Source organism: Heptranchias perlo, chromosome 27, assembly GCF_035084215.1.
Source record: "Heptranchias perlo isolate sHepPer1 chromosome 27, sHepPer1.hap1, whole genome shotgun sequence".
Classification (NCBI taxonomy): domain Eukaryota; kingdom Metazoa; phylum Chordata; class Chondrichthyes; order Hexanchiformes; family Hexanchidae; genus Heptranchias; species Heptranchias perlo.
Window position 1 is genome coordinate 31018010 of NC_090351.1, and position 144179 is coordinate 31162188.

Sequence of the window (144179 nt, forward strand, 5' to 3'; positions counted from 1 at the left end):
AGCGGGTGGGCAGTTTCGTGGTGGTCTGCTGCATGCTGCACAACCTCGCCATCATGAGGGACCAGCCTTTGCCACCAATGACTGGAGAAGACCCTGAGCCAGAGGCTGAGGAGGAAGAAGCGGAGGAAGAGGAGGAGGAGGAGGAGGAGGGGGTGGACTCGGAAAAGGAAGTGGAGAAAGATGCAAGGGTGCAGCAGGAACCACACGTCTTGTCTGCAAGGGCTCTGCGTGCTCGCCTGATCCATGCCCGCTATCAATAATATGAACTGCTTCCCCCAACTCACCAACAGTCCTACACTGCCCACCTTTCCGCTCCCACAAGACAATCAAATCGCCCTCCATCTGATTACACATTGGTTTCCCTCTCAGCTCATTGCATAAATAAAAACCACCATCAAATGTAAAATCATTGTCTCATTTATCAATGAATAAATGAAATTATGCAAACATAACAGAATTATTCACCCTTGTGCATTCCCTTAGTGCCTTTTGTTCGTGTGCCTTTACCTATCCTAGTGCTCCTACGAGGTGCTTCCCCAGTGGCTGGAGCATGGGTGGTGGGAGGCTGCTGGCTTTCAATGGCCTTGGAGGACGATCTCGAGCAACTCTGGGTCGTGAGGGCCCGGCTTCAGACTGCACCATCTCAGCATGGGCTGCAGCAGTCTGGCCTGGCTGGCCGATAGGCAACAACAGGGGCATTGGTGGAGTGACAGGGTTGAGAGCAGGAAGGCTGTCGTCCTGAGAGAGGACAGCAGGTCCGACAGCAATGGCACCACTGCTACTCTCCCAGGGCGGCACCTCAGCAATTCTGGTGATCAGCTGGAGAACGGATTGCTGGAGTGCCGTGAGGCTCTGGAAGCCCCGTTCCACAGTGGTCCCCAGACCCACAATAGCGCAGTCTGAGCTTCCAAGGCAGCAGTCAGACCTTGGATGGCAGATGTTTGTGCTGCAATGGAAGCTGTGACATCAGTCATCAGACGCTGCACCATGGAGGGTTCCACAGGTGCGCTGATGGAGGTGACCACCCGTTCCATGTTGGAAAGGATGGGCTCCAAGCTCTGCGCAAAGCCCTGTGCCAAGTTGGAGCTGGACTCCTTCGTGCCTCTTGTCATTGTGCGCAGGTTTTCTGGCAGGCTTTCCAGTGCCCCAATCATTTGGTGGTGTACGCCCATCAGCCGTCTTCTGTAGCCTGGTCTATCGAAGTCCTCATCTGACTCCTCTACAGCAGAACTAGTGGGCAACCTTGCCCTCCGGCGAGCTGGCACCTGTGTTATCCGTTCACCCCGCCCCGGCTCCTGCGCACTTGTGCTCAGTGTTTCACCATGTGCAGATCCCTCCTCTAACCTAACCTCTAAAGGACACGCAGTGTCAGTCTCTGAGCAAGTGTCAGATCAAGTGACGGTGTGGCTTCAGCGTCCTCCTCCTCCTATTCCCCCTCCTCCTCCTCCTCTTCCTCCTCGGACGGTGCCGCCACGTGTTCTTGGGTATCTGCAATGACATAGGGAAACAGGTTGAGTTGTGGAGTGGGGAGAGGAGCAAGTAAGACGTGTGTGCTGACAGCATCTGCAGCACATGAGTCAGAAAAGATTATGGGAAGACGGAGATGTGGGAAAGGGGAAGGAGCATTAGATATGCAGAGACCCCCTTCATCGGGACCTCCAGTGTGGCATGTTGTCACGGCTGCAGCGACGGCCCGTGCAATGATCCGAAGCACTGTCTCCTCGAGGTGGGTGAGGACGTGTAAGCGTTCCCGTCCACCCTCCGGCCCATCCTGCTGCCGGCTGTTATGCGCCACCTTCTCCTGCAAGACAGAGGACAGTGTGTCAGTGAGTCTCCTGCAAGGTGTGTGGGTGATATGCCTGTCATGGTAGAATAGCTGCCAGTTTGTGTGACCTGTAAGTGGTGGTTGTGTGACCTGCATGTGTGGTACTATGTGCGGGTGAGATGCAGCATGCCAATTGCAGCATTGTGTACGGATGGGCAGTGTTTGTTGGTGGGTGGGTGACGGGGAGCAGATGCGTGGAGCAGTGGTGCACTTGATACTTGCATTCACTCACCTTAACCACTCGTGCCAAATCATTGAATTTCTTTCGGCACTGCACCCACCTGCATGGTGCAATGCTCCTGGCGTTGACTTCCTGCGCCACAGCCTGCCAATTCCTGTGGAGCTGCAGTCTGGAGGGTCTCCTGCCACCCTGCGGGTACATGTTGGCTCTCCTTTCGTCCACCCCTTCCACCAAGGCCTCCAGAGCATCATCGGAGAAGCGTGGAGCCCTCTCTTGCTGGTCCTGCTATCCTCGTGGCCATCTTTCCCTTCTCCAAGTAAGCTGTTTACCTGCCATTTGGAAATGTGCACCTGCACCTTTAAGAGGTGCAGGCTGCTGATGACGTGCGCTCTGCACGCCCCAATTCCAACTTTCTAATTCTCTGTGCAGCCTCTCAGCAGCGCGGGTAGCGCAGGCTGCACAGCGATATCGTGGTAAGTAGCAGGCAGCACGAAGTTCACGTGCTGCCTGCGTAGGGACCATTGGGCGTGGGTACTAGTGCATCATGCTACCCCCGGCCGAAAACAGCCCTTATCGAAACTTTTCCCCCAATGTTTTTAGGAAAAGATAAAATAAATCTGGGAAAAGGTAAAGAAAAGTAACGCTCCAATATATGAAGTCCAAATTTTTTTCAGTGGTGTTTGTTTTCTGTCCTTCTATTCCATTCTGATCATGCATCCCATTGTGTCTTGCTACATAGCCCATTCTGGTCAGCAAGTGATCAGCTAAAGATCACCAATGAGAAAAATGATGAAGAGAGCAACCATTGAATCAGTGTTAGTAGAGGGTCATAGATTCGAGTGATCCATTGCAGAGTGAGAGCCAGCAGCGTGGGACTGTCAACAAGAAGCCATAGGACATGAGTAAAGTTGTACTAGGAGACTGCTGGACCAGATAAAGCTAAGCAAACTCATGTAAATCATAGAACAAATGGCTTTGAAAGCAAACAAAGACAATACAATGGGTAAAGTCATCTTTAGGAATAGTGGACACCCCAAGAACACTTGCAAACTCTTAGAAGATATTGGATTCCTGAAGAACACTTGGGAAAGATTTGCTCTGGTCGCTGTGTGCTGATGACATTGTAAATGTGGTGAAAAGATTTTCTTTGATCATTATTTCTAGAGAAATCGTGAGCCCATCCTTTCAGATATTACTAGAAATGGTGAGCATAGAAAATCTTCCCATTATGTTTCCAATGTCGCTAATGCGTGTCAACCAGAGGAGATTTCCCCACTTAACCTGATTTGTTGCTAATGCTGCTTCCATTTTTGATAGTAATTGAGCTTATTGGAAACAGGAAGTAAATGTTTCTGTATTCTTTAATATTTCATAATTAACTGGTAACTCAGGTTCCTGCTTACTTTTTCAGCATGAATCATGAAGAATCATTTTTCACCTTTAATGTTAAACAATGGTAAACAGCAATATTTAAGGCACTGGTTAAGGATTGGTTTCTGTTCTGGGTACCTCTCCATTAGAACCCAAGCTAAAATGTCAAAACTCACTTGGTGATTATATCAGTCATTCACAAAAGGAATATTTCAGAAATGAGGTAGAAAGCAGCCCACCAACTGTAGCCTTTTGTGTTCAGAGTTTAAGATAAGCACAAGAATAATTGCTAGGATTCTTGTGTGAATCCGCATGTGTAGTTGTCAGAGAGAGGAGGCTTTGATCATTCTTGCTTTTGGTGACTGATCCATTCTCCCAAAGACAAATAGCACAAAGAGTGTTTAGACCAGTTCTATCTAGACCAGCTCTGTGTAGACCAGCTAGAGCTATTAATCCTTTTACATTTTGCATTGTGAATTCCATTAAACACTAATTTGCACTTTCAGTGGGTAACGATGAAAATAGCAATAAATTCCAGTATTAACGCAATGAATATTCCCTTCCAGCGGAGACAGATATTAATTTTTCTCCTTAGAGGAAGAGAATTTTCTTGTAACACAAGCCTTGTAAGACAGCTGCCCATTTCTGCAATATGTCTCTAAATATTTCATTAGAACGGCAATTACGTCACCCTATAAAAATTTAATTTCTTTCACAGCTATTACTGAAGCATATTTTTATGACACCGTAAATATAGTCCTTAAGTACTGAACACATTTTCCACTAATAATTTCAGAAGGAATATTTGTGTCATTATAATGCAGAGCATTAAGGGAATGAACATAATGTACAAAATTGAAAGGGGTGAAATTCAATTTTGTTTTCTGAAGAAAAATTGCTACAGAGAATTCCTGTTACTGTTCATTCCAGCTAGTCAGTCAAACATGTGATAAGCACAAGGTGACAGTGAGAGAAAGTCATTCCAGTAAGTCACTTTTCTTCTTGGAGAAGCATTGAAAATAAAGTAATTTGCAATAGAACTGAATTAAAATATGTCAGTCACTTTCTGTACTGACTGTTGTAATAGTTATGAGTACACTTCACTTTTGGTAAAAGAAAATAAAAACTATTTGCATTTATATAGAGCATTATGGCCTGCCAAAGTACTTCACATAGAGGTAACTACATTATGCAGTTACTGTTGTTATGTGGGATAACCATATTCTGCACAGCAAACCCCACAAACAGTAATTGAATAAACGATCAGTTCATCTGTTTTTGGCAGTGTTGGATGTGAGAGGAATGTTGCCCATGACATGAGGAGAATTCCTTACTCCTCTTCAAATATTGCCATGGGATCATTAATGTCCAACTGAATAACTGGAACAGGTAGATGAGGCCTTGGTTTAACACTTCCAACAATCAAACACTCCCTCAGTGCTGCACTGAATTGTCAGCTTAGATCATGGCCCCAATGTCATGGTCCTGGCAAAATGTGTGCCAGGAATTTTTTTTTATTCGTTCATGGGATGTGGGCATCGTTGGCAAGGCCAGCATTTATTGCCCATCCCTAATTACCCTTGAGAAGGTGGTGGTGAGCTGCCTTCTTGAAACCGCTACAGTCCGTGTGGTGAAGGTTCTCCCACAGTGCTGTTAGGAAAGGAGTTCCAGGATTTTAACCCAGAGACCATGACGGAACACCGATATATTTCCAAGTCGGGATGGTGTGTGACTTGGAGGGGAACGTGCAGGTGGTGTTGTTCCCATGTGCCTGCTGCCCTTGTCCTTCTAGGTGGTAGAGGTCACGGGTTTGGGAGGTGCTGTCGAAGAAGCCTTGGCGAGTTGCTGCAGTGCATCCTGTGGATGGTACACACTGCAGCCACAGTGCACCGGTGGTGAAGGGAGTGAATGTTTAGGGTGGTGGATGGGGTGCCAATCAAGCGGGCTGCTTTGTCCTGGATTGTGCCAAGCTTCTTGATTGTTGTTGGAGCTGCACTCATCCAGGCAAGTGGAGAGTATTCCATCACACTCCTGACTTGTGCCTTGTAGATGGTGGAAAGACTTTGGGGAGTCAGGAGGTGAGGCACTCACCACAGAATACCCAGCCTCTGACCTGCTCTTGTAGCCACAGTATTTATGTGGCTGGTCCAGTTAAGTTTCTGGTCAATGGTGACCCCCAGGATGTTGATTGTGGGGGATTCAGCGATGGTAATGCCGTTGAATGTCAAGATGAGGTGGTTAGACTTTCTCTTGTTGGAGGTGGTCATTGCCTGGCACTTGTCTGGCACGAATGTTACCTGCCAATTATCAGCCCAAGCCTGGATGTTGTCCAGGTCTTGCTGCATGCTGGCACCGACAGCTTCGAATGTCTAGCTGCCAGCATAAAGCTAGCCAAAAATGCACGAAGCTGACTGCTGCAGGGGTAGCTCATTTGAATAATGAGCTTAAGTTTCCAGCACAGCCATGGCCTTGTGCCAAGTAAAAGGAAACTCATTGTGGAGGTATGAAACTGAATCTGTGGGCACGTGATGGAGTAATGTAATACCTGAAACCCAGTGGTATGAGTGGCAAAGGTGTCGGGCTGCCACATGAAGGACAGTTGCCATCTTTGGTACCCTAAAGTACCTTCCCCTTCACCTTACCTGTGAACATCCGACTGACTGTTTTGATCTATGTTGCTTGTGGCTTGGAAGGATTCAGTAATGTGAATGTTTAATACAGTAATGAACTTCATGCCCATAGCTGTCCCTGTGGTATAAGTTAATGGAGGTCAGCTTTGAGGATATAGCATAACTATGTAGCAGCCTCCTTTGTAAAGGAGTGTCAGGATGGACTGTCAGGCCAATAACTGTGGGTCCTGGAGTAAGCTCCGATGTGACCACAATGCATCGGGCATAGTCACGAGACTTTTTTGGCCACTCCCAGCAAGACTCTGCTCTCCCAGTGGAGACTCATAAAATCAGGGCTTATATGTTTAAACCCTGTGAACACTCAGTCCATGGATGAGTGTTCAGTGAAGCCTGTCGTTTTTTCAATTCCAGTATCATCTTCTGTTTGTCATTGATCCATGTTGATTTAGCACCAAATATCCTAAATCTGTTTGCATTATAGGTGTAATTTTCCAAATTTGCGCTTTCATTGGGGAGCATCACCCATTGAAGCCGTAAATCAGAAATTCAGGGGTACTGGCAGGTAAGTGCTGTCTTCCTCAGGATCTGCCTGGCTAGCCTAGTATCCCTTAGTGATTCCTCCCCTTCTTTCAAACAAACAAAGAAACAGGGGAATCCCCAGTGGGAAACCCATCGGGCCTTGTCTGAAATGGTGATGAGAAAATGGTAGCCCCACAATAAGTGGCACAAAAGGTAGATGTTAACCAGTTGGCAACAACAAAAAACAAATCAGAAATAAGCTTTAAAATAATACTATCAATGCTGTTGCTAGGTTCTTTTCCACCTTCTCCCCAGCACGTAACAACCGGCTGTGCCTGCTTTATACAGGCGAGAAGAGGAAGCAGCACAGATGAGGTAAAATGACAGAAGATGAGGCATGTGATTTCATGATGTCATCTTCGCCTCATTTGCATGGAACTGCCCAAAAATGGGCAGGCACTTTCTGCAGCTACTGAAAATTGTGTTGTAAAATGCGATTGAGAAAACGTGGAGAGAGATTAGGGGCAACAGTGCTCCACCAATTTCCCAATTTTTAAATTTTTCTCCACTTCTTGAAAGGGCCGTGCTCAGTTTTCAGTTATGCTGGTATTAGCAGAGGCCTGTCCGATCTCTCCTAGCACCACTGTTAAACCAGTAATATGCAGGCATACTAGACTTTTATTTCATTGAATGTTACTTGAACCTCTGTATAAAGTTCTTCTCTTCCTTGTGCAGCACTTTGAGAACTATGAATGAAATCTAGAAAATCTGTACTCAGGCTAACGTAATGCTGGAGTGTTGGAAGCCCTTTCATGGAACCTGATTTCAAATCAATTGAGGGACGTTCAGATTTGACAAAGTTGAAAAGGCAAGTTTTGTCGGTTCCCAGATGGATTGCTGGATGGTTTTCATTGAAGTGATGAGCCATTCCTTCTATTACTCATATTGGCTGAGGAAAGGGATGGAATACTTTGCATTGCTTCTGATCTTGTAAGACACAGAACCTTAGAGGCTTTCAACCTAGAAGAAAGCCATTTGGCCCATTGTGTCTGCCAGCTCTTTGCTAGAGTAGTCTAAAACTAACCCCACTGCCTAAGAATACAAATTAACAAATACATTGTATTTAATGGAGTACTTTAAATTTGATACACCAAGACATTCGATGACATGTGATGACCATCTTCACATCAGCCTACTCTCAATCATCAGCAAAGTGATGGAAGGTGTCGTCGACAGTGCTATCAAGCGGCACTTACTCACCAGTAACCTGCTCACCGATGCTCAGTTTGGGTTCCGCCAGGACCACGCGGCTCCAGAGCTCATTACAGCCTTGGTCCAAACATGGACAAAAAAGCTGAATTCCAGAGGTGAGGTGAGAGTAACTACCCTTGATATCAAGGCAGCATTTGACCGAGTGTGGCACCAAGGAGTCCTAGTAAAATTGAAGTCAATGGGAATCAGGGGGAAAACTCTCCAGTGGCTGGAGTCACACCTAGCACAAAGGAAGATGGTAGTGGTTGTTGGAGGCCAATCATCTCAGCCCCAGGACGTTGCTGCAGGAGTTCCTCAGGGCAATGTCCTAGGCCCAACCATCTTCAACTGCTTCATCAATGACCTTCCTCCATCATAAGGTCAGAAATGGGGATGTTTGCTGATGATTGCACAGTGTTCAGTTGCATTCGCAACCCCTCAAATAATGAAGCAGTCCGAGCCCGCATGCAGCAAGACCTGGACAACATCCAGGCTTGGGCTCATAAGTGGCAAGTAACATTCACGCCAGAGAAGTGCCAGGCAATGACCATCACCAACAAGAGCGAGTCTAACCACCACCCCTTGACATTCAACGGCATTTCCATCGCCGAATCCCCCACCATCAACATCCTGAGGGTCACCATTGACCAGAAACTAAACTGGACCAGCCACATAAATACTGTGGCTACAAGAGCAGGTCAGAGGCTGGGTATTCTATGGCGAGTGACTCACCTCTTGACTCCCCAAAGCCTTTCCACCATCTACAAGGTACAAGTCAGGAGTGTGATGGAATACTCTCCACTTGCCTGGATGAGTGCAGCTCCAACAACACTCAAAAAGTTCAACACCATCCAGGACAAAGCAGCCCGCTTGATTGGCACCCCATCAACCACCCTAAACATTCACTCCTTTCACCATCGGTGCACTGTGTACCATTCACAGGATGCACTGCAGCAAGTCACCAAGGCTTCTTTGACAGCACCTCCCAAACCCGCGACCTCTACCACCTCGAAGGATAAGGGAAGCAGGCACATGGGAACAACACCACCTGCACGTTCCCCTCCAAGTCACATACCATCCCAACTTGGAAATATATTGCCGTTCCTTCATCGTCGCTGGGTCAAAACCCTGGAACGCCCTTCCTAACAGCACTGTGGGAGAACCTTCACCACACGGACTGCAGCGGTTCAAGAAGGCGGCTCACCACCACCTTCTCAAGGGCAATCAGGGATGGGCAATAAATGCCGGCCTTGCCAGCGACGCCCCCATCCCATGAACGAATAAAAAAAACTTCTGAGACTGGTTCATTTTCAACTTTCCTACTCAAGATTTATTGGCTGGTGTGTTACTAGTGAAGCTATCTCACTGCTGGGCACCACGTACCCTGTACAGCTGTAGAGGGTGCCGTCCTTTAAGTTGCATCTCCTACTTAGCAAAGAGTGGAACAGTATTACCAACCAGCCACCTTTGCAGCTGACCAAAAGGACTGTGGCGGCAAAAAAAATGACTCAAAAGTGGAGCTAGGGGAGCGACTTTCAGTTTGAGTCCACTTCGAGTGGGCATTAGTCGGAGCGATCACACCACCCACCTAATGGCACCAGCGAAAGGCCCAAACCATTTTTAGGATCAGGCTATCAATACAATACTTTGGGTGAGCGGCCAGTGCTGACAGGCAGTTTGTTGATTGGGAAGTGGGAAATCCGGCATTTCCTCTTCAGAACCGAGCCGGAAATAAACCCTTAATGCGTGGGGGAGGAAATTTCTGGGGCGGGGGCACGGATGGACTGGCAGCGTGTGGGAAGATTTTTGTGGGGCCACAAGGAGCATTCACGCCTCTCCAGGCCCACAGAAATCAGTGCTACAGCCTTTTTTTTTTGCCATTTTCAGAGTGGCCTGCAGCATTCCCTTTAAGGACTACGTCCATATGAGGAGTCACTCAATGTAGAGGCTGAGGGAGGAAAGGAGGGAGGAAGGGGGAGAGAGAAAGGTGTGAAAAGGGTCACACCACCACTGCGGTGGTCTGGGCGGGGTAGGCGATGGAAAGTATAGCCAGGTGGAGGGGCTTCAGTAAGGGCAGGGTGTCGCCATTGTTGAGCTATGTTTCAGTCAAAACCATTGTCCACAATAAGGTCATAGATGGCAAGGGTCTTGTTTGAGAGCGAATGGACATTCTGGAGAGAAAATGCCCGCAATGTGCAGTGATTGTTCATCTGCTGGTAGAGTCCAGGAAGACAGTGGTGGATGGAATGAATAGGACAGGAAGGAGGTTGGCACAGTTAGCCCCCAACAGGCATCCTGGGAGGGATAGTAGGTGAGCAAGGAGGGTGGGGCAGTTGGAGTTACTGCAGCAATGAGTCCCTTGATGGGCGCTTCGGAGAATGCCAAAAGAGGTACAGAGGGTGGTTGTGTGCTTATTCAAGGGGGAACTCAAGTCTGGGATAGCAGCAGGAGAGTAGGAAGGCAGAGCAGTAGTTATAGTTTGGGGTAGTGAATGTGGAAGCAAAGTACCCGAGAGGGGAGAAGTGAAAGGTGACATGACTAGGTGAAAGGAAGGAAAGGCGACAGGAGAGAAGAGCCCGAGAGAATGCAAGAGGAAAAAAATGGGAAAAATAATTATATTCAATCTAAATTTAATTTTATATAAAATTTATCAACCTCCATATAGTATGAACTCTTCAAATATCTTTCATAAAAACTGTGCCTAACATTAGATAAGAAATCTGTGCAATGTATAAACTATTCATAGCAGCTACACATAAAAGCAACATTTTCTATGTGCAATCATCCCAGGTACTGAAATATGCACTGAACATATGGTATAACTACATATCCAGGCCTTGTGTGTAGCTGTGTGTGTAATTTTATGCAGGAGGTGCGTGTCATTCTGGTTTATGTAAATAATAATGGATGGCTGGGTCTACTATAGCAGGGAGTTGAACAAAAGGTTGAGAGTCCGTCAGCTCAGCCTGATTGACTCCCAATATCATACAGCCAGAGTTCTTTATTAAAGGGGAACCAGTGGACGTAGTATATTTAGACTTCCAGAAGGCATTCGAGTGCCACATAAAAGATTATTGCTCAAGATAAAGAATCACTGTCGTGGGGGTAATATTCTGGCATGGGTGGAGGATTGGTTATCTAACAGGAAGCAGAGAGTTGGGATAAATGTTGGCTTTTATTGCTAGGGGGATAGAATATAAAAACAGGGAGGTATCGCTGCAGTTATATAAGGTATTGGTGAGACCGCACCTGGAATACAGCATACAGTTTTGGTCTCCATACTTAAGAAAAGACATACTTGCTCTCGAGACAGTACAAAGAAGGTTCACTTGGTTAATCCCGGGGATGAGGGGGCGGACATATGAGGAGAGGTTGAGTAGATTGGGACTCTACTCATTGGAGTTCAGAAGAATGAGAGGCGATCTGATTGAAACATATAAGATTGTGAAGGGGCTTGATCGGGTGGATGCGGTAAGGATGTTCCCAAGGATGGGTGAAACTAGAACTAGGGGGCATAATCTTAGAATAAGGGGCTGCTCTTTCAAAACTGAGATGAGGAGAAACTTCTTCACTCAGAGGGTAGTAGGTCTGTAGAATTTGCTGCCCCAGGAAGCTGTGGAAGCTACATCATTAAATAAATTTAAAACAGAAATAGACAGTTTCCTAGAAGTAAAGGGAATTAGGGGTTACGGGGAGCGGGCAGGAAATTGGACATGAATTTAGATTTGAGGTTAGGATCAGATCAGCCATGATCTTATTGAATGGTGGAGCAGGCTCGAGGGGCCGATTGGCCTACTCCTGCTCCTATTTCTTATGTTCTTATGTTACTCAGTGAACGTAAAGTCATTAAAAATGTAGATATGCTCTTAAGTTTCTATCATATAACATCAAAAAAATGATTTGCTCTGAATTACCTGGGTTAAATATCATAAATACAGTACCCGATAATCTCAGGAGAATGAAAGTCAGTATCAAAATCAAAACTGTCTTAAGTAAAACGAGGCTACACGTTGACAACTGACCACCTACACAGAAGTGGTCATCGGGTATCTATTTCAAGAATTTTGTAAGTCTTAAGTCTATCCACAAAGACTTTCGGTGAAAGCTATATGCAAATACTATCAAATATCTGAGAACAAAAATGACTGCATTTATTGGTACCTCTATAGTGCATCCATGAAAGAAACACAATCGATTGATAGCCAAGGAAATACAGTGACTGAGTTGATCTGCATAAGCTGTGCAGCAAAACTATTGAAGTATACAATGTGTTTTATTTATTTTCCCCAGCGTTCTCCATTGGCAAGACTGAAGTGATCATCTTCAGCTCCCACTGAAACCTTTCACTTCACATTTTGATTCTGTCCCCATTCCCAGCTCTTCACTCGAGCTGAATCTCATGGTATACAACCTTGGTGTCCTGTTCAATCCTCAAATGAGCTTCAAATCCCATGTCCCATCACCAACAATGCCTACTTGCAACTCCGTAGCTTTGTCCACCAACATCTCCACCACACCTTGAAACTGGCCAAAACTTTCATCCATGCCCTTGTCACCTAAAGCTTTCTTTTCTTCAGCACTCTTAATGGCAGCCTATTGACCTCGTCCCTATATAAACTCCAACTCATCCAGAACTCTGCCATTCATACCTATCATATCCTATACCATATTATGTCCCATACACCTATCACTTCTGTTCTCACTGACCTCTTTTAGCTCCCCAACCACAATAAATCCAGTTCGAAATCCTTGTTCAACTTCAAGTCCTTCTGTGGCCTTGCTGCACCTACTTCTGAAATCTTCTTCAGCCCCACCTCCTAGCATCCACTTTTCCAACTCTGGTATGCTATGCTCCAGCTGTAAGCACTCCAAAATCTTTTGGAGATCTCCAGGAAATCTTTGGATATTATAGGTCTCAGCCGTCTTTTCCTCTCTTCTTCCCAAACACTTCTCTCTCCACTGCACTATCCAAGAGCTCAGAGGAATAACTCGACTGCACCCATATGAAATTTATATTTCCTACACCAGCAACCCTCAAGCCATTTCTGAGCGAGAGTGCAATAGTGCTGAATTGTGAGCCATTTTATGCGTTAGACTTGTGCCCACAATAATACCTCAATGAAACAATCAGATATTCGTACACACTGTAAACAGCATAAAACATATCATGGAAGTAAAATGGTATAATGAAATCATAGAACAATTCCATAAGCAATATATGAATAACTGTCAAAACGTAACTAGAGGGGACAAAAGCTAAACTATAATGAGAATAACTGCTCATTACACACATATGGTAATGTGCTGAGGAACTATAAAAATCCCAGCTCCTTTCTTACCAACTACACCTGAGGATTCTCATTATAAGTAATCTTACTAAGGATTCTAAAACACAAAATGGATGGTTTGTGGAATTATAACCATTCTTTGGCTATATAGCTAAAGAATGAGTGCATCTAACGACTGTGCCTGAGGCAAGCCATAAAAATTGGCTTTGGGGGATGCAAATCCCAAGACGGGTGGTTCCCTGACACTATAAGCAGAGGTCATCGAAGAGGACTGCAAATGATTGCAGAAGATTAAAGGTACTACCATTTAAAGTGAAAAATGAGGGGCAGAAATGATGCACTTTATTAGGCAAGGGATAAACTCCAGTCAGTGAAAAATGTTATTGAGCAATGTTTAATTGATCATGTCAAATGCTGCCTGGTGAAATCTAGCAAAAGAAAATTGTATGCTGCTTGACTGATAATGATGCTCCAGGTTTATTCTGCTGTTGGCATCTTCCTGCCACAGATCTACTACAGCCCTCTACAATATTCAAAAACCCACACAAACAGCTTAATCCTTTCTACGCATTCTAAAAACCGAGGACATTATAAACAGGGTTTAATCTCTCTCAGGGGAAGATGAGTACAAATAATATTTCAGTTCATTAACTCTAATGATTTAATAACTTTTTTGTGCACAAAGTCACATATCAACAGGATACAGCTGGAGGCAGCTGTAACAAGGACAGAAGGGTCAGGACTTTGAACCTGATGCTTCCTGGGAGCATTGAAAGACTTGGAGAAATCGTGCTGGGAACTAACCAGCATATCTCTCTATGTCTATTTGAACTGTAATTTGCAACTAGTCGATCAAAGCTGAAATCTATAAATCTTCAAGATTTGTATTGGTTTTCTTTGCTAGCAAGAGAGAGAGAAACAAAATGTAACAGCTGATATGGTGAATACAAATGACAACCATTTACATTACATCGCAGCACACGCGGCCAACAAATGGAATATAAAGAGGTTTTTAAGTTCTTTTAACACGACATCATAACTGTTCTTGGAAGTAGGTAACGCCATTAAAATGAATGAACAGAACGTCACGAGCTGAGAGTCCACAACTTCCCAAAATGCACCCCTGGTGTGCGCCAAGAGCAGACCAGCAGAACTTGTATCCAACAGGTCCATCTGCCACTTTGAGAGCCCTCTCTAGAGCTTTCCCCTTGCACTTTTTTATATAGAAAATTAATATAATAACCCATTCTCCTTAACTTTTACTAGAATGGTACCAGGGATGAGAGACTTCAGTTTCATGGAGAGACTGGAGAAGCTGGGGTTGTTCTCCTTAGCGCAGAGAAGGTTAAGGGGAGAGTAAATAAGAAGAGACTGTTTCCAATGGCAGAAGGGTCAGTAACCAGAGGACTCAGACTTAAGATAATTGGCAAAAGAACCAGAGGGGAGATGAGGAGACGTTTCTCCACGCAGCGAGTTGTTATGATCTGGAAAGCCTTGCTTGAAAGAAGGGTAGAAGCAGATTCTGTAATAACTTTCAAAAGGGAATTGAATAAATACTTGAAGGGGAAAATTTGCAGGACTATGGGGAAAGGGCAGGGAAGTGGAACCATTTGGATAGCTCTTTCAAAGAAGGAGGCACGGTGGTCTAAATGGCCTCCTTCAGCTGCATCATTCTGTGATTCTGTGATTCTATGAACAGCGTTCTTTCTCGATTACCCTGTGCATAAAACAGTCCCTTAAGTAGTAGGATTCTCTTCCTTCCATTTTGTGTGGATCAGTTTTTAATATCTATAATCTGTTACTCCAATTGGCATATTTTTCCTTATCTTCCTGAAAGAACTCCAAAACGGTACAAAAGGCAAAGATTTTGTTCATATGTTTCAATTAATACCCTCAAACATAAATATTTTTCCTTTGGTAATGCTGCCAACCTGTTTATATAAGGTTTAAACTTGAAATGGATCTAGGGATATATAGAAAACAATGATCACATATTAGATTTTTCTAAAATCACCATTACACTGAAGCTATAAAACATCTTCATGGTTATTTTTCCCTTTAGGTTGTCTTGTGAGCTGCTTGCCACTTTACAATCTCCTTTCTGGAAGAAAAGGTAGTTGAAACTGCAGACTTCTTCATAAATGTCATCAACACCACCCTGTGACCAATGAAATTGCTCACTTGCTTTCCTCGGAACTTCCTCCAAGTGATGTTCAATATGGGGGAGAACTGCTTGATCAGAGAAGGAAGGTGGTGGGGGGGGGGGGGGGAGGGGCAGCTGTGATCAGTAGACAGTTTCCTTATCCTTGTCTGACCTGAAGCCATGAGACTTCATAGGGTCTGGAGTCAACAGTGATGATTCCCAGAGTCACTGCCATCTGACCGTGTATAAATATGGGTCTATCTTGCCATTGGGGCAGGATATACCCAAGAATGGTGATGGAGGAGTCTGGGATGTTGACTGATAGATATGATTCTGTGAGTACAACTGTGTCAAGCTGTCTGTGGGACAACTCCAACACTGAGGTACCAGCCCCAACGTGTTAGTGAGAAGGACTTTGCAGGTCGGCTGGCTGAGATTGCTATAGTGTTATACTGAAATTCCTGGAGCGGGATATCTCATGATGTATGCAGTTTGTCAGGTGTTTTCTGACACCCTTCAGCTCAAAATTTTTTTGCACCGTAGCTTGCTGGAAGTGCGAGCTGATAACGGCCGGCGAGGGCAATGGGACATCTGGGACCTTAGTGAATGGTGGGACCAATCGTGTTTCTCCTTAACCAATGAGATTTAAGGGTTGAGAAAGAAACAGAGGAACGACAGAGAAGGAGTGTGAACTGGAATCAAATCAGGTGCAGAAAGAGAAATAAAGGGAAAGAAAGATTGGATTAAGAGAGAGAAAAAGAGAGATAGAAAGGAAAAGTAAGGAAAAAAATTTAAATTTAAAATTTGACATTTTTTAAATCTCTAGCGATTTACTACATGCAGGAATGAGATTGAACAGTTTAGATTGTTCCCTTTCTGAGCCAAAAAGGTTGATTGGCATTGCATTAACAATTATCACATTGTTAAAAAGGTACTTGTGCTGTTAAGTTCCAGCCCTAACTTTCTGCGGCGAGTTTAATGGGCAATTAATGTGCAAATCCAGCAAGTTCTTTAAAATAACAGGGAGGCTAAGGTTATTTTTCCAGCAAGATTCGGCCCAATATATTTTTCTGTTAAAGGTTTTCGAATAAAGCTGTAAAAACCTCATGGAAAACAGTTCAGAACGCAAGAATTAAGAGCCAAGGTAGAAAGAAATCAATTTGTCATTATTCAGAGTTTTGAGATCATTGCCTGAATTGAATTGCTGTTTATGTCTGGTTTAGACTACACAAACTATAAACACTTCATCCATTGAATCATGGGTTTCATTCTCAAACAACGCAATCTAAGGGGCAAACATTCCCATTCAGGTTTAGCCAGCTTGAGGTAAGTATTTGCACAAGTGCCTCAAACGAAGACAATCCCACATTGTGTCATAGACGCTGCACTCTGCCGCTTGTCAGCTCCTTCTGACTTTATGAGCACAGCAGATTTTCCCTCCATTTTCTTATAAACAATGTATTGTGGAACAGTACCACCGGGAGATTCAAAATCAATTCCTCATTAACCCTCTGAATCTTGCAGTGCCTTTCTGTGCCCAGCTGCTGCATATAACAAGGCTAGCATTTCTCATTCTATTGACATAACACTAGAAAACACCAGTGAAGAAATATCTCTGCACCTGCCTATTGAACAGTGGAATGTTTCGACCACGTATATTTACATAAAACGCCACCAACACTGAAAAACACTAACACACCTATAACGCCGAAAGTTAGTGACAGGGCATCATTAACTTTCTGAGGTGAACAATGACCAATAGGCGTAAAAGTATTTCTATTCTTCTAAGTATGTGTTCAGTACTATTCAGCTTATTAAAAGAGGACATTGACCACCGCTCATTCGATTATGCAAGGCTAGCATATTTCATTCTTTTTGATAGGTCACTAATATCCTCTATAATATAGTAGATCCTATCTATAAAAATTGCATACTTCAAAACATTAAAATGTGTCATTATCTCATTGAGTGTGCACAGCTTTGGCCACCCTCCTGCGATGAAAGAACCATAGAAAATTGCAGCACAAAAGGAGGCCATTTGGCCCGTTGTGTCTGGCGGCTGTTTTCTAGAGCAAATCAAAACTAATCCAACTCCCTGCTCTCTCCTTGGTCCCGTGTCATCCTTTGCTTCAAATATTGATCCTCATCTCTGTTCTATGACTCTGCTGGATTGAGAGGATGCCTGATGTGACTTTGCTCTGTTTTCATATTTTATGCAAATCAAACCCTGCTTACCCATTTTCTTTGCTAACCAGACCTTTAAATGTTTTGCTTTGTCTGTTTGTGAATTTTCAAAAAAGGCATAAACAAGCAGTTCAAACAAAAGGGTATACAACAAGTACAAGCAATCTTTGTTTACAACATGTTGACCAATGCATTCAAAAATTGATAACATGCATTGGATATTAATTCAGAGATATGCAAGTATGAGTGCAGCTCACTGAATAATTATATTCACTGAAACATTGAAACAAGTTTGAAAACTGCATTTGATTGGCTAAACTTAAAAATTAGGTGTCAGCCCTGGTTCAGTGGTAGCACTCTCGCCTCGAGTCAGAAGATCGTGGGTTTTAGACCCCCTCCAAAGACATAAGCACATAATCTAAGTTGGCACTTCAGTGCAGTACTGAGGGAGTGCTGCACTGCTAGAGGTGCCATTTTTCAGATAAGATGTTAAACCGAGGTCCCGTCTGCCTTGTCAAATGGACGTGGGACTATTCAAATAAGAGCAGGGGAGTTGTCCCTCAACCAACAACACTAAAACAGACCATCTGGTTATGAATCTCATTGCTGTTTGTGTGACCTTGCTGTGCACAAATTGGCTGCTAACTTTGAGTACATTATAAAAGTGCTTCATTGGCTGTGAAGCGTTTTGGGACTTCTGAAGAACATGAAAGGCGCTATATAATTGCAAGTCCTATCCTTCCTTAACATGTCAGTTTAGTTGTTTGTAACACACTTGCATCTGAGTTAGAAAGTTATGGGTTCAACCTCCAGTCCAGGACTTGAGCACATGACCTAAGTTGTCACTTCAGTGCAGCACTGAGTCAGAAGATCGTGGGTTTTAGACCCCAGTATCAACCTGTTTACTTTAAAAGCTTACCACGTCTGCTAAAATAATGGACAAAGGAATGTCACAGAAACATCATTAATATTGGCAACAGTCATTTTTCAGCTCTAATAAGGCAAAATGAAAAAATATTAGCTTCCAATAACATCATCAAGAAATGAGGCCACCTCCCAAGTATTCTGCACATTTTTATCCGCAATTAAGTCATAAAATCCTAGAATACAGCACAGAAGGAGGCCATTCGGCTCTTTGAAAAAGCTATCCAATTAGTCCCACTCCCTTGCCCTTTCCCCATAGACCTGCAAATTTTTCCCCTTCAAGCATTTATCCAATTCCCTTTTGAAAGTTACTATTGAATCTGTTTCCACCACCCTTTCAGGTAGTGCATTCCAAATCATATCAACTCTCTGCGTAAAAAAATGTCTCCTCATCTCACATCTGTTTTTTTTGCCTTAAATCTGTGCCCTCTGATTACCAACACTTCTGCCATTGGAAACAGTTTCTCCTTCTTTACTCTATCAAAACCCTTCATGATTTTGAACACCTCTATTAAATCTCCCCCTAACTTTCCCTGCTCTAAGAAGAACAACCCCAACTTCTCCAGTCTCTCCACATAACTGAAGTCCCGCATCCCTGGTACCATTCTAGTAAATCTCCTCTGCACCCTCTCTAAGGCCTTGACATCCTTCCTAAAGTGTGATGCCCAGAATTGGACACATTACTCCAGCTGGGGCCTAACCAGTGATTTATAAAGGTTTAGCATAACTTGCTTGCTTTTACTCTATGCCTCTTTTTATAAAACCATGGATCCTGAATGCTTTTTTAACAGCCTTCTCAACTTGTCCTGCCCACCTTCAAAGATTTGTGTATGTGCATCCCCAGGTCTCTCTGTTGCTGCACTCCATTTAACAATGTACCATTTAGTTTATATTGCCTCTCCTCATTCTTCCTACCAAAATGAATCACTTCATACTCTGCGTTAAATTTCATCTGCCATGTGTCTGCCCATTTCACCAGTCTGTCCTTATGTCCTCCTGAAGTCGGTTACTATCCTCCTCACTGTTTACTACATTTCTGAGTTTCATGTTATCTACAAACTTTGAAATTATGCCCTGTTTACCCAAGTCCAGGTTATTAATATATATCAAAAAGAGCAGTGATCCTAATACCGACCCCTGAGGGAGATCACTGTACCCTTTCCTCCAGCCTGAGAAACAATCGTTCACCACTACTCTCTGCTTTCCGTCCCTTAGCCAATTTCATATTCACGCTGCCACTGCCGCTGTAATCCCATGGGCTCCAATTATAGAAAATGCTGGGAATACACAGCAGGTTAATCAGCATCTGTAAAGAGCAGAGACACCGAGTATTAACCTATCCTTTCCCTGTACAGATGCGGATTGACCCGCTGTGTATTTCTAGCATTTGCGGTTTATTTTTCTTTGTATCTCCTTAAACACGGCAGCCTCTTATTGTGATGCTATGTTTCAACAGCCAAACAATAACACATTTTAATGAGGTAGACAAAGTGAGATCCAATGGCTTCAATGGGCAACACATTAATTCAAACGCACCTTCTTGTCAGTTTTCCAAAAAGGAGTTACGATAGAAAACAAAGCCAGGAGAATTGTAACATAGTGTCTGTCTCACCCTGTTCTTAACCACAAAATGAGAATGTCAGCTTCCTTTGAAATCTGCCTGTACTAAAAATGTGTTAACTGCTCTGATGGACCCTGTTTAACAAAAACATCAGTACTGAGGTAAGAGTGTGTTCTAATATGCCAAGTCACACTTGCGGACATTTCAAGTGATCATTCTGCTCTGCACAAAGCTGTAATGTGCAAATTACTCTGTAGCTGCGTTTATAGTCCAGTGTTGATGGGAAACGAATGGCATTTGTTGACTCATGAAAACTGGGTGCGGTAGTGCAGTGGTTAAATTACTGGACTAGTAATCCAGAGAATGTGAGTTCAATTCCCACCATGGCAGTTTGAGAATTTGAGAATTATTGGTATCTGTAAAAGTGACCATAAAGTTGTTGGATTGTCGTAAAAACCCAAATGTCCTTTAGGAAAGGAAACCAGCTGTTCTTACCCTGTCTGGCCTATATATGACTCCAGTCCCACACCAACGTGGTTGACTCTTAACTGCCTTCTGAAGTAGCCTAGCAAGGCACTCAGTTGTATCAAACTGCTACCAATAGTTCAAGAATGATGGTATGTTGGCCTTCATTGCAAGAGGTATTGAGTACAGGAGCAAGGATGTCTTACTGCAGTTATACAGGGCATTGGTGAGACCACACCTGGAGTATTGTGTGCGGTTTTGGACTCCTTACCTAAGAAAGGATATACTTGCCATAGAGAGAGTGCAGCGAAGGTTCACCAGACTGATCCCTGGGATGGTAGGACTGTCGTATGAGGAGAGATTGGGTCGACTAGGCCTGTATTCACTAGAGTTTAGAAGAATGAGAGGGGATCTCATTGAAACGTATAAAATTCTGACAGGGCTAGACAGACTGGATGCAGGGAGGATGTTTCCCTGGCTGGGGGTTCTAGAACGAGGGGTCACAGTCTCAGGATATGGGGTAGGACGTTTAGGACTGAGATGAGGAGAAATTTCTTCACTCAGGGTGGTGAACCTGTGAAATTCTCTACCATGGAAGGCTGTGGAGGCCAAGTCGCTGAATATATTTAAGAAGAAGATAGATATATTTCTAGACATTAAAGGAATCAAGGGGTATGGGGAGAGAGCGGGAATATGGTATTGAGATAGAGGATCAGCCGTGATCATATTGAATGGCGGAGCAGGCTCGAAGGGCCGAATGGCCTTCTCCTATTCCTATTTTCTATGTTTCTTAGAAGAAGGCCCATCACCACCTTCTCAGGGCAATTAGGGACGGGCAATCAATGCCAGTCCTGCCAGCGATGCAAGGGGGAAAAAAATGTAAGTCTATCAACCTGTAGTCAGATTAAGGTCTCCTGTTGCAGCAAAGTACAGAAAGCCAATTCCACACGCTTGACCCTCATCAGGATGGCCCTCAAGGGAGTTTGTTAAAGCTCCTGCTATGGTAGGATAGCTGTGGTGTCCCATCAATTGGTAACACTGTATGGCCCCCCCAATGCTTCAGGAACCAAGCCCCTCTGACAGTGCTGACCATGTTCTAAAACCACTTTTCCTTGCATCTGTGCAATAAGAATTCCCCACAATTATGATTCCTGTAGAATAAACAGCTTGCATTTATATAGCACCTTTAATGTAGAAAAACATCCTATGGCACTTCACAGAAGGAAATCTGATGCGAAGCCAAAGCTGGAGAGATTAGGAGGACCTTGATCATGGAGGAGGGTTTTAAAGAGGGTCTTGGAGGAGGAGAAGGAGGGCTTTAGTGAAGTAATTCCAGAGAGTGCGAACTAGCTGTAGATGCGGCGAAGTGAGGGGAAGGTGCATAAAAATGGAGAGTTTTTATGGCTGGAGGAGATTGCAGAGATAGGGAAGACAAGGCAATGGGGGGATTTAAAGACAAGGACAAGAATTTTAAAATTGAGTCTCTAGGGTTCTGGGAACTAATCCGGGTTAACGAGGTCAGAGGTAATAGGTTATGAGCCGCAGAGCTTTGGATGAATCGTGGGGAATCTTTATGTATCCAATTAAGGATCTGTTTCCAGGCTTGTCCTGGAACCTGTCCCTAACAAGGCTACAGGGAGACTGGAGCAAAGTGGCAGTATAAACAAGGGAGAATCGTGAACAGATATTGTTCTCCCTGGACCACAAGTAATATAAAGATGACCTTAAATAAATCAACACTAGAGTTCTACCAGTGGCAGCCATAAATGATTGGATGCTGCCTGTTGACATCATGTGAACTGAGCGCTTTTTATGTTGCTGGGGTATACAGAACATTCCCTGGGCACAATCCTGGGCCAGAAAACAAAAGCCACATCCATAGTGTTTGCTGGTGGTACTTTCAAATTGGCTCACAATGTAAACAGATCAGATTCCTGAGAATCTGCAGCAATGCACAGAATCACTGGGCTATGAATTGGGCTGCGTAGCACCCGCCGTGTAGGCACTATGCGGCCTCCTAAGGACCCAAAATGGTGTCCGGAATGCACGCACACACTTCTAGTGTGATGTGCGCCGGACGCCATCTTGGTAAGGGCGTTCATGTACGCGCAGACTATGTAAAGTAGGGAGAATATGCGGTAGGTCAGTGTGCAATGCTGGTTTAAAGGGACAGATGCAATTTTGGAATTCAACACTCCAGCCAATGCACTGCCTTAACCACGCACAGCTGAACAGGTCACAGATGGCCTGGAGGACCCCCAACCAGCGCTATTTATAGGAATCATGCAGGTGTTGCAGGTTAATTGCTGGACTATTGCTTCTGGCTGCTGGTACAATTATACGTGTTTGTTGAAGCTTCCTATACTTGGAGAAAGTTGCAATATTATATAGAGAGTGGTCTGGCAGGTCCTGCATTACTGTTGGTGACGTTACCCCACCAGCGAACAAATGTTATCTGTTTTTAATATAACGGGTCAATTGCTGTCTTTTCCTTCTGGATGTTTCTATGTTTCTGCCTCTCTCGCTCTGTTTTTTTTTTAATTGGCATCTCCACATCATCTGTTTTTTTGGTTCTGGCCGTTTGTATATTCGGTGGCACTGTAGGTAACACCTGTCTGTCTGAACACTTTGGTTGCCTTGGCAACGGGCAGTTGAAAAGACTATCTGTAATCACCAGGCGTTGTTCTGTGATTTATAAATGCGATAGGTTCGAGGATTTCATTTCCACATTCACCTGAGGAAGGAGGAAGCCTCCGAAAGCTTGTGGATTTTAAAATAAAATTGTTGGACTATAACTTGGTGTTGTAAAATTGTTTACAATTGTCAACCCCAGTCCATCATCGGCATCTCCACATCACATTTAAAACAGTTTGCTGAACAAGGTTTCTGCCAACCATGGGTGGCCTGCTAGGGATCCTGCTGGGCATTAAACACGACTGGGAGCTTGCAGAGAGGCCATGCAAAGCAGGTCAAGCTGCGAGGAGAGGGAGGAGGAGGAAGAAGAGGCACAGGGCACTGATGGAGATTTGTCAACTGCTGGAGCTATAACTGCAGCTTCAGAGTAGGGCAAGGCCAGCATTGCCTATGGTTGTGAAGGTAACCTTGGCACTGCACTTTTACAGCTCTGGATCCTTTCAGACTGCTGCTGATGATACGTGCAACATCTCACAGTTTGCAATGCACTGCTGCATAAGGGAGGTCATGGAGGCACTGTGTGAGCTGCGCAACAGATTCATAACGTTCCCTCTTGACAGAGAGGGAAGCAGAATGAGTGAGCACGAGGGTTTGCTCACATTGCAGGCTTCTCCATGGTGCAGGGTGCCATTGACTGCAGCATATTGCCATGCATGCTCCACATCTCAACTCGGCCATCTTCATGAACAGAAAGGGGTTCCACTCCCTCAATGTGCAGCTGGTGTGTGACCACACGCAGCGCATCATGCAGGTCAATGTCCGCTACCCTGGCAGCAGTCATGATTCCTTCATTCTGCCACAGTCCAACATCCCACCTATCTTTCAACCGGCTCGGCAAGTCAAAGGCTGGCTACTGGGTGACAAGGCCTATCCCCTCCTGAGGTGGCTCGTGACGCACGTCAGGAACGCACGTAAACGTACAAAGCAGGCCTACTATGAGAACCATGCGGCCACACGAAACGTCATCAAGCACACCGTAGGCATCCTAAAGTAACGCTTCCTCTGCCTGGACCATTCTGGAGGAGTCCTGCAGTACTCCACTGAGCGAGTGTCACGATTCGTCGTGGTGTGCTGCATGCTGCACAACCTCGCCCTTAAGAGAGGACAGCCCTTGCCACTGCCTATCTGGCAAGACCCTGAGCCAGAGGCAGAGGAAGAGGAGGAGAAGAAGTACAAGAGGGAGAAGAAGATGGAGGAGGAAGTGGAGGAAGAGGCAAGGTCTGTCCAGGGCTCTGTGTGCTCACCTTATTCATGAGCGATATCAGTAACCTCCCAAGTCACCAACAGTCCTACACTCTCCCTCATGACCATCCAATCGTCCTCCTTATGATTACACATTGCTTCTTTCCGCAGTTCATCGCATAAATAAAAACCACCAGCAACTGCGACTTCAAATACAAATTTATAAACTAACACACAAAATCATGTATACAACATTACACTATTCATCCTTGTGCATTTCCTCAGTGCCTGTCGTTCGAGTGACTTTTCCGTTCCTAGTGCTCCTACGAGGTGCATCCCCAGTGGCTGGAGCATGGGTGGTGACAGGCTGCTGACCTTTAATGGAGGAGAATGCACATGACTGTGGAGGACGACCTCGAGCAGCTCTCGGACAGAAGGGCCCGGCTTCAGACTGCACCATCTCAGCATGGGCTGCAGCAGTCTGGTCTGGCTGGCTGACAGGCAACAGTAAGGGCACTGGTGGATTGGCAGGGGTGGGAGCAGGAATGCTGTCGTCCGGAGAGAGGACAGCAGGTTCGACTGCCATGGCACCTCAGCAATCCTGGTGATCTGCTGGAGAACAAATTGCTGGACTGCTGTGACACCCTGGAAGCCCCGTTCCACAGTGAAACCCAGAGGCACGATAGCAGCAGTCTGAGCCTGTAAGGCAGCAGTCGGACCTTGGATGGCAGATGTTTGTGCTGCAATGGAAACTGTGACATTGGTCATCAGACGCTGCATCATGGTGGGTTCCACAGGTGTGCTGATGGAGGCGACCCACACCCATTCAGTGTGGGAAAGGATGAGCTCCAAGCTCTCCAAAAGCCCTGTGCCATGTTCAAGGTGGACTCCTCCACGACCCGTGACATTGCGCACAGGTTTTCTGGCAGGCTTTCCAGTGCACCAAGCATTTTGCTGTGTATGCCTATCAGCCTTCTTCTGTAGCCTGGCCCATCGAAGTCATCATCCGACTCCTCTGCAGCAGAACTAGAGCTGGCACCTGTGGTATCCGTTCCCCCCGCCCCAGTGTCTCACCAAATGCAGATCGCCCCCTCCAACCTGGCCTCTAAAGATTGCATAGTGTCAGTATCTGATCTGGTGGTTGCGAGTGTCAGATCGAGTGATGATGTTGTTTCATTATCACTGTCTTCCTCCTCCTCCTCCACCTCGGAAGGTGCCAGCTCCAGTTCTTGGGTATCTGCAATGACAAAGGGAGACAAGTTGAGTTGTGGAGTGGGGGTGGGGAAAGTAAATTGTGCGTGCTGACACCATCTGCAGCACATGAGTCAGTAAAGATTGTGGGATGAGGAAGATGTGGGAAAGGTGGAGTTATGCTGAGACCCTCATCGTCGAGACCTCCAGCGCTGCCAGTGGCCATGGCTGCAGCGACGTCCCACCCAATAATCCCAGCACTGTCTCCTCTATGGGGGTGAGGACGTGTAGGCGTGCTGCTGCTGGCTGTTATGCACCACCCTCTCCTGCAAGACAGAGAGAAGTGTGTCAGTGAGTGTCCTGCAAGGTGTTTGGGTGATGTGGCTGTCATGGTTGAATAGCTTCCAGTGTGTGTGACCTGTGAGTTGTGGGTGTGTGGCTTGCAAGAGTGGTAATGTGTGAGGGTGAGATGCAGCATCCATTGAGTAGAGATGGAAAGTGTTTGTTGGTGGGTGGGTGACGGGGTGGGTGTCGTGCATGCAGCAGTGGTACAGTTGGTAGGATGTGCCACTTGACACTTGAATTCACTCACCTTGACCACTCTTGTCAAATCATTCAACATCTTCCTGCACTGTATCCACACGCTTGGTGCAATGCTCCCAGCACCACTTCCTCCCACTGCCTCTTCAGCTAGTGTCTGGAGGGCCTTCTGCAACCCTGCAGATACAGGATGGCCCTCCATGCTTCCACTTCATCCACCAAGGCCTCTAGTGTGTTATCTGAGAACCCTGGTGCACATTCTCTCGTAGGTCCAGCCATTAGATTTTTCTTCCACCACCGATTGAGTTGATGGTCCCCTTGAATAGGTGCAGGCCGCCTTTAAGTAGTGCTGGCCATGCCCCATTTCGGGCCTCCTGCTGGTGCATGCAGCTACTCAATGGTGCAGGTAGCACTGGCTGAACGCAGCAATCATGCAGATTATCAGGCAGCATGAATCTCACGTGCTGCCTGCATCCCAATGACCGGGTGCGGGTTAATCGCACACCATAACCCCCACACCAGGTTTTGGGTGTTATCCAATTTAACCCCCATTGACTTTTACAGCAGGGAAGGAGAGCATTCAGCCCATGACACCTGCACCAGTACTCTGAAAGAACTATCCATTACAAACATATTAAAATGTTGGACAGGAAAAGACCAGCTAGTCCACATCGCCTGTCCCATAGAGTGATGCCTTCTGCATCAGGTCAAGAAACTTCCTACCCCCTAGATGCCATGTAGTCTCCTGGGAGAGGTGAAAAAACAGATCAAAAACGCAAGGCCAATTAGAGAAAAAAACTCTGGAAAATTCCTCTCAGATCCCTCTAGTCGATCTAAACTAGATCCAGGAGACGACATAGACCATAAATTATATTAATTGGTACCTACCATTTATATGATGGAATCCCCACCCTAGCCAGGAACCGGTTCAGCTCTTTATTGAAGGTACATTGAATCAGCATTCACCGCACAAGATGGCAGCCTGTTCCACAGGTCTACCCTTCTCTGGGAAAAGAAGTACCACCTAACAGCTAACCTATTTTTTCCCTTGTGTAATTTATATGTATCACCCCTCACCCTACCTAAACTATCAGTATTATTCCTTCATTACATTATAGACCTCAATCAAATCGCCCCTCAGTCTATGCTTCTCTAAAGCCCATCTGGGTAGCTAAGGTGTTTTAAACAGGGGATCATTATTGTGGCCCTCCACTGAACCTTTTCCAAAGCCTCAATATCACCACCATGTGAGGGGACCAGAACTGGACACACTATTCTAAATGAGGCTTAACCACAGTCTTGTGCATGGACAAAATGGTATGTTTCATTTTGTAATGGATGGTCCTGTAAATGCAACCCAAGACCCTATCTGCTTTAGCTAAGAGTTATGAACTATGATACCAAGATCTTTATCTTTCACCACAGGCTTCAGTTATTTTCCTTGTAAGATGTAAGTATGCTTAGTGTTGGTCCTGCCCACATGCATAGTACTGAACTTGTCTAAGTTAAATACTATTTGCCAAATGTGGGCGCTTTCCCCCAACATATCAAGATCTGCTTACAGTTATTTAGTCTTCTCCACAATCCCAACACCCACACAAATTTTCATATCACCCGCAAACTTGCGGATCATTCCCCCAACACCTTTATCTATGCCATTAAAATAGATAGTAAAGAGGAATGGCCCTAACATCGATTCCTGCAGGACACCACTGGTAACCAGTCTCCAAGCAGATCCACAGACATTGATAACAATGTTCTGCCTACGGGCATGCAGCCAATTCTTAATTCACTGCAGCAACTTTCCACTTATCATTTAAGATCATATCTTGGGAAATAACCTATTGTGAGTTACCTTATCAAATGCTTTCTGAAAATCCAGGCAGACAATGTCTAGTGGGTTACCCTCATCCACCAATCCAGTAACTTCTTCAAAAAATTCAATCAAATTAGTAAGATATGACCTTTTTATTCAGAAGCCGTGTGGAGTGACCCCGATGACTCCTTCTCTATCAAGGTGGTCATAGAATCATAGAAATTGGAATCATAGAAATTTACGGCACAGAAGGAGGCCATTCAGTCCATCATGTCTGTGCCGGCCGAAAAAGAGCTATCCAGCCTAATCCCACTTTCCAGCTCTTGGTCCATAGCCTTGTAGGTTATGGCACTTCAAGTGCATATCCAAGTACTTTTTAAATGCAGTGATGGTTTCTGCCTCTGCCATTCTTTCAGGCAGTGGGTTTCTGATGCCCACCACCCTCTAGGTGAAATAAATTCTCCTCAATTCCCCTCTAATCCTTCTACCAATCACTTTAAATCTATGCCCCCTGGTTATTGACCTCTCTGCTAAGGGAAGTAAGTCCTTCCTGCCCATTCTATCTAGACCCTTCATAATTTTATACACCTCAATTAAATCTCCCCTCAGCCTCCTGTTTCAAAGAAAACAACCCCAGCCTATCCAATCTTTCCTCTGTGACACTCTCCTTCCCTCTGTGTGGGGTTTCTCTGCTCAGCACCTTCTCTGAGGGCACAGCTGAGGTCAGACACAAGCCCCCATCCTATGGCACCAAGCGATTGCTCCATAGCCTTAATGATTTTTTTCAAAAGCACTCTGAAACAAAAAAGAGTTGCTTCCCTGAAGGAACTACATTGGGAAAGATCTGCATTTAGCCCTGGAAGGGCATTTTAAGGACATTAAAACTTCTCCAACAAATTGATATTAATTTTGGGAACAAGAATAAAAATCAGTTCAGTCAAAACATAAATCACACAGAAATTGGACACTAAACCAAATTAACTTTAAAATGGAAAATAGTTTTTTTTTTAAATGCAAAGCAGATGACCTGTACCCTGAACAATTATTTTGCAGCAGTGGCTTTGGACCGAGTAAAAAAGATTTAAATAATGGCAATCAATCTTGGAATAATTATTCCATCATTCCATCAGTGGATCGCCTGAGTGAAGATGCTGATGCCTCTATCAATCTTCCTCTGCTCTGTCTATTGCAGGCTGAGCTCAGTAACTATTTCGAGACTCTGCAAATCTGTTGTGAGAGTACCTCTCGCTCCATCTATTTTATGGCAAACACCTTCAATTAAATCAAATTCAAATACTTTAATCACCAGCGTAAATCCAAGAGTAAATAATAGCTTGGCAGGATTGTGGTTTGGGTTTAATCTCATTAGATGGCCTAGTTCTCATGGTCATCTTTGTGCAATGTAGTCTTATTTTTCTTTTGATAGGTATCTTAAGCTGCTTTTGCGTTAGCCTTAGACTGGTGCTTGCACCACCAGTTCCCAATTGGTCTAGTGCGTCCAGCGACAACCCTTATGTAAACTTGCCAACTTTGCTAAGCCTGGGCTTTTCCAGCAGCCAACCTGACAAGTTTACATTAGGCTCACCATCAGGCGTGTGAGGCCTGCTATCTGGAACCAAAGGCATAAGCACCCCAGTAAGACCAACATAAAACCAGATTTATGTTTCATTATCGTGACACTTTTAACTGATTGAATGTAGCACCTCCATTCTGCACACGGCAATATATCTGATCAAATGTTTGCACATGGGGGAGGTTCATTTTCCAAGTACACACTGGAGGTGGGAAGCTTTATCCAGTGACTATGCGTGCCAGAAAATCACAGTTATGGGTTTGAAATTTTGAAAGAGTTTGAAGAGGTAAATAGTGAAAGGTAATGCCCGCTTCCTCATGAATAGGTATCAAGTGGACATAAATTTAGGATGAGGACTAGAATCACAAAGTGGGAGGTTAAAAGAAACTTTCTCACTCAGAGTTATTAGACTATAGAATGTATTACCAGAGGTCGCTGTTGAAGCCAATTCAATCAGGACATTTAAGAGGAAATTAGATAAACACCCTGGAGAAAGGAAATAATAAAGAGTATAGGAAAGATTAGGGAAACTATAGAGAACTCTGGAGTAGAGAACGCCAATGTGGAGCTAACAGTGACAGAAGCATAATGGGCCAAATCATTGTGAAATCGTTCAATAGGCTGAATGGTTGTCAAATGTATTGAAATTTCCATGATTCTTTTTTTCCTAGTCATAATAATTATTATATAGTTCTGTTTCCCTAATGCTGTTGTTTTTTTGTAAATCAGTTAGTATATAGTTCGGTGTAATCACTTTCCAGTTGTTTTTTTCTCCAGTTTTGTCCTTTTTTGATGGTGGTGATGACTCACTGCGGGCTATGGTTCCATTGGTAGTGACTGCCCTCCATCACCTCACCCAAGGGCACAGTCTTCTTCTTCTTGTAGGAGCCACGTCAGTTTGACGTGGCTCCTACATGGCTATTTGACCATGGAGGGCTTCACAGTTGAGCCCCACCTTGTCCGCACCAAAGCCCATGGCTAGGCACTTTCCAGTAGTTTTAGATTGTGATTTTTTTTTCCTTCCGCCTTACGAGCTAATTGCAGAGCCCTCTTAAAGGAAAATGACATTGTTCCCTCTTCTCTACTCTTCAGCAAGAGTTGAGAGATGTGGCAGAATGTGAGCTGATTAAAGTCACTTGTTAGAATCTGAATGAATCATTGGCATCAATATAGTACTAAAGTTTTCTGATAACTGGTTTTCTTTCAAAACACTAGGAGGGGACAGTACTTTTTTGAGGATGACATTTTCTGAAGGGATGTATAAAAGGCTGCAGTGCTGCCTCACTTACATCCTGTGGTGGTCCCAAATGAGTAAATTTGTTGGACAGTGACTTCAAGTGATATTGAGGGTGCTATCCACTGCTTGTATTTTTGTCACTTTATATGCAAGCTCAGTTCTTTAACTGTTGCGTCAAAAGTATTGGGGGAAACGGTACAAGGATATCATGATCTCTATCAGGATTTCTAGGTCACCTGCATAGTCCAAATCTGTCAATCTATCGCGGTTGCTTCGATGATTTTGTGTGGGAGAAGGCAGAGTCTTGAGCAAACACAGGACTATGGAAACTTCCCAGAAAAATGAAACATTTGCCTTTGGAAAGCTTCACCTTTGCCCTTTGTGTTATTAAGTCTCTCCAATGTGTCAGGTTTTTAGGCAGCGTTACAGTGAGCTTATTGGCACAGTGACCAACATCAGCGTTCAAATATTTTGGAGGTGATATTTAGCTGTTAGGTTGTTGAATGACATATTCACGCATTGGCAGCAGAAAGCACAGGGGCTGAAAGTCGCCAAGCCCTGCTCCGCTGCTGGAAGTGCGACAGGGTGAAACTTCCAGCCGCCAGTCTGCGCCGGCCTTCACTCCATCCCAAATTCCAGGGACGGGGTCATCTGAACAAATGTGAGCCCAATGCCTTTTACGTTGCTACCTTGGCGTCTGCCGTGGAAGAATTTCAGAGCAGTCCCTTGCCTCTCCATTAGTGGAGGGGAGAGCTAGGATGTTCCAGTCGAAGCTCATTTTTTTTTAAAGCAGAATGAATGATTGCCATTAGGAAACAAGTATTGTAGGCCCCACATCCACCAGGATGATATCCTGGTAACTCAAGTATTGCACTGGGAGCAGAGGAGGCGGAACTGTCAGGATTCCCGCCTCCTTGCCTGACAGCGGCAAGAAGTGACCACCCCCACCTCCATCAGAATTATTTAATGTTTAAAAAAAGGGGTAGAGATCCATTGGAACTGGATCCTGTTCCAAATGCCAGCTCCCCCCTGCCTCACTTATACCCATCCAGGTCCTTCCAGGCCAAGCGATTCTGATGTTACAACCTAGATCTGCTGTTTGTGCACAGCTTACACTTTGAAAAAAGTCATTGGGGGTGATTTTAAACCCCAAGAACGGGTGGGTCGGGGGCAGGTGGGTGTTGCAAATAGTTGTTTTTTTGGGTCGCGACCTCAAAATTTTTGGACTTTGCATTCCCAGTGGGAAGCCTGTACTTTTATGCGCCGACGTTAAACCCGGAAATAAATCCGGGTTGCAGTCGTGCCCCAAAAAACAACTATTTTCAACTCCCACTTGCCCCCAACCCACCCGTTCTTGGGGTTTAAAATCATCCCCATTGCATTTTACACTCTTTCAGTGGGATTGTGAGAGCAACTCAATCAGTGAGATTTACTGAAAATCAGCAAAACCTAGTGCGTGTGCTGTCTGTATATTTACAGGTTATGTGAATGAGGAGTACCAGGCCTTACACTGCAACAATACTGTTCTTATTTTATTTATGTTTAATATTCCTTTTCTTCACCGCACCAAGCTCCTTCCCTAAAATATTTAGTTTGGTGTCCCTGGGCTTCTCTTGTTACAATTACTGGAGAAGAGCTTCCATTTTCTAACCATTTTCTTACCACACCATGCTATAGGCCCCAGAGCCATAACTTGGACCCCGTTCTTGCTGTTTGTTTACTGTATGACAGGACACCCCATGGGTCTTCTGCTAAACCAATCTCAAAAGCAGATTGATGCTTCTTTGTTTTATAAAATAGATGGCAAGGGAAATGGTGTGCACTCAAAGCTGCAATATCCTTTTAATTGAACTTGTACGGAATTGTATAAATATAATCCAAAGCAGATTCATTCAATGTTTCGTAAACCATTTTAGGACGAAGAACTCTGGGACATACATGCTGATGAATAAAATTGGAAGCAATAACAGAAAGATAACCAGACGCACTGAGGAATAAAAGCAAAGTGAGGGATAGTGAATTTGAGCTAGCATTATAACATAAGCTAACGCTGCATTTATATAGAATTACATAGAATGTACAGCACAGAAACAGGCCAATCAGCCCAACAAGTCCATGTCAGTGTTTATGCTCCACCCTTCCTACTTCATCTAACTTTATCAGCATATCCTTCCATACCTTTCTCCCTTATGTGTTTATCTAGCTTCCCTCAAATGCATCTATGCTAGTGGCCTCAACTACCCCTTGTGGTAATACTGTCTTCAGGGGCCACTCTTCCTTTGGAATCAGTGTCGTAATATAAATGAGGCAGCACTAGTAGTACGGTAGCATAGTGGTTATGTTACTGGGCTAGTAATCCAGAGGCCTGGACTAAAAATCCAGAGTCATGAGTTCAAATCCCGCCACGGCAGCTGGCGAATTTAAATTCAATTAATTAATTAAATTCAATTAATTAAAATACTAGTATCAGTAATGATGGCCATGAAACTACCGGATTGTTGTAAAAACCCATTTGGTTCACTAATGTCCTTTAGGGAAGGAAGCCTGCTGCCCTTACCCGGTCTGGCCTATATGTGACTCCAGACCCACAGCAATGTGGTTGATTCTTAATTGCCCTCTGAAATGGCCGAGCAAGCCACTCAGTTGTAAAATCTCGCTACGAAAAGTCATAATAAGAATAAAACCGGACAGACCACTAGGCACCGGACACGCACAACGGCAAAACACCAAGCCCAGTCGACCCTGCAAGGTCCTCCTTACTAACATCTGGGGACTTGTGCCAAAAGTGGGAGAGCTGTCCCACAGACTAGTCAAGCAACAGCCTGACATAGCCATTCTCACAGAATCACGGAAGCCAGTCTTCGGCCAATTCGATTCACTCCACGTGATATCAAGAAACGGCTGAGTGCACTGGATACAGCAAAGGCTACGGGCCCCGACAACATCCCAGCTGTCGTGCTGAAGACTTGTGCTCCAGAACTAGCTGCGCCTCTAGCCAAGCTGTCCCACTACAGCTACAACACTGGCATCTACCCGACAATGTGGAAAATTGCCCAGGTATGTCCTGTCCACAAAAAGCAGGACAAATCCAATCCGGCCAATTACCGCCACATCAGTCTACTCTCAATCATCAGCAAAGTGATGGAAGGTGTCGTCGACAGTGCTATCAAGTGGCACTTACTCACCAATAATCTGCTCACCGATGCTCAGTTTGGGTTCCGCCAGGACCACTACGGCTCCAGACCTCATTCCAGCCTTGGTCCAAACGTGGACAAAAGAGCTGAATTCCAGAGGTGAGGTGAGAGTGACTGCCCTTGACATCAAGGCAGCATTTGACCGAGTGTGGCACCAAGGAGCCCTAGTAAAATTGAAGTCAATGGGAATCAGGGGGAAAACTCTCCAGTGGCTGGAGTCATACCTAGCACAAAGGAAGATGATAGTGGTTGTTGGAGGCCAATCATCTCAGCCCCAGGACATTGCTGCAGGAGTTCCTCAGGGCAGTGTCCTAGGCCCAACCATCTTCAGCTGCTTCATCAATGACCTTCCCTCCATCATAAGGTCAGAAATGGGGATGTTCGCTGATGACTGCACAGTGTTCAGTTCCATTCGCAACCCCTCAGATAATGAAGCAGTCCGAGCCCGCATGCAGCAAGACCTGGACAACATCCAGGCTTGGGCTCATAAGTGGCAAGTAACATTTGCGCCAGATAAGTGCCAGGCAATGACCATCTCCAACAAGAGAGAGTATAACCACCTCCCCTTAACATTCAACGGCATTACCATCGCCGAATCCCCCACCATCAACATCCTGGGGGTCACCATTGACCAGAAACTTAACTGGACCAGCCATATAAATACTGTGGCTACGAGAGCAGGTCAGAGGCTGGGTATTCTGCGGCAAGTGACACACCTCCTGACTCCCCAAAGCCTTTCCACCATCTACAAGGCACAAGTCAGGAGTGTGATGGAATACTCTCCACTTGCCTGGATGAGTGCAGCTCCAACAACACTCAAGAAGCTCGACACCATCCAAGATAAAGCAGCCCGCTTGATTGGCACCCCATCCACCACCCTAAACATTCACTCCCTTCACCACTGGCGCACTGTGGCTGCAGTGTGCACCATCCACAGGATGCACTGCAGCAACTCGCCAAGGCTTCTTCGACAGCACCTCCCAAACCCGCGACCTCTACCACCTAGAAGGACAAGAGCAGCAGGCGCATGGGAACAACACCACCTGCACGTTCCCCTCCAAGTCACACACCATCCCGACTTGGAAATATATCGCCGTTCCTTCATCGTCGCTGGGTCAAAATCCTGGAACTCCCTTCCTAACAGCACTGTGGGAGAACCGTCACCACACGGACTGCAGCGGTTCAAGAAGGCGGCTCACCACCACCTTCTCGAGGGCAATTAGGGATGGGCAATAAATGCCGGCCTTGCCAGCGACGCCCACATCCCGTGAACGAATAAAAAAAAACTAGTGCTCCTGAAGGCACCAAGAGTCACCGTAAATGCAACTTTTGAGCAGTGGATAGGTACAGCAGCGTAGTAGTTATTTAGTGCCCTGTATAGCAATCGCATCTGAGTTCATATAAATTTTTTGGTTCATATTATGCACATAAGAACATGGGGACAGGAGTAGTCCATTCAGCCCCTCGAGCCAGTTCCATCATTCGATTAGGTCATGGCTGATCTATAGAACCAACAGAATAAAACCAGCCCATCAATGTGTTTTGCAAAGATGTACAGATCACTTCAATGATTTAAAAATCAGTTCCACAACCTCCCATCATTTTGAAACTTCAGCTGGCAATTAAATTTTGTGTGTATCTTTATAAATATCTGTTTATGTGTGTGTGAAGGCAGTAACAGATATTTTGACATGTCACTGCATTGTAACATAAGCCGATTATTTAATTTATAAGGAAGGATCCTGTCGTAATGTTTGTGTTCATAATTTGAACACATTTTGACAGTCACTACTTATCCTATTTTAGACTTCAGTCAGGGGATTCATTAGCCACTGGGGTGAAATGGAAGTGTATGCTTTATTCCCTTAAAATATTATTAACTTTCTTTCTAAATATGAATGTACACAAGTTGTGGAATAACATTCTTGCAGAAGTTGCTGCGGTTTGAATTCTTCTGCGTGCTCTCTCAAGTGTTGGAGATTTCTTCCTTAGACTTACACGATGGTGCAGTATCCATCACAGGCTGTGAAATGTCAGACTGTGGACTAACCTAATAACGCACTGATTATAAAGGGATGCTTCCCCCGAAGCCATGTAGTTCCTTTGTAAAATTGGTCCATGTGTGTGCCATAATTGTGGATTGGGTAAACAATTAAATCATTTTCTCAGGACATTCAAATATTAGGATACACTCTATAATTCCTGGTAGTTAGTTTCTATACCACCAGAATAGCAATAATACTGATAGGACTTCTAATAATAGTAAGAATGATTTCAAATGCAAGGATGAGTTACCCCTGACCTTGCAAACTTGAAATGATTACTGGTAGCAGAGAAAGGTAAGACCAAAGTAGCAATGATAAAATATGTGGGCATTCATATTGCTGTTGAACTAATGCTATTTCAGTTTACAGAAAAAAAGACTAAAAAAGGAGTAAGCAGAAACAATTAAGATTGTTGTCACATTTTATCTGAATTATTTAATGTTGCAAACAAAATACTCCCCTCCCTTAAAAAAAACCCCTGTGAACACAATGAAATCTGAACTCAACTTGCTGACTGATACCTTAAACAAGAAAAGAACTGCTCATCCTAATCAGAGCAGATTGTAGTATCTTTAGACATGTTTCGTGCTGCCTACATTTGCATCATCAGATTGGGTTTCTGTATCCCACAGTGTCTCACGTGCTCTGTGTTCAACAGATTCCTGACTCACTCTATATTCTATAGAAAGGGCAACCAGGTACCCTACTAGCAAGCCTCTGTCAATGTCACTTTCAAACTGACCACCAGCTGTATAAGAAAGAATTTACTTAGCATCTTTCATAACCTCAAGTCATCCCAAGGCGCTTTATAGCCAGTGAAGTACTTTTGAAGTGTAGTCACTGTTTTAATGTAGGAAACGGGACAGCCCATTTGCGCACAGCCAGGTCACACAGCAATGAGATAATGACCAAATGACGTGTTTTTCATGAATGTTCATTGAGGGATAAATATTGGCCAGGACACCAGGGAGAACTCCCCTTCCCTTCTTTGAATGGTGCTTTGGGATCTTTTATATCCACCTGAGAGGGCAGATAGGGCCTCAGTTTAAAGTCTCACCAAAAAAACGGCACCTCCGACAGTGCAGCACTCCCTCAGCAGTGCACTGAAGTGTCAGCCTAGACTGTGTGCTCAAGTCCCTGTTATCATGAACTATTTGCAGATCTACAGGAGTGGCTTTCAAACTTTTCCGTGTAGGAGATACCCTGCAATTATTGACGTATTCCCAGGGACTCCTACAAATTTTGGCACACTCTCAGAGATCACCTGAAAATATTGGCACACTCCCAGGGACCACCCTGTGCAAACTTCCAAAAGAAAGCATCAACTACCCAAGTGTGTACAGAGTATCAGAAATAATCTGCTAGTAAGTCAACAAATACAGAGAGATAAAAGAAATTTGATGAGTCAAGTAGAAATCTGATGACCTTGCAGCGCACACCCACCACCCCCCAAACCCTGGCATTGCCTTAATCCACCCTGTGCAGTCCGGAGATCCCAGATTGAAAATCTATGATTTATACTCACTGCGTTCAACATTCAGTGTCAGACATTGACACAGGGCTCCCAATTTTCTTTTCTTAAAATTGCAGCATTAGTCACAACATGTATTATTGAATTGCCATAATATTATATAATCTGCAATTTATTGTCATGTTTTGTTTCCAGCTATAAAGCATGGTAAACATAAACTCAACAACCTCACTAATAAATAAGTCAGTGTTCATGTTTCAGATCCAGCGTCAGTTGACACTCGCCAACTCTTCTTTATATTGCCACAGGGACCCTGTGCAAACTCATTCTTTTCAGCTAATTGCTTATTCTTTCATCCAAGATTGCCTTGTTAAAGGTTTGTCATTAATAAGTAGTCCTTTCTTTTCCTTTTTTTATGCAGCACAAAAGCACGATACAGAAGGTAGAATTCCAGAGATAATAGCTTATCTCCACTAGAGCAGTAATTCCCCATTTGCCAGTCTCTTTCCAAAAATGGAAGATATTGTACCACCAGGTTAACAATAAGTACCTATACTGCTCTGCTTTATTTACTGTGGGTTTAGGCCAACTGATTTCTATTGGCTTCCAGATTTTGAGATATGTTATTAAACCCAGTTGGTCACAATTTTAAAAAAAGAAAGAACTTGCATTTATAAAGCGCATCTCACGACCTCTGGACATCCCATTGCACTTTACAACCAATAAAGTGCTTTTGAAATGTGGTCACTGTTGTAATGTAGGAAACGCAGCAGCCAATTTGTACACAGCAAGGTCCCATAAACAACGATGAGATAATGACCAGATAATTTGTTTTAGTGATATTGGTTGAGGGATAAATATTGGCCAGGACATTGGAAGAACTCTCTTGCTCTTCTTCGAATAGTGTCATGGGCTCCTTTACGTCTAACTGAGAGGGCAGACGGGGCCTCGGTTTAGCGTCTCATCCAAAAGATGGCACCTCTAATAGTGCAGCACTCCCTCAGTACTGCACTGAAGTATCAGCCTGGATCATGTGCTCAAGCCTCTGGAGTGGGACTTGAACCCACAACCTTCTGACTCAGAGACAAGAGTGCTACCACTGAGCCAAGGTTGATACAAAATTTACTAATACTGTGGGACTGTTCCCAATTGCCTGCCATTGTTCACTTGCACTGCTCTAATTCTCTCTTTATATAATCACTCCAGCTAAAATCCACAAGCTTATCTGTGCAGCTCATTCATACTTAGAGCTCTGCTTTCAGATTTCATTTTTGAAAACTTTCCTGGGAATTTGTCGGGATTTATTTTGGATCTTTCAAAATGGGTAAAAATTGGGGAAAAGGCACAATACATTTTTGGTGGAAATTGGAGAAAAATAAGTTTAAAAAAAGGTCATCTCCGTATTCTCTGTGTATTCTCTGTGTGCATGAGATTGTGTAAAATCAAAAAATAGTATGCCAGACTCTTTAATAATCAGAAGCAAGAGAAGGTGAGATTTTTGAAGAGCAGAAACATCGATTGCAGTTCAAATCCAACTAAAACAAATAGGAGAAATCAGGACTTTATCAGAGGGTGTCAAAAAGGTAAAAAAAATTGGGGAGAAAAATAAATAAACTGGGGGGGAGAGAATTTTTCAATAAAAAGCCATCAAAAGCAAAAATGTAGATCCCTATTCAAGTTATACATTGCTCCATTAAGATTTCCATTGAAAATAACTCAATAAGTGAAAGGTATTTTGTCTACAAGTTGATGTAAACACACACACAGTGGGGCGGATTTTCATCTTCACCGCCTGGACGGTAATCTGGTGGGGTGGATCGGCTGCCCTATATAGAACCCGCCTGATTTTCATTCTATTCATTTACAGGGTGTACTGTCTACCCGGCCAGATTACTGCCCAGTCGGTGAAGACAAAACCTATCCCAATATGTTCAAACTACTCTCCATCATTGAATGTCTTCAGTAGCCACGCTATCCCAATGAATCAGTTTTTAAATGTACTTCCAAATATGGAATTGACTCAGACAAACCAGGAAGATACATGTGATCTATGGTGATTTATCTGATCTTAGTCAAGGTAGCAGTAAGTACATTACAATTGGCTTCAGAGCCCCTGAGCTAAAGAGGGGGAGAAAAGCAGATCTAGCGACTGCTAGAAAGTGTGCATGTCTGGATACCGGGTGAGGACAGGATAGGGCTCGGCTGTAATAGTCCCATGCTCAAATAGGCTGTTGCCACTAATTGGCTAGGCTCACGCATAGAGGACAACCACTTGGGCTAGGAACTGGAGGCCACAGCACCCACGGGTCCATAATCCAGCAAGAACCAGCACATTCAGGAGAAGGGAGGAGAAGAGTGGAGATAGAGTGGGAAGTTACAAAGGGGTAAATTATCATCTTCACCGCATCTGGTGGAGTGGATCGTCTGCCCAATTTTCAGTCTATTGATTACAATGGAATGAAAGTGAGGCGGGCCCTATAACGGGCCAGAGGGCAGCTCCACCAAATTACCACCCGTGTGGTGAAGATGAAAATTCACCCCAAAGTGTTTCACACCTGCCGCCAGCATCAGGTGAGGTATCAATCTTTGCTTACATTTCTTTTTAAAGAAACATCCTGACCTGAGCCCAAAGGGAAGGAGACAAGGTCTCTAGAACAAATGCTGGAAAGCAGTTAGCCCTACGAGCATCTATAGCACAATTTCACACCAGACAGGTTCAACTTGGCCTGGTTTTAAATGGATTTACAACATCCTGACCAAAAAAGAAATCCTTACAGTGCATATTTGAACCCTACAGGCACCAATATCACATTTCCAATGGTTTGTTTCAGAACCACATTTGCTTATCTCTGCTTTTATGAGCTTTTTTTGAAGATAGAAACCTGCAGTAAGGTAGGAACAAGCCCTCTGGACAGCTTAAATCTGTATTTTAATTATCATGGCTATCTGATTCACTCTGTGCAACTAATTACATTTTATGTGGAATGCGGTGGGTGAAGTGCAATAGAAATGCAAATCAACAAGCCTTTTATGAATATTTTAAGTGTAATTCAAATGTGCGTTCACAGGAAGAATATTGTGTTGAAATGAAAGCTTTACTATAAATAGCATGAACCTTTCAATGGGTTAATCTGGGGGTATTTCAGTCTGGCACCTGAACAGCTCAGCTGCCATAAAACAGAGACTTTCTCCTTGCCCTATTACCATTCCCTGACTCCTTTGTGCTTCTAATTAATAGCTGGCCTGTTCCAACCCAAGCCTTGCACTGCAGTGTCCCTTGCTTTCATATGGGTGACAGTGAATTTGGCAACGAGGCAGCTCTGTCCTTTGTGCTGATCTTATCATCCACCTGCCTGCTGCCTGTGTTAAGATTTTCCTCAATAGAAAACTAATCGGAAACCTGGTATAAACAGAGGAAGGTGTGTGGGAGGTCATTTTCACAAGGCTTTCATTTTCAATCATTTTAGCAAAGTACAGAGCAATTGTTAAATAAAGCATCAGACCCAGCCTGGCATGCTACTGCCCTTCTCTATTATACAGGGTAACAACCATCTTGCTATAGTATGGAGGAGGAGTTACCACAGGACACCCTTATGGAATCCACCCAATTGGCACCCAAAGAGAGCCTTGGGGATGCTTGAAAACAAGTTTTTAACCCTGTGGACAATCATGGAGAGTGTGTGGTACAGACAGACCATTAAAGAACAAGGAATATAAAAAGAGTCTTGCTCCACTAAAATAAAACTGTGGCCAAAATAAAATACTGTCTCAGTACTGTAGAAGTGAAGTTGAGGTGAACAGGCTGATTGAAGTACTCAACCGATGGCATTCCTTCAAATGGAACTGCCTGTCCTTATTGAACACTATTATTCAAATTACTGCCATTACAGATACTTGTAAACAATTTTACAACACCAAGTTATAGTCCAGCAATTTTATTTTAAATTCACAAGCTTTCGGAGGCTACCTCCTTCGTCAGGTGAACGATGTGAACACACCTGACGAAGGAGGTAGCCTCCGAAAGCTTGTGAATTTAAAATAAAATTGCTGGACTATAACTTGGTGTTGTAAAATTGTTTACAATTGTCAACCCCAGTCCATCACCGGCATCTCCACATCATTACAGATACTGTCATCTTACAAAAATGGCCAGCACTTGTACTGTTTATTACTTTGGTTTACAATTCATGAGTATACTGTGGCCTAATGTTCAATAGTGCAATGTCACATACCCGAGTCCTCACCAGCTTCCTCTACTTCTTGTTCAAACATGCTCAGATGTTTAATTACTTACCCTTTCTCAATCACAAGTTCACGGTTACCTATTTAATTAGATACAAATAATGCTGTGCAATATTACTGTACGTATGAAATTACTCCATCTGCTATTTCAACAAAGGCATTAATCCATTTAAAGTAACAGGTTATCATCTCCATTACAATAGCGGACAAAGTAATTTTATATCAATACATTCGATCAGTAACAGAGCATCGTGTGATTTCCATGATATAGTCTGAAGTTGCTCTTATTAGCCTCGGCTGAGTGATTGAACTCTTGCTTCTGAGTCACGTGGTTGTGGGTTCAAACTCCACTCTAGAACTTGAGCACATAATCTAAGTTGACATTTCAGTGCAATACTGAGAGACTGCTGTATCATTGGAGGTGCTGACTGTCGGATGAGATGTTCAGTTGAAGTCCCGTCTGCCCTCTCAGATGGACATAAAGGATCTCATGGCACTATTTGAAGAGTAGGCAAGTTCTCCAGATGTCCTGGCCAATATTTACACCTCAACCAACACCAACAACAGAATACCTTAGTATTTATTTCCTTGTTGTGTGCAAATTGGCTGTCATGTTTGTCTACATTACACCAGTGACTACATTTTTAAAATAATCCATTGGTTGTAAAGCATGAAAGGCATTTTCTAAATGCAAGTTCTTTCTTTTTTCTTTGCATTTGGACTAAAGCAAAGATTCCCATTTGGATGTGATTATTCAAATTGAAGTGACTAATTCCAAAGTATTCACCATTTAGACGGTGTAGTGGATAGCTTAGATCAATGTCGGGAAAACAAATTGCAGCTGTCTTACAAGCAACATGTAGTGACAATACGTAACAAAAGCTTTATTACATTAGCATTTCTCTGGATTTCTCTATCCAGTTATATTGGGGAGTGTAGTGGGGGGAGGGTTAATAAAGAGATCAATATTTGCTTAATTGCACCAATCACCTAGATCAGTCATTACTGTTATGATGTTCTTGAATGTTGCTAGTGATCATTTCCTGGACCCTTAAGCAAAGTGTTCCTCAGAAATAAACTCCATCCATCCTTCATGATCAAGATAAGTATGTCCTTTGTTTAGTGAGAGCAATGAAGGGTTAGTACTTGGCAATAGATTTGAGTGATAACTTCAGGCTTCTAATTGTTAAAAAGTTTATACAAACATGGTTCTCTAAATCCATTAGTCTCTCTGTTTCTGTCTCTCACTGAATGAACAACTCTGAATTTTTTCAGAAATAAATAACTTATTTCAGACAACTTAAATGCCCCTTGGAAATAAAAGACATGATGTTCTTTGGTGCCATATGTGTAGGGATTTGAATAAATCAAGTTGTAAGTTTCTGAGACAGAAAGTCAAGCCAAAGCATCCGTCTTTACTCTGCTGTTAGTGTAACGGTTGAACGGTAGTACTGACAGTGTTGTAAATCAAAAAGAAAAAACTGATAAAACCCACCAAACCAGTAAACATCCTGAATCATCCTCCACCATATTTTACTACAATGATATTTTGTTGGACTGCCTCACTTTTCCTTGAACCTATCTCTCCTGATGAAAGAAAAGACATTCTTTCTGCATATTTTTTTCCAAGCAAAAGCTTCAAAGTCTGTAAGGATGAAGTTGCTCCTTAACTTCCTGATTACCGAGAAAAATTTGATGGTACAAACCATTACAGATCAGACTGGCACAGATTGGTTCAAACTGCGACAGAATGGTTTTAAAATCTGTAGCATATATATATTTGTTTTTAGCTTCATGTCAATTAAGGATATTTTCTCTACAACATTTATATTTTTGATGAGCTAGTTAGTAGGAGATTAGAGCTTTGTTCAGTGTTAGCATTCACAACATCAAATGACCAGCTCAGGGAACTTGGAAAAAGATTCCAAATTGGACCTGTTTCTAAAGGTTTAAAAATGTATTTTGTGGGGGTGAATTTTTATGCTGATCAAGGTAGGGGATGTCAGTGGTGAATTTTTTTTTATTCGTTCATGGGATGTGGGCATCACTGGCAAGGCTAGCATTTATTGCCCATCCCTAATTGCCCTTGAGAAGGTGGTGGTGAGCCGCCTTCTTGAACCACAGCAGTCCGTGTGGTGAAGGTTCTCCCACAGTGCAGATAGGATTTTCACCCAGCGACAATGAAGGAACGGCAATATATTTCCAAGTCGGGATGGTGTGTGACTTGGAGAGGAACGTGCAGATGGTGTTGTTCCCATGTGCCTGCTGCCCTTGTCCTTCTAGGTGGCAGAGGTCGTGGGTTTGGGAGGTGCTGTAAAAGAAGCCTTGGCGAGTTGCTGCAGTGCATCCTGTAGATGGTACACACTGCAGCCACAGTGCGCCTGTGGTGAAGGGAGTGAATGTTTAGGATGGTGGATGGGGTGCTAATCAAGCAGGCTGCTTTGTCCTGGATGGTGTCGAGCTTCTTGAGTGTTGTTGGAGCTGCACTCATCCAGGCAAGTGGAGAGTATTCAATCACACTCCTGACTTGTGTCTTGTAGATGGTGGAAAGGCTTTAGGGAGTCAGGAGGTGAGTCATTCACCACAGAATACCCAGCCTCTGACCTGCTTTTGTAGCCACAGTATATATGTGGCTGGTCCAGTTATGTTTTTGGTCAATGGTGACCCCCAGGATGTTGATGGTGGGGGATTTGGCAATGGTAATGCTGTTGAATGTCAAGGGGAGGTGGTTAGACTCTCTCTTGTTGGAGATAGTCATTGCCTGGCACTTGTCTGGCGCGAATGTTACTTGCCACTTATGAGCCCAAACCTGGATGTTGTCCAGGTCTTGCTGCATGCACGGACTTCTTCATTATCTGAGGGGTCGTGAATGGAACTGAACACTGTGCAATCATCATCGAACATCCCTATTTCTGACCTTATAATGGAGGGAAGGTCATTGATGAAGCAGCTGACGATGGTTGGGCCTAGGACACTGCCCTGAGGAACTCCTGCAGCAATGTCCTGGGGCTAAGATGATTGGTCTCAAACAACCACTATCATCTTCCTTTGTGCTAGGTATGACTCCAGCCACTGGAGAATTTTCCCCCTGATTCCCATTGACTTCAATTTTACTGGGGGTCCTTGGTGCCACACTCGATCAAATGCTGCCTTGATGTCAAGGGCACTTATCCATTTTTATCAAGCAGCATGAAAATCAACAACTCCTAGATCAGTTTAACATGGCCAGATGCAAAGTGAAGCCTTTTCTTCTCTGTACCTTCACCCCAACAACTGCTCTAGTATGAATTGTGCCAAACTAGCCATCCCTGAATCAGATTTTGCACCAATTTGTAATCAATTTAGTGATATGGGCCCATGCTAATGAGAAACTGGTTTGAAACTGCTCAAATTCATTTCACACAGAACCTTTACAGTTAACAGAGTGAGGATGCTTTACTGGATTCAAATACTAAAGGTCAGAGGTTGTGTTGACTCTATTGTGTCATCCGGTCCTCTGATCATTTCTGATTCAATCAGAATTTTGGGACTAAGATTGAGCACTAGATTGATAGAGATTGTAATGAGCTGATCATAAAGCAATGTATGAAATTATGGATCATTGGGAATGCATAATATGACTTTAATTTACTCCAAAGGTCTCAATGGATATTCTTCACTATGAAGCACAACTCCAGTGGTTTGTGGGGTTTATATGAACCCTGATTAAATTATAACTCTTTACTCCAGGAAACAAATTAAACAACTTTAATAAATTGTGGAATAGTCATCGAGAAGAGCGGCACTTCACTGGGAACTGAGGTCACACTTACACAGAGACCTGAGACTTTTGTGCATTCCGTGTGGCAGCTCTTTTATTATTCTTTAGCGTGCAAGCTTGTCCAAGCCTCCAAGCCCACAAACTTTAAACAGGACTAATTAGCAAATAGGAAATATAAGCACTTATGGGACTGAGTTGCCTGGGCTTTGAAAGCCGGATTGCCAGGGCTGTATGGAGCCCAAGGACCATTGGGCTGAACACCTCCCCCCGAACCTCCCTCCGTGTTGCATGGTCTCACTCTTCGGGGTGGAAGTCAGCTGCTTATTGTTAAAACTGTTCTTTTATTCAAACACACAGATAATTACATCAAGGTATGGACAACACTGTCAGCTACAACATCAACTGAACAAACCTTCGTAATCAGAAAATAGTCACTGTCTCAGGAAACCAAAAATCACAAATATAATATAAATATCTGTGTGTATCTGATTTGTGATAATTAACTGAAACACACAAAACGCTTTACAGATTTCTTTAAGTTTCAAATATATTTAAAAATTAATATTTTACTTTACAGTTTATTCCATGTTTCCTCTATGAGGTATAAAATATAATGTTCTGAATAATACCAGTTATATTTCCTCTCAAACATTTTTGCGATACTAATCACAGCAATTCTTGCCTATTTAAGGTCTAGGGCCTTGACAACGCGAATGGCTTCCAGCAAACTCCTACCTTAACTCTGGCAGCAGTTCAGCAGATGGCCCGAGAAATAGGTCAGAACTTGACTATGGAAGTTTCTAGGAGGCTTTGTCTGGAGAAGGACCTCCATCTACCCGAATGTGATCAGACGAGACAAGAATTGGGGACTCACTATGCTGGGAGTTGCTACTTCCCCAGCCTCAGTGGGACCCAGTATAAATATGGAGGCTGGTTCACCCCATCAGGTGAGGTGTAAAGACCCCATAAAGGGTACAAGCGGCCAGGGAAGTGGCCTGCACCTCTGAAAAATAAGTAAAATTATTATTTTTTATATCCACTCCCTTACAAAAGTGGACAAAGGTACCATTTTTACTTGGTGGGTGAGGGGGGGAAGATATTGGTCTCCCCAGAATGGCAGTACGCACCAGAGTTTTGAGCCTATATGGTCTAGCCAGCACTCAATTCATCCCCAGGCCAGGGCGACTCAGATTTGAAAAGTCATCCTGATGGGAATCAAAAGATGCAAATCTAGGACAGCACGTTGGAGATTCAATGACACTGTCTCTCCCCACATCAGAATTCTTTTTAAATGTCTGAAAATCATGCAAGTTCAAAGTGTCTATTATTGCTCTGAAACATGTTGCAGACTTCCAAAACAGCATGGCTGAATTTAATTGCAATGGGGAAGGAGAGGTGTTGTTCCATGAAAGGCAAAATGTTTCTATCGCTCTATATTTTCAACTATGCTTTGTTTATCTTTTATAGAAAATCTTGCAAGCTGTTTGAGAGATTTATTACATAAGCATTTCACAGCATTCTTTACAAACTTTACAAATTTCATACAAAACTCTGGATAGCGAGTTCAAAATCAACAGTTTTTTATTTTCAATGGGCAGATCCATTTGGTTAATCAACGATGTCAACAAACAAGTAGCAAAGCTTGACATTTCCTCACAAGCAAAACATTCCCTTTTACCGTCATAGCAAACCATTCTATTTTGCAGTAAGGTTTAATTGTAGTTCACTGAACCGAAAGCACGAGATAGCTGTGTAGATTCAGTGTGCATTTAAAGACAGACAAATTGAGTGTTATCTTTAATCTCCTTCACTTTATTTGCAATTTTTTTTAAGCAACATGTTTTCTTGTAGCATGAAAGACATTTGCTCCATGCAAACTATTTGAATCTCTTTTAGATGTAAATTATGATAGTTTTATGTCCCCCACCCATTTATTTTAAGCATTGATCACAATTTGCAATCTGGTCCCTTTAATACAAACAGCATTATATCAGTCTACTGTATGAAGGCACTCGCATTTTTAGGCTAGAGCACCACAGCATAAGGGAAAGGCAAACCACAAGGTCTCTTAGCAGAGCACACACAGATTTACAGCTGTGAATTATTACCTCATTGAGCATTAACCTTCAAACCACTGGCATCTGCAGGGAATTCGGTACTCCCTTGGCAGTGACTTTCATAATATTTTACCTCACACAGTATGAGACTCGAGGATCACATAATCATTATTTGATAGATAGATATAAGAAGTTTTATCACTGTGATATTAATTTTAAAAAGAGGCTCTTCCTCGACGACAAAAAAAACAAAATACTGAATGAACCAGCAGAAAGTTTCTTTCCAGATCCAGAAAATACAGAATGAATTATTTTGCTGGAATTTAACCAATTTGAAATGTTTACTCTAGGTCTGGATACACCAGTGGAAAAGCAACTTACTAAAATATTTTATATATGACTGCGGACCCACAGCTCTCCTTCATACACAGTCTCCAAATACAAAAGCAAACATTACCACATGCACAAGATAAACAAATCCATTTATTAGGGTAGTTTCTCTTTATTACAGTCCATGACCACCACCCAATTATATAAAAATAATTATATAATGTACCAGGAATGTGGTCTAAAGTGAATATTCTTTCACTGGGTGGGAGGGGGTTGAATTTTTCCTCCAGTTGTTGTTGAAATAATCGTTTTCAGCCATTAATATGCAGAGGCAGCTTCCCTGATGATGGCTTAAGTGTTTCATTTCCATGGAGGATGGGACCTCTCCTCTTAATTATTCATCTCCTGTCTGCCTTTCTATCTCTTTCCTCCTGCATCTGCTGACATAGCAGTCCCTGTGTGATATTAGCACAATGAAGCTAAGAAAACAGCCCTGTTTCGAGCCATTTGCTGAAAGAATTTGGGCTTGCATTAAACTGATCCAGATTGACTCAGCATCAATCCAAATTAGACTGGGTTCTAGTTTCATTGCATGGCATGGTTTCCTATCCCTACCGCGTGCATGTCCTGCTGTGGTAGAGGAAGGTATCATTTTTATACTGGCACAGAGGATACACTAATGGGGTAATCATTTCTAAGGATTACCTGTTTGCGTGGAAAGAATGCATGGAATTGAGGGCAAATTATTGACCTGGTTAGGAAATTGGCTGAGCGGCAGGAGTCAGAGAGTAGGGATAATAGGCAAGTACTCAAATTGGCAGGATGTGAATGGTGGTGTCCCACAGGGATCACTGTATTTATTAACGACTTAGATGACGGGATAGAGTGCCATGTATCCAAGTTTGCTGATGACACAAAGATAGGCAGCATTGTAAGCAATGTAGATGGAAGCACAAAATTACAGGGAGATAAGTTAGGAAACATTTCCACACGCAAAGGGTGGTAGAAGTTTGGAACTCTCTTCCGCAAATGACAGTTGATGCTAGCTCAATTGTTAATTTTAAATCTGAGATTGATAGATTTTTGTTAACCAAAAGTATTAAGGGACATGGGGCTAAGACGAATATATGGAGTTAGGTCACAAATCAGCCATTATCTCATTGAATAGTGTTACAGGCTCGAGGGGCTAAATGGCCTACTCCTGTTCCTATTTTCTTATGTTCCTAACAAGAACACATTCTGAAGTCAGTCCAATTGCAGGGACTGCAAGCTTTCATATCAACTTCATGCCAATACACTTTAATGTGCCAGTGTCAACCCCCAGCCATTTGTACACCAGAATCAATAGGATTCCCCTTCCCTTTGCTTTCAGAATGTCGTCACATCGATTCTATAAACAAAAATTCTCTTCAACACTAACCAAGCACTATATTGCAAAACTGGGTGAGGCCATGGAATAAATAAGTGTCACCTATTCCCAAAGGCCATATATTTTGATAAATATATTCCTATTACAAACAGTCAGCAGTTTTAGAAATCCAAGGCGCCAGTGTAAGGGTGAGCCTGTTGCAATTTAACAATGAATGTGTCTGAAGAATTCAAAAATGCAATTTTCAAATAAAAGTGTCTACATTAAATGTGTATTAAATAAAGCATGTTTAATGTGGTCTCATAAAAATGTTAACCACAAAAGCCATAAAACTGAATATACAGTAAATTATATCACGAATACCTATTTCAAAATAAGAGACAGAGACGGTGACATTTTTTTTCCCGTTGAAGTCAATGAAAAAGAGAATCAGCCAGGTCTAAAACGGATTGCCATTTCGCTATTGCCTGTTTAGCGCGAGCGCCCCAGAAAATCACATTAAACTGATAGAAACATGTTAACCTGGTAAATAAAACATATAAAAATAAAATTATTAGTGGTCATATCACTTCTTTGGGAATATACTGAAAGTTAGTTATCCACAAATTATCTTCTTCAATTTTAACCCACTTTCTTTTCACTGCTCCTGCAGATGCTGTCTATTGCTGAGACTAATGGTGCGACAGGGGCCAGCAATGCTTCTTGTGTGAACCTGGACAGTGGGTGCCGACACAATATTTGATGGTGGGAGTGCATTACTGCCAAGCCCAATATCCTGTCCTCATCCATCGTCCATTAATTTTTTTAAAAAATTCATTCTTGGGATATGGCTGTCGCTAGCAGGGCCAGCATTTATTGCCCATCCCTAGTTGCACCTGAGAAGGTGGTGGTGAGCCGCCTTCTTGAACCGCTGCAGTCCGTGTGGTAAAGGTGCACCCACAGTGCTGTTAGGTAAGGAGTTTGAGGATTTTGACCCAGCAACGATGAAGGAACGGCGATATATTTCCAAATCAGGATGGTGTGTGACTTGGAAGGGAACTTGGAGGTGGTGGTGTTCCCATGCACCTGCTGCCCTTGTCTTTCCAGGTAGTAGAGGTCCATGCAAGTACACTTTTCAGCGGCAGTCGCTGGACAGCAATCAGGAATGAGTTTGCCCGCCCTAGCTCAGGGGCATTGAGGCCAGTTATAGTTTGCCCTACCATTCCCCCAGCTGAGGTCAGAGGATCAGAGGTGGACTTTCCTGGTCTGTACGGCTTCTTTCCTCATTGGGCAGTGCCTTTACTGACTGAGCAAGCAGTGGAGCTGGTGAATTACTGTCTTGAGAGGATAAAAAGCAGAAGCTTTCTGGTGAAATCAAACAGTTAAAAATTCAGTTTGATTTCTCCCTTTAATTAGTTCATTAACCAGTACACATTCTGCACTACTACTACTACTACTACTACTACTACTACTACTACTACTACTACTACAACAACAACAACAACAACAACAACAACAACAACTCGCATTTATATAGCACCTTTAATGTAGTAAAACGTCCCAGGGCGCTTCACAGGAGTGTTACCAAACAAAAATTTGACACCAAACCAGATAAAAATATATTAGGATAGGTGACCAAACATTGGTCAAAGAGGAAGGTTTTAAGAAGCGACTTAAAGGATGAGAGGTAGAGTGGCATAGAGGTTTAGGGAGGGAATTCCAGAGCTTAGGGCCTAGGCTTCTCTTCCAAATTAGCTTGTGGTACTGCCATATGACATTTTACATCTTTGGATCATGAGGGTGACTAAACTTTATGTGAAGAAGTGAAAAGATCTGATGACAATAGCACTGTATCCCAATCGCCGGGAAGATCACCTTACCTTCTTTGCTTGAAAATCAAATTGGTTAAAGGATCTAAGAGATCACTTCAAAGGATCTTACCTCCAAAAGGGTAACTCAAACCCAAAGTGTTCATTTGTCTTGAGTTGATGCTGCACTGAGTAAAATGGCTATCTTATTATTGCTGGGCAACTCTGAATGGGAAAATTGTCAGACCAATTAATAATTTTGGATGACATCACCCAGGGCAGTTAAAATTTAGTCTAATACAAAGTGAATACATTTTAAATAAGAATGAAACTGTTGGATCAAGTATTATTTTTGAAACATGATCTCTAAGATATTTCAGTGTAATCTCTGTATAATTATTTCTGTATGTTCTGTGACATTTTAAAGATATCGGCAACTGTTAGGTCACTTTCACACCCTAATGCTGAGCAACATAGAATCATAGAATGATACAACATTTGGCCCATCGTGCTTGTGAGGCTTTTTGAAAGAGCTATCCAATTAGTCCCACTCCCCTGCCCTTTCCCCATAGACATGTACATTTTTCCCTTCAAGTATCTATCCAATTCCCTTTTGAAAGATATTATTGAATCTGCTTCCACCACCCTTTCAGGCACTGCATTCCAGACCATAACAATTTGCTGCGTAAAAACATTTCTCCTTATCTTGCCTCTGGTTCTTTTGCAAATTATCTTAAATCTGTGTCCTCTGGTTACTGACCCTTCTGCCAGTGGAAACAGTTTCTTCTTATTTACTCTATCAAAACCCTTCATAATTTTGAACACCTCTATTAAATCTCCCCTTAACCTTCACTGCTCTAAGGAGAATATACCTATCATGAACTCACAGATACTCATTACAGTTTTCAAAAACAATCCTCTCATTGCAAGATCAGTGCAATTCAGAAAATCAAAATTTTTTGAGGCATAAAGCTTCTTATACAAGCCAACTCCAGATTAATAGAAGCAGCCCCTGTCATACCTCCCTAGAAAGCACCTGCTTCCCATCCAAAATCTCAAGTCAATGCCTGTCACTCAAATCTAACTGCAATCAGCAACAAAGTAGTGAATGTGTTATATGTTAGCCAAGATTTTCATCTCTGTTTATGCCGCTTTAGGTGCGGTACGGGGATGGGCAGCGCGGAAAACTAGGAAGGAGCTCTTTACTGTTAGCTCTCCACCCCTTTTTCCACATGTTGCATTTTTCACTGGGGGTAATGGAGGACCTGGGAAACAGTAACCATGGAGCCATACACCGCAGTTTCCATCATTACTGCTTTATCAATGCTACAGACTACCCAAATCTGTTAGTTTCTATGCCAAGTATTGATAGGGGTGCGCGATCAATTGCCCCATGGTCGATTGCATTCCGGGTGGGACTTTCAATTTCTAAAAGGCCTCTGTTGGATCTATCAATGCTGGATGCCTGTTGTATTCTGGTGCTTCTTACCTCCAACATTGCAATGGCAGAAATAATGGAAAACAGGACATGTGCATCACTCCTTGTTACCGCCTTAGTTGGTTACGCCCACCTCTTTTGCGCAGGTGCTCCTGGCACCCAGTGACAGAGGCACTGGAAAATTAATATGGATTAATAAGTGGGCAGGGATCTTACGGTACAGGTCCCCAACCAATTACCCACCCCTTCCCATCCAAATTACGTAAGGAAACCAATGAAAGTTGTACCCTAAATGTTTTAGTTTAGCTTCTGCAGCAGATGCAACTCTACAGAATCAAATGATGAGGTCTGAAATATGCTGTGACTCAATTCTCAAGCTACAAGCATGAAGGTTGAGGTTTCCTGATGGTTTTGTGACTAAGTGCACTATGTAGTGTGGTACTGAACCATGCAGACCAGAGAGGTCCCAGATCCGATCCCTGGTTTGTGTAGGTTGGCAGATCTAAGCCAGGACAGCAGTAGTGACATCACAATTGACTTCAACATCTCCAGGCTAGGAAAAAATGTATCCAAGATTCCCACTATCCAGTGATCCCTGCTGGCGGGAGCACGTGTGTGGATGTTGGGTGTAGTGGTGCTCACAGTCAAACAGCCTATTAGCACCCACTGTCTTGGCTCCGCAAGGCAAATGGCCACGAGGTACCAGATGGATGCTGGCACCCATAAAATCTTCACCCAACATGAGTCACCATCTTCATGAGTGGTCGTTTGTGTAGATATGATCAGCATCATATGGCTATTGGCTGAGATGATCAATATCTAACAAATCTGCAGCAAGATCTCATCAGCAACCTAGTGCTGTAGTCACACACTCACAAGCCTGATGGGAGAGAAATTTGACTAACTAGTTTTATAACAGTATATATTGTGCATTAATCACTACTGGGTCATATCTTTGATTTGTACCAGTGGATGAAAACACAAAACTTTTTTCATAATTCGGCAATAATTAGCAGTCTCGCTCAGGGGTTTAATTTGCTGTGTGAGTTGGAGCTTGTACATGTGCTAATTGTGTGTTGAGGTAGTAATTTTGTGATTCGTTGTTGATTAAATGGTAGTAATTTTTGCCCAAGTTCTTGAAATTTGCTGCTGGGAGTAAATTTTTCTAATGCTCACTAACATACAAACTTAATGCTATTTTTGCTCCTTAGCTGCTTGTTAAGCAGTAATTAATATGAAGCTTGCATATTAACTCAGGGTTTGCTTCATTCCCTCATTGCATTCATTTCTCCTATTTAAAGCTAGCTTTGAAGCACCAGAGGGAGCCAGCAGAGTTTCAGTGATGAGCAGAGCAGGAGATATTGCCTGAGGGACAAGTCTTTCAGCGAACCCTGCAGCATGGGTGTCACATCAAGTCTGTCAATGCTGGATACTTTAGAGCAGAAGTGACAATAACAGGTGACCATGGCCTAAGGTTCAAGATCTTCGGAGGTAGACTTACAGGACCTGTTACTAATCAATGTCACTTACCTGGACAATGTGTAAGGCAGCTATGCTTCGACTGGGATATGGTCTCATATGGATGTGGCAACTTCAGGAACCAGACCAGATCTGGAACAACGTTTGGACAGGACTCTCAGTAGAAGTGATAATAACCATCGCAACTTCTACATCACTGGTTGTTTACAAGCATCAACAGAGACATTATTTGGATCAGCCAGCTTACCATTTCATGCTGTTCTTACACTTGCAGACAGTATCTTTCATGTTTTCTATGAAAAGGTTCACTGCATCAATCATTGCTGCATCATGCACATGGCAGACTGGTCAAAAAAGTAAAAGCCCATGGGATCCAAGGGAAAGTGGCTAGTTGGATCCAAAATTGGCTCAGTGGCAGGAAGCAAAGGGTAATAGTTGACGGGTGTTTTTACGACTGAAAGGCTGTTTCCAGTGGGGTTCCGCAAGGCTTAGTACTAGATCCCTTGCTTTTTGTGGTATATATTAATGATTTGGACTTGAATGTAGGGGGCTTGATCAAGAAGTTTGCAGATGATACAAAAATTGGCTATGTGGTTGATAGTGAGGAAGAAAGCTGTAGACTGCAGGAAGATATCAATGGACTAGTCAGGTGGGCAGAAAAGTGGCAAATGGAATTCAATCCAGAGAAGTGCGAGGTAATCAATTTGCAGAGGGCAAACAAGGCAAGGGAGGATACAATAAATGGGAGGATACTGAGAGGTGTAGAGGAACAAAGGGACCTTGGAGTGCATGACCACAGATCCCTGAAGATATTAGGACAGGTGGATAAGGTGGTTAAAAAGGCATACAGGATACTTTCCTTTATTAGCTGAGGCATAGAATATAAGAGCAGGGAGGATATGCTAGAACTGTATAAAACAACAGCTTGAGTACAGCGTACAGTTATGGTCACCACATTACAGGAAAGATATGATTACACTAGAGAGGGTGCAGAGAAGATTCATGAGGATGTTGCCAGGACTGGAGAATTTTAGCTATGAGAAAAGATTGGATAGGCTGGGGTTGTTTTCTTTGGAACAAAGGAGGCTGAGAAGAGATTTAATTGAGGTATATAAAATTATGACTGGACTAGATAGAGTGGATAGGGAGAACCTATTTCCCTTAGCAGAGGAATCAGTGACTAGGGGGCATAGATTTAAAGTAATTGGTAGAAGGATTAGAGGGGAGCTGAGAAGGAATTTTTTCACCCATAGGATGGTAGGTGTCTGGAACTGCCTGAAAGGGTGGTAGAGGCAGAAATCCTCAATTCATTTAATGTGCACTTGAAGTGCCGTAACCTACAGAGCAACGGACCAAGTGCTGGAAAGTGGGATTAAGCTGGATGGCTCTTTTTCGGCTGGCACGGGCATGATGGGCTGAATGACCTCCTTCTGTGCTGTAACTTTCTATGATTCTATGATTCTATATTGAGACAGCAAGTTAATGCTTGTTTTCCAGGGAGTGCTTACAATGCGCATATCTTGAGAGGATCCCTAACAAGCGTGGGACTGAGGAGATGAAGTTTGATGTTCAGAAGGTTGTACAAGAGGAGATCAAAACAGTAGGTAGTAGACTTCATGGAGGAGATGGGTTTGCCCAGGGGAAGATGGGAGAAACTCCAGAGAATGGGGTGGGACACGGCTTGGTAGGGTGGAAGACAGAAATGAGAACTGGGTGTTGACGGGTTGTTGGAAGAGGCAGCAGCCACTCTGTGGGTGGCTTCAACCCTTTGACCACTCTATCCTCCTCCAGTGTTTCTCCCTCCCAGTCCACCCTCATGGTATTACTTTCTCCTGATACAGGCACTAAATTGCCTCCAACAGCTTCTCCTCCTGTGCCCACAATATCCCTCAAATGTCTTTTCTTGGTCCCTCCTTTTTGCCATTTAGATGCTAACCCTTGGCAATATAATCTAGAAGCATGGGGGCAGCTTCCACTGGTGTGCTAATGACACACAGGTCTACCTCTTTGCCTCCCCCAGTGATCCAAAAGCTTTTGCTACTTTCCAACTGCCTGTTTAACATCAAGACCTGGATGAGCATAAATTTCCTCCAGCTTAAGGTAAGCAAAATCAAACCATCTACATGCCTCTGACCTTGACTCCATCAACCTCTTCAGCTGCCGCCTCAAACTTAATCAGGAGGTGTGGAATGTCAGCATTTGACTTTCTCCTCCACATCCACTCCATTACAAGAAAACTCTTCCCTATTTCTTCAAATTAGTCTCCTCCTCCTCTACCTGTCCCCTACCACTACCAAAATCTTAGTCCACGTCTTCAATAGCTTGAGGCTCAGCTTCTCTCACATTTTTGGTCAACTTCCCCATCTCAACCCTTCCCAAATGACACCTCATTCAAAAATATCACAGGACACGCCCTCACGTATGCAAAGTCCTACACTCCCATTACCTCTATTCTCTCCAATCTCCACTAGCTACCCGTACCTCAGCAAATTACATAGAGACATAAAGAATGTACAGCACAGAAACAGGCCATTCGGCCCAACTGCTCTAAACCAGCATTTATACTCCACACGAGCCTCCTCTCTCCCCTGACTTCACAATTCTCAACTTCAATTTCAAATCCTGTCATGGCCTCGCCTGCACCCTACCTTGGTGATTTCCTCCAGTCTTACATGCCTTACGCTCCTGTGCTCCTCTGGCATTTGGCTTCTCCTTGAACCCTGTTCCCTTCGCTCCATCAATTATAGCCATTCATTCAGCTGCTATGCTTTCTGTAGTGCTCTTTATTGATGCCGTATTGGAGGGAGTAGATTTCGAGGATTCAAGAGAGCTCGTGTAGAGTCTGAAGTTTTCACTCAATAGGAGTGTTTGACTGAAAGGAACATTTTGCTCACCTCTGGTTATTCCCAGTAAAAGGCTGCTACTGTAATCTGTATGCTGGGAAATGCAGTCATCCATCTAGGAAGCGAATTAGACATTCTAAAATCAATAATTAATATCAAATGCTATCTACCTAGTTGTGAAAAGGACAGCATCTCTTCAGTTTCATATTCAGGTTTAAGTGTAGCAAAGCAAAGTATTGTGCTTTCACTTAACCTGTGGGATGTATTTTTAGAATTATATACAGGGTAATGTGCTTCTCCACTGCAGTGCCACAGCTGCAGTATCCCTTTGTCTTCTACATCACAAATCCTCAGAAAGAATTGATACTGTGCACTCATTTATAACACACATCACATAAAATTCCATCAAGGTGACACGTCAGCATTTCATTAGAAGCAAGGAGCAGAAGGATTTCCCAGTCTGCTCTCCACCAAATAGCTGGCTATTCAGGGGTCACATCTCCAGCACTAATCCCACATTTCAGGAAAAGGGCATCATTTTTTTGCACTTGTCGTACAGCATTTCGGGTCTGTTACATTTTATCGCTCTTTTTTCTCACATCTACCTTTACTTAGAAACTTAACTAAACCCCCGTGTTCTCTGTTATTGCCCCCCTACTGTAAAGCAACAACCCTGTTCTGCCAAGTCATAGCAAACTATTCATAGCTTTGCTTGCTGAGATCTCGATTCACAAATCTTTTTGCTGATCTGCTTAAATGCATTTTATTGCAATTCTTCTGAAAAGGGCAAATCTTACTGTGAAGATTCCACAAATTATCATTTTTGTGTATTTTTGTTTTGCAACAGAGTCACCTGTTCAGAAAGTAAGGATGGATAATTGCATTCAAGCAACATTTTCTCATAGGCCTAAAATTTAAAACAATGGGCCAGATCTTGTCGCAAGAATAACGGCCTGTTAATGACGCACGCCGTTATTAATGCACAAATCGGCCAGCAAGTTCAGGGGATTAAGAGATACGCTGTCGAAGGATTATGGGGAAAGGGCGGGAAAATGGAGTTGAGGTAAAAATCAGATCAGCCATGATCTCATTAAATGGCGGAGCAGGCTCGAGGGGCCGAATGGCCTACTCCTGCTCCTATCTCTTATGGTCTTATGGCCGTGAGTTGCGAATCTCCAGACCTTGCTGGTCTATTTACATCGCTCCACCGTTTGCTTCGCACAAACGGCTTCACCCTTAGCCCCCCCCCCATTATTTTTAAGAACTTGCTGGACTTGCACAATAATTGCCCATTAAACTCGCCGTAGAAAGTTAGGGCTGAAACTTAACGGCATAAGTACCTTTTTAACAACGTGATAATTGTTCACGCAATGCCAATGAACCTCTCAGGCCCAGAAAGGGAACAATTTAAACTGTTCAATCTCATTCCTGCATGTAGTCAATTGTTGTTAGAGATTTAAAAGTGTTGAATGTTAATTGTTTTTTACTTTTCCTTTCTGTCTCTTTTTTTCTCTCTTCCCTTAATCCAATCTTTCTTTCCCTCTCTTTATTTCTCTTTCTGCACCTGATTTAACTCCAATTCCCCCTCCTTCTCCTTCATTCCTCTGTTTCTTTCTCAATCCTTAAATCTTATTGGTTAAGGAGATAGACCGTTCGCTAAGGTCCCAGATGCCCTGCCATGCTGGTATCAGCTCGCACTTCCAGCAAGTCTTAATATTATAAAACTAGACTATTCTAGAGCTGTTTTGTATTCTATTGTGGCTCTATTATCTGTATTCATTGGTCCAGCTGTGCCCAGGGTACCATTTGTGACATTTCTGTCGATGGTGCCAATTGTATTAAATGTGCCAGCTGGATCAACCATGCCAAATTCACCAACTGTGTCAACCATGCCGTCTGTATTGATGTACCAACTACCAGTCATGCCATCTGTGCCCTGCATGCTAGCTTTGTCCATTATACCATCTGTGGCAACTGCTTACTATGACAGGTGTACTGGCAGGGCCCACCATGCTAACTGTACAAAGTGTGAAAGGGAAAAAAAATTATGTCTGATTAAAAAAAATGTCGAGCTCCATACAGCTTTTGTTGAGGAGCCCAAAGAGATGTTAATTAGATAAGAATCTCACAGTAATCTGATTGGTTCCTATTCCCTTTAGTTGGTGCTATCAGTCACATCACTTTGAAAATCTAAATCACTGACATTCATTATAGCCAGTGAAGTTGACATAGCTGTCTAATGTCACTACACTGCTGCATTTCCCAAAGTACAGAAGTCATTGAGGCATCAATGCGGCCATCCGACCAGCAAGTTCCTGTTCCTCTTCGGCTATTGTGACTTAGTTCTCCTCACTTATGCAGTGTGACTCACCTAGTGCTACCCTGTCAAGTTCAATAATTACATCCTCCAGAATCTGTGTAGCTATGCTGATTTTGCAAGTGTTGATGAGAGGGGCACTATGAGGAGCTATTTTGTTTTGGATTACTGGATGACTGTTCTTCTAAGCCTACAATGACAAAGGTTTGAATGTTGGCTCCAGGGAAAACTTTCAAACGGAGCTTGCATTACAAGATACTATTTGTGTGTGATGTTTGTGTGTAGAGTACACCTGTGTGGGAGTGAGAAGGGGAACCAAAGATAACAGTTGGATGGCATTAATCTAAGCTTGGGGGAGGCCATTGGCTTTATCTTCCACTACTCATCCATGCTCTTATCTTTAAGGACGTCCACGGTGATCTCTCCCATGGAAATCCAGGGTGTGTAATTTCTGAGTGCTTCCCCTTTCCTTTGGATCTGTTCCATTGTATTATGTGCCATTTTGTCATGCAAGCAGAGAAGTTGTCCTGACATGTTGTAACTTAAAGGAATATATACACAGTGACAGACATGAAAGTGAATGCCTGCTTTCCAGACAGCAGTCATGACCCCTTTATTTTAAGGCAATCCGTGGTACCAAGATTATTTAGCAACTAAAAAAGACTGCATGAATGACTCCTAGGAGACCTACTGGCTCTTAGTGTCCCTGGAACAATTCTTCCACTTTTAATTCCCCTTCAATTAAGGGTGGCACAGATGTTTGGCTTTAAATTAAGGCAGCATGAAAGCATCTGTGTTGGTGGTCACATGCCAAGTTCACATTGAGACTAAAAAAAACACTTTTGGTTCATAGAGAGTGTGATGGATCTGAGGATCTCTTTTTGTTTCAGATTATAAGATTCTCTATATTGTACATTTTTATAAGAATTTGTAGCTACATCTAATGATTAATAAAAGGTTTGGTGACTTATTTCTGGGAGATATTTCTGTTATCTTTGTGAACAAGAGAATATGCAAACTTGCTGGACTTGGCTTTGATGTGGAGAGGCAGGAATGGGGGCCGGGGGGGGTTTGAGATTGGTCTACCTTTTATTTACATCTTTGTCTTTAAACAGTTCCTCATCAGATTAATTAGCTATACACCTCAGGTTGGTGTTTTGTTAATATACGTAAGGCTGCCATTGTGAGAGGAAATTCACCGTTAGCCCCAATGACTGAACCATCAAAAATAAGTTACGCTTTCAAAAACTAGCTGGATGCACATTGTGTCACAATTAGCATCTCCAGGTTACAGCAGATGCAAGTGTGCCAATCAAAATGGTACATGAGCCATCTTCTGCCATTGTTTATTTGTTCTGATTCTTCATTGACACTCCTGTAGTTAGAAGTTGCCTCTAACTGGGGAGAAATATGATAAGCTTTCCCTTGTTCTTTTGTTCAGTTCACACAGTTCCATTACATGTACAGGTCATTATGGTGAGGCATCTCACCGGCAGCATCATGTTGATTAAAAAGTACCTAAAAAAGTCTTTGTTATTTTGTTTTCAGTAAAGGACTAGTGTTATCTTTTTAATCTGCTGATTTATTCTAGCTTCTGTATAATTCTACTTTTTAATAAGTACAAATTAGTTTTTGGCCTCAGCTGAACGGTCTGTCAGCATGGTGTTTTACATTTGTTAATGAAGAGACAATAGGTAGACCATACACCACCAGTGCAAGGGATTCCAGATATTTTTCACGTAAGGAAGGACACAGTTTGATACATAGGAAGTGTGGGCTTGCATATGGAACCTAAATTTTGTGCGGGGCAAGGGTAAAAAGTATTGAGAAGTATCTTGAATTGTAACATAGGGTACCAAATTGTGCCCAGCAGCCCAAATAGCAACATGGGTACAATTGATGATGCACTGAATTCTGGAACATGCAGAATTAGCTTGCCCTATGATGATGCTGCTGGTGATCAGTGGCGAAAGCGATTAAGTTATTGGCTCTGCTGAATAATGCATCTGTGTCCTCCTTGTTACATCTGTGGACACCTAGCTGAATGATACAGCGGATGTCACCAGTGAAAGCCTGTAAGTAGCCCACACATAAAAATGAGGGCTACTGACTTTGACAACTAGTGACATTGCTGAATGCATATTACACATTGACTGGAGGTCTTTCTGAAGAAGATGGCACAGCTCTGTCACTGTGTCACTGCTACATCTCAGCTTCCTTAGGCAACCTACCTAAATTACCAGGTAGCTAAGTACACCCGCTGTATAGTGGAGTGTTGGGACTTGACATTATCTGCTTTCCTGCTCTTACTTCTTCTCTGCCATGTCCAGTGTTAGTGGAGTACGGAATCCAATCCCCACATTGCACAAAAATCTAAAAAGTAGAAAGAAATTTTGCAGCACCTCACCTTTAAATGAAGACTGCAGCCGCTCCAGCAGCACTTGTTCCATTTGAGTGAGTGATGCATTAGGACTGCAGTAAGGAGTGCTTCACTCTTAAGTGCCTAATCTGCCGAGTTCAACAGCATTAAATGGCCTACTGCATGAATTGAGTGCATTAGTACTTATACTAAAAATTCATCGAACACCAATTTTGCAACAGCTGAGAACTGGGCAGTAAGTAAGCTTTATGTTTGACTCCCAACAATGTTTACCATTATCGGACATGTGTTAGGCTAATACTTTTCTGCTCTTGCTTCTTCTCCTCCTCTGCCAGGTCCAGTGTTCATGGACTGCCAAATTCAATTCCCATATTGCACAAAAATCTAAAAAGTAGAAAGAAAATGTGCTTAAATGCCTAATCTGCTGGGTTCAACAAGATTAAATGACCTGCTGCATGAATAGAGTGCTTTAGTACTTATACTAAAAATTAATCGAATTTTGCAACAATCGAGAAATAGGCAGTAAGCAAGCTCTATGTCACACTCCAATCAAAGTTAGCCACAATTGGACATTTGTTAGTCTAATACTGATAACAATTTCAAGGCTATAGTTTTCAATGAACCTAGATTAATTAAGTGCAATTGAGATGGAGGTCACCAATATTCAGCAACTAAACTAATCTGTAATCTAATTATGATTTATTAAAGCTTATCTGGAATGTTGGGCAAGGTGCCTGAACTAAGTTAGAAACAAGATTACAGTTGTACTTTACTTTGCTACTTTATCATTCATCAATTCTTTTAATATATTTTCAACAAATTTTCTGCCCTGCCTTGATCCTCTTGTGAGGACATCAACTTCTACCTGGGGTACAGCTCCACAGGCACTGGGTGCCCTCTGGTACTTTTTTCCAAGTGGTCATTCTTCCAGTGTGATACCAAACAGTGAATGTTGGAGGCTACTTGTCCACAGGGAGCATCACAACTGAACCCACACCCGTCTTCATCTAAAGTCCACAAATATGCACATCCAGTAGGGGTCATTGGATAGAAATCAGAAGTGGCAACCCTGGCCAATTTCCCTTGCCTAACCCGGGAACAATGAGACCAATTTTTGCGCTCCTACAACTACCTTGGCTAAGATCAGTTAATTTAACACAGACCAGAGATTGAGCCTGAGGCCATCCTAGTCTATATGGTTTAGCTAATCACTACTTTAACCAGTATGGAAGCTCTTAATCCTATATATTATATTAAAAGTCTTGTATATCAAGTGCGTTCGCTATAAGTATCACACTTACTTCCCATGACACTTTCCTGCCACAATTTTTCCATCATGTTATTTTCCATAATGCTATTTCCATCACACTTACCCGTGAACCCCACTTATAGGGCCTGATTTTAGCAGGCCTGCGGGTTTCCGGCGGGTTGGGTTTCGGGTGCGTGGCCTCCGCGCCCGTTGAAATTAGTGGGTTGCCCGTGCGATCGTAGCAGGCAACACACTAATAGGAATCAATTACCCTGCTCCTCCGGGCTCCGCGCTGCTGGTCTGCGCATCGGGCGGGCTGCGCATGCGCAGTACGATCTGTCAGCTGGAGGCTCTCTAGTTAAAGGGGCAGTCCTCCACTGACATGCTGCAACCAATGGAACAAATTACAGCATGGAGCAGCCCAGGGGGAAGGCTGCTCCCAGTTTAATGATGCCTCATCACAGGTATCATCAGATGGGGTGCGGAGGGGGGGGAGGACAGAGATCTTCCACCCGGCGGGTGGGAGGAAGCGGCCTGCCTCTGCCACCAAGAAGGCCTGGCTCGAGGTGGCAGAGGGGGACACCTGCGCCACCAACATATCGCCCACCTGCATACAGTGCAGGAGGCGCTGCAATGACCGCAGTAGGTCAGCCACAGTGAGAACACGAAGTCTTTCCCCTACACTCCGTCTGCCACAACACTGCCCCCACCCCACATCTCCTTCGGCACCGCCAACACTACTCTGTCACATCACCCTTCATACCCACTCAAACCCCATCCTCATCTTACCTCCACCTACTCACCTCGCCAGTACTCATCCTGCCACTAACACGCAACCCAATCCTCATACAATCTCATGGCTCTATCCCATACTCACCCTCTCGTGCATCTCCCTCATGGCCAGCCTCACTCAACCTGCCACCACCTGTGCTGCAGCCACAGGGCATGCATCACATATGTGCAGTAGGCAGCGTAAGGCAAACGTGTCGTGAGCATGAAGGGGGTGCACAAGGGTGTCGGAGGGTTTGCCATGGGTGTTACCTATATTGAATTTCAGAGCAACAAACATCACACATTATATTGGCACCACCACTGCCATGTCTCCGCGAATCCTGTCTGTTGTGTCCAATAATGCCCGCTCCTGGGTATCACTATGAGGACCCACCACTGATGCCACCCATCGTGTTACTGCAGAGTAGGTGCAGGTGTATTTGCAGGGCTCTTCCACGCAGACGACTGAGAGACATCGGCGGTGTATCCGGCTGCACCCTGGAAGGATGCGGAGGAGAAGTTGTGGAGGGCAGTGGTGACTTTGACAGCGACAGGTAAGCAGTTGGTGCTGGGGTCAGCCAGGAGCAGCTCGGCATGAAAGAGCCTGCAGATCTCCACGACTACATGTCGAGCGAATCTGCGCCTCCGTGTGCACTGCTGCTCGGAGAGGTCCGGGGAGCTGCGCCTCGGTCTGTGGACCCTGTGGCGAGGGTAGTGCCCTCTGCGATGCGTCTCTCTCTGCGGTAGCCCTCCCTCCTGCTGTGCAGGTGGGCGTGCAACAACACCATGTTGGGGGGCTCCACATCTCTGCGGCGGACGGCGTGGACTGCGAGGCTGCTGGGGCTGGTCATGCTGTTCGTCCTCCGAGGGTGTCCACGCACCACCCATCTGGCAGGTGTTAGTCTGAGGGGTTGTGCAGGGTAGGTGGGTGGTTCCTCGGACTGGGGCTGCGGTTTCGTGTCGGTCTGTCCTCTGGCTTGGCGGGGGGTGGTGGGGGGCAGGGGTTGCCCTATGTGACACGGTGGCCTCCTGCGTGGGTGAGGGCTCTCCCCCGTGGAGTGCACCTTGGCACCTGCCACAGGCTGCTGGCTGCAACACGCCTGGTTGGAGGGAGACTGTTTCCCCCAGTGTGTGAAACACTCTGCGATGAAGGTGAAATCCCACACTTCCTCTTTTGACAGCTGATTCAGCTCATTAAATGACCTCAACAAGCAAGGTAAGTACACTCAAGTGGAACCCCGCTGGCTTTAATTGCCTGCGGGATTCGCACCAGCGGGGGCCACGCACGCAGCCCCGCACGTCATCGGGGAACCCGGAAGTGGTCGGGATCGCGGCGCGATCCGGTCACGTGACCGGATATCGGGATTTTCGGGGCCCCCCCGCTGGAAACCCGCAGGAAACCCGACGCTAAAATCGAGCCCATAATGTCTGCCTGTCACACTTAATATCTTACCTAAATATACGATTTATAATTAACCAACCAGCTCCCAGTTTGTATTTTCAAGATAGATGGCAGCCACCTAGCTGTTCTCTACAGTACTACCTACCTTAAACCTGCAAAAATTGAACCTCTCACCTGATGCTCCCCCTGTTATCTTTCCTATTTCCCGCTGCTGCCTCTCCTGCCCAAGCCCCAAGCTGGCTTTTCCCCCTCTCTGCTGCTGCCACTTCCCAGCCAAGACATTGAGAACGAAGCTAAACAAATATATAATGATTGATAATGGAAGCTGTTGATTTACAATTTCAGTGAAAATGTACAAATAATCACATAATTTCAACCCAAAAAATACCGCTAACATTCCCATAATAACGTGCAGTAAAAATACAGTTTCACTTATTCAATCGCATAAGTCAGTAGCTCTGATCACAAATTGTACATTATATCACAGAAAATAATGGGGATGAAATTTATTTTGGGCGGTAGCACAAAACAGACGATAGAGAATCAGCAGCCCATTTTACACTCCACCCAAAGATCAGGAGTAGTGTAAAATGGCCCAATGTATCCTTCCACTCACTGTAAGCATAAGCAACACCACGGGATATTGGTGAACAAGGGCTTTCATGAGCAGGATGAAGAAGCATTCAACTGCTAGGCAGCCAGTAGCATCAGTTGATCATTGCCACATTCTTCAGCTGAGCTCCAGTGCTGTCAGGGAGGCAGTGATGACTGTCCCCTTCTGTTTGCAGTGCCAATGCTGCCCTGCAGCTGACAGGAAAGGTATAGTCACTCACTAGAACTGATGGCTGCCACGTCTTTCCTAACAGTCAAAAGCAACATTCCTATGGGATGGCATTCATCTCATTGTCTCCTGGTTGCCTCCAAGAGACTGATCATCTGTTGTCTTCATCAGTCAAAATGTACTTATCTATCTTGCCCACAAAACTAGAATTCAGTGTATTACACATGGTGACTATAGAGTAAGTGTTGATTCTTGTGTGTTTAGGTGGATACCAAGTGCTTAAGGTACAGCAGCACCAAGAACAACTTGCAGTTATATAACACCTTTAACATAGTAAAATGTCCCAATGTGCTTCACAGGTGCATTTTCAGACAAAGTTTGACACCAAGCCACATATGGAGACATTGGGACAAGTGGTCAAGGATGTTGGTTTTAAGAAGCGTCTTAAAGGAGCAAAAAGAGGTAGAGAGGTGGAAGAGGTTTACGGTGGAAATTCCAGAGCTTATGGCCTAGACAGCTGAAGGCATGGCCGCCAATGGTGGAGCGAAGGAAATATAATGCTTTTAATGTGAAGATTCAACTTATGCTCAACTTCTGTGACTTGTGTGCCTTCTCATGGTTGTTGCTTTACCTGTACCTCTGCCTCTAAGTGCTTCCCAACAATAAATGGAGATATTGCCACATGTACTGCAGCCTGAGGGGCTCTAAATGAAGAACACCTGTTGCATTGTACACAAATTATTCAGAAGGCCCTACACCAGTGTCAGTACTGGCAAGGGGATGTTGCTGCTCCTCCTTGCAAAGATTAGGATTTGTGCTCAGGACTCCGTGGTTGCACAGAAAACCTACTAACATAAGTGTCAATTATGAAGCACTGCGCATAGGCGCTGCCCTGCTAACCAGAGGACAGAGCTCAGACAGTGCTTGGGATATTGGGTAAACTCCTGATTGTTAGGTATATGGGGTGCACTTACAGGAACGTCCAGTGATGCTGAACCCAAGAGTACATCTAGAGCAGACCCAGAATTTGTAGCAAAGGGTTGATATCAGAGTGGTGTTGCAGTACTGCAGGAATGGATAGCAAGTCTTGACAAAACATCTCTTGTTGTAGCAGAGCAGGGTACTTGAATTTCTCCAACTAGGTTATCTTCAAGAGGATCAGGAGCCCGGTGGACCAAAATGACAATCCCTTTTGCCATGACATGTCTGGGTTGCTGCATTGGCCAGCATGAAATAAAAGGACAATTGAGTAACTCATTCTGGGATCAAGCAGAATCGCCACTGGAAGTCCAAATAGGCAGTGAAGAGGATCCAATTCAATTTATATCACAGTTATCGGCTTTCTCCTCTGGCAATATTGGTCCAGTTGGATTGATCCTGCAGAAAGAACCAAAAAAAGTGGTAACCACTTTATTTTCTCCCCCCCAACCCCTCAATTTCCCTTACCATCTATCTTTCTCTGGACAAGAGAGTGACCTAGCAACCTATTCTTGGACCTCTGCCAATGCCATTCTATAACAGTCCACTAGGAGGCACATGGGAGTAGCTCTAATTGCCCAGTTCTCCAATATTTTGCTCTGCCTCTCCAAATGAGGTTATATTTCAAATGTTTGTCAGAAATGTTAGATCATTAGACAAATCCAATGTCTCTACATGCTTCTATTTTCAAACTGTTCTTTTATAAAAACACAATTTTGATAATGAATTAAAACACAAGGCAGATAAGTATTGGAGGGAACATAGAAACAGGAGTAGGCCATTCAGTCCCTCGAACCTGTTCCATCATTCAATTAGATCATGGCTGATCTGTATCTTAACTCTATCTACCCACCTTGGTTCGGTAACCTTTAATACACTTGCCTAACAAAAATCTATCAATCTTAGTTTTGAAATTTTCAATTGACAGCTTTTTGGGGGGGAAAAGTTGAAGAGTTCCAGATTTCCACTACCCTTTGTGTGAAGAAGTGCTTTCTGACATCACCCCTGAATGGCCTAGCTCTAATTTTAAGGTTATGCCCCCTTGTTCTGGACTCTCCCACCAGAGGAAATAGTTACTCTCTATTTACCCTATCAAATCCCTTTATCATCTTAAACATCTCAATTAGTTTACCCTTTATTTGTCCATATTCAAGGGAATACAAGCCTAGTCTATACAACCTGTCCTCATAATTCAACCCTTTTAGCCCCGGTATAATTCTGGTGAATCTGCAATTATATTCAATTATTCTGCTGAGTATATATTGAAAGTCATAAATATGGAGTTTAGTGTTTTTCCCAGTATTAATGATGCACACACCACTTTAAAATTGTACTTCGGAAGCTCTGTTTAAATATTTACACAAAATTAAATTTGAATTGAAAATGTTTCTATAAAATGCTTCTTACAATCTATATTTTGCTTACTGATAGATTTTAATAGTTTCTTAATTTCCTTATTTACATGTGAATAATTTGTTTTTATTAAATCTGAGTATTTAAATATATCAGTTATTCTTATCATGACAGTTTTCCAATGGGTATGCTGATATAGAAAAATACATTTATTGTTTTATGTTTTGTCAATAGTGCTTCTGCTTGAGTGATAATGTATTACAGAGAAGAGGCAACAACACATTTCAAATTTCATATTTCAAGCTATAGTAATAAGCTAAATTAAACATATCAATTTCTTTGCTCATTCACTGCAAGTCTCAAAAAACCACAACAGTAAACATATAAGCATTATCAGTACAAAGAAAATGTTCCCTTTTTTTTAAACATAAGAAAACACTGATAATTGAACATTATAAAGGATATCCATTGTCAATAAGGGTGCTAATATAGGAAATGTTTCATGGTGCTATTGAGTTTGATTTGAGAAGCTTAAAGCTGACTTTGTCTATTTTGGAGTTCTCACCTTGGTTACTTGCCATATACATTCTGATGTGGGGAACTCATTGACGCTTTCTGAATCAGCTGGAGGTGTTCAGAAGGAGCAAAAAGGGTGATGCTTACCCAATGGATATTTTTAATGAAAAAGTGACTGTGATTATAACACAGGAATTCTTTGTTGTATGCATGCCAATTTTTTTGTTAAAATTATCCAAGATGAGCAATTCCACCCCACAGGAGCATAAGGGTGATCAGTTGAGGGCTACTGGCAAAGCAGCAAAATAAGAGGGAGACTTTAACTTACTCCAAAGCTCCTGGTGTAGGCCATTAGGGACTATCTGCTGAACCAAGTCTACCTTTGGCATTGCCTTACATTTAAGCCAAGCAATTCGTGCACACCCTGTAAATTCTATTTATAGAGCATGAGCAACTCCTGTTAGATTCATCATCATTTTCTTGTTGATGTGCAGCTGCTGTTACAGGAACAAGTTGAGTAAAGATTGCTTCTGTGAATGAATTTCTAGTGTTCTGGTGTTATTATGATCGACTTCAACTTGGTTTACAAATTCCCACTTAATTCTGCAATTTGTCATTGAAATACTTTTCCCAACTTTAATAACACGTATAAAAATGATTTTATTAAAAGTGCCCTGAAAACCAAAGGCCACTCCTTGCCTAACTCAGCATAGACCACCGAATCGGCCAAAAACTAGGCCTTGGTTATTCCATGTCCTGATCTAGTGCTGAAGTTTCCAGGGGGGCCTTGTGTGGGCAGAGCCTCTACCCATCCCTTACAAGGCCATCGTTGTAAAGGGACAAAACCAGGGTGGGGACTCCATACGTCAAAGTTCCCATGCCCCGGGCCTCCTTCAGGATGCAACATATAGTCAGCGAAGGTACACCTTGTGTGACCAGGCATCCCAGTGGATAAATATGAGCACCAACAGAAGGAACTGGAGAAAATCTGCAATCCCATCATCACAAAGTTGTATCAGGAGGCTAGTGGGCCACTAAGGGGTTTTCCTGGTGCTGGTGGTGCTCTCTCTAGTGCAGGTACAACATCTGGACCAAAAATTGAAAAGGTTGATTGAAGAAGTGCACAGCATGTCATAGGGTCTTTGTCCATTAGTTGAAAATTGATTGATACACTGGGATCTCACACTTTAAGTCCAGCTATGAATAAACTGTTTCCTGCCAATCTACCAAACAAACAGTACCAGCTACTCTTTACTCAGGGAACAGGGGAAGCTAAGGAGGAAATAATCAACTATGAGTTTTAACAGTGTGGTTGGAGTCTGAATCATAGAATCGTAGAAAAATTACGGCCCATCGTGTCCGTGCTGGCCAAAAATGAGCCACCCAGCCTAATCCCACTTTCCAGTACTTGGTCCGTAGCCTTGAAGGTTATGGCACTTCAAGTGCATATTCAAGTACTTTTTAAATGTGATGAGGGTTTCTGCCTCTATCACCCTTTCAGGCAATGAGTTCCAGACCCCCACCACCCTCGGAGTGAAAACATTTTTCCTCAGCTCCCCTCTAATCCTTCTACCAATCACTTTAAATCTATGCCCCCTGTTTATTGACCTCTCTGCTACGGGAAATAGGTCCTTCCTATCCACTCTATCTAGGCCCTTTATAATTTTGTACACCTCAATTAAATCACCCTTCAGCCTCCTCTGTTTCAAAGGAAAGAACCCCAGCCTATCCAATCTTTCCTCATAGCTAAAATTCTCCAGTCCTGGCATCATCCTCATAAATCTCCTCTGTACCCTCTCTAGTGCAATCATATCTTTCCTGTAATGTGGTGACCAGAACTGCACGCAGTACTCAAGCTGTGGCCTAACTAATGTTTTATACATTTCTAGCATAATCTCCCTGTTCTTATATTCTATGCCTTAGCTAATAAAGGAAAGTATCCCGTATGCTTTCTTAACCATATTATCTACCTGTCCTGCTACCATCAGGGATCTATGGACATGCACTCCAAGGTCCCTCTGTTCCTACACCTCTCAGTATCCTCCCATTTATTGTGTATTCCCTTGTCTTGTTTGCCCTCCCCAAATGCATTACCTCACACTTCTCTGGACTGAATTCCATTTGTCACTTTTCTGCCCACCTGACCAGTCCATTGATATCTTCCTGCAGTCTACAGCTTTCCTCCTCACTATCAAACACATGGCCAATTTTTGTATCATCTGCAAACTTCTTAATCATGCCCCTACATTTAAGTCCAAATCATTAATATATACCACAAAAAGCAAGGGACCTAGTACTGAGTCCTGCGGAACCCCACTGGAAACAACCTTCCAGTCGCATAAACACCCAACAACCATTCCCTTTGTTTCCTGCCACTGAGCCAATTTTGGATCCAACTAGCCACTTTCCCTTGGATCCCATGGGCTTGTACTTTTTTGGCCAGTCTGCCATGTAGGACCTTGTCAAAAGCCTTGCTAAAATCCATGTAGACTACATCAAATGCACTACCCTCATCGACCCTCCTTGTTACCTCCTCAAAAAACTTAATCAAGTTAGTCAGACCCGACCTTCCCTTAACAAATCCATGCTGACTGTCCTGGATTAATCCGTGCCTTTCTAAGGTTTATCCTGTCCCTCAGAATTGTTTCAAATAATTTGCTCACCGCCAAGGTTAGACTGACTGGCCTGTAATTACTCGGTCTATCCGTCTCTCCCCTTTTAAACAACGGTACAACATTAGCAGTCCTCCAATCCTCCGGCACCACCCCATATCCAGGAAGGATTGGAAAATGATGGTCAGAGCCTCCACTAATTCCTCCCTTACTTCTTTAACAGCCTGGGATACATTTCATCTGGTCCTGGTGATTTATCTACTTTCAAAGATGCTAATCCCCTTAATAATTCCTCTTTCACTATGTTTATCCCATCCAATATTTCACACTCCTCCTCCTTAACTACAATATCTGCGTCGTCCCTTTCTTTTGTGAAGACAGACACAAAGTATTCATTAAGAACCATACCAACATCTTCCACCTCCACACATAGGTTACCTTTTTGGTCTCTAATAGGCCATACACTTTCCTTAGTTATCCTCTTGCTCTTCATGTATTTATAAAACATCTTTGGATTTTCCTTGATTTTACTTGCCAATATTTTTTCATGCCCTCTCTTTGCTTTCCTAATTTCCTTTTTAATTTCACCCCTGCACTTTTTATACTCCTCTAGGCTTTCTCTAATATTGAGCTCTCGGTGTCTGACATAAGCTTTCCTTTTTTGCCTTATCTTACCCTGTATGTTCCTTGACACCCTGGGGGCTCTAGATTTGGCAGTACAACCCTTTATCTTTGTGGGAACATGTTTACTCTGAACCCCTTGAATCTTCCTCCTTGAATGCTTTCCAGTGCTTTGACGTTGATTTACCTTCAAGTAGCTGTATCCAGTCCATTTTTGCTAAATCACTTCTCAGCTTAGTAAAATTGGCCTTTCTCCAATTGAGAACTTTAACACCTGTTCTATTTTTGTCCTTTTCCATAACTATGCTAAATCTCATGATCACTACCACCAAAATGCTTTCCCACTGATACTCCTTCCACCTGCCCAGCTTCATTTCCTAAAACTAAATCCAGAACTGCCCCCTTTCTTGTTGGGCTTGCTACATCCTGGCTAAAAAAGTTCTCCTAAATGCAATTTAAGAAGTTTATGCCCTCTATACCCTTCACACTGTTTGTGTCCCCGTTAATATTAGGGTAGTTGAAATCCCCCACTATTACTGCCCTATTGTTTTTGCACTTCTCAGAAATTTGCCTACATATTTGGTCTTCCATCTCCCTCTGACTGTTTGGGGGTCTATAATACTCCCAGTAGTGTGACTGCCCCTTTTTTGTTCCTCAGCTCAACCCATATGGCCTCATTTGATGATCCTTCCAACATATCATCCCTCCTCACAGCTGTAATTATTTATTTCACCAAAATTGCCACCCCCCCTCCTTTTTTATCCCCCTCTCTATCTCGTCTGAAAACCCTGCAACCAGGAACATTGAGCTGCCATTCCTGCCCCTCTTTAAGCCATGTTTCTGTAATAGCTAAGATAGCATACTGCCACGTCTCTATCTGTGCCCTCAGCTCATCGGGCTTGTTTACTATACTCCTTACATTGAGGTATATACCATCAAGCACTGCCAAACTCCTTTGTTGTTTATTTTCTAATCTTTGTTTCCTCTGCCTTCCAAACTCACTTACATTTCTGCCTTCTATTTCCAGTTCTGCATCTCTCCCATGAATCTACACTCAGGTTCCCATCCCCTTGCCAAGATAGTTTAAACCCTCCCCAACAGCACCAGCAAACCTCCCCACAAGAATATTGGTCCTGGCCCTAATGAGGTACAACCCGTTGGCTTGTACAGGTCCCACCTCCCCCAGAACCAGTCCCAGTGCCCCAGAAATCTAAAGCCCTGCCTCCTGCACCATCTTTCCAGCCACACATTCATCTGCTCTATCTTTCTATTTCTATACTCACTAGCACGTAGCACCGGGAGTAATCCGGAGATTACTACCTTTAAGGTCCTGCTTATTAATCTCTTTCCTGACTCCTTAAAATCTGCCTGCAGGACCATATCCCTCTTTCTACCTATGTCACTGGGACCTCTGGCTGTTCACCCTCCCCCTTCAGAATGTTCTACAGCCGCTCATGAACATCCTTGACCCTGGCACCAGGGAGGCAACATAACATCCTGTAATCACGTCCGCGGCCGCAGAAACGCCTGTCTATTCCCCTAAATATTGAATCCTCTAGGGGTGATTTCAAACCCCATGAACAGGTGGGTTGGGGGCAGATGGGAGTTGAAAATAGTTGTTTTTTTGGGTCGCGACCGCAACCTGGCTTTATTTCCGGGTTTAACGTCGGCGCAGAAAAGTACAGGCTTCCCACTGGGAATGCAAAGTCTGAAAATTTTGAGATCGTGACCCGAAAATCCAACTATTTTTAACTCCCACCCGCCTCCAACCCACCCGTTCTTGGGGTTTAAAATCACCCCCTCTATTACTATTGCTCTCCTGACCTTTCTCCAACCCCCTCCCCCCCCCCCCCGCCCCCGCCCCCCAGTACAGCTGAGCCACCCATGGTGCTATGGACTTGGCTCTGGCTATACTGCCCAGAGGAACCCTCTCCCTCACTGGAATACTGTTTAGAAGAGTGAGATGCACTCAGGGGACTCCTGCACTACCTGGTATTTGCTAACGAAGCATTGGATTGCCAACAATCTGTTTGGATTAACATTCATTGAAGTAGCAAGCATCTTGATTTTGACAAATATTATCACTTGTAACTTATTTGTATATTTGTTTTATTTACTGTAAGTTGTTTGACCTGCTGGAGGTCCAAGCCTGGATAGTGATCTAGACCCCTAAACTCTGGGCAGGTTAATTTTTCTTTTCTCGAGGATTGAAGCAGTCCCTTTGCAAGGCGGCAGCTAAAAGTTATTTCTGCCCCTCCACCAAAACTCATAGGCACTCACACCAGACTTTACGGCATGCTTGGCTGGCTGGGGTGCTGCCCCAGATGTACCCCTAGTCTACCATGGCCATGCAAACTGCAGAAGCTTTTCCTGACCATGCAAACCTTGGCAGAATCAGGGGTAGTTTTCAGGAGTTTTGGCCCTGCACGTTGGAACATTCTACCTAAGCCTCCACTCTTTCAGGACCCTCCTCAAAACCTACCTCTTTAATGTTGCTTTCAGTCAGCAACTCTTAATTTTTCTTCCCTTACCTCTCGATCTATATGTTCCTTCAAATATTATTGCACTTGTTATTGGAATAAAAACTCAAACAAAATTAACAGAAATGAGCTGGATAGTTCAGTTGGTTGAGTGCCAGACTCAGGTTTGTACTGGTAAGTTCTGTGGTTTCAGCTGGTCAAACTCCAAACCCTGCGTGCACTTGAAGGTCCCTAAACTTTGGCTCTTGCCAACCTGTGCTCAAACTCTATGCATTTAGGTAAATTGGGAGAATTTACTGTGCACTCCATTTAGGGCAAACAGAAAATCTACCTGTGTGGTAATAACCTGGTGTGGAGACTCTTGAGCATGATGATGGGTTTCTACATGTGTCATATACCTGGTTGGCCAAACATTATATAGAAATGGCCAGCAGTAAACAAAAGAGAACTTGGCCTAAATTTTAGCCCGGAGCCGGGAAGGGGTGAGGAGGGGGGTGGGGAATTCCTGACGGGAAACCTGGAAGTACGGGTTTCCGGACCCCCTTACGATTTTGACGTAAGGACGTCTTTTATTTTTTTTTACGTCAGATGGGAGAAGAGCCAGGAAGCAGGTGCGAGGAGGTAAGTCTTAAATGGGATGGGGGGGGGGTCGGTCATGGAGGGGGCGTCACGGGGGTTGTAGATCATGGGGGCGGGTCGTAGATCGTGAGGTGGGGTGGGGGTGGGTCGCTGCAGGTAAGCTTGTTGGACCTGGGGGAAGTACTCCTGCTCCTCCGGGCCCACAAGCTAGAAAGGCTCTTACCTGCAGTTTTGGGCCTTCTAGCCTCCCCTCATGTGAAGGAGAAGGCCTGGGAATCCCGACCCCCAGGAGCTAAAAACAAAAATGCTGTAAAAATGGAGGCCTGCAGCCTCCTTGAACGCTTTTAATGACTGACCTGCCTCCTAAGAGTGGGTTGGTCACCCGTCCCTCGTCCTGCCTCCATTAAAACCGTAACTGGATGGGTTGGGGGCGGGTTTTAGATTTTTTTAATTTTTGCTGCCCCCCATGCTCCCCCACCCCGCCGCCAACCAACCCGTTTCTCCGAGTTAAAATTTAGGCCCTTGTCTTTAATAATAATTTTTTGAAGAGAGACACAGTGGCAAGTTACATTGGAACACAACTGTGAAGCACCATGAGGAAGTGGAAGAACACAGGCTCATTGGGCATGATTTTTACATGGAGGTGGGAAGGGAGCGGGGTGGGGAGAGAGGGGAAGATAATCAGATGCGAAACCCGGAAGTAAAGTTGGCAGGTTACGAGGGCACTTTCGGGTTTCATGCCCTGCAGCCAGCCTGATTGACAGGCTGGCTGGCTGTCAGGCAGGAATCGGAGAGGAGGGAGAGATGTTGGCCATGGAGGACATCAGGGGAGGTGGGGGGTCTTGGAGGACATCGCGGGCCAGGAGGTGATCAGGTCGGCAGAACATTGGAGGACGTCGCCAGAAGATCGGAGGACACCGAGAGAATATCGGATGTCGGGAGGGGTTGGAGGTATGGAGGAGTCTCGGCCATCGAGGGGGGAGTCCACCATCAGGGGGATCCACCATGGGGGGTGCGGGGGGAGTGATCGACCAATTGCAGGGGTCTGATCGTGGCAGGTGAGCTCGTTGGGCCAGGATGAAGCACTCCTGCTCATCCTGGCCCACAAGCAATGCAATAAAGACACTCACCTCATGCAGCTGGCCCTTCTCGCCTGCTTTCACCTGACGTGAATCAGAAGTGATGGGAAACCCAATAGGTAAGGTTAACTTTGTTTTACACTTCTAATACACAAATTAAGTGCCTCAACTATCGCAATGAGGTGCATTGCCCCTTTAACTGGGGACAGGACTTCCGGGTTTCTGTTGTGCATGTACATCCTAATACGCCTGGGTTAAATCCGGAAGTGGGTGTGTCAGAGCCGAGTTGCAGTCCCGCTGAAGAATTCAGCTATTTTTACTACCCACTCGCCCCCAGCCCACCTGTTTTTTGGGGGTTAAAATTACCCCCAATGTCTCCACTCCACTAATCTCAGTCATAAATTCAGCTGTGCTGTTGTGGGTAGGAACTGTGTGAAGACGAGGCACCTTCCTGTGGACCAAAATGGAGGAAGAGTCAGCACAGCCATTGTCTCATGCATCTCAGTGCACAGCTGAACATTGCCATCAGCAGAGGCTTAGGAGCAGATCGCTTGCTCTCCCTCTTAGCCACTGGAGGTGTGTGGTCCAGTGATGTCTGTTTGGACTACAGAACAGCTCGATTTCATAACCTGAAAAACAATTCTTAACAAATGGTCTCAATGCTCATGGGCGAGGAAGAGGAAAATAATCAGCCAGGATTCCTGCCCTTGATTTCTGGGGAGACCAAATCTTTAGATACAGATAGTTTCCGATGGTTGATTAGCCAGCGAACCCTCATTGTTTAAGTTTACATATGAAGAGTGTTCTCTTGCACCTAGAAAGCATCAGCATCTTCAGGAGATGAGGTGAGAAGATTGGCCGGAAAACATTTTTTTTGATTTTTAAAAAAAAATGTAAATAACAAATACATAGTTCTAGTAGCAAGTTCTAAAATGTTGAATTTTAGGATATTATCTACAGAACATGGATTACAGCCCATGAATAATCATTGTTTACTGCCACCATTGTTCGTTATTCTGTGCACTTCTCTCAATTTATAAAAAAGAGAAAAATGGTAAAAAGCATCGATGTGTTGAACACTTTTAATCTTTCTAACAGTTATGTTATTTCCTTTGTTGTACAATGTGTGGTTCAGGAGAAACCACAAAGCCAATCAGGTGTATGGAACAGGTATGTGTGGCTTACATCATGGATTAGACAGAATAGTCTTTGTTTTCAGCAAGTTTTCTCATCATAGAACAGTTCTCAATTGTAAAAAAACAGTACAATTGATCAATTTGAGCTGATTAATTAAAAATAGCCGTCTGGAATTTCTGTGGGGTTTCTTCTGGTCTCCTGCCGCAACTTTAGCAGAAACTCTGAAGAAACACCATAAATGGCTAAAAAAGGCTGTTTGTGTCATTTCCCCAGGGCTTTCGTCACAGTTACAGCGGGAGAAACCATGCAGAAATTCCAGGTGATGATTTTTATCAAGAGGATGTGATATTTCATTTTCGCACACCTGACTCAATGCAAAAATAACCAATGAAAATGAGATGAAGCTAATTTTAACACTTTGCATCTTTCTTAAAGGTCCTTTAAATTATTAATGCTGCAGAAGTTTTCTAGTTGGTAGTATAATGGGTGAAAATACTACCCCTTTTATCTTTGGGACCAGTATTTCAATCTAGTCCAGACTGATGAGAAGCAGGTATCCTCCTCTCTGGTGGCTGCGAAAGATATTTGGGCAGTGCCTGGGTGGTTCTTAGTGTCCTTAAGTGCACAGCACAAAAGTACTTATAAAATGGTACTAAATTGGCATTTTTGTCAGAGACCACAGGGTTTGCTGATGTGGGAAACAGACAGGTTGTATTCTTTAGTTACATTCCTTTTCTAAAGGCCCATGGTAGAAGGAGATTTGCCTTTTATCTTCCTTGTGTCGTGTCTAATCTTGGAATGCCTGATGCTGATGTTGGGTGTAAAATGCAGGAAGTGTTTCATTCCTGGCTCTGACGTCATTCACCTTAATGAGCACAAAATTTCCTAAACATTAATTGAATGCAAATTAATAACATTAGATTGTTGCTGAATTCCTTCCCTGACGTGGCTTTGTAACACAAACCTTGGAGCAGAAACAGCAGTTTACAATAAAGTGATATGAGGTGCGATCCTTCTTGCCACGAGATGCCGTACAGATTTGCAAAGTTTTTAATGTTACTGCAGGAGCACATGTAAGATTAGATTCACTCCCTTTGGACAAAGGACTTTATTTCATTTTGACTTGAGCATAAAGATCACAGCGATAAGTACATTATTTGACCTATTCAACTCATCTTTCCATTGAAACCTGCAGTTTCCCCATCAGAGTATCTTAACTGCCCCTTGAATGATTTCAGAATTTATGCCTCCACTACCCTTCCAGGTATTACTCTTTGAATGAAGAAGTACATCTAGACTAAACTTAGGGTGATTTTCCTTGTGGGGGCCCTGTTGGACACCCAACAGGCAGTGTATTGGAGGTGTGAAGTGACTTCTGCAGGATCTATGCTCCCAAATTTCCTAGCCCAGGCCATTTGCAGCCTGGGCACCCTCCCTGCCCAGGCCCACTCACTGGCAGAGCTTTGTGTTGGAAATCGTTGGAATGGGGGTGGAAACAGGAGCATGGCTGCAGGTCTACGAAGCATACAGCTACACTCCTGGCCACTGGCCTACATACCTGACCGTTTGCCTGGAGGTCTGTTGGCTATGGTTGGACAGCAGCAGGGGAAGGGTCTGAGGCCAGACGAATGTGCTGGGGGACAGAAAAATTTAACTAACCTTTAGGTAACATCAACCTTTGGGGTGTTCACGGTACCCCTACAGGATTTGATCTGCAGTGGGTCCTGGTGTAAGCTCTACCACCAGATCTTTTGTAGTGCCACTTTCTTTGGGCACCCATGGATGCACTCAGAGGAAAATTGGGCGGGGATGCTGGGAATGGTCCTTACACCTCATTAGTACCCTTATCTCCTGCAGGTACAGGCCCATTTATGATGATTTGTGGAACCCCTGGAAATGCCAGCACAATGTTGTGGGGATGGAGCCCTGATACAATGGGTGTCAACTCCATTTCTGCTTTGCTATGCCTGGAAAGTGAATGTTTCCAAGGTACAACGAAGAGGAAGATCAATCTCTTGCCTATCATTTATTGTGTACACCTGTATCCCTTTGTCCTGCAGTCATGATTTAACTTTGCTAACATAGCAAAGTTCATTTCACTTCAAAAAGTAATTGTTTGTGTGAGGCATTTTGAGAAGATTCGATGATATGATCAGGGGCTATATAAATGCAGTTATTTATTTTATTTAGATTTATTTTAACTTACTATAGTGCTTTGGATTACCTTTTCTATTCTACTTAGTATTTTATGAACCCCTACAAGGTCACTGTTCATTCAACTCTTTTTAAATTTTCCTAGGCTACCATTTTAACTCAGTCCTTTGACACCAAGGGTTAGCCTTGTGGCCTTTCGGTATCCTGCCTCCAGCATTTGAATGTTTCCAGTAACCAGAACTGAACACTGTATTCACGATGTGAATTGACCAGAGCACTGTACAGTTTCACCATGATGGCTTCAGACCTGATGTGGCAGTATAGCTCAGAATTTGTTAGCTCTATTGATTGCTGTTCTACACAGACTGGACATGCTAAGTATTTAAGACCATAAGAGCATAAGAGATAGGAGCAGGAGTAGGCCATTTGGCCCCTCGAGCCTGCTCCGCCATTTAATGAGATCATGGCTGATCTGATTTTTACCTCAACTCCACTTTCCCACCCTTTCCCCATATCCTTTGACTCCCTTGCTGATCAAAAATTTGTCTAACTCAGCCTTGAATGTATTCAATGACTCAGCCTCCACAGCTTTTTGGGGTAAAGAATTCCAAAGATTCATGACCCTCTGGGAGAAGAAATTCCTCCATATTTCTGTCTTAAACGGGCGACCCCTTATTCTGAGACTATGCCCCCTAGTTTTAGATTCCCCCATGAGGGGGTAACATCGTCTCAGCATCTACCCGGTCCAGTCCCCTCAGAATCTTGTATATTTCAATAAGATCTCCTCTCATTCTTCTAAACTCCAATGAGTATAGACCCAACCTGTTCAATCTTTTCTCATAAGACAACACTTCCATACCCGGAATTAACCTAGTGAACCTTCTCTGAACTGCCTCCAATGCAAGTATGTCCTTCCTTAAATAAGAGCACCAGAACTGTACGCAGTACTCCAGGTGTGGTCTCACCAGCACCCTGTACAGTTGTAGCATGACTTCCCTGCTTTTATACTCCATCCCCCTAGAAATAAAGGCCAATATTCCATTTGCCTTCCGGATTACCTGCTACACCTGTATGTCGACTTTTTGTGTTTCATGTACGAGGACACCCAGATCCCTCTGTACTGCAGCATTTTGTAGTATTTCTCCATTCAAATAATATTTTGCTTTTTTATTTTTCCTCCCAAAGTGGATGACTTCACATTTTCACACATTATAGTCCATCTGCCAAATTTTTGCCCATTCGCTTAACCTGTCAATATCCCTTTGCAGACACTTTGGGCTTGATTTTCGCACCCGCAATCGGGTGTGTTCCTGGCGGGGGGGGCTACGAAAATCGGGGATTCCAGGGGCGGGGCGGGAGCTCGGCTCCAACCCGCCCCATTTCCGGGTCCCCCACTGACGTGCTGACATGTGCGCGCAGCCCCCGCATGTAGGACTCCCGCCGGCAATTAAAGCCGGCAGGGTGCCACTTAAGGTATTTATTTTGGTATTTCAGGTCATTTAGAGACCTGATTAACATGATTTTTTAGGAGTGTTGGGATTTTGCAAACAACTGGGACTGTTTCCCGTACTGGGGGAAACGCTCCCAGTTCAAATGGACGTGTTGCAGCCATCAGCCTGTGGTAGCTGCAAAGGTCCATTTGACATGTGGGGGGGTTAGACCCTCACTCATTGCAGGAGGCCACTCTGTCACCTTGGACAAAGTTTGGCCTCCACCACCCTCCTCCTAACAATAAAATTCACCAACTTGCACACTTACCCCGGTGTCCAGACACATGTACCTACCTTGCGGACCCCCTCAGATGTGCATCTTCCGGATGGTGGCCGCCGTAGCTGCAGTCATGACCTCCTCGGAGGGCGAACAGCATCACCAGCCTCGCCGGCCATGCCGTCCACCTCTGACACGTGGAGCTCCACAACACAGTGCTTTGACACATCCACCTGCACAGCAGGAGGGAGGGCAACCGCAGAGAGAGATGCATCGCAGAGGGCACTACCCTCGCCACAGGATTCACAGACCAAGGCTCAGCTTCCTGGACCTCCCTGAGCAGCAGTGCAGCCTCCTCCATGCCGAGCTGCTCCCGGCTGGCCCGAGCACCATCTTCTTACCTGTCGCTGTCAAAGTCACCACTGCCCTCAACAACTTCTCCTCCGCATCCTTCCAGGGTGCCACTGGGGACATCACAACGTCTCTCAGTCGTCTGCACAAAAGAGCCCTGCAAATACACCTACACCCACTCTGCAGTGACACAATGGGTGGCATCAGTTGTGGGTCTTCATAGTGATCCTCAGGAAAGGGCATTATTGCAAACCAGACAAGATTCGCAAAGACGTGGCAGTAGTGGTGCCAATATAATATGTAATGTGAGTTGATCAGAAATTAAATATAACTAAAACCATGACAAACCCTCAAACACCCTTGTGCATCCTACTGCACATATGTGATGCATGCCCTGTGGCTGCAGCACAGGTAGTGGCAGGTTGAGTGAGGCTGACTGTGAAAGAGATGCATGATAGGGTGAGTATGAGATAGAGCCATGAGATTGTATGAGGATTGGGTTGAGTGGTAGTGGCGGGATGAGTACTGGCGAGGTGAGTAAGTGCAGGTAAGATGAGGATGAGGTTTGAGTGGGTGTGAGGGGTGATGTGACAGAGTAGTGTTGGCAGTGCAGAAGGAGATGTGGGGTGGGGGCGGTGATGTGGCAGACGGAGTGTAGGGGAATGAGTAAGTGTACTCACTTTGGCTGACCTACTTAGGTCATTTCAGCGCCTCCTGCACTGTATGCAGGTGGGCGATATGTTGGTGGTGCAGGTGACCTCCTCTGCCACCTCGAGCCAGGCCTTCTTGGTGGCAGAGGCAGGCCGCTTCCTCCTGCCCGCCAGGGGGATGATCTCAGTCCTCCCCCTCCTCCTCACCCCATCCAATAAGAGCTGGAGTGAGGCATCATTAAACCTGGGAGCAGCCTTCCCCCTGGGCTGCTCCATGCTGTAATTTTTCCTATTTCTTGCAGCATCAGTCAGTGGAGGACTGCCCCTTTAAATAGAGCTCCTCCAGCTGACATACCTTACTGCGCATGCGCAGTCCGCCCGCCGCGCAGCTTAGCAGCCCAATCGACCCCCCGCCGCCATGGTAATATTGGGCCCTTTGTGTCCTCATCGCAACTTTTCCACCTACCTTTTATCATCAGCAAATTTGGCCACAAGATACTCTGTTCCTTCATCCAAGTTATTGATATATATTGTAAATAGTTGAGGCCCAAGCACTGATCCCTGCGGCACCCCACTAGTTACAGATTGCCATTTTGAAAATGACCCTTTTATCCCGACTCTTTGTTTTCTGTTAGTTAGCCAATCCTCTATCCATGCCAGTATATTACCTCCAACACCATGAGCTCTTATCTTGTGCAGTAATCTTTTATTTAGTCTAATGTCATTCCCAGATCTCTTTCAGACTCTTCCCTATCTTAGTCAACACCATTCATTAAGTGTGTTTCATTCTTTCTTTCAGTGTGCAATAATTTACACATTTTTATTGAATTTCATGCATAGTTCTAGCCCAATTGTAATTCCTACCTCGGCCTTCTGCAGTTCCTCCTTTGGGCTGTAGTAAGTCTCCAGCTTTAGATGATGTGAACTTCCTTAATCTGCATTAATGTATTTTCCTGTCCCTGTGCATTCAGTAGATCTAAGCAGTGGTTTGATAGTTTCTACCTAAACATATTAATTACAAATCTAAGTTGTGATTTATTGGTTTTATTAATTCTGTTTGAATGCTGTAAATGCTGTTAGTGGAAAGCAATCTCAACTGACTTGTATTTAATTTTAAGGACAAAGGGGACAAAGATCAAGACAATAAGAATCTGTGATTATCGGTGCACTTGGGAGCAACAAAATTAAAATCAACAAAATATTTACAACATCTAACTACACAAGCAGTCCATTTAATGCTTTAGTGGAGTTCTGTTTGGCTACAAGCCAATAAATATCTGCAACGTGGTGGTCCTGGAAAATCGACGTTGTGGAAAATCCTACCATGACTTGCTGCTGTGAAAATGGAAGATGTAATGAAGGGATGTTTATATCTCTGTGGATAATACTAAAATAATGTTAAGACAGAGTTGCCGGACTGAGTGACACTGCTGAATTTTCCTAACTAAAATCAACTCTACTTAACACAAATATTCACTTATCTATTATGTATTTAAGTGAATAGAAGTTGAAATTCCCACACCATTTTCTACCAATACTTGTATTTACTATTTTAAATTGAATATATAACTGCAGCATTTAACTCCTGCTAAGTGAACATTTTTTTCTGATAGTACACATTTTGCCATTTCAACAGCTCAAATGATATGGATAATTCCTCTATAATGGAGAAAGATTCCCTCTGCACTATGTATAACAAAATCATAAGTACAGTCTTTATAAATGGGGTTACATTTCAGTACACATAGCATAGAGAGGAAATCTTCCCACAATGTGCTCTATTACTTTTGTTAGTTCAACAACTGCTTCAATAATCTGAAAGTTAATGTTTCAGAAAAACTTTTGTTGCAATTTGCATCTAAGAAAGTGAGCAACAGAAAATGCTTACTAACAGCTTACTGTGAATTTCAGATAAATGGTTACTCCTGATCAAATGTGTTACTCTTTAACAGGGGTTAGTGGTATTCATTTTCAAATTGCTACAGTAGGTCTTGGAGCTTATTAGGAAAAAATGCACCTTTAATCTTTATTTTTTCCAGATCTGAAGTCGAATGTTTCCTGTGACGTCACAGTCACACAGACAGCTGAAGGTGGCTCCGCAGTTCAGGAATAATTGTGATCCAACAACTGGGGCAGAAACCCTGGCTACAGCGTTGCCACTAGCATTCCTACCAGTGAAACTCAGAAAATATTTCACTGATGAAATAGCACTGCTTTTATAAATGTAAGCTTGCTGTGAAATTGGTTTCTGAAGAGCTTCAAGAGTGTGCTCACCAATTAGAAATTTTCATCTGAAGATCACATTTCTGAAATTGTTCAGAAGCAAACTGATTTTAAATATTCATGTGCTCTTCCATTTTAGCCTTCATCTTTGACATTCCAAATTGTATGCTCTTTTTGCAGATAACAGGATACACAATGAAACTATAAAACTTTTCCTGACAAGTGAAATAAATTATGTATTCCATGATTCCCTATCTTTTATTCTGTTTAACAATTTGTATAGATCTCTTTGCCACCCCCACCGCCCCCGCCCCCCCCACCGAGTGGATCAGTGTGTAAATGTGCTATAGTATGTAGCACTGACCCATATAGGCTCGCAAACCCTCAGGTTCAATCCCTGGCCTGTGTTGAGTTAGCACATCTCAACCTGGGCAGTGATATGGCACAAAATTTTGCTTCAGCACTTCTAGGTTAAGAAAAGTGAAAATCTATTAGCATGCCCCTCCTGACTGCTATCCAGTGTCTCCTGGAGATGTGTTTGTGTGCAGATAATAATATACCATTTATTTAAATTCAATTTACTTTTAACAGGAGTCATTACAAGAACACAGTGAACTTTAGCACTGTTGTTATCTGTAGTAACTGCTGCCATTTTGAAAATTAGGCATCAAATTTCCCAATATAATAAATTCATGAGACCATTTTAGCACCAAATGCTATGTAATGAGTAAGTCATTGAGTTACCATGAATATTTTGTTTCGTATGAAGATGGAAAATGTGACTATGTTGCCAAGTATCGACTGGTATCAGAAAGAAAAGCAGTCCTTCGTACTTCAATTATGTACAGCAAGTCCTAAGTGTGCAATGACTGAAAACCAATGTGGTGGGTACAAGCCACACATTAAATAACTATTCCTCCCCCTCCCCGGATTACCACACTAGCATCCTTAGTAGGATGATAACACAAGTAACTCCTCATGTTTGATAAGCTTCGTTTCTTCATCTTTCTGAATCACGTACGTTTGCAGACAACTGGTAGGATCTGGTTTTCTGTTTTCATGTGCTTGAAAGAAAACTTGAAGTGGATTTCTGAATCTATTTTTTGAAAACTTGTTTTAAAATGTATTCTTTATGATAATGTCACCTCAGTGCAATTAAAAAGACACAAAAGGTACTAAGTTGCATTATAAGAGCATAAATCAAAGGAGATTATATTGTTCAGAATATATATTGTATACTGTGTGCAGTTCTGGTCACCAAATCATTGGAAAAGTATTGTTGCCCATCAAAGGTTATAGAGGTTAATCTAGGTTATGAAGAAAATTTAAGGAAGCTGGGCTTGGTTTCTCTGGAAAGAGACTTTGAGATGACCTTGTTGAAGTTTTCAAGATTATGAAGGGAATTAACAAAATTGATTGAGGTAAATGTTTCAATGTGATAAATAAAAAATTCAAATACCATAGAATGCCGGTCAAAAATGAGGACATTAGCAGTGAGACAAGAAGAAAAACAGAACTGTTTTTATAACTCAAAGGCTAATAGACTTATGGAATAAGTTACCAGAGAAAACCACCAAAGTGATCAGTATATATGGGTTCAAGATCATAGAATCTTACAGTGCAAAGAGGGCCATTCGGTCTATCACACCTAAAGCGGTCACTGAGTTAATCACTTAGTCCTAAACCCCTGCTCTTTCAACTTTTTTTCTTTTTCAAATATTTATCCATTTCTCTTTTAAACACAATGATGGATTCTGTTTCCATCATTGTTTATAGTGGCACATACCATGTCCCAACAACCCTCTGCATCAAGAGAATTCTCTTTACCTCTCCCTGTTTTTTTTGCTGATTATCTTGAATGTATGCCCTCTAGTGGAAATAGTTTTTCTCTATTTGCATTAACAAAATCCCTCATCATTTTGGGAATCTCTATTAGATTTCCTCAACCTTATCTATTCTAGTGAAAAAAGCTCCACTTTATCTAGCCTCTTCTTACAAGTAAGGCCTCCTATCCCTGGTATCATCTTGGTAGATCTCTTCTATAGCCTCTCTATCGCCTTGACATCCTTCTTAAAGAACGGGTTCACAAGTTAGACACAATATTCTAACTGTATAGGTTTAGCATTATCTTTTTGCTTTTTATTCAGTTCCGCTTTTATAAAACCCAGGATCCCATACACTTTTTTTTTTAAAAACAATTTTATCCCACTTTCATAGATTTGTTATTTGAACCTCCAAATCTTTCTACTCTTTTTATTCATTCTCAGGATACTGGCATTTCTGGCAAGGCTGGCATTTTTTGCCCATCGCTAGTTGCCTTGAGAAGGTGGTGGGCCTTTTTCTTGAATCTCAGCAGTTTTTATTCTACTGACTAGCTTGCTATGCCACTTCAGAGGGCAGTTAAGAGTCAACCCTGTTGGTGTGGGACTGGAATCACATATAGGCCAGGCCAGGTAATGATGATGGGTTTCCTTCCTTAAAGGAATTTTTTTTTATGACAATTGGTCACTTTTATTGATACCAGCTTTTTATTTCTAATTTATTTTTAACTGAATTCAAATTCTCAAACTGCCATGGTGGGATTTGAACTCACATTCTCTGAATTATTAATCCAGGTCTCTGGATTTCTAAGCCAGTAACATAACTACTATACTACCCTACCCATTTCTACTCCTTTCAAAGTTATGCCGCTTAATGTATATTTTACCTCCCAAAATATAGCATCATATTTCTCTACATTAAATTTATACTGACATTTATCTGTTCAATCTACTAACTTGTCTTTGTCCTCCTTAAATCACTATCAGTCCACCACACTCCCTATTTTTGTGTCATCTGCAAATTTTGATTATTATATCCCCATACCCAAGTCCAGATAATTTATATACACCTTGAGAAGAGCAATGATTATTAACATTGAGCCCAAGGCGTGGGAGGACACTATTATTTATATTCTTCCAGTTTGAAAAACATTGATTAATCAGTACTCTGTTTTTTGGCCAACTTCCTACCTAATTTGCCAGACTCCCTTTAATAATTTTGTCAACTAGCCACCTATGCAGCACTTTATCAAACACCTTTTGAAGATCCAAATACACGAATCACTCAATTATTTCCTCTAAGAATTCTATTAAAATTTTCAGACCTTATTTGTTTTTACAAAACATGCTGGCTGTCCTTAATTAGCCCATGTCTTTTTAAGTGATTATTAATTTTATCCCACATCATGGCCTCTAGCAGCTTGCGTACTACTGGTGTTATGCTCACCTGTGTATAGTTACCTATTTTATCCCTTTATCATAGAATTATTATAGCACAGAAGGAAGCCATTTGGCCCATCGAGCCCATGTGGCTCTTTGTAAGAGCAATCCAGTGAGTCCCATTCCCCCGCTCTTTCTCTGTAGCCCTGCAAATTATTTCCCTTCAAGTATTTATCCAATTCCTTCTTGAAAGCCACGATTGAATCTGCTTCCACCACCCTTTCAGGCAGCGCATTCCAGATCATAACTACTCGCTATGTAAAAAAAAAATTCCTCATGTCGCTTTTGGTTCTTTTGCCAATCACCTTAAATCTGTGTCCTCTGGTTCCTGACCCTTCTGCCAATGGAAACAGTTTCTCTTTATTTACTTTATCCAAACCCTTCATAATTTTGAGCACTTCTATCAAATCTCCTTTCAACTTTCTCCACTCTGAGGAGAACCACCCCAGCTTTCTCCTTTTTTAAACAGAGGTATTACTTTGACAACCCACCAGTTCTCTGGCACAGATTCTATATTCAATGATGTTTGAAAAATTGTGCTCAGAGCCTCTGCTATATTCTCTTTGACTTCCCTCAGCTGTTTAGGATGCTTCCCATCAGGCCCTGGTACGTTTTCCACTTTGAGTTCCACAAATTTTTTCAGTGCTACTTCTTTATCTATAATTACCCAATATAAATGCTCCACTTTGTCTTCTTGTATCCTTTCATTCCCACTATCTCACTCTTCTGTCAAAACCAAAGCAATTGACTCATTTTATATCTGCCATTCCTTATCCTCCTTGAAGAAATTTTGCTTTACATCGCTAATAAGAGTTACCCTTTCTTTAACAATTCTTTTACTTTTTATGTATCTATAAAATCCTTTACTATTATCCTTTATGTTCGCTGTCAGACTTTATTTTTCAAATCCATTCTTATTCTTTCTCCTCTCCCTTTTTGCTTTCCCTTTGTATTTTTTATATTTCACTTGATTTTCTTTTGTCTGATTGGCCCTAGATTTGTCAGACACGTCTTTTTAATTTGAATTGTTCTACTCTTCCAAGGAACACCTGTTTTTACAGGATTCCCTTTACTAGTTTTTAACCTAAAGATTTCCTGAAAATTTGTGCACTGTCTTATCTGCCAATTTTTCTTTCCAATTTATGTGGGCTAGTTCCTTATTTATTTCATTGAAATTTGCCTTTTCTAATCAAGTACTCTCAGTCTATGTGTTACGGTCACTATTTCCTTGATGTTCCTTACCTACATTACCTACTCACCTCCAATTCATTTCCCTGAACTAGATCCAGCACTATTCAGGTGAAGCCCACCCATCGTTTATAGGACATTCTAGTCCCAAATGTCTGTGACAAATCAAAAGGGGATAGGATTCTTGGATCAAATGGCCTTTCTGTTTCCTTCAAAATTCTTATGTTGCTACATTAGTGTAGAGGAGAAGAAAATCAGGACTTGGACATGTGACTCAAGATTATCCCAAGGCAAACTGCACCTGGCAATGATGTTGCTCCTATGATATGCATCTGATTACAATAGTCAAATGGGAGAATCAGTCCTGGCCAGTTTATCACAACGTGACAAATTTTATATCACATTGGCAAGCAACAATTCCCAGGATAGAAACAATGATAATAACATTAGCCAAAAATAAGTTTATTTATAGAAGCGGCAGGTAGAAGGCACCACGTAGACCTATTACTGTCACTCAGTGGGAATTTGTTTGTTAACTTGTTCTCGGGTCATGGGTGATGCTGGCAAGGTTGTATTTATTGCCGAGAGTTACCCTGACAACTGAGTGGCTTGCTAGGCCACTTCAGAGAACACTATGAGTCAACCGCATAATGTAGACTAGAATTACATGTAGGCCAGAGTGGGTAGAGTTGACAGGATTCCCTTCCGGAGGGTCATTATTAAACCAATTGAGTTTTTATGACAAGCTGGCAGCTCTCATTTTTTTCCCCCAAGTGTTATCAGACTTACTGAATTCAATTTCACTGCTTGCCTTGGTGAGTTGGTAATATTAGTAGAATAACCACGTAGAATAACCACATAGAATTATATAGAATCTAGAGCACAGACACAGGCCATTCTGCCCAACTGGTCTATGCTGGTGTTTATAATCCACATGAATGTTCTCCCACAGTAATTACCTCTTCCCACTCTGCTCCCAAACCCCTCTATTCCCTTCTCCATCATGTATGCATCAAGCCTCCTCTTAAATGCATCTATGCTATCTGTTTCAACCACTCCATGTGTCAGTGAGTTCCACATTCTCACCACTCTCTGTGTAAAGAATGCCTCCTAAATTCTTTATCTGATCTATTGGTGGCTATCTTATATTTATGCCGCCTTGTTCTGGACTCACCAACGAGTGGAAACAGTTTATCCCCATCCACACTATTGAACCCCTTCATAAATTTAGAGAGGACTATCAGGACTTCTCTTTTCCAGTGAAAAGAGCCCAAGCTTGCTCAATCTTTTTTATAGTTGCACCCTCTCAATTCTGGTAAATCTTTCCTGCACTCTCTCCAGTGCTTCAACATTCTTTTTGTAGTATGGAGACCAGAACTGTACACAGTACTCCAAGTAAGGTCTAGCCAAGGTTCTATATAAATTTAACATTACCTTCCTGCTTTTGTATTCTATTCCTCTAGAAATGTACCCCAGTACTTCAATAGCACTTTTTATGGCCTTATCAACTTGTATTGCTACTTTTAGTGATTTATGTATCTGAATTGCCAGATCTCTTTGCTCCTCTACCCCATCTAGTTTCTTACCTTCCAAGAAATAAGTGGCCTCCTGAAAGTCCATCTATATCCACTGCATAGCCCTTGTCTACTCTTTCTGTTATTTCTTCAAAGAATTCATTAAGGTAGCTTCAATATGGCCTTCCATTTAGAAATCCATTCTGATTTTTATTACGTTCTCCATCTCTAGATATTGTTATCTGATCTTTTAGCATAAATTCTAGTATATTTCCTACCATTGATAAGCTAACTGGTCTAAAGTTCCCTGGATTAGTTCTATCTTTTTGAAGATAGGAATTACATTTCCTGTTTGCCAGTCCTTTGGCACTATATATTTTTATATTTGAATTTTTATATGTGTATACTACTGCCTCTGCTATCTCTTCCCTAGTTTCTTTGAGAACCTACTGGGATAATCAATCTGGATCTCGGGCTTTATCCTCAAGTTGTTTAGTTTGTCTAGAATCGCCTTTCTTTCTATCTTAACTGTTGTAATATCCCTCTTGAATCCTTTTCCTCTTCTCATTTCCTCCCTTAGCCTCATCAGTGAAACTGATACAAAGTATCTATTCAGTATCATTGAGTTTACCTTGCTCATCCCTTAATGGCCCTATTTAATTATAATTCTCCTTTTGTTACTTATGTGCTCATAGAATTGTTTACAATTTCTTTTCATATTCATTGATGTTTTCATTTCATATTTCCTCTTTACCTTCCTAATTTTTCTTTTCTAAGATCATATTTCCTTTTTGTCATCCTACTACACATATTAAATGCAACTTTTTGATTAAAGAAACAAAAATACCATATTTTAAAATACCTTTAGCAATTTTGTGTTAATTTATATGTAATATACAGCAACATATACATGGCTCTGTGTTAAATACATCTTCTACTTCCACTGGTGAAAAACATGACATTTTTTTTTAGCTCCTTGATTACCCATAAGATGAACACTGGTTACCCCATTCCACCTTCCCACCCGAACCTCCAACATAGGTTAAACTTATTGAGGCTTCTTGTCTTCCCTGCACACGCCGATACAAATCGATAGATTCCAGCTGGCAGCCGCGCCGCGCGGCACGTCGGGAGCTGCAGTTCGACGCTCGGCGCCGCGTCGCAGTTCACAACGGCAGCCCCGCCGGTTACAGACTACAACTCCCAGAAGCCCCCGCAGAGGATGCGCATGCGCGGCCGCTCCCCTCTCCACCGCCGCTACATTAATGCTAATCTCTTGCTGCTTCAACGCAACTTGATGGCATCGACTGAACGCCTTCCCAGCCGGGTTTGGAAGATTCAATTGGCTGAACTACTCCGCAAATCCATGCAATAGTGAGTTATCATTGGTCGATTCACCTGTCAGTCATCCTTTCTTCTTGCCCTCCCGGAGTTTATCTCTTTTTTTTTATTCCTGGGCTAGTTCTAATTGCATCCTTTCAAATAAAAATTAAATTTATTAATGCTTTGCAATATTTTCTCTTTTTTTCGATAGTTAAGGTTAATTGAAGTTCCTTCCTACCACCTCCCCCCCCAAAAAAAAATCATTAAATGAATAAACAGATAAAGTTGTCCTGCTGCCCAATAAGGGGGAATTAGTGAGGGAGGTTCAGTAGCAGGTTAGGTTGCGCTGGTTACGGTGCCGAAGTTGCGAGCCAGAGAGAGCCGGAGCTGAGCCCGGGACCGAGTGCTGCTGAGCGGAGCCGAGCCCCTGCTGTCTGCTGCATTAGGTTGGAAGAAAGAAGAAGAAGGGTGAGGGGGAAAAAAAAGAGAAGGTTTTTTTTAAAACAAAAACCACTCGGTGGATATTTATGCACAGGCTTACTCCCGTCCGTCTTTATCGTTTTATTTTCTCTTAACAAAAAAAAAACGTAAAATCTCTGGAAAAGAAGAAGGAGCAGCAGCAACGACAACGATTATCCAGAAAGAAAAAAAAATCATCACCACCACAGAAAAAAAACCCCGAAAATACTTCTCTTCACCTTCCTCGGACCCTGGGACTATATATTTTTTTTACCCCTCTGCACACTGACAGCCTGAGGCTTCCCCCAAATTTCGTGTGAAATTCCGGATTCTTCAGAAACTGCCCCCCCCCCCCAAGCATTTTGGAGTTTTTTTTGGGGAGGGAAAAAAATAGAAGTCCCTCTTTTTTTTCATTGAAATTGCGAAGATGTGCACGTGAAGAGGAATATATATCTGAAACGCCTGAAGTTGTCTGGGGGTGGGGGGGGGGGAAACAAGCTGGAGGATTCTGGTAAGTGTGAAGTGTAGCATAGTTGCTGCATTGATACGTGTAGCGCAAAAAATGATAATTTTACTGACCAGAGGGGGGGAAAAATTGCAAGTTTTTCTAAGGGTCCTGTTGCAGTTTGTAATCCCCGATTGCAATGTAAGGATCTAATTTAGGATGTGAAAGCTGCGCCAGTTGGAAGCATAACATTGCCTTTCCTGACCTTTTAGAATGATTCAGCTTTGGTTTATATTTCTACTAAAAGGTACACTAATTTCGAGGAAGGAAAAAAAAAACGTGGTTTTGTTAACTGCAGTCTCACCTATGTTGAAAAGTCTGGTCATGTATAGGGAAAGGTACAGCGAAGGAAAAATTTTGTTTTGAGTTGACTTAAGATTTTTTTAAAACGAGGAGGGCCCTTCAAGGATGACTGTCTGTCTCCATGTTTTTTTTTAGTATATTGCACTTAATGGTCCTGCTGTTTTATAATTCTGATCGCATGCATCACTTTGCAGCGATTCGGGAATTTCTGAAGATGTAAAGGTTACGACGCAAACATGAGTGGTTTTTTTTGTGTGCCCTTGACTGATGTTTTTTTTCAGGCCATCGTGCTTTGTACATTGTAACGGTTTGCAGTCTGTGGAAATCCTAGGTTATATATATATATATATGTGTGTGTGTGCGTGTTTCAAATAAACATTTTAAATGAGCGCTTAGAAGCCAATCATACATCTGCACAGTTGATTTTCCTTCTGTATATTACTATGCAGGTATATTGAGCGAGGCGGGATTGTGTTTGGAATGGAAGAATGTCTGCATGCAATTTAGGAGACGTGAGCTTGATCTGGTGATGCTTAGCCATATGTGGGAGTTTGTGGGGTTTTTTTTCTTTTGAAAAAAAAATACCACTAATCGCTAGAATTTCAGAGCTTAAAATGAATTAATAGCTTTTTCCAAATACTGTGCAGAAAGAGGGCGGTAGAGGAAATAATTGAGATTAATAAACCAGCAGATGGCTTTTGTGTTTTTCACCACCTGTCCTCTCCGAGAGCAGCCACAGTCAAACAGTAGATCAAACTTAAAATTGTCGATTCGTTTTCTGAGTTTAAATAAATGCACGGTTCACGATGATTTTTTTTTCCTCCTGTGAAATATAGATTGAAGAAGGGAGTAGAATGTCCAAAATCTCATAAATCCAATTATTAAATGTTTTCTTAATTCCCCAACGTCAGATATTTATTTGAGCAATCTTTATGAAGTATAAAATCCCCCTTTCCCACCTTGTTTTGTTCTGTTCCTACGTTATAGATCTTGTTGCAGTTTGCAGCATGCATCACTCTGGGTCAAACCATTCCCGTTAAGGATTGGAAGGATCTTTTAAATTAACGTATTTCTAAATGTTCTGCCCTGATTTGTGGTTTGCTCTCGAGCTGTAACCCTATGTGGTGAATCGCCGCAAATTCTGTGCTTCCCAAATTAACGATAACGAATGCTATAGGAACAGGGAGGGATTTGATTGTACTGAGAATGTGCTGCTCATTGCTATAATGTGATTTTCAAAGAGCGGGCACGATGGGCCGAATGACCGCCTTCTGTGCTGTATCATTCAACGATTCTGTGGCTATTGTGGGGTCAATAAGACCCCCTGTGCATGGTGTAGCCCAAGTAAAGCAGCTTATGTAAATTGACTAAAATTTAATACACACATAGCTTTTCTTAAAATAATTTGTAATACCAATATAAATATTGAAAATTACAAGCTGCATTGGAGATGTTACAAAATACATTTTTGCCACAAATGTTAACTGGTTTAATACCTTCCAATGTCACTCACCAATCCAGTAATGCAAGATAAAACAACAAATCTGTGCAGGAAATAACATGATTGATGGGTAAAACTGACGTTCCAAAGAATTGTGTGAGCAGTTAATTGGTTCCTACCCAAATACAGTAAATATTTAAAGTCATGAATTTTAAAAGTAGATGTAATTAGAAATGCAATGTGCTTAACTATTTAGATGCTGGCCTGATAGAAATAGTGGTATTGTGACCTACTTGTGTTAAAATGTATTTTTTTTAAAATCACCTGTATTCTGAACTGATGTATTTAAATTCTGCATGATGAAGATGAGAGTTCAAGTCTCAAGATTTGCCAAGTTTCAAATATGACATTAGTGGCGAGCCTTGTTAATACAGTATATTGATGTGCAGTGTTAAATTGTTACTGTTTGATATCTATCTAAATCTTTTAGTATTTTATAAGTCTGCCTGGAAATCTCAAGTTTCTGTTTCTTTTTACATCAAAACTGGGTTCAACAGTTACACAATGTTGTTGTTTTGTTTTTTGCAATCTGTTTCCTGAACTGAATTGCTAACTACTTTTAAACTATGCCTGAGTGCTCAGAGCTCTTTAATTGGATGATTTTAATAATGAAAAATTGACCCCTGGCATTATTGGAAATGGGGTACTGTAGATTTTAAAGTTAATCTTTAAGGGCTTTACTGTTACAGCTGCTGGCTATAGGGACTGCTGTGAAAGACTGCCAAAATTGAGGTGGTATAGGAAATTTGGTTAGTTTAAGTGGAATAAAGTGATTCTAACACGACTCGTTTATGACAGCCAGAAATAAAATCCCAGCAACTAGATAAATAGTCAAAGAATTAAATTATCACTTTGATTTGCATATGCTTCTTAGAAGGAAAAAAAATCACTGTTCAGTAATCACATCAAATCCATACACTGTGCTTGATTGGAAAAAAAACTATGGAATACAGAATTCCCTATTAAAATTATTTTTGAGCTGCTTTTAAGTGGTCTCTTCCTCCTCTCTTATCCTCCTTTTCTTCCCACCCACCCAAACCAGCAGACACCTCTGCAGCATTGCACCATTCCCTTGACTAAGATGGACAGACGACCTGCTCTTGGGCATCTATAAAATATAGTTCTGTAAGTGGCTACTGCGATGTGGCCTGGGAATAAATTGTTTTTTAAAAATCTTTTTCATCCACCCTCTGGGAAGTACCTCCTGTGTGGGATGTCCCCTTCATATTCTAGCTGAGATTAAGAACTTGCCATGCGGGCCATCATGCCCATGCTATTTGAGTTCTGTCATTTTGTGATGCAGTGCATTCATACTGCAGCACTAGTCTGTCCCATTATTGAAGAATACAACTTATGTGTAGGTTGCTTATAATGATCTTTGGTAGGTTATCTGACCTAACTCATGACCCTTCAATGAGTAGTCTTTTTTTATCCCATTAGTGGGGCTGCTGTACTCACCGGGCAGATTTGGCCCAAAATAGAATGATTTGCAGCACTATCATGGAACTAGGATGATCTCTTAGCACTATAACTGGACGTAATGATCAAAATGTGTCCCCCCTTTTTCTGCTGCAAAGAATTAAAATACGACTGATGCTTGTAGTCATGACATTTTAAATTTTCTACATATGTAGATATTTAATTTAAAAATTATCTTTGATTATAGAATCTGAGACTAAAACCGTACCCTACTTTTGAATTATTTCATGAAGTCTGTTCAATTTTTTTTGTTGTTGTGCTGAATCTTCCCTATGGATTTAATTCTTTGCTTCTGTTTGGGGGATTTTTTTTTAGGTGGCTGATGAAGAGCTAGGGGGGGAAAGTGGAGAGCACATGGATGTGGAATTTTAGAAAAAATTGACTGGTTCTCTCCCTGTCGCAGAAAGATGCATTGAATGTTGATCATGGAGAAGCCTTGACGGAAGCTGTCGTGTAGCTGATTCTGTGCTCCCAGCTGAAAAGGGGAAGCATAAAAGCAGTGGGCAGCTCAAATGGTCAAAAGCAGAAGAGGGGGCAATTCTTTGTTTAAACAGGAGAATTTGTTTTTTTAAAAAAATGGCAAGAGATTCCCTTTTTTTTAAACTTGGGTTTTAGGAAATTACTATTTAGAATGTTACTTCTTAGAATGTAATATTTATTCCACAATGTAGAATGTGCCTTTATTTGGTGCAAAGTGTCAGGCAGGATAAACAGATGGTATGGTATGACTCTTTCCTCCTTCCCTCGTCTCGTCTCCTCCCCACCCCCAGCCACTGCTTAGCAAAAATGTATTTAATGGTTTAGGCAATTTAACAAAAATAATAAGCAATTTGAAAGAACTTGTATTAAAATTGCGAGTGGTGTTGATTTGCACCATTGCAAAAGTACCAGTTTGTTTGTATGTATTTTATTTCAGTCTCTAGGAGCATAGGATAAATCTATTTAATGATTTACCAATCTCTTTCTGGTAATGGTGATGTCTGCGCATTCTGTCCTTGGCACGCATTTTGCTCAGAAATGCATGTGCCTTTCATAGCTCGCTCGCTCCTCAACTATGGGGTTTCTCCCACAAGAAAGTATTACACTGTAATTGCTTTTGGTGTCTTATCTCCTGTATTACAACTATGTAAACTGTTGTGATTTATATAGCTCTATTTTAGTATTTTTCTGCTAGGTTTTTCATAAAGCTTTTGAGTGTGACAGTAGTATTAGCTTGTGTGGGTCAGGGCTGTTCTTGCGTTGGTGTTGCTTTTGTTCAAAGATACTTTGTCTTCCAACTCCTTAGTTAATATCCTGTGGCTTAATATTCTGTCGTTTCAGTATGATGTGTCAAAAGTGGGAAAATAAACAGTCTCTTCCAGTCTATCTGGAAGTCTTGCAAAGACAGTAAAGTCTAACCCAAAGTCAATTCATCACATTGTCAATTTCAAATCTTTAAGATTTGTACAGGGGATTGAAAAATGTTTTCTCGCTGTCCTTCAGCTCCCTCCACAAGACTGGCAGTTCTCCAGCTGAAGGAATGGACAGTTGACCTGCTGCCAGTAACTGCATCTTCTGTTATTAATGTGCGAGAGTGATCCAGATGACTCCCTTATCAGTTTCTTCTCCCTCGGCCTTTACTCACTTAAAACATTAAAAACTTGGCAAGGTTGTGAGTGGGGGAAAAAGAAAGAACTTGCATTTATATAGCGCCTTTCATGACCTCTGGACGTCCCAAAAGGCATTACAGCCAAAGAAATACTTTTGAAATGTACACGGCAGCCAAATTGCTCACAGCAAAGTCCCACAAACAGCCATGAAATAAATGACCAGATCATTTGTTTTAGGTATTGGTTGAGGGATAAATGTTGGCCAGAATACCTAGAGAACTTGAATAGTGCCATGGAATCTTTTATGCCCACCTGAGAGGGCAGACGCAGCCTCGGTTTAACGTCTCATCCAAAAAGTGGCACCTCCAACAGTGCAGGATTCCCTCGGTTGTGCACTGAAGTGCCATCCTAGATTTAGTGCTCCAGTCTCCAGTGTGGCTTAAACCCATGACCTTCTGTCTCCGATGTGGGAGTGCTACCATTTGAGCGAAGGGGAGAAGAAGCTACCTGAAATCAGTGGGTCATGCCAACACCGAGGCAGAGGCTTACCTGATTTGTACTTTGTTCAGTTTTGCACTGCTTTCTACTGTTCCAGTTCATTAACCAGGGCTGCACAAAGGAATCCTGTAGATCACCTTTTTTTAAAAAAAATGACCGACCTGCAATACATCCAGTGAAAAATAGCTGTCATTCGTATTACTGATTCTATAATTATCTTCCTCCTTTTGAGAATTGAAATGTGCTTGCCTGCTGGACCAGTTCTTCATTTGGAGCCTCCTCTGTTCTGATACAGCATACGTACAACTATCTCATTGCCTTTCATTTCTACCTTCAATATTGGGGCAAAGATCCAACTTCTTTGGAACAAGAAATGGACTGCAACATTGTGGTTTTAAAACCAGCTCTGGTTATCCCTTCACTTGGGAGATACAGCTTATCTCGTGAGAGAAGCCTGTGCCATGTCTCAATACTGCTAACTCAACACTTGCAGAATCTAGTAATATGATTTCATAATTGGTACATAACAGGGGGAAATTAAACAAACATCACTGCATCTGCTCGTCTTTTTTTAAAAAAAAGTTTTTCCCACTGTTCAGCTGTAACATCTACTAAGAGAGAACACTGTACATTTAACAGCTAATATCTGCAGAATAGTTCCTTTTTTTAAGCAATCAGAATTCCTGATTAAATTGCTGAAATGATGCACCATTCCAGCCAGGAATGGTGCATTTCCCTGACTCTAGAGTCGGGCTTTCAAAATGTTGCAGCTTATAATAATTGGGTCTGTAAGCTTCTATTGATGGGGCACACAAGAGGGCAAAAGAAAAATGCCTTGCCCTAGGTAAGGGTAGCTTGTGTGTACATTTGCGGGAAGAAAAATTGAACACCCTTCATTGATGCCTCACCTTGGAAACAAAATAATTGTGTGGGCTTTACCTTGTACATAAAAATATCCAGTGCACATCTTCACTGTTACAAACATTGAAAGTATGTTGCATTTACAAAACATTATGTAAAGGCACTGCCATTTAGAAAAATGTTTTTTATGAAGCAGTTATAAACTCCTAATATGAAGAAGAAACTTTTTTGATCTGCTTCATAGGCTGAGGTTGGCTCTGCTGGGATTTTGGAATTACAGTAGTGTGCATCTGACTATTAGTGGTGTTCTTTTGGTTCCTCTGATATTAAGATGATGTCGGCTGGTGTTGCAGTTGTCCAGATTGCGTAAGGTTTCAGCAAATAACGTCATCAAAGCTGTAGGCAGTGAATGCAATTTTGCAGGCAGAGCATTTGAATCGGTGGAGGTACTTAGCAATGGAGTTACGAGCTCTAACATTGCGTTTCTAACTGTTGTAAAAATACTAGTGGATCTCCTGTGGCATGCTCACCAACTCAGATTTACATGCTGCTTTAAAGGACAGGGGCATTGTGCCATGTAATGCACAAAGTATCATTCTGCTGCAAAATTGAAGCTCTGTCCCTTTTAAGGTCATAAAAGCTAATTAGAAAGCAAACATTCATTCAGAGGATAGAATGCTAGTTATGTTTAGCTTTTTTAAAGTATGATTGGTAGAGTTAATTAAAAGGTTTCAGACTCAACTCTTTTCTGTTCCTGAAAATTTTCTCTGTACACTTCAAATAACTGCCTTTCTTGATACATTTTTTTTTTAAAATGTCTCTCTGAAATTTGAGTGTGACATTAGTTGTGACAGGCCAAAAATGAAGGAATGTGACAGCCAGGAAATGCTTGAGCTGTGTTAATTATAAATGGGTTAGATGTGCATTTCTTCCCCCAAAGTTAATTATTGGTCTGGTGACATAAAATGCTTTTAAGAATGAAATGTGCCCCAGAGTAGGAGTTTCTGCCACGTGTGTAAAATTTGAGCAGAGGCGAGTCACTTCTCTTGATGCAGGGAATGCTGAAGGAGAGTTGTCTCAACCATCCTTGCATCTTGTTCTGACTGGCTACAGGGTGGCATTGGCAGAGACTTGAGAACAGGTTCCCTGGCAGACCTCCCAAGTAGGGAAATGTAAAACTATTCTTGATATTGTGCTGACATGCTGTACATAAATACCCACGGCACTGACCACTTAATCTTCCTTCTGTTGTAGACATGTTGGAATGGTAGGTGGGGGGAGGGGAGGGGAGGGAAGGGACCCTCCTTCAGTGTGTTGTGACATCTTCCCTTGTACAGAATTCTTGTCTAATTCATTAAGCTGAAATGCTTGAACTTATTGAGGGGAAAATGTAATTTACCTACTTTTATATTTATGTTGCTGTCTACCTATATAAATTACATTATAAAAGGAATTTGCATTTAGATTGCATCTTATCGTGCCCTCAGGAAGACCCAAAGCACTTCATAATCAATGTTACTTTAAGTGCAGTCTCTGTTATATAGGCAAACACAGCAGCCACTTTGCATGCAGCAAGGTACCATTTGCAGTAAAAGAGAGGAATAACCAGTTAGTTTGTGGTGGCTTAGGATATGAGTCTCACTCCCTACTCTTCAAATAGTGGCATGGGATTTTCTTTATACCTTCTGAACAGCCAAACTGGGCTTCGGTTTAATGTCTTGTCTGATAATACAGCATTCTCTTAAAATTGCACGGTAATGCCAGCCTAGATTATGTGCTCAAGTCCTGGATTGAGACTTGAATCTTCAACCATCTGACTCAGATATGAACATTTTACCAATTGAGCCAAACTGGCACTCTAAAAGAACAAATGTCCTCATCAATAACTTTCTGAAAATGAAATTGCTAATAAAAGGATTTGTGCTTTGATGGTACGAAAAAAGGTATCAGTGGGGTACTGGCTAGGAGGAGTTATTGAGCCCTGACCCTTTTGGATCTGAGCTAACATCAGACCAGAGACCTGCATTACACCGTGGTGCATTAGTTTCAACTGTATGTTAATTCATCTGTCAGTCAGGACCTCTCCAGCTCCCAAGATGCTGTTGGCAGTTGATGCTTGAACAAAGAATTATTGATGGTGACTGTCTTTGTAATTATTTTTTAAAACGTGATTTATTCAACAGGACATGATACAGATGTTGCAAAATTAATTTCCAGCCAAAGTGTTCTACTGGGAGTTGGTGTGCTCCTTTGCACATAGTATCCTTAAGGGTGTTGCGGTTGAAAACTTTTAAAAGTGAAATCTTGTTTGGAGCACACAGAACAACAATTGTCTAGGAGAGTGTCTTTCATTTTATAAAATCACCATAACCCAAATATTATGTTAAGCCCTTAATGCACATTCCTGGAGTGTTGTTTTGGTTTGATGTTGCAGAGTTTTACTGTGTGAGTTTATATGTAATAACGTGATTGTGTTTGCTGTTTGTGCTTCCTTCTCACCTCCATCTCCATTGCTTGGTCAGTTGCTGATCAAAACATCTCATTCATTGATTCAGAAAGTGGGCAGTAACCTGGTCACTGTCCGTGTAGCTCTCTAACTGCTTCCTAGAAGATATGTATGAGCAACTCTGATGAACTTCCTACTTTAGCCTCTGCTTGGTATTCCTGGCTAATAGCAGCCCTGTTTAGGTGGTTTGTGAATACACCTACTTGCTACCATTTCAGGGTGCAGTGTTTTGGGTACACCCATCTGCCCCACTTCCTAGGCAGACTTAAATTGTGCCAAACTTTGATCAATGAATTATAATTTTAATGGTGGAATTGTGGATAGTGGAGTGAGTAATACAGCTGTAATTTAATTGGTGGGTTCTGATGACACAGCATAGTTCCCGTGGCTTGTGGACTGCATTTGAACCCTGACATTTAATTGCAGCTTTCTATTTATACCATTTTTTTAATGTATGTTATTATGTCCAAAAGGAAAACAAAGCTATCAAGTTTAAAAATAGAGCTGAAATTAGATTGAAGACTTGAGGTTTTTACTGTGATATCATCACTACGAAATTATGCTATTCATGATTGACAAGGGTATTGTGAAATGTTCTGCAGTTGGGAGCAAAATTATAGAATTAATAAAGCCATAATGTATATATTATACTTTAATTTCTAGAAAATACAAGGTGATGAAGTACCTGTCTATCATGTGTGCCAAGATTTCCTGTCCATCACATAACTTGACAGGCACATTTATTGCAGGAAATGTTCTTGCAGTTGATTAAATTTTCATAAGCCATTCAAATAATGTTTATTCTTAAGAGTATAGAAACCTTCTCTCACCAATAGAAAGACACCTTATTAACACAGTTGTCAGAATTTCAGTAGCCTGTCACTCAACAAATAACTTGAGCAATCACAATGGGGGGAGGGGGTGGAAAGGAGGAAAGGGCCAGATATTTCATGCCAGCTTTGACTTGCAACCTGAAGTGAGTCCTCACCAAGCAATTCAATTCTGACCTACAGCTTGGTTTACTTAACAGCATTCAACTTTGTGGCCCTAAATGGACACAACTTCACCTCGGTAACAGAATAATGCATTGAGCATTACATCGTAATAACACTCCTGTCCCTATAAAACAGCATATTATCTGATTTGTGAGCAACACCTCAGGATATACTCTCAAGTATATGCCCATTATAGACCTGATGTCACACTTTTGTAACAGATGCAAACTCATTTTTTTTTTAAAAAAGTGAGTCTGGGATTTCATCCTGGAGCCTAAAATTTACAGACACTTGTCTGGATTTGCACGAGTAATTTAGCAGTGATTTGCAAGGGTTATTCCAGGTTAGCTGTTAAGCATCTCCTAAACTAAATGTGAGCAATGCCATGAGGTCCACAGCTGTATTTTAAGGATGCTGTAACTTCAGTGTACAGTAGCTGTTCATTACATGTTGATTGTCACACAGCCTGATTAGGATTTAAGCTCGAGCTGAATGGAAATGTTTGTTTTCTAACCTTGATTTGTGTAATTTTAGAAAAATGACTGCTTTTTATATATCCTGCATGTGGTATTCTCCAGGCTGCAGCAGAGGTCTTTCAATGGTCTAATTTTGGATTTGACTGTGGCATTGTTGATCAAAACTGAGAATTTTTTTTAAAAAGCGCTGTGAAATGCCTGGCTTTATTTTGGAATCATATTGGTCTTTTTGTATTCCACTGTTTCATCTGAGGAGAGGAGGCACCCTACTCCGGGCTTCTGCCAATACTGCCACTGTGGATTGTGCTGAGAAGTGTGAGCGATTGATTTAAATAAACCACAACTATGCACCCCTCTTCTCTTTTTTTTGTTTTTCCCCCCCCCACAACCTTTCCTTTGGGGAAGTGCCATGCTCTCCCACTAGTGATAGAACTGAGCTTGCATTCTCATTGTGAATCTCAATTCTGTCCCTTCTTTGCACAGCATGTTGGGTGTATCAATGTTTGATGCAAGCAATTAAGCAACCAATTTGTAACTTTCCACTAAGCGTTCACATGTAAAAATGGCTGTATTGCCACGGCAACCGAACAGTGAAGCAGCAAGGAAGTTGCACTATTGCAGCATTTAAAATCCTCGCATCTGTGCTGGGCAGGGAGTTATAAGGTTGTAAATTCAATCACACTGGTTCTATTGAACCTTTTTTATGTTGTCAGGACCCCTTGATTGAATTTTGGCCTCCCTTGTCGTCCATTTATTCTGGGTTTTTTTTAACAACTTGTAACAAATTCTGATGCACCATGAAGTTCATTTAAACACTGCTTCTGTCTGCTTTAGATCACTTCTCCTGTGCTGCGTTCAGAGTTTAGATTTTTACCGTGCATGATATTGAAACTGTCTAGTAGAAGTACACATGGGATTGACTAGCAGTGGGCATTGCTGACCTTGTACACTGCAAGCATGACTTGAACCATTTAACTCTTAATCTGAGGTGTTCCATGTTTGTTGTGCAGACAAGCAAGCTGCAGCACTTCTAACATGTAAGCATATTACAGAATTTACAAAGTCCCATCTTGTCTCTTTTGTCTCTCTCCCCTCTTCCCCCCCCCCCCCCCCCCCCCCCCTCCAGTGTAACATTTGCTAGTGAAATAAAGGACATTTTCTACTATTGTAGAGCCAATTCAGGTGGTAATATTATGGTTTTTAAATTACTCATATAGTCAGATGATTGCTGCCATGACTGCTGGAAGTTGGAATACACAAGTACATTTGATTCAAATAGAGATTATGTTTTAGAATTTTTGCTTTCATTAAAAAAAAGTCTTCATACGTCCTTAACTCTTTTTTTAGATTTTTAGCTGCAAGAATGAGTAGAAAGGTGAGGATAAGAGGAAAGCTTTTGTAGTGACAACTGATTAAATCAGAGGATATGAAGGGTAGTTATGGGAGCAGCAACTACGTGGAAAGAAATGACTAGTTGAGTACCTTGGATTGGCTTTTAGTGCCATTTGTTGTTTTCCATGTATATCAGTGTATATTAGAAGAAAGGATCTTGAAGCTCTCCAATATAGCAAAATTGGTAGCTGTAGTAAATTAGTAGACAATGAGAGTATGAGATGCAAAGGCTTTTGGATAGGTTGGGGAATTTGGCCAAAAAGTCAGAGCTGTTTAATTTAGAGAAATTGATGTCACAAAACGTGGTAAGGAGTCTATCGGGTTTTAGTGGCAAATGCCTTTTAAGCATCAGCGCAATGTATAGCACTGATGGAAAATGCAAATAGGATCATAGAATGTACAGCTTGAGGGATCAAGTCCCAGGAAGGTCTTCGATGAGGTACTGCATTGTAGACTCATGACTATGATCAGAGCCTGTGGAGTAGGGAACTTGTAGCAGAATGGATAGTAAGTAAGGTTAGAGAATAGGAGTCAAGGGTAGCTACTCAGACTGGCAAAATGTAGGAAATGGTGTTCCACAGGGATTAGTGCTGGGACCACTGTTCACAATTTACATTAATGATTTGGGAATCAGAAGTACAATTTCAAAATTTGGGGATGACACTGACTTGGGAGGTGTCGTTAATGCAATGGAGGAATGTCAAAATACAAGAGGATGTTAATAAACTTGCAGAATGGGTGTGTAATTGGCAAATGAATTTCAATATAGATAAGTGTGAGGTGGTGCATTTTGGTAGGTAAGATGGAGGCCACATACTACTTGAATAGGAGTCTGAATGGGATAGAGGAGCTAAGGGATCTTGGGGTATAGATACTAAAATCACTAAATGTAGCAGTACAGATTAATAAGGCCATTTTTTTTTTAAAAAGGCAAATCCAGTACTAGGGTTCATTTCCAGAGGGACAGAATTGAAAAGCAGAGAACTTATGTTAAACTTGTATAGAACCTTGGTTAGACCGCACTTGGAGTACTCTGCCCAGTTCTGGTCTCCATACTGTAGAAAGAATGTAGATGCATTGGAGAAGATGCAAAAAAAATTCACAAGAATGATCCCAGAACTGAGAGGATATCCTTATCAGGAAAGGCTGAACAGGCTAGGGCTCTTTTCTCTAGAAAAGAGAAGGCTGAGGGGTGACCTGATGGAGGTCTTTTAAGATTTTGATGGGGTAGATGTAGAGAAAATGTTTCCACTTGTGGGGGAGTCCAAAACTAGAGGTCATAAATATAAAATGGTTGTTGATAAATATAATAGGCAATTCAGGAGAAACTTCTTTACCCAGAGAATGGTAAGAATGTGGAACTGCTACCACAAGGAGTAGTTGAGGCAAATAACATATATTTAAGGGGAAGCTAGATAAGCACATGAGGGAGAAAGGAATAGAAGGGCATGCTGATGGGGTTAGATGGAGGGAAGAGGCTTGTGTGAAACATAAATGCCAGCATAGATCAATGGGGCCAAATGGCCTGTTTCTCTGCAGTAGTTTCGATGTAACTCAAACTAAATAATAAGATTACACAAAGCACTGATCCAATTGCTCCTTGAGTATATAGAGTTTTGGGTACTGTACCATAAGTTAGTACAAAAAGTTGTACTGACTAATGAATAGAATAAGCAATGGGCCTGGGGGTGTCTCTTCACCTTTTTATCTTTACAGGATGAGGTAGAGCAGGGCAGTGGGCATCGTCAGATGTTGGCGGTATGTGCTGTTTCATCGCTTGTACATAACTCCCTATATCCTTCATTGAACTTTTACTGATTTATTCCCCTCCACCCCACATCGGTGCTTCTTAGTCCATGAGTGATTATAAATGTCTTCAAGCTGTGATCCTATTCATGGTTTTATATATTGTGTCCATCATGCTGTGAAGTGTGAATGTGATATGAGGCTACCAAGATAACTTTGGATGTTGAATGCAGTGGTGGTTTATTTGTGCCTCATTTGAGGATAAGCCCATTGTAATAACCCCCTGCAGAAATGTCAGTGCTCTGAATTAATCCATTTGTCCTTGTTGGTAGGTGGCATACAACATGGAATTGTGAAAATGTGAACTAACTACTTGACATTTGATCTGCATTGCAAACAGAAACAGAAATTAAGGGGAAAAAAATCTGTGAAGAAACACAGAATTAACTTTCTACACCTTTTCAAGATTCCAACTAAATCCAAATGAGTCATTTATACCATACATGTTTGTACCATTTAATTACTGCAATCCTTTCCCTGGTTTCTTGTGGCCACTGCTCTGTTAATGTATTTAACCCTCCTTGGGTTGCCATAATTGCTTTCCCTGCTCAAAATTCTAGGTAGACCACCACTAAAGACTTGTAGTTCCTGTATAAAACCTGGTCTTACGACTCCTTCCCTTTTAGTAAGAAACTGATTAAATAAGTTCAGACTTCATACAGGAATGATCATTATTCCACACTGTCAGGCAGGAGTGCTAGATGAAGACCAAACTGGACATTATCCAGGAAAGAGCAGTGATGCCTCTGCCACTGGACTCCATATCCACCCCTCCCTCAACTGGCACACTGTGGCTACAGTATGTACAATCTACAGGATTTACTGCAGCAACTCGCCAAGGTTACTTCGAAAGCACCGCCCTCCCCTGCAGCCACCAAGAACACAATCACCTCCAAGTTCCCCTCGAATCTGGATTGATCGTCGCTGGGTCAAATCCTGAAATTCCCTATCTATCACCATTGTGGGAATACCATCACCATGAGGACTGGAGTGGTTAGAGGAGAAGGCCCACCACTACCTTCTCAGAGCAACTAGGGATGGGCAATAAATGAAGCCTTGCCTGTATCACCCACATGTCGAACAAAATAAAATGACCAACTTCTTGACCTGAGTGACTTTTGTGCATTTCATTGTTGGTTTTGGAACTGCACTAGTGGATATCTGGGAGTAGATTGCCATCTTTCTGTCTGTGCATATGTCTGGAAAACCAGGGAAAATATAAAATAACAACCATGCTCCATGTTTATTTCTATTTCTGTTTTGCACTGAGTAAATGACTAATTTCCCATTCATTAATTTACACAAAGTAATAGTAACACAAGAAGTTAACTGTATTATGAAGTAAATGGACCTCCTCGGACTGCAAATAATGAATTTGTTGGTCACTGCATGTTACTTTGGTCAGTGCTGCTCTGCATTTGTCTCTTGTTCCTCCTGAACTCCAAATATTTCTTTCCAACATGCTTTTTCTCTTCCCTGTTGAAATGGAGATTCATCTACTGTAACTCCTTTTTTGAGGACCTCCGAACTACAGGACTGATTATTTCCCTCAGTCTCTCCTTCTTCCTACAATCTGCAAGATTTTCATATCCAACCTTAGAGCCACCTAACTGCCAATTCCTGATTTACTTATTTTCTTAATTCTTCAAGCCTTGGTGCTGTTCTGCACTATAGGGCTTTGGCCCTTCACCTTGTAGTCTCAATTCAAAAAAAAGCAGTATAATGCAACATTGCTTACTTAAAACACTCCCATACTTGTGGAAAAATAGACAAAAACAATATTGCACATGGTGTGGCTTCTGCAGGCACTAAGTCCCATCTTGTGGATCCTAAATTGAGGATGGTTTCCTGATGTCGTCGTACTTAGTGCTGATAGTTGGATTCATAGAGATTTTGCGTTGTTAAAAGGTAGCTTGTGCCACCAGGTTTGCAGTCAGGTTTAACAAGTACATGTAGGTGAGCTGTGCAACTTTTTAAAAATCCAGCTTTTCATTTTCCCAGTCAGCAAGAAAACATCTGGTGAGAGAGGCTACTGATCACACTCCCAGGTAAGTAGAAAACATCCAGTTTAAAACTGACTGATTTTTACTGTGAAGTGCATTAAAACTGAAGCAGCAGTTAGGTTGGAATTTATTTTTAATTCCGTTGTGAACTTGTCAAATTGAGGAATTACTGCTTCAATTTAAAATGAGGAAATGTAACTGTTTTTGTTCAAGTGCGGTTTGAATGTGATCCCGAAAGAGGAAAAATAATAAATAATGCAAACTCAGTATGTGGAATAGTGAGACTGTTGGGAGGAGTCCTGGGGTTGAAATATTTGCATGTAGGCCTAACACAATGAGTGTGGCATTCGTTCAGCTTTGGTACTAAATGTGGATAGAGGCCATCTGTAGTTATTTTCACGAGTGCAGAATGTTCTGAGAGAGAGAGGGTTAATCGATGTACATTTTGTTCTGAGATGTTACAGAACATTCTTCCTTTTTTACACAACTTTTTGGGGGAAGGTGGTGTAGAAATAAAAGCACTCATTGGATCTGTGAAAAAGGATCACTGTTGGGGATGACTCCTTATCACTAATAGTTTTTTGCTGACTTTTTCCATAGATCGACAGGACAAAGACTGGAGTGACATCTAAGAGCAAAGTCTGATTTTTAGTTACCTTGACTGAGGTAACCCTCCTGGGGGGGGCAGGCATGTTTTCCTTTCTGCTTATTTCAGGGCTTTCCACACTCTGGTAGTTGTTTCAGTACTTAACAAACATTATTTTTGCATTGCAATAAAGCTTGGTCTGCTCTCTAAATCTCAGCATTTCGGCAAACTCAAAATATAGTTGTTTTCTTGACCAATTTGCCAGTCGGTATGATTTTAAGCAAATCTCTTTGGACATATGCTGAAATCCTAGTCAGAAGATAGCTTTTGTTCAATGTATAATACCTAATTTGAACTCTATCAAACAAAGATAGTGACTGTTAGGTAAAACCTTGCAAGGTCCTCCAATTTGTTGTACTCCCCTGCATTTATATAGGTAGTAATTTTGTTATTCAGATATCCAAACCAATAAAGCCATTTTGAATAGAAGAGGCAATGAGCTGACAGTAATGGACCTTCCTTTTGTCACTGGTTAACCATGTTTCTATTGAAACCTAGAAATTGAGATAGTGACGTATGAGAGCTGCATTTAGGCTGAGATCCTGTTACGTGCATATTGTAAAATGTGTATCAAGGGTTGTCTGTCTTTTTTTGTCTCTTCCCTTAATTTGTTTGAATGGTGGCTAGAAATATTGGTGAACGAAAACATTCCATCCTGGTTCTCCCAAATGTAATGGCGATTCTCATTCTCTCCTTTCTCTTTTTCTTCCCCCTTTTTTTTGCTCCTCCTTTCTTCTCCCCTTCTCTCCCTCTATCCATGGTTCTATTGCTGTGGAAATATGTTAGACATGTTGCAAATTTGGGGTTTGAGGCCTTGAAGATTCACAGGTCTTTTCTTTCCAGGTTTTAAACTGTTGTACTGCTTTTTCCGTTGCACAGGGCACACAGAGAACTTGTTCTTCCAGAAGCAGCAGTAGGATTGCAATTAATGATGGGTTGACTATATATTGTCCTCGCATCTAATATTTGCTAGTCAAAAGTATTGGTATTTATTTAAATTTCATTTCTCTTCAATTATTTGCTGTTAGCAGCTGACCGCGCTCATCCTAATGCTACTGGATCATTGAACTCAGTTTGTGGGAAAGATCATGTGAAAGGAAAATGAGCAGTGCTGTTGTTTTGTGGCGTCCCATTTACCCATCACTCCTGTGCTCGCTGACCTACATTGGCTCCTGGTCTGGCATTGCCTCTTAAAATTCTCATCCTTGTTTTCAAATTCCTCCATGGCCTTGCCATTCCCTATCTCTGTGACCTCATCCAGCTGCACAAACCTCTGATCTCTGCGCTCCTCCAATTCTGGCCTCTTGCACATCCCTGATTTTAATCGCTCCACCATTGCCAGCTGTGCCTTCAGCTGCCTAGGCCCTAAGCTCTGGAATTCCCTCCCTAAACCCCTCTTCCTCTCTTCCTTTTTAAGATGCTCCTTAAAACCTACCCCTATCTCCTTATGTGGCTCGGTGTCAAATTTTGTTTGATAATGCTTTGGGCCTTTTTACTACTTTAAAGACACTATGTAAATGCAAGTTGTTGTTTTGTTGACTAGATAACTCATTCACTTTTTATTGAATGCAGTTCTGGTAATTTAACTTTTTTAAACCTGTATTTTGGGGATTACATTCTGTGATCCTGTCTGGTTTGAATTAGGGCCATTGATTAGTAATTGACTGTTAATTTCCATTATCTGGAATTTAACTATGGATGAGGTAGGAATCACAATGATAGGAAGAGGTAGGAAGCAGAATTTTATTTTTTGTAAGGCAGTTTTATTAAAAAAAAATTGTTCTGGGGATGTGGGTGATGCTGGCAAGGTCACGTTTATCACGCATCCTTGGTCGTCCTGAAAAGATGTTGCAGCCTTTGTGTTGATGCTCCCACAACGGTATTGGGTAGAGAATTCCAGGATTTTGATTCAGCAACAGTGAAGGAATGGCAATATAAGAACCTATCATGATGATATGGAACTTGGGAGGTGATGGTGTTCCCACGGCTGCTCTTGCTGATGACTGTCTGGTGAATGATTATCTCCAGGATGTTGTTCTCAGATGGGGTGCTGTTGAAGATCGGGGAGGTGATTGGGGCCTTGCTGGAGACAGTCATTGCCTGGCATTTATGTGATACAAATGTTACCTAGCACTGGTCAGCCCGATGTTGACTAGGTCTTGCTGTAGGCTGGTATGGACTGCTTCATTATCTGAGGAGTTGTGAATGGAGCTGAACACTAAAGAGTCAGCAAACAGTTCCACTCCTGACCTTAATGACACAGGGAGTGTCACTGACTAAGCAGCTGAAGATTGTTGGGTTGAAGACTGTCTTTGGGAACTCCACCAGTGATGTCCTGGCACTGTAATGATTGGCCTCCAATGACCGCAACCATCTTTCTCTCAGCTCTGAAAGCAACCACTAGAGATTTTCCTGTTGACTTTAGTTTTTCTAGGGCGCCTTGGTGCCTTTACTAAGAAGTATGCTATCTTGATGTCCAGGGAGGTTACACTCTTTCCTCCTTTTGCATCTAGCTCTTGTGTCCATGTCTAGATCAAGGCTGTAACATTATTGGGAGCTGAGTGGTTCCCACAGAACCCAAACTGAATGTTGTCATGCAGGTTATTGATGAGTAGTGCTGTTTGATGACACTGATGATGATTTTCTTTATCATTTTACTGGTGATGAGAAGGATAATGGAGCAGTAATTAGCTAGGTTAGATTTGTACTACTTTTTTGTAGGCAAGCCATGGGGATGTAATTTTTAACCTAACGCATCCAGTGGGAAATTGATAGGATTGGGTAGTCTGCCTGTTTTACATCCCATCTGATTTTTGCTCTTTGACTTCACGAGGTGTAAAACAGGCATACGACCCTTGAGGGTTAAAATCGAGCCATCCTTTAAAATTTTCCACGTTGTCAGGTAGATGCTAGTTTCATAGCTTGGCTAGGGGGCAGCCAGTTCTGGCAGGCAGGTTTTCAGCAAAATTTGCAGGATGTTGTCTGGATACAGTGAAGACAATAGATCCACTGTACTCGGTTGCTCTTAATGCCACTTGCTGTGAACTGAATTGGTTGAATGTTGGTATCTGCTGGTGGCAACCTGGGGAAGAGGCCAAGTAGGATTATCTACTTGGCACTTTTGGCTAAAGATGCTTTCGGCCTTGTCTCTTGCACTCACTTGCTGGGCTCCCTCACTGTTGAGAATGGAGATGTTCATGGAGCCTTATCTTATTTGCCTGATTGTCAACCTCCATTCTCAACTGGATGTGTTGGAGCTATGCATTGGTCGTGGGACAACTTGGTTCTGTCTATAGCCTTTTGCTTTTCAAGTTTAGCATGCAAATAACCTTGTGATTATAGCTTCACTAGGTTGGTGACTTATTCTAATGCATCTCCCTGCTTGATGGTGATTGAGGAGTGAAGGGTATGCCAATCCATATGGTTACATATTGTGATGGTATACAGTTCTGCTGCTGATGACCCACTGGGCTTCATGGATGCCCAATTTTGGATTGCTAGCTATGTCCTTGTTCCCATTTAGCATGGCAATAATGCCACACTACATGATGGGAGGGGCATCCTCACTATGAAGATGCAACTTTGTCTTCACAAGGATTGTGCTATCATTAACAGACTTGTCTGCAACAGAGCTAGGTCAAGTTGGTTTTTCCCTAATGTTGGTTTCCTCCTTATCTGATGCAGGCCCAGTCTGGCATTCGTGTACTTAAGGACTTGGTCAGTGATGGTATTACCAATTCATTTTTGGTGGGTAGTCTTCTACCCTTAGTAGATTCTAAGTCTTGATTCCCTCAGTGCCAATTCAAGGATAACTGATTTTTTTTTTTTTTAGTTGAGTAGGTGGTTTCTTTGTCCTTGTTTGATCTGAAGCGATCAGATTTCATGGGGTCCAAAATCAGTGTTGAAGAGTCATGGTTGCTGGGTCTGTCCTGTTGGTGGGACAGAAATTATGGTGGAGTCAGAGATGTGGCTGCTGTTTGAGTAGTCTGTGGAGCAGCTCGGGCACTAGTCCCCAGATGTTGGTGACAGTGACTTTGTTGGGATTGATATGATGTTGGTAGGTCTGTGAAACAGGCATTAAGAATTAATCACGCAATATGGCCCAGAGCCTTGTACAAGCCAGACTAGGCAGGGGTGGCAGTTTCCCTTCCCTGAAGGACACTAGTGAACCAGTTGTCTTTTTAATGTTGGATTGTCAGATGTATTGAACGGAGGAATTGAACTCCCAACCTCCTGGGTTGCTAGTGCAGTAGCATAACCATGGCACTACCATCCCCATGTACTTGGTAAAATGATCTGGAATAGGTTTGAAGCATCGTTGTGTAGAGGTTATTTGAAAACAGAGCCCTAGTCTTTAACAAGGGGGGGAAATTTTTGCTCTGCCAATCCAGTTGTAAATTGTAAACAATTTTACAACACCAAGTTATAGTCCAGCAATTTTATTTTAAATTCACAAGCTTTCGGAGGCTTCCTCCTTCCTCAGGTGAACGTTGTTGGAAATGAAATCCTCAAAATGAAATCGCATTTATAAATCACAGAACAATGCTTGGTGATTACAGGCAGTTTTTTCAACTGCCCGTTACCTACAAGGTACCTTGTAGGTAAGACCTGTCTGTCTGCACACTGATTGCCTTGGCAACGGGCAGTTGAAAAAACTGTCTGTAATCACCAAGCATTGTTCTGTGATTTATAAATGCGATTTCATTTCGAGGATTTCATTTCCAACAACGTTCACCTGAGGAAGGAGGAAGCATCCGAAAGCTTGTGAATTTAAAATAAAATTGCTGGACTATAACTTGGTGTTGTAAAATTGTTTACAATTGTCAACCCCAGTCCATCACCGGCATCTCCACATCAATCCAGTTATATTCATTCACCTGATCCTTTTTGGTATAAAATTACACACAGCTTTGCAGTTAAAGTTTGTTGGAGTTTAATTTTGTATCAGCTGATTTTTTTTTGTTTTTAGAGCTTTTGTGTCCTCAGGGGTGATGTAGCTATGACATTGTAGACCATTTCAACTCTGTCTTGATTGGTATTTACATTCCAGCTTCTGCACTGGGTCAAATTTCATGATCACTGTTTTGCATTTCAGTAGTTGGGTTGTTCCTGTTTTAGTCAAGTGTGTTGCCTGTGCAGTTCAACAAGCAATTGCATTGCTTCAATCCATGGATATAACTGCACTGCACTGGTCTAACTGAAATGTGGTGTTGATGTGCACAATTTTGAAGAAAAAGGGCATCCACCACTCTGTGGGGTTTTTTTTGAAACCTTCCCTTTCCCTCCTGCCCCCCCCAACCTTTCTGTCTTGTGTTACTTGATATGTTGCCCAGGCCTCAGCAATGTAACCATGTGGTGTTTTTTTTTCCCAAGGGTAAGCAAAGTTTCCAAGAAAATCAGATTAGACACACATACTTGTTTGCAGGTGAGACAAAATCCCCATATAACATGTGGGAGAATGACACTTGCCTGAGCACCTATACAGAGCAGCATATGGCAGAAAGTGGGGCCAGAAATATGGCCTCTGGGGGAAATCTAATGGGGCTGATTCCTGGCTTGTTTTGTTGGCATAGGATAAACATCCCTTCATGGTGAATTATTACAGCCTTCAGCATTATAGAACAGATTTGACCATGTTGCAGTGTTTTGTTCAAGTACTTTTGCTTTTAATATGCACATGTGATTGTGCTTTTAAAAATAGCAATGGTGTTTGAATCCTGATGATGCACTTGGCATGCTGTTACATGAGACAGGAGCTGCTGCTGATCTGTCCCATAGAGACATTTTTACCTTGTTTCTGCAGTTTCCAAATACATTATCTGGGTGGTAATGTTGGTCTAGGATAAATTAGTTCACTGTGCTTTACTAATGGCCCAGTCCTTGTGCAGGATCCAATGACATGGACATTTATTAAAAAGCAGAAATCTCATTAGTGAAACTTTCAGGATGCCAGATAGATTGGATTCTGGTTAACACCTCATTATATTGTTTCTTTCCCTGCCCTTTTCCTTGCCCAGATGGATGTTTTGTAATAGTTCAAGTGAAACCAGAATAGAACCAAAGGACACAATTTATATGTCAATGAAACCACAATCTAAGCTTTACACTTAGTCCAATTCCACAAGTTGATTAGTCACCTAATGGAACAAATACTGAATGTTAAATTCAAAAGGGAATTGGGTCATTTCCTGATTCAGCAAGTGAAGGGAGTAGGAGTTTGAAAATATTTTTTTTAAATGATCAAATCTGATCCCTAAGTTGGACTTAGAGGATCAAGCAAGCTGGGCTTTCATTGTTCCTGTGCCATGTTCCTTTTCTTTATCTCCTAACTATAGCACCTTTCTATAGCTTTAGCCCTAGCACTGTAGCAGACTTGTGTCTTTTATATTTGGTCCTCTTTAACTAGGTGACACAAGGAGTATGTGCATAGCTCTATTCTTCCCTTCCCCTAGTTTTTGGTTGAGCTCAAAAACTTGCCACACTGAGAATTGAAGAGAACCCAAGCGATCTTGATGGGAGAACTTGATAGTCCATTGTTATCCTGAAGTCTCTGTTATGATATATTGATTGGCAAGCCACAAGAATGTGCTCAGCAATTATTTTCTCATAATATCAAGAGAATCTGTTAAATTCTGAGATGCTTTGTCTATAAATCTCAAATATGAATGTGGTAGTTTTCAAATTGAGCACTTGTGCGCTCCACCTTTTTTGTGAGAAGATGATTGAAGAGGACAGCAGAAAACTGAAGATGCTGGAAATCTTTTTTTAAAAAAGCAGAACATGCTAGAACTACTCAGCAAGTCAGGCAGCATCTGTGGAGAGAACATAGGAGTTAACATTTTGTGTGTGGACACTTCATCCATACCTGAAATGATAACCCTGTTCTCTTCAGATATTGCCTGACCTGCTGAGTATTCCTAGCAATTACTAATGTTTACTCTCTGCCTCCTTTCAGCTCATGCACTAATTATTAGGTTATTTTTGGTAGACTGTGTGAATTAAATACAGAAATTGTTCACCTTCAAGCAAATTTTGGAATTCTTGTTTGCAATGTGGAAACTTGTGTTGGTGGCAACTTAAAAGCTGTAGTTAAACTTTCTCTGGCAGAATAACATCAGGAGAAAAGTGGTGTATTTGTTCTATTTGGCACAAAAGAAAGTTCCTACCTATTTGGTATCTGTCTATTGATTGTAGAGGTGGGGGGAGAAAGCTTGACCGCACTGGATTGCCCTTGAATGTGGATACTTTCCTACTAACTAAAAATAAGTGGGCAAGACTCCAGGCACAGCAGCTAAAGAATGGTTGCATGTACATAAAGGTAAGTGTGAAATAGTAAAATAGCAACAGATAAGTGGTTTGGTGGGAGTACATGATGGGTTGATGTTTTGTGGAAACAGTCTTGTATTGATGCAGGGGCTTGTGGATGGAAGCTTGATTCTTGATGGCAGAAAGTATCCAAGTGCATCCATGTCTGGCAACGTGTATATAGTTTCTATAGTGAACGTACAACCATAAGTAATGTATTCATTACTTTACAAAGTTTTTTTTGTAGCAAAAGTGCTGTTTCACTGTTCAGTGCCGTAATCTATTGCTCCTGTTGACTTAAACAGCAGAATACAGATAGATGTGTGTCTAATATACAGTACTTTTCAAGATATAATAAATCTCTCATGAACATTTTTGCACATGATATTATTCAGGGTGTTTCACTCTTTGTGATACATTTCCAGGAGAGGAGTAAAGTGAACAATAAAATAAATTTGCATTGTTCATTTCAATTTCCTCTGGCAGCTAAGAAATTGCATGTCTGTCTATAGCTTCATCACTTTGTGTAGTCATCTTCAACTCTTCCTCCCAATCATTATTGCTTGTTTGAGTAAGTGTCAGTTTGGCTTATTTAATAGCGCAATCATGTCTGAGTCAGAAGGTTGTGGGTGCAATTCCAGGACTTGAGCATATAATGTAGGCTGGCACTTAAATGCAGTTCTGACTGAGTATTGCATGGTTGAGGGTGCTGTACTTTGGATGTGCTATTAAATCGATGCACCTCTGACACCACAGCACTCCCTCAGTACTGTGCTGAAGTGTCAGCCTAGATGACTTGCTCAGGTCTTTGAGTCGGGCTTGAACCTACAACCTTCTGACTCAGGCATGGTATCAATAAGCCAACCTGATGCCTATTGCTGCTAGAAGTCAGTTATGTAGTGTACAGTAAGAAGCTGTCTATTATACAGCGCACTATGGTTCCAACCTTGGCACAATAGAAATAGCCTCTAGAATGTAACCAGTCAGGGTTGGATAAAGTAACCAACTGGATGGTGTTTATGTTTTGAGGATGGGGAAATTAGTTTTAAATTTTTTTGTTTTACCTTATTTTAGTTCTTGAATTTCTGTAGGACATCACAAGTGCAAGTTGTACATCCTCTGTTAGAAAGAGAGGGTATGAATGTTCCAAAGCAGCTTTTCATTTTGTAATTTGGCTGGCTGCCACAGACATGAGATGTCTGTTTCTGCATAGCCATTAATATTTAGCCATTAATATTCAGCCATTTCCACATCGTGGGATTCCATCCTTTTTGGGCTAGTCTTGATCCAAAGGTTTGCACCAAATCTTTGTTTGATAGGTGCCCGTGCAAGTAACGAGGGACTCTAACAAAAGCATAGTAGTGTGAAAGTGCAAGAAAGCAGTTGTCTTTCCCAGGTGAGTTTTTTTTGCTAAATGCAGTTTTTAAATAGAATGTCCCCAATCTGTCTGGAAATAAACCAACTACACTCAAAACAATGGGTAGTGGATGCTCTCTGTTGGAATCTCTTGGCGGACTGAGGTATGTCTATTAATTAGACTGGGCCTTGTGGGCTATATTGTAGAACCTTTTTTAACAATATTTTCCAAAGAGGTCCAGACACTTAATATGCAAATGTAATGAACACAATGGGGTGAGTATTATACATTAAAAATATGTGCTAATCCTGTTACCTTTCCCTATAAATTTTTTTTTGACAGCAGTATAACTAGATTATAGAGCGGGAACAGTGAGATAGTTGTTTTGTCGATGTGACGCGATAGAGCTGGCTTAATCACAGACGATAGTTGAAAGATTTGCATTAAGTCAGAAATTTGAGGAAATGGAAGTGGGTTTGGCTTATGTTGGGCATTGTCTTGTCATCTGGGAGGTTGGGATGGGTAGGGTCAGTAATTGTAATGGTTGCATGTAATATGCTTGTCATGGATTGAGAGAGGAAGATCATCAGTTGGCTGTGATAGTAATCCAGCTGGGGTTAGTGATTGGCTGCAAAAGATTCTTTGTTGTAAGGAAATTTTGGGGTGGGAGTAGCCTGCTACTGATGAACTGCATTTGGGAAATGATTGCTATGTAGAAAGATAAGCCTGTGATATATAATTGAATGCTAAATTTTAAATTAGTTTTGCTTTTTATATCATTGTTCAGTTTGTGAGAAGAATAAAGGGTTTTAATGATTTTATGCTGCAGGAACTTGCGGCTGTTTGCCGCAGTCAAAGCAACACTTGGGATGTGTTCTGTTTTTCCATAAGCAACAGTCCTTGCGATTGTGTAGTTTCTCACAAAAACTTGTGGCCATTGTTGAGGGAACTGAGGAAATTCAAAATTCATTTTTTCTTCCGTTTTAATATTGTACATTGAACTCCTTTCATAGAGCATGATTTGTTGGTCAACAAAATAAAACTTTTTTTATAAATTGGCATAGAAGAATATTGTGACATCCTTTGAGCTAATACAAGTGTTTTTCAGGTATAATGGACATGTCATTAAGCAAGACTGTTCTCATTAAGAATCCATAGTGTGTGGTCATTTCCTGCACCATATTTTAGGTAGGGAAAATGGTACTACGATACCTCTTTATATTCTTGAACTTCCTCAAATTGTTAGACTGAGATGAGTTGGTTTTATATTTTTGAGATGGATCATGTTGTCTGAGGTTTTAGCTTGTTTTCCTATGAAAGTGATGTAAAAATGTTCCTTAAATCTAGTGACTTATAAGGCGCAAATGAAACTGGAAACGTGCCATTTTATCGCTCCAAATGAACTGAGCTTTTGTTGTCCACTCTTTGAATGAGGCACTGCCATAGATATGTAGCATTTCAGCCAACTAAAGGAGAAGGAACTGTTCATTTTAGTAGTGCTTTGGTAGTAGTGATGGGGCTCGCTACTGTAAGATTGGGTTCAAATACTGAGCACCATTGACTTTTTTTGAATGTGCCTTGCCCTTATTTGATTCAATTTTTGGCAGTTGCTATATGAACTACTACACAAGGACAGCCTCATTGCCACCTGCCTAATCTGATTGATATAGTAGCTATGGAGAAGTTTGACCTATGCCACTTTCCTGTTACAAGGTAAAATGACAAATAGGAAGGGGAGCAAACTGTAGTCAGTGGAATACTTGCTTTCCCAAATTGCAAGAATCAAACTTTGTCATACGATCAAATTTAATTCAAGATGTGTAATTTTTGAACAATCTGATTTTAAACTTTTTTAAAAATCATATTGTAAGATAATTTCACCCTTTTGAGTTGGGAGAATTTTCTACAGTAAGTGACTTTGAATACTGTACCCCTGTTACCCTTGTCACTTAACTTACCAGTTGAGCAACAGACTTCTCAATTTGTTACTGCTGTTGTCCTATGACTGATGGACCATGCAAACAGCTACAGTACCAATCTGCATTTGTAACTTAATTCTGGAGAAAGTTCTGGCTTGAAAACGTAAAAGCTGAATTGTACCAGGCTCATGAGGCTAACGTTCCCCTGCAGTAAGGTTTGGGCTTCAACACCATATAGTCAGAATTGGAAATATTTTTCTTCGTGGGATGGAGGCATTTTAAAATGCTAACGCCTACCTTCAGGCCTTTTAATTGCCATCAGTGGTCAACCCAGAAGGGCAAGTGTCTGTCATGTCTTGTTTTATTTCCTCAAATGTATACTTTTACTGCTTATGCAAAAAAAAAAGCAGTAGGGAAATTACAATAGACCAGAAGTGAAGAGTTTAAAGTTAGCTTCAGACCATTTGAAAGTTAAGCGAAACTAGATTTGAGCCTGTCTCTACAACAAGAAACTTTTACCTTTCTGATTGGATCCTAAGAGAGCAGTGCTCGCAACCTCCATGCAATGCTCACCCCAATTTTTATATGACAATCTAGCATCATTATTCCTGTAAGTCCCATCCATAAGATGATCAGCTTTTTTTACAGGTGCAAATGTGCCAGTATTGTGATGTACTGTTAGACTAGAGATTGAGGGCCTGGATATCCATGACCTTGCCCATTCTGCCACCAATACAGTAGCAGAGCATCATGATCAGCCATTGTGAAGAGTCTGAACCTGCTGGATTTTGCAGGGTCAGACCATTTAAATAAAATCAGGCAGGCACCTGCTCCAATATCTGCACGTTGTTGGTACTCCAGATTAAACAAAAATGATGCAGACTCTTGCGATAAAATGGGAGTTGGCTGAAATCCGAGATGAGTGTAGGGAGAGTTCCATTCTTGCGCTTCGTGTACATGTGTGTGGTATGCAGTTGGACCAGTCTGTTTGCTTTTCTGTTACTATTGGCAGGGATTATTCTCCAAAATAAAAGGAGACCTGCTGTTTGATTACTACCCTCATTGTAAATGTAGCTATCTCTGTAACCTCCAAACCTCCCTTGTACATAACTCTTTGGATTCAGCACTTTTTATTCTTTTGCAACATATGAGATCTCTTTGGAGTGCTCTTTTGTACTTCAAACTGTCTGTCTTTTCTTCCTCTTCCAAACTTCATATTTAAACATAATAAAGCATTTTAAATATGTTCCTCAACTCTGCTAGATTTGTTTCCTGTCTGTGTTTTGTGTTAGCTTAATAAACATTACTCAAGGGTTGTTAAACCATCTGATAACATCATTACTAACTGTTCTGTGGATGCCATTGTTTAATCCCCATATGTATGCATACAGAGCTGGAATTGATGCTGACATAGCCTCCAAAGAGACATCAGTGTACATCTAAATGATACAGTACCACTAGTGTATCAAATAAAATGGTGTTTATTAATGAGGAGGTTGCAACTCTGAGGCCATCTGCTGAAAATTCTAAATGTATTGACAGGTGAACAAGAGCTTGTCAATAGAAACTACTGGTATTTTTACAGTGACTTTGAAGGGGACAGCAAATAAGTAAATGCTTGTACTAGTAACAGAACCCTTCCTCTTTGCAACCTGTAACTTGGAGTTAAATATTCCTGCAGCCAGCTTTTCAAATCCAAGTGCTGCTAGATCTTGATCTTCAAAAGCAATACTGAGTCAAAGCAGGAGTAAATTACTTGGTGTGGCAGGGTGTTGGCATCAGAACTATCAGAAGGCTATTCACTCCTTGATTCCCCACATTTGTAAGTTTGTGACCTCAGCTTGGGTATTTAGGAGAAGCATAGAGGGGCAAATTTGGTTGGAGGAGGGAGGGAGCAGTCCTGGCTAGTACCTTTTTTAAGCATCTTGTCAAAATTATGAAACTCCTCCCCTCCCTCAATCTTTCCTTCGAAGTTTTAAAACACAAGCCTGGCATTCCGTAATCGCTTTATTTAACCTCATCTCTTAAATTTTGCGATCTTGGTAGTGTTCTGCATTATAGTTCTGCCCAGGACTTCCACCCTGGTTTCTCTAATTCTAGTTAACCCACTCCAGTTGTAGATAGACCTCTTGTCAATAACTTTCATTTGTGTAGAAATCCTCATGCAAAGAGACATCTTGGAGTAGTTTTCAGGATGGTGAACGAAGAGTGGGTACCAAGAAGGAGGAAGAAGAGTTGGGGAGGCAAAAGCATGGTTAGAGAAGGATTTTGAGCTTTTGAAGGCAGACAAAGAGGGAGCGGACAAGATGAAGATGTGGAAGAAGGAATTCCAGCAGGTCGGAAGGAGCATGTTAGTTGAAAGAGCAACTGCTAATGGTGGAGTGGAGGGAGTGTAGAATGGAGTCTGTTCAAATCCAAACAACTCTAGCTGCATGATAACCCTCAGCAAAGTACTTTTTAAAAGGACACAAGCACATGGACCCAGATGTCCAAAGCTTATTCAAATTTACCAGTTATGTCAAATACATATGACCCCCTCTGAGTGCTAACTCAAAATGGCCATGAAGAGCTAGTTAATAAAATGGCTCCTGTGACTGATGTAGCAATGTTTGCATTATAACCATGTTTGCGAAGCTTTTATTGAGTTCAGAGGCTTCAAAATTGGGTTTAAGGTTCATGCATATGCAAACCAGGATTGTTATAGCCTTGTGCATTTATCAGGCTGCGTGGTAACTCTGGCACTAGAACACAACTCCCAGCCTCCACAGTCATTCAGTTTTGGCTACCCTCACTGGCTTGAATTTAACAGTTCTTGGCTGAGCTACTTACGTGAACTATTTTTGCAATAGCAGTGTGCTCCATTTCAAAGGGCGAAAAACTGGCCAAATTTGTCACTTGGCATTTTTCGCAACCTTGAACAATTGCTCTGAATCTCTGGTCTAGACTCCTGCCAGCCCCCTGCCCCTGGCTGAAGCAAGAAAAGTGGCAGACGTTAACAGCTCAGACTTCTTCTAACGCTAAGAAGCTTCAGTGTAAATCCAGAGTCTGGGCCCAACTGCCAAGGAATTTCATTCGACTTCACTTTGGAGTCCGGTTAGGTCCCAAATTTACACTCTTATTTTAGCATTGGTGCAAAGCAAAATTTACTTCATACAGATCCTACTGTTGCCGTGTAAATGCAGCCTTAGTGACTTTGCTTATGCTACAATGTTTTGGGTAACCTTGTAAAACGTGTATCAAACCTATAAAATTGTGATTTCCAATAACCACTTGTTGGTATGATGCGGTACGAGTTGAATTGATCTTTCCTCTCGTGCCTCTGCCACAAAAGAAAAACCTGGCCATTGATGAAATAGATTTTCTTTTCTGACCAGGTTTAATTTTTTTTTTGTAAAAGAAATCTTGACTCCTGTTAAAATGCGCTTGTCAAAGAAGGATGAATCTAAGTACCTTGTTTATGCCACAAATATTTCACACATGATATGATTACTCCAATATTTCTGGACTAACTCAGGATATTTAATTGTGGTATGGTATAAATCAATGATATTATTTAGAACTGCAATCTGGGCAAAACCTCCTAATCATTTGGGACCCTATTTTCAAAATGATCTAACAGCAACAATAATTGATATTCTCTTTGCATTATTGTTTTCCCTTAAGATTGCACTGTGAAGTGATCCAAGAACTTCTGATGCTATGGTTGGAGAGTTTGCCAGAGCAGATGTGGTCTTTCACTTCTATAAACATGGGCATCAAAGAGCGATTCCAGAGATTACAAGATAATTTTCAAAATTTGTGTCTCTTGCTGAAACCAGTGGCTTATTTAGATCTGCCAAATTATGTTTGAGCAAAAAGCATACCTGCTCTTTCACGTTACGAGTTATGGTCAATTTCCTTCCGTAATATGGAACATTTTACTTCTAAGGAGGTGAGACTCAAGAATGGCTGAGTTGATGATAAATACAGCATTAGTATTAAAATGGGGTCCCATCTGTTCTGGTAGACATTAAAGATCCTGTGGCCTAATTCAAAGAGTAGGAAATTCGCATTGTGTCCTGGTTAATATTCGTCCCTCAAATCATACCACCAAAAAACAGATTAACTGATTATGTAATTGTTGTCTGTGGGATCCTGCTATGTGCAGAATGGTTGTTTCCTTTGCTTGTATAATTATCCGGGCACGTCAAAAGTAATTCATGTGAATTACTTGGAGATGATTCAACGTGATCAGTTGGATGTCTCATCTGTAGGACAGCCACTCAAGACAATGCAGCACTGTCTATACTGGACATTGCTGTACATTTGCAGCTGCTTTTGTATCTTGTGCTGTGCTATTGGCCATTCCTCCTGATGCCTGGAAGATCCATTTATTGTTGGATTTTCATGGCTGCCATCCTTAGAAAATCTTTTGAGTTGGTGTTGTAACCAGCTTGAGAGACATGCTTTTCTGGAGCCAGTAGCACTAGCAAAGCACTAAACTCAATATAAAAGCAAATGGAGCTCAAATCCTGGCCTGGAGCTCAAACCCACAATATTCTGATGCAGTAGGGGAGACTGTAACTAACTGAGCCAAGCTGATGCCTCTAGTCAGATATGGGTTGATTAGTGCATGCCTGGGAAGAATGTTGCTCTAATTCTTTTTTTAAAAAAAAATTGAATCCTGTTGAAAGCATTTGCCATGGCAATAGTGCAGCTCTATCATGTGCTGTGGTGTAAATAACTAGCATCTCTTGGTCATTTCAGCTATTTATATTACTTCAAATGTATATTCTTCATTGAAGCAAATAACTTAATTGAATCAATTCTGTGATGAGCAAGTCCTTCAAAATCTTGTGTTGAGCCTGTTGCTGAAATGACTTACATTATAATATCAGTAGACCTTCCCAATATTTCTAAATGTAAGTAAACCCCATCAGCTAATTAACTATCTCCCAAATGAGTTTGTTGAAAATGGCCAAGTATAGTTTTTTTTTCCCCAAGTAAAGCAGATGGTTTACTAGAGAATTGCATTTGAGAATCAATGCATTACTTTAGAAAATTTGGGTTGTCCGCTTACATCTGCAGCTCTCGTGGATTGTGGGCCGTAACACCATTGAATGACTCAAACTTATTTTTGAGAAGTCACCAACTCTTAACAAATTCAGAACTATACAGATGTGTTTTTAAGGAATTCCAAAAATAGTTTATGAAGAACAAAGTAAAGTTGACATCTCTTCAGAGGAAGCTTGATGGTAAGACCTTGCAAATAGGCATTTGGATCTCACCCACAACTACTGCGCTGGGTGTGGTGATGCATTGTTTTTCACTCAGTAGACCCCAGAAGTGCTTTAGTTGCTGGTGCTCATACAGCTTCAACTTCTTGTACAAAATCAAATTCTATACAATAATGAAGTGCTGGCACTGCTTTTTAAAAAAAATGGGTATGTAGAAGCTGTGTTTTTAGAACTAGTGCCAATAAATACCATTCACTGAGGATGGGTTTCATAGACTTGCTCAACTAAAGATCATTAACTTGCTTGAGAAGGAACTTCACTTTCTCTGAGCTGAAATCACTGTTATTAAAGTTGTAAGAATCTTGTGTAATATTGTAGTACAGTATATAGATTTAATACTGATGCCATACTAATATGCTGATGCCATACTGATTTTAGATCAGTTGTAAAAATATTGGGATCTCAAAGTACCCTAAAAATAAAGTTAGACAAATTACAGTGAAATACTTGAGATATTGGGGGCCCTAAGTTATATTTTAAGTACTTTGTATGTTAATACATGATTCAACAAGAAAACCAAACAAATGAAATTTTCTTCAAAGTCAAAGCTCCAAAGTAAACTGGTATGAAAACTCCAGTACTTGCTTCAGGGGATCCTTTTGTGTTGTACAGCTGCTGTTATCACCTGTATTTAATTGCCTGTTTTGTTATGTTCGGCTGCAGAAACTTGTATTAGCTATCAACCTTTTGGATTTTATAACCAGTCATATTACTCTGCAGTTAAAGCTTTTCCTAAACACGGGCAATTTAAACTTCCTATGAAATGAGGATTTACAAAAAAACCTTGCATGAAACGAGGAACGTTTGAGAGGAAGAAAGAGAAATATTCTTCAATACCTGTGTGATTTTGATCAAAATGGACTACAGAGTACTAACGCTGCCTAATTATTCTGTGATATTTGCTTTCTCCTTCCATAACAACTGTTAGCCAGGAATTGCCATGAGACACCAGCAGACTTGCTTGCAGCAATAAATATATATGCAGTGTCACTTCCACACCTACTGATGGGTTGGTAATTGTTTGGGAGGTAGACAGTTATGGGTAAAGTTTTTGTTCTTTGATTGATTGGCATAGGATGGCAAGTGGTATTCCTCAGGATCTATACTGGGGCCTCAGCCTTTCACTATATTAATGACTTGGATGAAGGAATAGTGTTGTATATCCAAGTTTGCAGATGACACAAAGTTAGGATGTAAGTTGTATGGATGCGAGCATAAACAAAGAAACATCCAGACTAAGTGACTGGGCAAAGCTATGGCAGATGATGGAGTGCAATGTGGGGAAGTGTGAGGTCATTCACTTTGGAGCCAAGAAAGACAAATTGGAATATCTTCCTAATGGTGAGAGACTAGGGTCTGTGGAGGAGCAAGGAGATTTAGGTGTCCATGTACACAAATCACTAAAAGCAAGTGCATAGGTGCAAAAGTGGAGATGCCGGTGATGGACTGGGGTGGACGAATGTAAGGAATCGTACAACACCACAACCTGGTGTTGTAAGATTCCTTACATAGGTACAAAAAGTATTCCAAAAGGCTAATCTCAGGAATTGGCATTGAAAAGTGAAGAAGTGATGTTTTAATTGTACAGAGCCTTGGTCAGGCCCCATCTAGAGTACTACATTCAGTTTTGAGCACCGAAACTCAGGAAAGATGCATTGGCCTTTGAAAGGATACAATGCAGATTCACCAGAATGATACCAAGGCTTAAAGGGTCAAATTATGAGGACAGGTTGCATAAATGTGACTTCTATTCCCTTGAGTTTAAAAGATTGAGTGGTGATCTAATCAAGGTATTTAAAATGATTAAGGGATTCAGTAGGGTAAATACAGAGAAACTATTTCTTCTGGTGGGGAATACAGGACGAAAGGGCATAATAAAATTACAGCTAAGCTGTTTACAAGTGAAATCAGGAAGCATTTTTTTTCACAAAGGATAGTTTAAATCTGGAACTTGCTCACCAAAAGGCTGTGGATGCTGGATCAATTGGAATTTTTTAGACTTAAGACCGATAGATTTTTGTTAAGTAAAGATATCAAGGGATATGGAGTTGAAATACAGTTCAACCTTGATCAAATTGAATGGCGGAACAGGCTCTAGGGACTGAATGGCCTACTTGTGTTTGTGTTTCTACTGAATCTACACAAGAATGCTAAGTTTGGTTAACTCCTTCTGTAAAATTGAGACATAGAACTGGTGGCAAAAAATGGTTACTTCAGAGGTATTCCAGTCGGTTTAGTATTATCCCATTTGAACTGAGCCAGCCTAAGATTATTTGCACAGCGCGATGGTCAGGATGGGAATCCCCACTGAGTGCATCCTGCTGTGGTAATGGGGATTCTCTTATTCCCATCCTGATGATCATATTGTGTAAATAATCTTGAAGCTTGCCGTTCGTCAGTCCTGTTGGGATAACACTGAGCATCAAGGAAAGATCCTTTATTATCATTTCTAACTCCAAACAATATCTTTGCAAAAGGCTTTACATCAGTGAGGCTGGACAAGGAAAAACCTGCATTACAATGGCTTGGAAGGCCAGACTGTAGCAAGAAACATATTCCCAGCTAAGGGATACCACACCTGTTTGATTTATCCCTAAACAGGCCAAACACGCTTTTGATAAACTGCACTAGAGCTTGTGTGCTCTGGTACTTGGAACTTCTTGAGCATTTGGTGACTCTTTAAATCAGGCAACTGTGTATCCAGCAATAAGCACAGAAAATGCTGGAGAAGCTCAGCAAATGAGACAGCATCTGTGGAGAAAGAAACAGAGTTAACGTTTCAGGTCGAAGACCTTTCGTCAGAACTGGAACATGTTGAGTCTGGCTCTGTACTTGCTTAAAAACTTTAACTCTTAACATCTTCCAGTTCTGATAAAGCCTTCAACCTGAAACATTAACTCTGGTTTTTTTTCTCTGCAGATGCTGCTTCACTTGCTGAGCTTCTCCTGTATTTTCTGTTTATTTCAGATTTCCAGCATCTGCAGTAATTTACTTTTTGATTTAGCATGTATCCAGCAAACTAAGTTCTTTGAAGTAATCAAGTGTTGTACATCAATCTCTACCTTTTTTGTGTCCTGAGGCTGCAGATACAGATAGTGCTTGATAGTTTTAACCCTTCTCACCTCTTTCATACCAGGGTCTTTGGCCTTTTCAGTTAAATCTATTTTTTTTTAAAAACTGTTTGAGAAGAATCCTTGGTGTCTGAAAAATGATACTGCTTGAACATGGAAAAAAACAATGTAAAAATGACTAGTATACAAGAACCAATGTTCCCACTGTCCCCTGGAGCTGATTATGACTTAGGATTTTTGTTGGGGCTTACTTTTGTTGCCTCATTTGCTCTAAGAAATATTTGTATATGTAGATGGTAGGAAAGTATGCTTGAGCACAACAGTAGTCTTTGGGTCATCCGATCCTTCTTGAAGCCAGTTTCAAGAGACACGAAATACTCATTTTTGAAGAAATTAATGTGGTTTTCGTTTCACATCCTGTTAGCCCTGAGGATGTACCGGCTGTAAAATTTATTCTGTTTGCCACAAAAACATGTCACGAGGTGCAGTGTGCAGAGCATAGTAAAGAGAGGCTGATGCCTATCCTTTTAACACTGTGCATGCATCACCTCGTCACAATGTAAAACCCCAGTGGGATTTACGGCTGTAGGGATAGTATGTGGAGAATTAATTTGGAGGGGTGACTCAGCATCTTTTTTATGAAATGCCATTTCCCCATGATGTACAGAGCTGATGCAACTATAAATAAGCATAGTAAGAATTAGTAAATTTGTGCAAAGATTTCTTGTGCAAATGTCCATGGAGAAGTAAGCAAACTAATCATATTTTGACTTCACCCTGGTGTATTGTTCCATTAATTTATTCATGGTGTGCATTGGTCATAGAGGTGTGGATAACGTTTTTCTTTTTTCCCACAAAAGCCTCCATTCTTCATGGGCATTATGGAATCTATAGTAGAATTGGGAGTTGCACACACACAGCTGTGACTCGCTTTTGCCATACAATAAAGCTTAAAATGGAAACTAACAAACTTATAACCAGGAATGTACTATAAGAATTTCTAAGATTAGAAAGCTGGTATTATGAAAAATTGTGCATGTTCACTTATGTTTTGTTGAATAAAAAAATCCATTGTATTACATTTATGCAAGAGTTTATCTGTAGTATTGTGAAACTTATCTGAATGCTATAATGTTTATACCAGTAGTATTTGAATGTAACCCTGAGGGTTGGCTAGGTATGATGGATAATGTGGACAGATTATATCAGATGTGTAAATTCCTACAGGCACAGCCCTAACTAATGGGTATTTGTTTGAAATATTTAAATCATTTTTTTGACTATATCCTTGCCATTCAGCTCCTCCAAGCAGAGTTTTAAAAAAAAATTCTGTTTTTTCTCCCTCAACCAACATCAGTTTTTTTTAAAAAAACAAATTATCTGATCATTATCACATTGCTGTTTATGGAACCATGCTGTGCACAAATTGGCTGCCGCATTCCCTATGTTACAACAGTGACTAAACTTCAAAAGTACTTCATTGGCTGTAAAGTGTTTTGGGATGTCCTGAGGTTGTGAAAGGCGCTATATAAATACAAGTTTGTCTTTTTCTTATTGGTATAGTACGGTAAACCCAGGATAACGCTGTCTATGTATTATGCATGGTGGCTTTATGAATGTGAGAAGGGTTACCATTTCTTTAATAAACTGCAATTTTGAGCTGTGGATTGATTACTGGCAAGTTTCTGTACACTTTAGGATTGGGCCAATGATGAAGGCAGTGCAGCTTGTTCTGGCCATGGACACTTTATAGCGACAGCAGATCTTAACTACATTGTGCTGTCACATGCAGGAAGGTGATTCTTAAATTTAAATTACTGTATGCATTAGTGTATGTGGTACAAAGTATTAAACTTTTTTGGCAAAACTGCTGCTGTCATTTCACCCACCCTACCCCTGCCGTTTTCTTCTGTTTGACCCAGTTTCATCTCTTCCACAGTTCCTGTCCATGATCGAATTATATCAAGAATTTTTAAATGTCACCTTTGTGATTTTTTTTTCCCCCTTCTGTTATGTGATTTAGGGGGTGGGGGAGGAGAAACAGGATTATTTAATACTGTCAGAATACTGACAGATTTTGGAGATAATGTGTAATCATGTTTTCAATATATTGATGAGATTATGCCACATGAGATTATTAGCAAAAATGAAAGTGTATGAAAATGGAGGTAACCTTGTGACATGGGTTGTTAACTGGTTGGGAGGTAGGAGACCGATTGGGATAAAGAGAATGTTCATTGATTTGATGGGAGGTGACCAGTCGTGTTCCCCAGGGATCTGTACTGGGGCCTCAGCTTTTCACCATCTACATTAATGACTGGATGAAAGAAGAGTTGTATATCCAAGTTTGCTAAAGGCATGAATGTAGGAGGCAAAGTAAGTTGTGTAAATGGGGGCATGAAGTTACAAAGGGGCATAGATAGACTGTGAGTGGGCAAAATTGTGGCAGATGGGAGTTCGATGTGGGGAAGTGTGAAGTCATCTGCTTTTGTGCTGAGAAAGACAAATCAGAATAATTTCTTATTGGGCAGAGACTAGGAACTGTGGAGGAGTACAGGGATTTTGGTGTCCATGTACACGTCACTAAAAGCTATTGTGCAGGTACAGAAAGTAATCAAAAAGGCTAATGGAATGTTGGCCTTCGCCTCAAAGTAGTTGGATTACAAAAGTGAGGTTTCATTTGTACAGATCCTTGGTCAGACTGCATCTGCTGTACTGAGTTCAGTTTTGGGCACAGAACCTCAGGAAAGATTTATTGCCTTGGAAAGGAGTACTGCGCAGATTCACCAAAATGCTACACAGCTGATACTAGTAATATCGGAATGTAACCCTGAAGTTTGGCTAGGTATGTTGGATGATGTGGATGGATTGCATCTAATATTTTGAATTCCTGTAGGCACAGACCTAACTAAAGTATTTATTTGAAGTATTTAAGTTATCGTTTCTTGGACTCTAACCTTGTCGTTCAGCTCCTCTACGTAGATTTAGATTAAGATTAAAAAATTATTCTGCTCTGGCTTAAACAGTTAAATTGAGGACATGTTGCATAAACTTGGGTTGTATTCCCTTGAGTAGAAGGTTGAGGGGTGATCTAATTGAAGTGCTTAAAATGATTAATGGATTTGATAGGGTAGGTACAGGGAAGCTATTTCCTCTGGTGCAGGAATCCAAAACAAGGCAGCATAATAAAATTAGAGCAAGGCCATTTAGGAATGAAATGAGGAAGTACTTTTTTTCTCACAGGGTAGTGGAAATTTGGAACTCTGTCCCCCAAAAGGGGGATTTTTGTTAGGTAAGACAATCAAGGGATATGGAGTAAAGGTGGGTAATGGAGTTGAGGTATAGATCAGCCATGGTCTAATTGAATGGTGGAACAGGCTCAACGGGCTAAATGGCCTACTCTTGTTCTATTGCAGTTTTCTGTCTCTGATCAGTTGAGGCATGTAGACTAATTATTTCCAATTGAGCGGCATTTATTGTTGGTATGTTAGTAAGATGCTAAGTGAAGCACAAAGAGTTGATTTTACTAACTATCCTATTCTTCCTATGCCACCCATTTAATCTCCTGGGGGGGATAATTCTGCACAAATACTCACTGATGACCAAAGGTCATTGAGCAAAATTCCTGAGTATTCATCTATTCTCCCATCTTCTCCAGGCAGGGAGAGAAAGCAATAGTAAGAATGAAAGGGTAACTTTTATATTTAAAAAGAAAATTGGCTGTCTGATGACTGTAGGATCATATAGACCAGGAAGTTCCAAGATTTGATATAGTCTTGTGCTGAGTTAACCAGTCTCTGCCAGGGAAATGGCCTAAATAATTTTGCAATGTTGTTTGCAGCTAGAAAATGATTGTGTGCCTCCTGTTCACAATGGTGCTAATTTTTTTTTCAAATGCCTTGACCAGAAACATACTCAACCCAATGTTTCATGTACTTAGTACTTTAAGGAGACTAGTGGTGGAAAACTGCTTTAGTATTTGTCTTCAGTTTGTCAAAAATACTGTCTCCTCACCCCTTTTTTGTTTACTGTCTAATAAACTTATATTTACAGCTACAAGGGTTGAGATGCCAGAAATTATTAATTCATGGAGAATCTGCAGAAGTCAGCAATTTTTGTAATTAGCAAAAATATTAGGTTGCTGGAAATAGGCCATAAACTGTACATTTGTTTTGTTTTAATTGATTGATTTGCTGTTTAAAATGGCATCCTCATTGTGTCTGTCTTTACTTCATGCTCTACAAATAAAGTTCAAATTTGTTTGCACAATTGACTCGAGGTAGCCACAGGCACATGCCGGTTGCTTTCATGTACTCAGCTGAAAATGTTGATTTGCCGAGGAGTCTGATACACTCGGGTGAACCGTGCCCATAGCATCTGGGCATGCTGGCATCTGGCAGCCTGCTTGAGATCTGCGGGGGGATGCAATATGGCGAAAGCTTACTCATTACTCTGGGATTAAATAATGGTGAGATTACTGGCTTCAGCAAATAATTATGGAGCATCTGCAAAAAATCCTTGCATCAGGGAGACGGGGAGATATTTTAGGAGCATAGTTAATATTTTTTCCAGCTACATTATAACAATGTGCCAGAGACGCTATCTTGAGCTAGATTGAATCCTATACCTGTGTGTTTTCTAAATACTAGGGGTACAAAATGGGTGTTGTATAGCAAGGAAATATTATTGAAACCAAACAAAATAAATTTTTCCCCATTCTGCAAGCAATTTTGATGTTGGGAATTTTATGATTAAATCAGATGATAAGCACAACTGTGCTGTAGTAAGAAGTCAGATGGGTTTAAAAGTGATTTGCAATCATGGTAGGAGGACACAACCTCATGGCTGGTAAGGTGGAGGGGAAAAAAAATCAGTCAGATTTCCCTCTCGTGATCATCACCATGATCCTCCATGAGATAATGTCAGGTCCGCTGAAGCAGAGATTCTGATGACTCCCGTCAAGTATTCATCTCCTGGCACTTGCTGGCTAAGTTCAGGCATGAAGAATGGCGGTGTGTACTGAGACGTGCTAGCATGCGTGGAACTATACCTCAGCATGAGTCACTGTCTTCAGGGGAGGAGGGGAAAAAATGAAATTGTGCAGTTTAACTCTGCTTTAACTCTTGTGATTTGATATCTGAACCCCTTCTGTTTTGGTCATGTTCCAGTCATAAGTATCTACTGTTTATAAACTTATGAGAAACCCAATCTGGTAAAATAAGGCTTGAAACCCCTCCATGGTCTCGAGTGATCTTGTTTACGCCATAATTCCGACAAACAGAAAAGGAATAATAGAATCTTGCCGTTCAGACTAGTGAGCCATTTTAGTTTCACCCAAAAACTTCAATAGGTTAGCTAATCACAGTTGCAGATAACCACAGTAGGAGAGTTTCAAGACTATTGCAACTTAACTGTGTTGGCAAACCTATCACCTCAGAGTCAGACTTTGATGTAGCAGAGTAACTGCATGTTAAATGACAATAGGCACTAGTTGTTTTGTAACTTGCCGGCAATGGTACCTGGTATTGATCCTCCAGTTGTCATCACCAGAAATACAAGTGAATTGAAAAATGTAATTGGCTCATGATATCTGTAATGAAGTGTGTGAACTTGATTTAACTTGTCCATAGAAGGTGGATTAGGAAATTAGGAGCAGGAATAAGCCATGGTGAAATTTAACAAGTGTTTAGTGATTTTGGTAGGCAGAATGAGGAGCGGCAATATAAACTAAATGATACAATTTTAAAGTGGGTATAGGAACAGAGAGACCTGGGGTGCACATACAAAATCTTTGAAGGTGGCAGGACAAGTTGAGAAGGCTGGCTTTTTTTTTAAAAAAACATAATGAGATCCTGGGCTTTATTAATAGAGGCACAGAATACAAAAGTAAGGAAGATATGCTAAACCTTTATAAAACACTGGTTGGGCCTCAGCTGGAGTATTGTGTTCAATTCTGGGCACCACACTTTAGGAAGGATGTCAAGGCCTTAGAGAGGATGCAGAAGAGATTTATTAGAATGGTACCAGGGATGAGGGACTGCAGTTATGTGGAGGGACTGGAGAGAAGCTGAGGTTGTTCTCCTTAGAACAGAGAAGGTTAAGGGGAGATTTGATAGAGATGTTCAAAATCATGAACGGTTTTGACAATGAACAAGGAGTAACTGTTTCCAGTGGCAGAAGTGTCCGTAACCAGGGGACACAGATTTAAGGTGATCAGCAAAAGTACCAGAGGCTACGTGAGGAAACATTTTTTAAGTAGCGAGTTGTAATGATCTGGAATGCACTGCCTGGTTGGTGGAAGCAGATTCAATAGTAACCTTCAAAAGGGAATTGGATAAACACTTGAAGGGGAAAAAAATTACAGGGCTATGGGGGAATGGGACTAATTGGATAGTTCTTCCAAAGAGCTGGCACAGGCACGATGGGCCGAATGGCCATCTGCTATGCTGCACCTATTATACTGTGATGACACAACTTTTGAGTGAACTGAAATATTTTGGTGAACAGAGTGCCTTCTGGACCAGGTTAGCCCTTATTGGCTTTGTACAATTAATTTGTAACTGAAGTTACGGATGATTCATGTGAAATGGATTGCAAAGCAGACTTTTCTTATTGCATCCGTGCCTCTCTTGAAGTTTTTGTATGTCTGTCCTTGGTATTTTTCAAGTGTTGCATTTTTATAGTAGCCTGACACTGTAACCTTTTTAACTAGACAATGCATTTTGGGAGTCATGTCCTAAGTCTTATCAATGTTGAAATTCCTGTTACTCACTGGGTGTTCCTGGCAACACACCACCTAGTCATCAGCTTGACAAGTTCTAAATTTTAATACTTCATGCCGTGTTGGCAGGAGGCACAGCTTGGTGTGTTGTAGGTCCTGGATACTAGCCTGGAGCAGTTGAGAATTTCAAGATTTCATACTACTATAGTTGTCACTAGGCTCATTGAGGGAATCAGTCATGACAAACTTAATGGTCGTGTGGTACTTCTGTGATTGCTATAAGTTGAAAGCCCATTTCATGTAAATGGAGGCAAAGCTTATTTATGCTACTTACTGAGAATGAAATGGCTCCAACTTTTGATCAGTGACTTCAGTTTATCCATAAGGAGGAATATTGGTGAACTCTACCTCCTAATACCACTTATACAGGGTGGTGACAGGGACTAAGGCAAGCAAGGATACAAAGTGCTAAACTGGAAAAAGCAAGAGGTTCGTTAGGGGCAGCAATGATGGTTTAAAAGTTGAATCAAGTTAGTATTACATATGCTGGTTGGTAATGCCCATCATTATGCTTCACTGAAATTTTTAGATAACGTTTATACCCATTAAGTAAATGGATGAAGAGATTTGGGAAGCTTTTGATGCCATACACATGGAGTTGGCGCACTGGAAAGTAATTTTTATCATATAACTTGGTGCGGCGCTCTTGTGGGCGCATATACTATCGTACTTCCAGTCGTCTTATCTTTGCTGACTAAGAAGCCATCTGCATTGTGATAGTCCCAATTTGTAAGCAGCTACATTTAAAATATGCTTATTTTAATTAAAAAAGCTGGTACAGTAACCCTCCGGTTAAATCCTTAATTCTATAGTAAATGCATACTACAGGGCTATTTGAATTTTAGTTTGTGTTCCTCCAAGCCGCCCGCCCCCCCCCCCCCCCCCACAGTGTATGAATGCTTGGGAGGGGTGTGGAAAGTTTGACATTCTGTCTGAAGCAGTTGACTGTCTAGAGACTGATACCTTCCTGCTTAAGAATGCCTCCTGATGAAACAGCCAATGGCTTTGACGTTATCTTGTGATTGCCAAACCGGGTTTCCTCACAGAGAATTCTGTTAATTGTAAAAGAAAACTTGGAAGAATGAGATGGTACAACAGAGAAAACGTGTACACATCAGTTGCTAATTAGGTGATTATAATAGACACTGGTGGCGTTAGGGAGCAGTTAAGAAACATGAGCCATGCATTCCTAATTGAGCTTCATAAACTTTTAATTTTTTTCCACTTGTTATGTGTGCCTACCAGATAAGACACACTCAACTTCTGAAGCACTTTTTAAAAAAAAATGTTAAACCTGCACATCTTGTGCTGAATGTTGGCAGATTTAATGTATAGGGTTATTTTCAACTTAGGAAAAAAATATGAAATTCTATTTAAGAAGTCCTTTTGTTCTGAGAGCTTGGAATTCATGATCCTGGACTATTGTCACATGCAATTCCTCCTATTCTGTGTGCTTTCTTCTTGAATTTCTGTTTCCATAGTTGCACTATGATTGCTTTGACTCATCCCAATTCTGCTTGTCTGTTTGTTTGTATTTTATTCAGTTATGGGTCATTGACTCGTCCAACTCTTGTTCCTATTTAAAGCACACTAGGGGTTAGAACAAGATAGCATGAAGAGACTGTTCGTTCTTAATTTTAAAAATATTCTATATGCTTTCAGTCTGACAGAGTATCAATCTTTTTTAAACTTCTCTGTGCCCCCAACTTGTATTTTCAATGTTAGTGGTGTTTTAGATTGTTGAATACACATCTTTAATGAAAAGTTCCAGTCAAGAGGTTGGACCAGACTAATTAAATGGTGCATTTTCTCCTTCCCCTGTTGCATTTGAAGTTTTGATTTTTCAGTACATTGTGGAGCTTTACTTGGAGCTGGTGTACTTGGTCACTGCCTTTTTATCCCTACCGACGGGGCGTGCTTGGCTAACTCCCCGGACAGCAGCAGGCGCACGGCGGTCTGGATCTCCTGGGAACTGATTGTATTGGGCCAGGCACCTCACCCACAATGCACTCAAATATCGTTCACAAAGGAGCTCATGGTGATCATGGCCTTGGAGGAGCTGCCGGTGTCGGGGTGAAACAGCTTCGTCACTTCGTAGACGTAGATCGACTAACTCTCCTTCCTCGATCTTCTCTGCTTCTTGTAGCCCTTTGGCGCATTATTGCCAGTTTTCTTGGCGTCCTTCTTGGGAGTTGCTTTCTTCGGTGTTTTCAGGCTCAGAAAAGTGACATTTGAAATGATTGTGTTAAACCATGATTTTTGATTTTCATTGCATTGCTGCACCAGATTCCTTTATGACTGACAGATGGCTGAATTAAACTTGCAATTTAGAGTTCAGTGGGTTTGATTTTTTTTTAATCAATTTTAAAAAGTACCTTGGTGATTGCTTTTGTCTTGTTTGCAAGATGAGCAGCCACAACTACAGGAAATATTCTAAATGTTTTAAGTCCTTTTATTAGTGGCAAGTTTGGGAGAGTTGTCACCTGAGGTGACTCTTTAACCTAACTTAATTTCTTTGAAAGATTTTGGTGAGAAGTTGTAATTGTGAGCTTTATGAATTTATATAATTAACAATCCGGATGGAATATGAAAAATGAATTGACCTGTTTGAGGCAGACCAGCTCTGTAACCAGAGTCTCCATTGCCACTTGTGCTTCAATAAAGTGTTGAAATGAATTTGATTTGGTCATGGGATACTCTATATATTGTCCTCACAGAAGCAGAGAACTGTTAAAACGATGATTATTGAACTTTTCTGTGTAGGGGAACCCCTGCAACTGTTGACGCTTATCTTGTTCAAGCCTCTGAAAGATAGTGTCGGTTGCCCAATGAAAAGCAATGCTATCAACACTTTTTAAAAATTAATTTGCAACAATGGCAATAATATGCTAATCAATACATGCAGAAAAATACAGAAATTTGATACCACTTCCCCCCACCCCCCCCCCCCCCCCACACAATGATCCAGGAACCCTAGTTTATATCTTGTGCCTTAAAGTACAAGTAGCAGCTTTCATTTTCAATGGGTGAACCCCACACAACTGATGACAAACTAGGATAAGGTAGTGCCTTCATGATAAACTGACTCTTATGAAATTCTTGTGATGCTTTTAAAACCAGTTCAATTTATTGAAGTTGGGACATGGTGAAATTTAAAACAGTGAGTTTGAATTTCTAGTTTGAAAGCAAGGCTTGATTCTTGGGGCTCCATTGGATTTTCACAGATCTGGGGTTTGGGGCTTAAAGAGAAGTGGTGACGAGTGGCTACAATCGTAAATCTTTTCTGGAAGGGAGATGTAAACTTCAATGTAACTTCTCCCGTTCATTTTCACAAGTAATTATCTCTGGCTCCACCCACCCTGCAGTAGAAGCAATTTTCATGTGGTAAATACTTAATTGTTTGGGATTTTGAATAGAATTCTATGACACTTAATTCAGGACTCTTACTGCACTTCAAAAGGGATCAAGGAATGCAATGCAACTGCCTATCATTCACATTTTAACTGCTCCTGCTGCCTTGCATACCAGCTTTCAGTGGTCCAGGCCTGGGGGTTGTCTGTTTTGATGTAGAAGGAAGTTAAATTGGTTGCATCTGGTGACTGTTCATGAAATGGTTACGGACATTCAATATTGATCGCACATGTGACCTTATGGCATACTTTTTTTTAAATTTGATTCTCTGGTTAAATGTTAATTTTTTAAAAAAAAACTTGGCCCCCCAAAAAAGCTCTGAGCATTTTTCACATTGTAATGAGAATGTAAAGGGTACTCAAGATGTTGAGCCAAGAATTCATCCATGTGAGGAGGAGAGGAAGAAAAGAAATTGCAATTATATAGAGTCCTCAGGACATGGGGGAAATGCAGCAGCCAATTTGCACACAGCAAGGTCTTAAAACAGCAATGCGATAAATGATCAGATAATCCTTTCTAGTAACGTTGGTTGAGGGATAAAATGTGGGCCAGAACACTGAGAAAATCCCCTGCTTCTCCAAGTAGTGGGATCTTTTGTATCTTTAAAATGCTATTATGAAAAGGAAGAATTAAAGAGAGACTTGAACCACATCATTGCTATCAGACATCCTGACACACAATCACTGACTATAGATGGACGTTCTTGGAAGGTGCATTTACACTTTACCAGTCAAAGCCAATAGCTCCAGAATTTAGTTTGTGACTGGCCATACCTGACTTGTATTACCTGGCAGGAATTGACCCCAAGAGAAAACCCTGCACTTGCGTTCTTATGACTGTGCAGAGATCAGCACCTTGCCGGTAAATTTAAAAGGCGTTTGAATGAGTACTCGTTAGACTTTTAAAAAAAAAATGCGCGCACATCCCCTGACTTTTTAAAAAAAAAACACAGGACTGGAGTTATATTCCTTGTAGCATTGAGCCTAAGTGATGCAAGACAACGTCACCGAGGGTCTTGTACCACCGCACTTCAGAGTGAGAATGAATCCCAACTCTGTGGAGTTCTACTGTTGTGTTTCCTCTGCAAATTGGAAACTGGTTCTCAAATATGACTACACCCTCAAATATCAGAAGGTCCATTATTAGACAACATGCATTTTACACCAAATAAGTCATAATTAGCACTCGCTACTTAATCTCCAAGGGCTGCTGGCAGATTAATGTTATGGTGGCCATAACATGTGGCTTACTTTGCATTTCAAGTATAAAGCAAAATGCCTCTAACTTGTGTATTTTTAAACTACCTCTGAAACTTATTGGTACCACAATTTAGATACAGTAATGCTGTGTTGTATTGAGGCTTGAGCTTCAAGTGGGAGTACATCAAGTTTTATGAATATGCCAGTAATTTTCTTAATTTTGTGAGGTATCAAGTTGTTAAGATTAATGAAAGAACAAGTGCACACAATGCTTATATGTGACATGATACTTGTGCGTTCACAATGGGTTATTTGGGGGGTGGGGGGATGACAAATCTTCTGATCAACTTCATGGAGGCATTAGCCACAAGAGTGTAAACCACTGATATAAAATCAAAACCTATTTTTCTGAAAGGAGATAATGAAGCAAATTCTGAAGTTACCTGTGGCCGTGAACTCCTGAGACTCTCCATTTAAGCTCTCTGAAATGTCATTGCTGCTTCCTTTAAAAACAGATGCTATAAACTGGTGGGGAAATGTCTCTTAACATGGAAATCATTGGGTTTCTCTGATTCCAACGCACAGAAAAGGCTTACAAAATATAACACTTTCCATATTCATGAAGGGGAAATGTTTAACTGAGATAGCTATTGTCATGTTGAGTGTGTCATGTTTTCAATGCCCTCTTTCTATCTGTATGACTCATACACACACAAGCACCTTGCACCTGAAGAGCAAAGGAAAGTAGCTTTGTATATCTTCATAAAATTCTAATCATCTACCGTGATCTCTTACAGGCCACATACATTCTGTAAAGCTGTGCTAAAAACAGCATGTTAAGTTACAGAGCCAGTGTCACCAAATGCTGCCTTGCTCAGGGTGAATGAGTTAGAGCAGGTCTGATACCTCATTTCCTATTAACGAGTGAAAAATTCAATCCTGGTAGCTTATCGCATTTTAATTGTTGCAACACTAGTGGATAGTTTACTTTTCCATTGCTGTAAATGTCTGAACATCGATCTGTGCTCTGCTGTTAACCAGCTGTTCAGTAAAAAGATAAATCTTGAGACTTTATTTTATTAAATGCTGCACTTTGATCTGGAACTGGTTCTGGCTAATATTTCCCACATTACAACCGTGACTACACTTCAAAACTACTTAATTGGTTGTGAAGCACTTTGGGACTTACTGAGGTTGTGAAAGGCACTATATCAATGTAAGTCTTTTCATGTAGATCTGCAGAATTAACTAGGTTTTGGTGAGTTGTGTATATGTGAAGATAGTCATAACCCAATTAGTTCAGGGATCAGAATTTGAAATGTGATGCAGTGAATATGATGGCCTGCTCTATTTACTGCACAGTCAGTACATGCACCTTGCATTATTTTACAAACTAACTTTTTATGTATAATTTTCAGTGATATATGGGCCCATTTTCAAAAGTTAAACATTCATTATGAATCCATCTCACCACTCTGTTTAGAAGTAGTTTACCAGCTTATAAATTAAACTTTTACATGTCCTCCCCTCATGGGACACTGGGTCCCTTTTGCAAATGGGTGGTTAGATCTGTCCAGTTTAGTAGAAGGAAATGTGAAAGATCGACAGGTGACTTTGTCTTTATGCTCTGGGCTCCTTTTTGCAAAAGAACGTTAGGAAACATCACTGTATTTACTTGAATACTAGTGTTCAAAAGTAAGCCATAAATATACAGGTTACGTGGCATGAGCTCTGAATATTTTAACATCTTGATGTCTATCTGAAATGTCCACCCTGTACTGTAATGTGCGTGATTGAGAAGCAGCACCAGTTTCTAATGCTGGGCACGTTTGTGTCTCGAGATATCTATAATTAATTAGCATATAATAAACGTTTCCCCTCTACTCTGATCCACAGCTAACTGCACTGGTGGTGGGGGGCGGGGGGGGGGGGGGGGGGGAAGAGAAGGGAAAGGCCACCTGCTTTTGCCTTGCTGTGAAGTTTCTTCCTTTTTAACTGTGCGCAAGTTAAATTTGGCTCTTGTACCCAGCATATTGACATCAAAGTGGTGAGGGAAGTTGGAATTTAAGTTCCTTCCCATTTTTAGTAAGGATGGAGGAAATTACTGATACCAAGTATAACTTGTTAAAACTACAATTTGGAAGTCCGAACTGTTGACCAATGGGCTGTTCACTTGCAGTATGCCTTGTCCATATTCCGAAACAAGTGAAACCTGTTAGCAGCATGGTTTTGATTTATTCTGAATGGATTGTACTGCAGCCATTCGGTTCTTGCTGTAATGTTTACTTCCCCTTTATCAACACTTAATGTCTATCTAACCCGTCTGCACAAATTGAAAGAGGAGTACTGATGCATTTGCTGTGTTGTTTGGATACATTGTCAATCAAGTTGATGTGGATCAAGAAATAAAAACAGAAAATGCTGGAAATACACAGCAGGTCGGTCTGTATCTGAAAAGTGGGGGCGGGGGAAGAAAGGTGGGGAACAGATTGACATTTCAGGTGTGACGCCATCAGAATTAGTTCTGATAGTCTCTACCCAAAATGTCTTTATTTTCCATCACTTCAAATGTCAACAGACTTGCTATTTTTTCTGTTTATTTCAGATTTCAAGATTTTGCAGTGTTTTAATTGTTGTGTGTGAAGGAAGCTCAAATTAATAGTTGTTTAATGAAACTCATTTCTTTATTACCTCCTGTTCATTTACAAAGGGAAAGTGTATGCTTTATACTGGTTCTTTTGTAATGGCTGTAGTGCTGCACAGATTTTAAGCAAAATTGAGAATTTTGGTGAAGTTTTGATCAAGCCAGATCTAATTTAAAATCTCCTCCCTTCCCATTTTTAATATACTGTAGTGGCTTCCTTGTGGACAATTTATGCATTACAGGTAAAAGACACATTAAAACATCCTCTATTTAATGGCTTAAGTCAGCCATGGTGTTAGTGCTAGAGTGCAATGGAATGAAAGGCAAGAATTTGAAAATTTTAATGCAGGCAATTTTTCTTTTTGGAGTATGCTTCAGCTATTGTAAATATTTTGGCCTAAGACACTGTGTTCTGCCTCAAATAATTTATGTAAAGTTAGTATTTGGTTGAAGCTGAAGGAATGCTTAAAATATATATTCTATTATTTTTCTTTAGAAGAATGCACTGTAGCATGCACACACGTCTGAACTAGAATTGAGTTTCAGTTTAAAAATTGTGCTTGTAAGTGCTTTTAGTAGACTCCAGATACATATTAGAAATCTATCCTCGCTTGCTTTCACTAGTTTGACTGATCTTACAATGGAAAATTTCCCCATTCTGAGTTGAAGGGCCCCTATGTCCAGAACTATGCCTTCCCTGCGCAGCCATGGATTCATCTGTGCAGAGGAAACAAAACCAGTTGCTTAATTGATAGATTAAATACTATTGCTTGAAAACCACTCTTTGGGGAGAAAAAAAAATGTCTTTTCACATTGCAGTGATTTTGCAGGAAATCCACCCACGCCCAAATGCACTGGTACCTCCCAGTATCTGAGGGAGCTATTCATTAAAGAGCCCAGTGTTACTATTTCGGAGACTGCAGTCACTACTCTTGCTTGGTGGGTTTTCCTGAACATGTGTTTAACATTCCATGAGATGCATAGTACTTAACCTAATCATCTTACCTCTAAATGGCTTGAATGCAACAATTATTGCTGCTGCAGAACAATTTTAGTCTCTGCAGTTGTTTGAAGAAGATAGTTGGCTGTACATCTCACTGAAGTGTAAGTTCAGCTTTCGTTGGGAGAATTGTATCAAGTCGGATAAAAGCTTAAAACATTGCAAGAGGATTTAACCCAGTGGCTTGTGGTGTTGTCTCTTAATGTCTTTGGACTTCTGAAGTTTTTCAATGGCTGTTGATGTAAGAGATGTGTGTCTTTTTATCTTTTGTATTGGCACCGTTAGTATTATCTTAACTGTTAACCCAAGTTTCATGGTAGCCCTTTGAAAAGCAACTGTATGTGTCAATGTTGAGGCAAAAAAAATTGCAATATTTTTCTCAGAAGGTAACAGTTTTTAGATGGTTACTTTTCCTTCAGTTTTGTGACCGAGAAATGGTTAACTGGTTTTATGGTAAAATATATACAATGCAGTTTATATTATGATTACTCTCTAGACGGTGCAGAATTGGCTACTGGACTTAATCCCGTTGACTGTTCCAATCCAGGTATGGTATAGTTGGATTGAAAAGGTGGCTGTTTCTAAGACCAGTTACTTTTGCTGTAGGCTCCCAAATTGTGCACTTTCATTTTTATTTTAAAAACAAGTTTTTGCCTAGGTATCTAAGTATAATAATTTATAAGTTTGTTATGGAAGGAACAGATGGTTAAGGCAGTATTTTTGCCAGCATGTATTTCATTTTCTAGGTGACAGAAGAATGAACTTGAGACTTGTTATGGTTAATTGGCTGTAAAACTGCTAGTATATTACAGTTGGGACAAATAATCACTGTTCCTTTATTTATCAGGACATTGGTTCATAACCATTCTACGCAGTGACGTTTCTGCTGCTGTGAATCGTAATGGTTATCCTGGTAATTGGTTGGTCATTTTAATAGTCAAGTATTAGTATGTGTTTGTATAATCATAGTTTGAGTGGGGGTAGAGAGAAGAAAAACACAGGTTAAGTCTGTTGCTTTTAATTATAAAATGTCAGTAACTTTATACAAATGCATACAAATACTTGACTATTAAAACGAACAACCATGAGTCAGAGGTATAAAATGTTTTATACCAGACTGACACTTGTATGTGCCTTTTTGTTCTGCTTTGTAATCGGCAGTGAAGTAAACATTACCTGCCTTGGACTTTTCCTACCAATACTTGTCGCGTTGTAATTCCACGATACAAGCAGAAGTACATTATAAAGATCTCTAGCCCAGCAAAAGGTGATAGCATCCATGTCCCCTGAATCAATTGATGCAATAATGGTGTTTGAAAGCACTTAATTCGGGAGACCTAATGTCATTGAATTGTATAAACTTTTTAATGACTGGCTGCTATTTCATAATTTTTATCGCATCTAATAGATTCCTGTTGTGTCACCGCAGTGTCAACTAAAGTCAGTAGTGAGACACACTTAGTGTTTAAACTAAAATTCTGTAGCATTACATATGTCTGCAGTCTTTGAAAAGATTGCTTGTTATATTCTTTAGTAGTAATTAGATTTTAACTGTAAAATAAGTTGAATTTGAGACTAGTTGATGCAGTGGGTTTAAAAACCTGCCTTTGCATGCCCAGGACATGTGTTGGATCAGTAGAGGCATCAAAGTTTAATCTTTTTAGAGGTTAAAGGTGGAGAATGTATTTGTCTTGATCCACTTCTCTAGATGTGACTCCTCAGCACAAAGCAAGCGTCACAATTCAACTGGTCAAGGTTTTAGTCACACTGTAAACACGAGCAAGATTTTTTTTCCATGTATGTCAGACAGTAAACCAATGGAAAAAATACCGCATCTTCAAGTGAAATCCGTTTCAGTGAATGGGTGTATTTTCTCCAATCTGTGCTTAGTCAGGCAGTCTTAATGACTGCTAAATAACTAAAAAAAAATTAACTCTTAATGTGGAGGCTCATTGCTCCTTTAATAGTTTTTGGTCATTAAA